The 114936-nt window shown below is 35.8% G+C and overlaps 5 protein-coding genes, 2 long non-coding RNA genes and 2 pseudogenes across 13 annotated transcripts; 4 read left to right on the top strand and 5 right to left on the bottom strand.

The window, feature by feature from the left end:
• Window positions 1–20177: 20177 nt before the first annotated feature.
• Window positions 20178–21176, bottom strand: LOC132282191 (uncharacterized). The gene has a single exon (XM_059783806.1). It carries the CDS (start codon window positions 21174–21176, stop codon window positions 20178–20180), a length of 999 nt encoding a protein of 332 aa, XP_059639789.1.
• An 892-nt stretch (window positions 21177–22068) lies between these two features.
• On the top strand, window positions 22069–22811 carry LOC132282190 (expansin-A23-like; annotated as a pseudogene).
• Window positions 22812–27684: 4873 nt separating this feature from the next.
• LOC132286910 (polyadenylate-binding protein, cytoplasmic and nuclear-like) lies at window positions 27685–46104 on the top strand. Of its 4 annotated transcripts, none has more exons than XM_059789338.1 (18): window positions 27685–27794; window positions 28439–28475; window positions 28869–28933; window positions 30180–30245; window positions 30397–30468; window positions 31981–32053; window positions 32631–32668; window positions 32753–32869; window positions 36467–36586; window positions 36683–36763; window positions 36848–36916; window positions 37049–37126; window positions 37235–37402; window positions 41285–41392; window positions 41619–41687; window positions 41844–41906; window positions 42018–42175; window positions 45610–46104. In XM_059789338.1, the coding sequence occupies exons 1-18, from the start codon at window positions 27786–27788 to the stop codon at window positions 45908–45910; spliced, it is 1692 nt and encodes a 563-aa protein (XP_059645321.1). In that variant the 5' UTR covers window positions 27685–27785; the 3' UTR covers window positions 45911–46104. The 4 variants fall into 4 exon arrangements, with proteins under 4 accessions (XP_059645321.1, XP_059645319.1, XP_059645322.1 ...); XM_059789336.1 differs by having other exon boundaries at window positions 28860–28933; XM_059789339.1 differs by lacking the exon at window positions 27685–27794 and adding an exon at window positions 27941–28032.
• Window positions 46105–54808: 8704 nt separating this feature from the next.
• On the top strand, window positions 54809–58954 carry LOC132285277 (uncharacterized). The gene is made up of 3 exons (XR_009472498.1): window positions 54809–54926; window positions 58120–58604; window positions 58725–58954. It is a non-coding gene; the product is annotated as an uncharacterized LOC132285277 (long non-coding RNA).
• Window positions 56626–58650, bottom strand: LOC132285276 (UDP-glycosyltransferase 83A1-like). Its single transcript, XM_059787444.1, has 2 exons — window positions 58152–58650; window positions 56626–57533 (listed from the first exon to the last, which is right to left on the bottom strand). Exons 1-2 carry the CDS (start codon window positions 58630–58632, stop codon window positions 56650–56652), a joined length of 1365 nt encoding a protein of 454 aa, XP_059643427.1. The 5' UTR covers window positions 58633–58650; the 3' UTR covers window positions 56626–56649.
• A 2316-nt stretch (window positions 58955–61270) lies between the features above and the next one.
• LOC132282189 (UDP-glycosyltransferase 83A1-like) lies at window positions 61271–64565 on the bottom strand (annotated as a pseudogene).
• A 1762-nt stretch (window positions 64566–66327) lies between these two features.
• Window positions 66328–75829, bottom strand: LOC132286767 (uncharacterized). 4 transcript variants are annotated; one of them, XR_009472855.1, is made up of 12 exons: window positions 75596–75821; window positions 73742–73851; window positions 71605–73335; window positions 71401–71493; window positions 71175–71311; window positions 70619–70865; window positions 68948–70440; window positions 68623–68671; window positions 68263–68510; window positions 67969–68076; window positions 66993–67352; window positions 66328–66725 (listed from the first exon to the last, which is right to left on the bottom strand). XR_009472855.1 is itself a non-coding variant. In XM_059789151.1 (11 exons), exons 3-11 carry the CDS (start codon window positions 73204–73206, stop codon window positions 67139–67141), a joined length of 4191 nt encoding a protein of 1396 aa, XP_059645134.1. In that variant the 5' UTR covers window positions 73207–73335; window positions 73742–73851; window positions 75596–75821; the 3' UTR covers window positions 66328–67138. The 4 variants fall into 4 exon arrangements, 3 of the variants coding, with proteins under 3 accessions (XP_059645134.1, XP_059645135.1, XP_059645136.1); XM_059789151.1 differs by having other exon boundaries at window positions 66328–67352; XM_059789152.1 differs by lacking the exon at window positions 75596–75821 and adding an exon at window positions 74898–75560 and having other exon boundaries at window positions 66328–67352.
• Window positions 75830–76569: 740 nt separating this feature from the next.
• LOC132285479 (alpha/beta hydrolase domain-containing protein VTE7) lies at window positions 76570–84879 on the bottom strand. The gene is made up of 10 exons (XM_059787673.1): window positions 84445–84879; window positions 83050–83144; window positions 82864–82961; window positions 82680–82729; window positions 82181–82276; window positions 80835–80924; window positions 79694–79786; window positions 79438–79533; window positions 78062–78127; window positions 76570–77325 (listed from the first exon to the last, which is right to left on the bottom strand). Exons 1-10 carry the CDS (start codon window positions 84631–84633, stop codon window positions 77197–77199), a joined length of 1002 nt encoding a protein of 333 aa, XP_059643656.1. The 5' UTR covers window positions 84634–84879; the 3' UTR covers window positions 76570–77196.
• A 5297-nt stretch (window positions 84880–90176) lies between these two features.
• Window positions 90177–91525, top strand: LOC132285684 (uncharacterized). The gene is made up of 2 exons (XR_009472589.1): window positions 90177–90370; window positions 90961–91525. It is a non-coding gene; the product is annotated as an uncharacterized LOC132285684 (long non-coding RNA).
• Window positions 91526–114936: the final 23411 nt, after the last annotated feature.

Here is a 114936-nt window from a genome sequence, read left to right as displayed (position 1 = left end):
AGGTAAATTGTATTGTTTTAATTAAATTATATATTTTGTAATTTTATTTGTTAAATTTATACGGTGTTTGATTTGTGGAATGCTAGTTAGTGAAGTGTTTATTTGATTTGCGTGATTTTATGTTGGTGTACCTTTATTGTTAATTATTGGTAGCTATTAAATTTAATTTCATTATTTTAGGTATTTAAGTTATTTGTATTGGGATTAAAGGAAGTTGGACCAACGGATGTGGTATTGGGCTTGAAGGAAGCCTTTTTGGGTTAATTGGTAAAGGCCCGTGGTTGTGAGGATATTTAATAATTATCTTTGCATAATGATACCTATATAATTACATGTGTATATTAATTCATTATTAAATCATGTGGAGGGGTATATATGTCAATATAATTATATATTGATATATATAGGTATATATAATTTATTTAACTAATGGTTATATATGGAAGGTAATATATATATGTTTATAGTAAAATATATGTATGTATATATATTATTTAAAAGATAAATATTATTTATTTTATATGATAATCCTAATGGGAAAAGGATTTAGTTTTTGTATGTATATAAATAGACACATAGGACTCTAGGGTTAGGAGTTTTTCCACGTTAGAAAAATAAGAGAATTAGAGAGAGAAGAAGAAGGGCTAACGAAGAGGAGGCCGGATCAAAGAACGTAAGAGGAGACCGGATTTGGAAAGGAAAAGGCGAGTTCTTCTCTACTTCTCCTCTTAGAACTCATAAGCTTATCACCTTAATTATCGAAATTTTAATTTTAACTTATTAAATCAAATTGTTAATCAGTGTAGATCAGCATGTTTATTCTTTACAAAATTATAAATTTAAGCATGTGAATATATGTATGAATTGTTCTGAATATTTAAATATTGTATGTGGGGTTAGGTTAATTAAATTTTATTTCTGAAATTTTTTATAGTTTGCTTTAACCTTGTGTGGTATGATGAATTAAATTAAATAGATCTTAATTTAATTATATATGTTTAATTATGCCTAAAATAATAAATAAAGCTTTTGGGATTTTTTTAGGATTTTCTGGAAATTTTCTAGAATTAATTTATATTTTGAATGTTATTTTAGAAATTGTTTTATTATATACTGTTATATATATATAAAGAGTTGTAGTATAAACAACATACTGGGGTTGGATTTGCAAATCGGTGCATCATTGAAGGCGTAAAATCCAGTGTGTCGCGGTCCATGGTAGTATGGTGAGCCGCAGATCAGCACCATGGATGCTGTTCGATCTAAGGAAGATGAATCCAGTGTGTACGGCATATTATAAGGTTGTGTGAAAACTAATCCAGTGGCTGAGAAGAGTTGATGGAAGGGCGGTTGATTCAGTGCTTCGCGGCACATGATGGGCTGGTACACGTTAGCATCTGGACCATAGATATGGTCCAGCCAACTAAAAATGATCTGGTGCGAGCAAGTGCACCAGAACGCAGAAGGGCAACCAATAGGGACAAGCCACACACGCGCTGAGAGTATAACAGGCGCGTGAGGGCGCGTGCAGGCGCGTGGACGCGCCTGCCGGTAAGGGGAAGCGCGTGGAGGCGCGTGGGAGTAGTCTAGGGCTATGTGGCGGCGCGTGAAGGCGCGTGGGGATGCGTGTGAGGTCCTGGAAAGTTGCTTGAGACTCCGGTGAAGTTCCAGTATTTATCTTAAGCTTGTTAGGGTTAAAATTAATCATTAGAGGGTGTGTTCTTGATATTTTGAGAGCCTCAGAGTGTTACTAAGATACCTAGTAGCATTTAGTGGTATAAATATAATTAATTAACTATTTTTGCAATGAAAGGAGGTGTATATATGTGTATATATATGTAGATATGATTTTAAATAGTCAACGATTGGTATGGAATGTATGATACACACATATATATATATATTACAAAATATATGTGTATATATATATTATTTAAGATTATTAAATATTATAAATCTTGTTTGATATGACTTGATTCGTGTATGGTATGGTTAATTTAAAATCGTAATAGATACACGGTTATTAAATTAAGGACATGCTTATTATATGCATGTGAAGTCTAGTATAATTATACCTAAAGTTAAGTTTAAAATTAATACATGGTTGAATTGTAGGCATGGATGAGTTGCCAAAGGCTTTGATATACTGCCTTATTGGTTATGGATAAATTTCATATATGGGAAGCATGGTTGAATTGCTAATTAATTGTAAAAGTAAATATATTGAAGGAAGCATGGTTGAATTGCTAGTATATAAATAAATATACTTATAAATGGTATGGTTGATTTGCCGGTGCATATTTAAATTGTTATATGTGTAGATGACTAAATTACTGTTTAGGATGGAGTTAAGATGAGTGGAGTTTACTTTATGAGAAAATTATAAAAGGGGGGGCTTGGTCTAGATATGACTAATAATTAATTATTGGTGAGTGGTTTTGACAATTTAATGCCCTATTAACAGATAGGATTCTTGTACTATATATATAAGTATTTATATATATTGGTAGCATCGTATATTAAAGTTAAAGCTTAATTAGGGATGGTTTTGGTAAAGATGATCTGTTTATTGGTTTTCAGAGGCTTGGTAGAGAGAACTTGCTCGTAGGGTTTAACCCGCGATTTATTTTTCAGGTTGTTAGAAGGTCAAGTCTCAAGGTTGAGGATCCGCAGCTGGAGGACTTATCCATTCCTTCTATTTGCTTAAAAGTAGGATATTAGTTTTGTTTCAGTTGATATTAGTATTTATTTGGTTGAAATTCTAAATAGTAACTTTTGGTTAAGGGGTCCTTGAGTTACGGGATTCCCGAGTTGTAACCATTTGGAAGTTATTAATGGATTTACTATTAATTGGATTTCTTCAGCATTTTATTTTATTCTTTATTTCATTTTGTAATCCGTGCTTGTTTAAATACTTTAATTGGTTTGATATCCCCTGATTTTGTGCGCGGACTTGATCAACCCGTGTTCCGAAATTAGGGGGTATTACAGTTAGTGTGGTCTAGAGGGGATTGGGGAGAGACCCTATCGTGGTTTAGTTACCTAGGCCGAATACAACGCCTTAGAGTTGTCTAGTGGTCGTGGATAGTTAGCCAATCTTCTTCTCGTGACGCCTTTGAGTCGCCTTGGGTCGAACTGCATTAACGGTTTGGAAAGGTGAAATGGTATTGTTTTGGAAATAAGAAGCGACATTTGATGGCATGGCATATATTGCGCACCTGATAGTCAGATGACTTGTGTATGTATTTGTTGATGTTATTATTGTTTTACTTGCTTCCCGAAGCATGATCCCGTTTGCTTGTATTCTATTCATTACGTGGGTTCATAGAGTCGTAAGAGATGTGTCTTAGACACTTCCTACTGAGCGGTTGACTGTCCCCATTATTTTAATATTTTTAGGACATGGAAAAGAGGCGGGGACGACGATCCACCGTGAGTTTAGACGGGATTGAAGATTTATATTTTGCTATATTTTGTAATTGAACTTTAATATTTTGTAAATATAATCTTGACTATTTTGTAAAAATTTAGTTTAATTTGTATAATGTTGTAAGTTATGAACTTTTAATTTTAGCTATATTTCATAGATTGTAACATGATGTAATTAAAGTGCATTCATTGTAAATGATTATAGGACTAGGTAGTGGACTGGTGTTTCCATGTTTAGATGAGATGGAATAATGGGACTCTTTCTATATGTATGTGTTGATTTTTGAAATGTTATATATTATTTGTATTGTGCGTTGGGACACGATAGATTAGTTTTAATGCCAAGTAAGGCCATTGCATTTTATATATATTTCAGCAAGTCGTAGTAGGACTTTTTCTGCAGATATTTTTGGGTCGTTACAAAGACTTTAATTGAAGATTGAAAAAGAAGATCCTAAAGAATTTTTGGTAGTCCATGGAGATGGTTTCTACAACAACAATGAAGACATCCTTCCTCTCTATGAGTGGCTAAATTCCATCTTAAGGAATTAATGTAACCGTAGCCAAGTAGCATGGTTTGATTGTTCTTAACTTTGGGAATTTTTCTGAATTATGTATATCGATTGTATAGTTGTAAGCAATTGACTTAGTTGTACTAAGCAATTGAGTTTTAATGATTACAATCCGTTTTAATTAAATTAATCTATTGTCTTATAATTGATTTTATTATAATTGAATTTAAATTTATTTTATTGTAAGAGATTAGAAGCTAAGGGTTTTTCTTAAAGACAAGAGTAGTGATCATGCAATGGCGCTTAATGAATGTGTGAATAAATGTTTTGATAATCCATGCTTAGGGAAGACAAGTTGTACTACACCTTAGATTAGATTAGTTAGGTAGACAATATGTGCCAACCGAACATGAGTTATGACTTAGTGTTTATTCACATATATCTTCTTAATTGAATTAAAGTGTGTTTGTAACCACTTAGTTTTCAAATATGCACGAGTATAAATTCCCCATTGTTTAAGCAATTACATGTTACGAGACTAGTGGTGAAGTCAATACCCTAAGTCCCTTAGTTTATTTTTAGTTTTTATATTGTTTGCAATTTAGAAATAAAAAAATTAAAATTATTTATTCTCTTAAATCAAATTAGCAATTAATTTTATACTTAACAATCCATCGCAGTCCTTGAGGTTCGACACCCTCAATATAGCCCTATCCAACAAGGATTCTTATATCTATTGCGAGTGGTTTATCATTGAAAACATACACCAAGTAGGACTCTCTGGGTCAAAAAATGTGTACGTGTATATCACTGGGGTAGTTTGTCATTTTAGGTAAGGATCAATATTTTATTGGAGGGCATATTAGACATTTCATGTGACTTAAGGCTGTTTTGGCTCCTTATATATAAAATGGGGTGTCGTTCAAGTTTGCAAATTTGGATGAGGTGTTGGAAGGGGAGGGGGGGAAAGTGGATCACAGTCTCCCCAAGTTGTATCTACTTATATTTTAAGCAAACCAGAAGGCTGCCATTGTAATTTACCCTTGTATATATGAGCTATGGGGCACTTTGATACATGAATTTTATTTAAGTGAGGATAAAAATGTTCGTTTACATAAGCTTAATTGGACAAAAATGTCTTTACAAACATTCCAAGGGTATAATAGACATTTTCAGGATGGGACGGCGATGATGTCAGTGTTGACTGCCTTTGATCGTGTCAGAAGTTAACCGAAGGGGTAAATTTGTTACATAGGTGTTAAATGGGGAGGTAAGTCAAATTATCCAAATTAGAGGGATGCAAGAGTAATATGCCTAGTATGCATGGAAAGTAACCGTAATTAACCCTAATAAATATTATTTTTTATCATTAAAAAGTGCCCACAATATATCATAGCACACGTTGGCTTAAATTATTGAAGAATTATTATAGTAACATATTAGAAGAAAAAATATTTACATTCTTAATATATGACCATTTGGTTGGAGGAATAAAAAAATTGATGGAAGGGAAATGGGGAGGATAGATGGGGCATCCCATAGGAAGGACGATGATTTCCCATTTTTTCTTCATTTGAATAGAAAGGATGGTAAGATGGTGTGAAACTTAAAAAAGGAAAGGAAATAGAGTATTTATATTTTTTACTAATATATCCTCAATTTAGATGTGAGAGAATTTCAATAATTTTGTAAGTAATTCAAGGTTAAAAACTTAAAATTGATAGTTTTTTTTTTTTTTTTAATTTTTTTTTTCAACTCTCTAGCCCAATAAACAAACAAAAAAAAGTATGGATTAAGGGATGCTTCATCCTCAATTCCCTTTATTCCAACCAAATAAGAGAAGATTCTTCTATCCATCTTCTCTTTCATCATTTGTTCCAACCTTGACACGTGGTATATGCAGTCGTCATCTAAGACCCAATTAATGGAAGGCACCTAAAAATTTTCAATTGTTACCCTCTTTTTTTCCCTTATATTATTATACACCAACCAATAGCATAATGCCCCCTCTTTCCCAAATTTTATTTCTTTAAATTTATATTATTATACCCCAACCAATAGCAGAAAAGCCAATATTTTTTATTTTCTTATATTATTACCTCCATAGAAAAAAATTTCGACCCCAACACAAGCTTGTATTAATTATTGAGTATATATCTATTGATCTGATTATATAATATATTGAAAAAAAAAATTATCAAGATTTTAGTACAATAGTATAATTAGTAACTTTGAATTTAAAAAAAAAAAAACAAGACTGGTGATTTTAAACAAATATAATTAATTATTATTTGATATAATATATTATACTGTTGGTGGTCAGTGATATCTGCCTTACACCTCAATGAATGGTGAGGGTTCAACTCTTCAAAGGAGTGTGTAAGTAAGTTTTTTTTGCCAATGACAAATATATATATATATATATATATATAAAATAAAAAGTCACTTTTATATTTTTTTTCCTAAGGCAACAAAGAATATTGCCAAACATTGCATTAGGTTTCTAAGAATTTAGGTAGGAAACAATAGAAAAATAAAATTTAAATCTGTACATACGTGGCTAAATAAACCCTTCAACTTTTATCTATAATCCATTCAATGTTCTGCAGTCTACTCACGTTGAATTTTAAGTTTTTAATGAGTAAATAAAGTCTCATTCCCTTAAATGTTTAAACAAATTCATTGTTATAAATGGCATAAAATAAGTACTAAATTTATTAATAATTAAATGTTGATTAAATCAGTATAATCAATCAGATTATCACGATCCAAATGCCTCCTAGTATATATAAGGATGATATATGTATGTGAAGAGTGCCATTCAAATTTATTATAGATAAAGAAAAAATAGTATGTGAGGAGTGCCATTCAAATCTATTATATATAGAAAAAATTAGAGTACTACTTTTAGACCAACCGTACGGAGCTCATCCTATGCACTGCTCCTGGTGCAAGGCGTGAAAGTTTGAATTTGTGTATACAATGCAACTGGAGATAAAAGAAATAAAATGATAGTGTTGACTTTTCGTAGAAAAAAATTTATTTTAATAAATTTAGGAAAAATTATATTTTGGTGATTAAAATTAAATATAATTGCCTTAAAGTCAAGAAAAAGGTGAGTAATGACCCATGTTAAAACTTAATTGATCTTAAGTGATCATTTGAGGACAATTTGGTCAAAAACACTTAAATGTTTGATAAACATTTTCAAAATAAATTTTAGATGACAAAATTGCCATTCAATACAAATAATAATTCATTGAATTCATCCTCCTACTCTCTCTCTCTCTCTCTAATCCAACGTTATCTTTTTTCCTTTTTAGTTTGCAATTTACCAATTTAAAAAATTAGGTTTCTTTATCAATATTATCTATTTTCAAGTTCCATCCCAAAATGCTCTTTATAGAATATTTTGGCGGGTCCCTTCCACTTTGTTGCTTTAATATATCATCTTTTCTGGATGATTATAAGCTCATGCCTACATACAGGGATGTGTTTAGAGTTATAGACAATCTCAATAACAATTTCATATTTGCAAACCATTGATATGTATACTTTTGAAACACCTATAAACAATTGGCAAAATTCTGAAATTAATCAACAATGGTCATTATTTCTTAAACTATAACTTAGTAGTGTTAAAAAATTCTTAAAAATTACAATCTTATATTTTAAGAAAGATTTCTCAAACAAATCAACTTATAAAGTATAATAACTGTTAAGGGTGAAATCCGCACGGTCCGATACGACACCATTTACCTGCAAGGGAAAGAGGAAAAAATCGATGAACCTTGACAGCACCGATGTGGTGTCTGCCAAGAGCTCTCCGACGATCAAGTTAGTCACTGGAGGTCTAAAAAGGAAGGTAGGGATTTAATAATAGTTTTTTCGTCGTACCTTATTCCCGAGTCGTCATCCTATTTATCGTCGTTTCCCTTATTCTTGATAAAGAAATTTCATCATCCTTATCACATGGAACTTATCCCATGGAGGTCTTATCCCGTGGAGATCTTATCCCATGGAGATCTTATCCCTGATAAGATTTGTCATTATTTTAATCCATGGAAATCGTTACTTCTAATAATGAAATATTATCATTGATCACCGAAGAGGTCTGATGGCTGGTCAAAGTAAGTTAGGTTTATTTTCCCCTATCAGTTGCCCCCCATTCCCAAGCTTGCTCGTTTAGCTTTGGGAATGTACTAATAATAATAATAATAATATATATATATATTTTTGCCCTGGAACAGTACCCCGCAGGTACTATTCCCGTGGGTGCTGTTCACATGAACAGTACATGAAATATTTATTTATTTTTTTTCCTTGCCCTGGAACAGTACCTCGCGGGTAAAAAACTATTCCCGCGGGTACTGTTCACATGAACAGTACATGAAACTTTTTTTTTTTCTTTCTTGCCCTGGAACAGTACCCGCGGGTACTATTCACATTAACAGTATACGAAATTTTTTTTTTTCCCCTGGCACTATTCCCGGGAACAATGCCGCGGGTACCCTTCCCTTGGGTATTCTGCCTTGGGCACTATTTTTGGTAAAATTGGGTACTCGGCCTCGGGGTACTCTTTTGAATACCTCTGGGTAATCTTCTCCTAAATTGTATGAGCTTCATTCAGGTCGTCACTCCTTTAATAAGGGAATTTAAACTTTACGAGTTTTACTCATCCTTTTAATAAGGGATTTTTATTTATTATCTCTTATAGTACGGGGATATAGATTACGGGATTCATTCATCCCGGGTCTTGGTAATACAGGACACTCATTTACTATCCCTTATAGTACGGGGATATGGATTACGGGATTTATTCAGCCCGGATCCTTTTAATACAGGACTTTATTTACTATCCCTTATAGTACGGGGATATTGATTACGGGATTCATTCGGCTTGGGTCCTAGTAATACAGGACACTCATCTACTATCCCTTATAGTACGGGGATATGGATTACGGGATTCATTCAGCCCGGATCCTTCTAATACGGGACTTTATTTACTATCCCTTATAGTACGGGAAGTAGTCGTCTCGTCCCTTTAGTAAATGAAAGAAACTTTAATTATCTCACCCTTCTGTATATAAGGAGTAATCGGTTTCTTGTCCCTTTAATAAGGGAAGAATGTGTAGTTGGCCCTTTAAAGAGATAAATAGATTATTATGGGCTTAATATTACCACATAGGTAGTAGGGAACTGAAAATATAATATTTTATTGTGTAGAAATTGAGGGTCATCCACCTCATTGGTGATGGTGACTTTATTGGAAAATAACATGTGAAATGATGAACTGAGATGCCCCCAGTCTTTATTTTGAATGACTTGATAAAGCTAATTCTAGCTGTGAGGCAATTGTTAATCGGTATACTTATCTGAGTCCTCCTCACTATATGTCCTATCGCTTTGGCTGAAGAATGATCTTTTATAACTGGTATCCTTCTCATCCTTGGTGAGAGGGGCTGACATCTTTTTGTCCTCTCCTTCCTTTCCCTTCCGTGCATTCATAGCGTCTTCAGCGTTCATGTGTTTCTACGCTCTGATCAACAACTCTGTCATGCTGGTGGGAGGTTCTTTGGATAGGGCAAACAAGAATCTGGAGGTTTGGAATCCTATTATGAAAGCGGTCAAGGCCACCTTGTCGTCCACCTCTTCTGTCTGCAACATCTCTGTGTTGAATCGGGTGATGTATTCCCTGACCGACTCGCCCTCCTACTGCTTCGCGATAAGCAGGTAGGTGGCTGGCCTCCTATGCTTCTGACCTGCAATGAAGTGGCTCACAAATTGCTTACTCAGTTCTTCGAATGTGTTGATGGTTCCTGACTTCAGCTTGTTGAACCAAACTCTTACTGATCCCTTAAGTGTAGTGGGAAAAGCTCGGCACATAATTTCGTCTGGTACGGCGTATAAATACATAAGAGCTTGAAAGATTTACAGGTGATCTAGGGGATCTTTGGTCCCATCGAAGCTTTCAAATGAGGGCATCCTGAACTTGCTAGGCAGTGGACATTTTATAACAGCAGGGCTGAACGACAAGTGGGTCATTTGTACCAGGTTATTTACGGCTGCAAGACCTTTCCCTTTCATAGCCTGCATTACACCCTCCATTTTCCCCTTGAGATCCTCGATCTGCAGGTCGAAATAGGTAACTTTCTTTGTTTTTTCATTAAGACAGAAAGCTGTGCCTTCCTGAGGTCGGGAATTCCGTGGGAGAGATGGGTGTACCACCTCTCTATGTCGGTTTCCCACCTAGCTTTGTTCCACTTCGGTCTCATTTTGGGAGGGATGAATATCCTGCTTTACAAGATTCTCATTCCCTCCATTTGGATTTGAGAGATCTTGTCGTGGCAAACTTTGTTGAACCGATGGAACAAGATGTTGCAGGAGCGTTGCATTTTGCTGGATCAATTGGTCCATTCTCTGACTCAGAGTTTGGACCTGCAGTTCCAGCACTGCAAGCCGTGTCTGGTTGTTTGGGACGTCTAGGTTTTCACCCGACTCTACCCCTTAACCAGATCCCTGCGACGGTGTTCCTTCGGTAACCATACCGGACTACAAACATATATACCCAACCGAGTAATTAATTGATTCAAGGGAATCGTCGTTCCCACAGACGGCGCCAACTGTTGAGGGTGAAATCCGCACGGTCCGATACGACACCGTTTACCTGCAAGGGAAAGAGGAGAAAATCGATGAACCCTGACAGCACCGGTGTGGTGCCTGCCAAGAGCTCTCCGACGATCAAGTTAGTCACTGGAGGTCTAAAAAGGAAGGCAGGGATTTAATAATAGTTTTTTCGTCGTACCTTATTCCCGAGTCGTCATCTTATTTATCGTCGCTTCCCTTATTCTTGATAAAGGAATTTCATCATCCTTATCACATGGAACTTATCCCATGGAGGTCTTATCCCGTGGAGATCTTATCCCATGGAGATCTTATCCTTGATAAGATTTGTCATTATTTTAATCCATGGAAATCGTTACCTCTAATAATGAAATATTATCATTGATCACTGAAGAGGTCTGACGGCTGGTCAAAGTAGTTTAGGTTTATTTTTCCCTATCAATAACTATCCCTTGAAAATAATGAATAAGAAGAAAATTTACAATTTTATCGTCTTACCTCTTAGAACCTTGAAGAAAACGATGTAGAACATTTGTGCTCAGTTCTCTCCCATGTTGGTCTTCTCTTCGGAGACTCACGCTAATAATCTATCGTCTTTTGTTAATCAATTTAATTAAGTATTTATTTAGGTTAATGTAGAGGGTAAATTTGTCCACTTACATAATAATATATTATGAGAAGGTTATTTAGATAATAAACCATCAAATGGTCACTAATATCAATTAAGTTTCAGCATTGGTCACTATTCACCTTTTATTGACTTTAAGGTCATTATAGAGCAATTATATTTAATTTTGTTCACCAAAATATAATTTTCCCATAATTTATCACTATATTTTTTCATATTTAAGAAACAAATATATAGGTGAAAAGTGATATAAGATAAATATAAAAATTAAGAAGTGAAACAAATCTCTTTCTTTTTTTTGGTAAATAATTATTACAGTGCTATTGGGGGAAATTCAAACCTTCCATTTTCATTTTGAATATAATTAACAGTTCTCTATATATTTTCGTCACGTGACATATTATTAGGAAGAATCAAGGTAACTTCTTTCTCAAGGCATGCAAGCCATTTTTAGTATGTTGGATAGGAAACACTATTTTAACTGATAAAATTTAATTAATATTATTCATATCATAATATGACATTCTCTATTTCTCTGTTTCATTTTCTTTTTTAGTTTGCTTAAAATTGATATTAGTGGTAGACTACTAATCAAAACACTTGTTAGGAAACTTTTCCCCGTTAATTCCTGAATATTATTTGGCTAATTACCAAAACCCTTTTCCCACGATTGAGGTAGATATTTTTGTTATACTTTGCATCACAAACCAAATATATATATATATATTTTTTCACTCCCTTGTTTATAAATAGGTTTTAATTCCATTTGCTTAGTCATATACCCCCTCAGTCCCTCTTCTCTATTTATTTGTAATGAATTGGTTTCAGTTATTCACCATTGGAGCCATTTCAATGGCTCTTTTTGTTGTTACTGTATCTAGTTGGTCTGATGCGCATGCAACGTTTTACGGTGATATGTCTGGAGGCAAAACCATGCGTAAGTACGTGCTCATGTGTGTGTGAGAGCCTGATACTATCAATTGTTTGCACAATTAGATCATTATTAATGCCGTGTTTATGTACTTCCTTAAGCTTGTTGCAAGTTAATTAAGCATGGTTAGTGTAAGAAGGCCTAATTTAACATGTTACTTTAGGCCTCAAGCTGCAATAAGCGAGGATAGCTGAAGATACAATATTCCGTTTCATCTCTCTCCCCCTTACTTTCTCTCTCTCTCTCTCTTTTTAGCTTCCTCTCCTTACTTTCTACCCGTCATGGTCTATTTATAGGCCATGACCCTCTTTTGCAGTTAACCAATTACATTGGGCTTATAGCCCAAAGTTCTCTTCCTTCTGGGCTGGATCTTGTAATGGGCTTGACCTTCCTCGGTGGACCCCCCACGTTCGGCCCACTCCAGGGTGCTTTGGCATGGATCCTTCTTCAATCATTCGACCCGATCTCGTTTCCGCGACCCATATCCGGCCCATGCCACTTGCCGCATCCTCAACTGCCCCCATAATTACCCCTTATTGATTAGGGGGTAATTATTAGAGGCTACTAATGATGACCTGACGGCTTGAGGAGATCGCGTGGGAGAATGGACGGTTAGATTTAGGGGTCGGCGCTTCGAGATTAAAAAAGACAACCCATCGCTTTCCTGACTCCTCGGCTCTCGGGCTCATCCCGTCTTTATAAGCTTCATCAACTCTCCATCGATCCTCTCTACCGTCTTCATCTCACCTTTTGCTGCTTGAATCCTCTCCGGCGATCTCTTACGAAAGACCTTCCTTCCAGTGGCTTTGCAATACTTCTCTGCCGTTTTCACTCTCTAAGGTTAGTTTCATTTGCATTTTTCTTTTGGAAGACTTATCTCTTCTCCTCGGAATCCTCATCCACTCACACCATGACAGTAGATCTAGACGTTATTCGCATGAAACTTCAACTTCCCGATGATGTAGAAATTAGAAACTGCCCCGGGAAGTGAATATTAGAACCGGTGCTGGCCTTCTTCCCGGCGAGGCCTTGTTTTCACTCCTCCATCTCAACCTCCTTAGATTTCCTCTACATCCTTTCTTTTATTATGTTTTTAATAAGCTAAATCTTTCCCCTTTACATGTAAACCCCAATTTCCTTAGGATTTTATCCGTTATGCTACTCCTGATTCGTGACAGAGGTCTGGATCTGGACCTCGTAGATCTCCTCCCCTGTTACAAGGTCAGCAAGATCAGAACTGACGAACCGTTTTACCACTTTTTCCCCATTGAGAAGAGGTCTATCTGCACGGATAAGATCAAATTTGAGAAGGGCTGGAGGAAAAACATCATTGGGGTTAGGGGAGCCTGGTTCTCTCCAGCTGCGGAGGGTTTCTCTATCCCGAGCGCTTTCGGAGAGTGCTCTGTCTCTTTTTACAAAAAATATAAAAACCATAAGAGTGACTATCCTTGCGAGATCTGCATTCCTTGTTTTTGTTCTTTCTTATGCCATTCCTTAGGCATTCCTTGTGATGACTTGAGCTACGGTGTGTGCAGGGATAGGGATAACTACTTGAAGCGGTACGTTCTGACCAACGTTCCCTCTTGCTCGGACCTTCTCACCTCAGATAATCTCCTTGACATCTCAGTCCTCGGCAAGATAATGAGTCAACTCCAGATCCCCTCCTTCGGCAGGAAGAAATCTGCCCCAGGCCTGCTATCACTCATGCGTCAATCTCCTCACCGGCTTCAACATCTTCCTCCGCTACTATTTCTGACACCACTCCTTCCACCGATCCATCCGCGACAGCTGCTGACTCGGTCGCTAACACGGCAACTGCCAGCCCGAACGTTGCCCCCTCTGCCAACAATCCTCCTGGCTCTACTGCTGCTTCCGCACGGGGAAAAGGCCAGAGGAAAAAGGCATCAGCCTGACAGTGCTCTGAGCATGGATGACGTTCCCTTGTTTCAGAGGGTTAGACCCTCTGGGCCGAATGTGATTTCCCTGGCGAGACCTCCTCAAGCTAGGCCCCCACCCCCTCTGGGCAAGCCTCCGCTTCAGGAACGGCGCCATGGAGCCCTCGCTTCATCCGAACAGACGGATCGTCTGTGAAGCCGACCGAGACCATGTTCAAAGATGGTCAAACCGCGATGGCCTACTACAGGAGTATGTGGACTCCCAAGGACATCGAGGTAGCCAAAGGTCTATCTCAGAGGGAGGTGTTCAACCGATTCCCCTTGTCTGCCATGGAGGTAACTTCTACCCCTTAGTCAATAAATCTTTACATACTCTTGCCACTTATTTTCTTCTAACCATCTGCTCGGCTTAACCAGTTGTCCTGTATATCTTTACAGACCTTGTACGGGATGATGGCTATGCAAAAACAAGTTGAGCAGGTGAATGCCAAGGTCCGCGCGCTTTCTGACAGCCTTAGCATAGCGAACAAGAAGAACGATAACTTAGCTGCTCAGAAGACCGGGTTGATGGTTCAACTTGGTAAAACTGAAAAAGAGAGGGATTCGCTGAGGAGGGAAACCGACTCTCTTCAGGATGAGAGGAATGCTCTCCAACTTGAAAAGAGTGTCTGGCAGACCGAACGGGAATCCCTTCGGGCCGAGAAGGAGGAACTGCTTCGCCTTCTGAATGACGAGTAGTCCACCCGGATGGCCTTTGAGAAGAGGGCCCTAGACGAGCGCAACGCTTTACTTGATACCATCAGCAGGGTAAATGGTGGTATGCTAGCTCGGCACGCTCGATTCTCTAGAGTTGGGGCCCTCAGATATACCCAGGGTTTCCGAGAGGGTTACGCCGATCGCATCCCGGAGGAAGGTCAGACTAGCTCTACCCCTGATGATGTTGATAAGGATCTGGATATTGACCCTCCTGGTGTTTATATCGATCCGGACTCAACCGCTGCCGAGGGGATATTTGATGAATGTCAGGAGATTGCGTCTTCTCGGATCACTCCTACTCCTCCTGTCGCTCTGACTTTGGACATTCTCCCTGTGTCCGCTTTGACTCCATCTGCCGTTACTGCTGAAGAAAACCCTCAGCTGAATGATTCTTCCAACGCTGCTGAGGGTAGGATTCAACAGAACGATTCTGTCATTCATCTTGACTATCCACCTAGTGAGGATGGCGACACCACCAACAATGAGGAGGTCGCCCAACATCATTAAGAGGCCGACGAGGCAAGCGCCTATTAGTTAGGACCTCTCTCATTTTCTTCTTTTTTTTTTTGTTTAAATGTATTGACTTTGGCACATGTGCCATCTTTACACCTCATTTTTTGTAACCTTCTGAAGTTTATTTAATGAGATGGCAGACTCCTGATCAAAATTTTTTGTGTCAACTTTTTTTTTTTTTTGCAAGTGTTTAGTGTTCGGCTCATTGTGCTAACTACAATTTACTTTGCTCAGGTGCCTGGCTTTTGGCTATAATGCCACTTGCCACTTAGCCCTCTAATTTTCTTTTAGCAGTGTTTGGCGTTCGGCTCATAGTGCCAGCTGCCATTTACTTTGCTTAGGTGCCTGGCGCTCGGCTGGAATGCCCCTTGCCACTTGGCCTTTTATTTTTCTTAGCAAGTGTTTGGCGTTCGGCTCATAGTGCCAGCTGCCACTTACTTTGCTTAAGTGCCTGGCGCTCGGCTGGAATGCTTCTTGCCACTTGGCCTCTTATTTTTCTTAGCAAGTGTTTGGCGTTCGGCTCATAGTGCCAACTGCCACTTACTTTGCTTAGGTGCCTGGCGCTCGGCTGGAATGCCTCTTGCCACTTGGCCTTTTATTTTTCTTAGCAAGTGTTTGGCGTTCGGCTCATAGTGCCAGCTGCCACTTACTTTGCTTAGGATTTTAAAGAGGAGTGCAATCTTTATAGATCTCAAAAACTCATACATTCAACTGTTTTCAATTTAAAATAAACAGAATTCAGTACTGAATCTCAACTTTTTATAGATAATACCTCTTTAGAGAAGTAGCATTCCAAGGCTTGTTAACCAGCCTTCCGGCCATGGTTTCTAAGGTATATGCGTCTTTTCCTATGGCCTCTGCAATTCTGTATGGGCCTTCCCATGGTGGCATCATCTTCTTGACTATCCCCACCTTCTTTTTCAGAACTAGGTCACCTGGCCTAAAGTCTCTGTGCTTTACTCTCCTGTTATGGCTGTTCGCAAGTGTCTGCTGGTAGGAGGCGAGCCTCACTGCTGCTGCGTCTCTTTTTTCTTCCAGCAAATCGAGGTTAAACCTTAGCATATTGTCATTATGCTCACGGCTCCAGGCCAAGCTTCGAACAGTCGGAACTAAGTGCTCGACCGGTAAAACTGTCTCGGTTCCATACGCCATGGTGAATGGACTTTCTCCGGTCGGTCTTCTTAGGGTCGTTCTGTAGGCCCATAGGACGTTCGGCAGTTCATCTAGCCACATTCCTTTCCTTTCTTCTAGTTTCTTTTTGATACAAGTAAAGATTGTTTGTTTGTAATTTTCGCTTGTCCATTGGCCTGTGGGTGACTTACTGCCGCCAGCTTTTGATTAATTCCATACTCCTCCAACAGCTCTCTTACCTGCTTACTGTCAAGGTTGGTACCATTATCCATGACGATTGACCTCGGAACACCAAACCGGTAAATAATATTATTCCAAATGAATCGTCTCACATGAGTTTGAGTAACGCTCGGGTACGGCTCTGCTTCCACCCACTTAGTAAAGTAGTCTGTAGCCAGCAACACATACTTGTTCTGAGCTCTGGCAGTTGGTAGAGGACCAACTACATCCATCCCCCATTGCGCGAAAGGCCATGGTGTGGCCATTACATGCAAGCCTTCAGGCGGTTGGTGAATCAGTGGTCCGAACCTTTGGCACTTATCGCACCTTCTGGACAATTCTTCCGAATCTCGCGACATGTTTGGCCAAAAGTACCCTTGAGCCATTGCTTTGTGTGCTAATGATCTCCCCCCTGAGTGGTTTCCACACACACCTTCATGAATAGCTCGTAATATTTGCCGAGCCTCTATGGGGGTAACGCACTTTAAGTACGGTCCGGAAAAGGATCTTCTGTATAACTAGTTATGCACTATGGCGTACTTTGCAGCATTCGCTTTGATTTTCCTAGCCTCATTTCTTTGTTCAGGCAGAGTACCATCTCGGATGTAAGTTATGATCGGATCAATCCAACTTGGCTCATATGGAATAACATTCACTTGCCAAGGATCTGAGCCTGAAGGCTCTTCGAAAATAGATGGCTGGTTTAATATTCCCACTAGAACCACCCTTGCCAATGTTTCTCCGGAACCCGAGGCGCTACATGCTAGCCTGTCGGCATCTCCGTTACACTCCCTCGGAATTTGAATGAATTCAATTTTTTCAAAGTTCTGCGCCTCCCGCATAACGGCAGAACGATATGCTTCTATCGTTTCGTCCTTGGTTTCATACTCACCTCTCACCTGCCGAACGACAAACTGTGAGTCACTGAAAACATTCAAATTCCTGATCTTAAGTTCTTTGGCCAGTTTTATTCCTGCCAGCAACGCTTCATATTCTGCCTCATTATTCGTGGCTGCGAATTCAAACCGGAGCGTTTGGCTTAAGGCTGTACCTTCTGGCGTCTGCAGTTTGATCCCAATGCCTGCACCCATCTGATTTGAGGATCCATCAACGAAGAGTTTCCATAAGCACTTACAAAGATCCTCCTCCACGTCTTCTGAATCACATTCCAGTAAAAAATCTGCCACCGCCTGCCCTTTGACTGCTGTTCTCGATTCGTATGTGATATTAAATGAGCTCAACTCTATGGCCCACTTCGTCATTCTTCTGGAGAGATCTGGTTTGTGCAGTATTATTCTGATAGGGAAAGTGGTTAGAACGATAATAGGATGGGATTCAAAATAATGCCTGAGCTTTCTTTTCGCATGCACTAGCGAGAGTATCACCCGCTCTGCCTTTGAATAACGTCTTTCGGCCTCAGTCATTGTTTTACTAACATAGAACACTGGATATTGCTTCCCTTCTGCGTAGTGGATCAGAACGCCGCTTGTTGCGATGCTGGATACTCCGAGATACAGAAACAGCTTCTCGCTTGACTCTGGAGTTGACAATACCGGAAGGTTCTGCATATATTTTTTCAGAGCAGTTAACACTAGGCGTTGTTCATCTCCCCAAACCTACCTGCCGTGGCTTCGGATTGTGTCAAAAAATGGCTTGCATCGATTTGACAATTTGGAAATGAAACGACTCAGTGCAGCAATCCGTCCCGTAAGTGTTTGCACCTCTTTGATTGTCGTTGGCTCGGCATTCTTAGTCAGAGCATCTGCTTGGGTAGGGCTTGCCTCGATGCCTCTGAGATTAACCACGTGCCCTAGGAATTGGCCTGAACTTACACCGAACGAGCACTTGGTTAGATTGAGCTTCATTCCATAGTGCCGCAAAACATCAAACACGCCTCGAAGATGCTGCACATGATCAGCTTTCTTCTTACTTTTGACCACCATATCATCAATGTAAGCCTTCACTGTCTTCCCTATTTGCTCCTTAAAAATCTTGCTAATAAGTCTTTGGTAAGTTGCCCCGGCGTTCTTTAGTCCGAACGGCATAACTTTGTAGCAATACGTCCTGCGTTCAGTAACGAAAGAAATTTTTTCTTCATCAGCAGGGTCCATGGGGATCTGATTATAACCCGAATAAGCATCTAGAAAGGTCAAGCGTTCATATCCAGTTGTTGCATCCACCATCTGATCAATCTTTGGCAGCGGGAAGCTATTCTTCGGACAAGCTTTGTTTAAATTGGTAAAATCAATGCATACGCGCCATTTCCCATTTTTCTTTTGTACAACGACCACATTCGATAACCAGTCGGGGTAGTGCACTTCTCTTACGAACCCCGCATCAAGCAGCCTATCAACTTCCTCAGCAATAATTCGGTTGCGCTCGGGGGCAAACCGTCGCTGCTTCTGTTTTACAGGTTTTGCATTGGGATTAACGTTCAAAGAATGACAAGATACCGAAGGATCGATCCCGGGCATGTCCAGGTGACTCCATGCGAACACATCTGCGTTTTGAGACAAAAAATCAACTAATTCCTGTTTTTCCTCCTCAATGAGTCTTTTCCCTACTCTGGTTGTCCGTTCCAGTCGGAACTGATCGATCTGCACATCAAGCAAGGGTTCTTCAGTCGAGCCCTCTGGTTCCTCCGCTCCGTTCTGCCTGGAAGGAGGCTCCTGTAATTGCTATCTCGGACTTACTAAACGAATGGGAGCTTTCCCCTTTCCGGCATGTTTCAGCGTTACAGAGTAACATTCTTTAGCTGCAACTTGGTCTCCATGAATGTCAATCACTTTGGTTCCATCTGGTGCCAGGCATCTCATTACCTGATGCAGAGTGGAAGGAACACCTCGAACCCTGTGGATCCACCCTCTGCCCATCAGAAGATTGTAATAGGGATGAATTTCAACAACTACAAAGGTTTCCATCAAAACCCTCTCGGCAGCATGTACCGCTACCTCCACTGTGCCGACGGGCTCCACTCGCTTTCCATCAAACCCTACTAGCGGATTCCCGGTGGATTTCAGCTGATCCTGTTTGATCTCGAGCCGATCGAATGTATCTCTTGGCATGATGTTCGCACTACTTCCAGGGTCAATTAGAACTCTGCGCACCAAGCATTTGGCCACTGTCAAACTTACGACCAGCGGGTCCTCATAAGGGATCTGAACACGCAACAAATCTGTCGCGTTAAACTTTATCTGCGTTGATGAGCTCTGCTGGTGCAGAGTGTTTACACTACCTATCCTTCTCTTCATCCGTGCCTGATGAAGGCGTGTTCGAAGCAATTCATCTAATTCCTCAGCAGGTTCTGGCCGACCGTGAATTGCATTAATTACTCGAACTGGTTACGTGTTGTGAGAATTCGATTTCTGATTCTTCTTTACATGCTCCATTGGCCGGTTCTGCTCCACCGCTGGTCCTTGAATATAACTTGCGAACTCTCCTCTGGCTATCAGCATCTCTACCTGTCCCCTTAGGTTCCTGTATTCGTTAGTCTGGTGGCCAAAATTAGAATGAAATGCACAGTGTTTAGACTGATCCCTCTATTCGAAAGGTTGCCTGATTGGTAAAGGAGGTCGGAACTTATCTTTATTTTCTTGATACAGTCTTGCTAGGGTAACTGTCAGTGGAGTAATCAGTTCTTCCTCTCTGGGCCTTTTCTCAGATTTCCACGAGGAGCGTTGCGGTTGGACCTGTTTTTGCTTGATCTTTGCTTTGGTCTTTTCTTCCGTGGATATAACGAACGTCTTCCGAGCTTTTGCCGCCTCTTCTTCTTCCAAGCGTACAAATCCATCAGCTCTTTCGTTGAGTTCATCCATAGTCCTCGGTGTGTTGACCACCAAACTTGTGTGGAACGGGGTGCCACGATTCATAGCCAGAATGAATGCTTGAACTGCCATTGAAGGGTGGCATTCAATAACCATGCTCTTGGTAAGGTTAAAGCTGGTTAGGAAAGCCTGGAAACGCTCTTCAGCGTGTTGCTTCATTGTGAATAAGCTCGAAATATCTTTCACTGGATGCTTGTTTCCATAGTATTGGCTTATGAACCGATCGCACAGACTTCGGAAACTATCCACCGAACCACTCGGCAGGTTCTTGAACCAATTCAGAGCTGGTCCGACTAGACTCGTAGGAAAGCACTTGCACATCAAAGAATCATTCTTAGTGTTTATAGCCATTTTCAGCTGGATGTGATACACATGATCGATCGGATCAGTCGTTCCGTCGAATAGAATGAAAACAGGCATGGAAAATTTCCTAGGACTCGGGGCATTCAGAATCTCATCGGTGAACGGTGAATCCACCGTTCGAGCTGCTGAACGGAGTGCTTCATTCTCCCTCTGGAATCCCGCGGCTGCTCTCTGGTCTACTGATTTCCTCTCTGAGCTGTGATAGTCGAACGTCGTTATGGAAGGCCGATAGGTCGGATCGAATGATCTATCTTCAACAAAGTCCTTGTGCCATGGAGGCATAGCTTTCTGACGAATCAACTCTGTTGTTTCACCTCGGCTGAGCGTTTCTTGATGTGGATCAAAAGTCATCGCTTCGTTTCGCTTGATCTGCTCACGCCGTGGATCCATGTGAATCGATCATTCACGATCATCCATACGACGAAGATTTGGCGGCAGACCGTCTCGCCGGATTTCCTCGCGGTGAGGATTAACTAGATTGTTTTCAACCTCTTCACCGTGATGTGCTGCATCGGTATGTGCACCTTCTTCGCCTACCAGAAGTGGTCGTGGAATTACTGGAGCTTCTTGACGTTGTATTTCATTCCTTAGATCTGCATTTTCTCTCCGGAGAGCTTCGATCATGTTCATCAACTCATCGAGTTTCACTTGCTGGATGTTCTCAACCGTATTAGAGTTGTTACCCCCTATCATGATTCCGGATCGAAGCAAAGGCATGAATTACGAACTTCGAAACAGATCTAAGCGTTATCGATGCAAACTCCGCTAGATCTGGGCTTAACTTTACCGAATCGTGATCGCTGTTTGCTAGATCTGATTTTCTAGCTTCAAACTCATCGGATCTGGCTGCAACTGAGTAAATCGCAATTGCGTCCTTTCAAAGCAAATGCCTCAGAATCCACAATAATCAAGAATTCTCTCGGAGCAAACTATAATCTCACCGATCTGGATTCAACTTCCAGAAGTCACACTACATATTCACAAACTCGATTGAGCTAATAAGGTACTAATCGGACTCGAATTGATCTTCGTCCTCGTTTCCCACAGACGGCGCCAATTGAAGATACAATATTCCGTTTCATCTCTCTCCCCCTTACTTTTTCTCTCTCTCTCTCTTTTTAGCTTCCTCTCCTTACTTTCTACCCGTCATGGTCTATTTATAGGCCATAACCCTCTTTTGCAGTTAACCAATTACATTGGGCTTATAGCCCAAAGTTCTCTTCCTTCTGGGCTGGATCTTGTAATGGGCTTGACCTTCCTCGGTGGACCCCCCACGTTCGGCCCACTCCAGGGTGCTTTGACATGAATCCTTCTTCAATCATTCGACTCGATCTCGTTTCCGCGACCCATATCCGGCCCATGCCACTTGCCGCATCCTCAGTAGCTTTGAAATCTTTATTTTTTATTTCTATCCCGGTACATATTTATTTATTTATGTTTCATGGTTATCAACTTATCATAATAATTAATACCTAGTAATCAATAATTTTATCTTGGTGGATGTGATTATTGACAGAGGGTGCTTGTGGGTATGGCGATCTATTCCAACAAGGATATGGACTCAAGACAACGGCCCTAAGCATGGCACTCTTAAAAAATGGGCAGAGATACGGTGCATGTTTTGAGCTCAAGTGTATGAATGATCCACAATGGTGCAAACCCGGTACTGTCAAAGTAACAGCAACCAACTTTTGTCCTCCGAATAATGCAGAGGGATGGTGCGACCCACCTCGGAAGCACTTCGATCTGTCAATGCCAATGTTCGTAAAGCTGGCGCACTACCGTGCTGGGATCATCCCGGTTCGCTATCGTCGCATCTCGTGTAGCAAGAGATGAGGGATCAGGTTCCAGGTGAAAGGAAATCCGTATTGGGCACTTGTGTTGGTGTACAACGTTGGAGGTAATGGCGATGTTGTTGATGTTAAAATTAAGGGGTCTCGCACGGGTTGAATTCAAATGGATCGCAATTGGGGCCAGAATTGGTAGACTGGGGTGCCTTTAGTAGGGCAAAGCTTGTCATTCAAAGTGACGACCAGTGATGGGAAGGTGGTGCAATCTAATGGCGTTGCACCTCCAAATTGGCAATTTGGTCAGACCTACAAGGGACAAAATTTTTAGTTTTCTTTTGTGGGTCTCCACTGTAATTCGCTTACTGGCTGGGACATAGTATTATTTATGTTCACTTATCATGCACAAAAGTTATTTCAATCAGAAGGACACCAACACTTCTATTTTTGATAAATATTATAGTTTACAATTGCATGGTTAGTAATTGCTTTGATGCCCTCGAAGGTCTTCTATACCAAAAAAATAAATTAAATTATTATTTGATTTTATGTAGAATGAATGTTTCACCTTTCTTGTGTGCCAAAAGGCCTAAAAATAATGAGCAAGGAAAATAAAAGAAATGAACTAGTAAGTACTTCAACGTCGAAAATCTCCTTATATATTTTAGACAGATTCAAATATAACAGCCGTGGACCATCATAACAGCGGCCCGTTGTGTTGGATTTAAATTAGCAAACATATTTTTTTTACTATTATTTTAAAAATAAGTTAAATATTTTTAGTCTATTAAACAATGATTATATCTATGCATACATGATAAACAATAATTCTTTTTTTTGGTTAACCTAATCCAATATTATAAATACTAGGATAAAAGATCCTTTTGAAATACATTCAACATCCATGAAGGCCACACTTGCCATGCAAATCACCTATACTTTGATGAAGAGCCCATTTACCCACCTCATGTGCTGCTCTCTTGTATAATTGTGGGCACCAAACCAACTTAAACCCCAAGCTTTGATGAATCAAACACTGGATATCTTGAATAATGACTGGGCATAAAAGGTTTTTAGGGGTAAGGTTAACCACTGATTGGCAATCACACTCAACATCCACATTTGAATACCTCCACTGACCAAGAAGTTTCAGACCATCCCTGAATACTAGAGCCTATGCAATATTTGCGCCGTCTGCATCTTGATAAAATACTGTAGCCACCTTAACAGCTTATCCACAATAATTACGGAGTACCAAACCACCCCACTATAACCAGTTAGCTATTCAATTAATATCTACCAAGAGCGTGACTAATCCAACTATTAGTATGAGGATTACCACCACCAGTGGGCGATGCATTAGCGGTTTCCTCCGACAAATTACCACTGATACATTAGCAGTTTCACAGTTTTTTCCATAATCATTACTAGATCCTATTCAGTTTTATTAAAAACCAAGTTGTTTCTTCCTTTCCAAATCTACCAGCTCAAGAAAGATGCCAAGCTCAAAAGACGATTAACCTCATGACAATCTTTCCAAAGGCTTTGCATTTCACACCATTTCATATACCATGTTTGGTACTTACCTGTGAAATGAAGCCACAAGGGACTAAGTTTCCAAACCAATTGAGCTCTACGATAATCAAAGAGCACAACATATTGTTTCTTCTTCCTCTCTACAAATTACACACGAAGCTTGATTAACCAGACCTCTCTTCTTTAGATTCGACAATACTGGAAGGCGTTCATGGTAGCACTGCCAAAGGAAGAGCTGAATTTTCCTCAAAATTGGTAGCCACCAAATTTGCTTCCAAATGGTCTCTCTACTTGGTTGGCTGCTGGAACTTGCTTGACAATGATTGATGTAAGTTGAATAGTCCTGACCCTTATTACACAATTGCAAGGCCACTTTATATGCTAATTTTACTAAAAATCGACCATCACTAGTTAAGCCCCAGATTTTATAATCATCACCTTCAGACTGTCGAAGAGGCATCTGCAAAATTCACTTACAATCTCTAGGATTGAACAATTGTCTTACCAACTTAGTTTTCCACTTCTGAGTTGAATAATTAGGCTGGTACTATTATATACGGAGTACTAATTAGGCTTTTCCTCCTTTTTAGGTACCATAACTTTTTATTTCACTGAGGGCAAGCTGACCTGGTGCAAAAAGGTCAACTGCACAATTTTATTTTATTTATTTATTACTCCGCATAATTTAGAGAGTAATTTGTCAATTATTTACAAAAACATACTGTAATAGAAAAATATTTATTTATAGGGAAGAAGTCTCTATTTAAAAGCTTACCTTTTAACAAAAAAAAAAAAAAAAAAAGTCTCTATTTAAAGTTAATTTTTCACTTTGATTGAATTGAGAAAAATAATTACAAATGCATCAAGAACTATTAAATTTAAGGTCCAAGATGCCCTCTATGCTCTTATTTCAAAATATCAAAATATTTTTTTAAAAATTATATAATTTTATAATATTAAAATAGATAATTGAAAACTAGTTTGACCTATCATTTAATTCAAATTGCTCAATAAATTCCTTAACACGCTAAGATTTTTGTTCAAAAAATAATGATAGCTCATCTTTTACTTATGTGGAGGAGATAAGATCCAATGATTTGTCCTTTAGTAGAGGACATCTATAAGGTTACTCTCCTAATCTTATTATAATCATATATATAGTTTACATCTTTTTTATTAGACAAGAACTTTTGTATTATAATATAATTTTATATATAAAAAATGAGTAATGATACTTGCACTGATTTGTTGCACCGAATGTTTTTTATTAGTTATTTATGAATAGAACATGTAACCCACTTATTTATTTATGCATAAATAATCTGATTAAAATAAATAGGTTTGACAATTCATTACAACAAATCGCATAAATAAAGAAGTAGGACCCTCCACTTATATATACTATGCATAAATAACCAATCAGAAACAAAGTGCAACAAATCGGTGCAAGTATCATTAGTCATAAAAAAAAAATATGCAAACTTTTGTAAATATATGTCATTTGTCTTAATAGATCAAAGAATTCATCCAAATTTGCTACAACTAATGCGGATGTTTTTCCTAAGCATAAATTAATTCTTGTATAATTTCCTTTTATCTTCCAAGTATTTACCATATTATGTAAATGACATTCTTGATCACCCCCTTATCTTGGACTACATCTCTTTAACTTATATTTATAGTAATTAATACCATCTATTTCAACTTTTATAATTGTCAAACTTTTGGTTGTAATTAACACCTACTAAAAATTTCAGATTTGGACATAAATTTAACTCCTTAATATCAACTTTTAATATTGAGCAAGGTTTACATAGTTTATTTATTTTTTATTTTTTGGAATTATATGATTATAAGAAGGTTATTTTAGTATTTTATAATAAGGGCTTGGAAGATATTTTGGGCTTAATACTAATTTTTGATGCATTTGCAGTTATTTTATTTGATTCAATCAAATTGAAAAATAAAAACCCCCAGGACAGAGTTTGTGAAGGGGTCTCTAAGTGTTAGACAACCAGATCTAATCACTTGGGTGTGGATTCGATTCTCCTCCATCTTGACTTAAAATGTTATTTGTACTGTGAGGTCGGGGTGAATAGGCGGGGTTTACCTGGTAGTTACAAATCTAAAGAACGAATAGTTGTGAGAGTTCTCACGTCATAAAAAAAAAAAAATAATAATAATTAAAAGAAAAAGAAAAAAAAGTTTTAAAATAGTCTAATTTGTTATTTAAGACTCCTTAACACTAATTAGGTGTATTTTTCCCTTTATTTATTTATTTAGCAATTTATCTTATAACTTATAGTGATTTATGCATTCCTAATACACAATTTTAAATATTTTAGATAACTCTTTTTTGTTAAATAATTTTGTTATTTATTTATTTTTTTTATAAAAACAATTTACTCCTTCATCTATAAAGTTATTATTGTCAAATATGTTATGATAAAATTAACAATAAAAGTGTTTTTGAAAATACTATCATCAAAAAAATAAAAAAATAATTTAATTATTAAAAATACTTATTATAGTAATGTGTCTTCAAACACCAAATATAACATGTTTTTTTATTTATTTTTATTACAAACATTAATTTGTTTGTCAACATTATGCTGAACGAGCTCTACTCCAAACACCAAATATAACATGTTTTTTTTTTTTTTTTTTAACAAACATTAATTTGTTTGTCAACGCAATGCTGAACTAGCTCTACTTTATATTTAAGAACCTTAAAAATTTATTTGCTAGACTTGAATAAATATATATATATATAAAATAACATAAATTTATTGTCACCAATGATTCTACCCGAAAACAACTTATAGGAATTATTATTATCAAATATGGTACATCTTACTGTAAAATTAACGATAAAAGTGTTTTTGAAAATATTATCATCAAATAAATTTAAAAATAATTTAATTTTGAAAAGTTCCTTATTATAATGTGTCTTCAAACACCTAATATAACATGTTTTTTTACAGCCATTAATTTGTTTATCAACACTATGCTGAATGAGCTCTACTTTATATCTAAGAACCTTAAATTTATTTGCTAGGCTCAAATAAATATTTATGAGAAAAACGACATAAATTTATGATTCTACTCAAAACAATTTATATTCCAAAATATAGTAGGTTGCTACACGATTTTACCATCATAACAGTGACTTTAATGGAATTAGAATTGAAAAAAATATTTAGTTTAATTTTTTGAATTATTATTATTTTTTAATTCTATCAATTCCAATTTCAAGACTCAAACCTTAATTTCATGGACAATTGATTATATTTTCAAACGATTTTTCATTAATCCCGATAAATCTAACTAATTGGAATTGTAAATAAATTTATATGATTTGGATCGAATAAAAATTTATGTATGTGAGTTCAAAAGACATGCTGGCTGGATTTAAATTATTATTTTTTTAATGTCATGTATCAGGGGAAAATGAAAAAGAGTGTGACAAATCACTGTTTTTACACGAGAAAGGGTATTTTAGTCAATCCACAAAACCATATAATCATGCAAAACTCCCCTGATTCCTCCACCTTGGTTTTTAGGGTTTTCGTTATTCCGGTTCTATAGAGAACATTCGTTCATACGAAGTGCCTACAATAAATTTTTTTTTTTCTCTATGGCGCAGGTAATTTCTAATTCATGCAAAACTTTACCCTAATTTGAAAGATCAAATCCAATGGTCTTTTTCTTTCAACAAAATTTTTTTTCTTCGTTATTTCTACAGAGTTCTTTTCCCTAGATAGGGGACAAAAATTGAAGTTTTATGTTGGGAAGCATCAAATGGTTTAAAGTGTTCATCTTTATACGAAAGACTTTCCAGGGAATAAATTTTCATCGAAAGAACTCAAGAATTTTCGTACAGTGTACTGTTTTTAGATTTTTCTTCGTTATTGGGTTTCAGCTGAGTAGGTTTATTGGTTCATATAAATGTTTCTTTATCACTCACTGAGTCGGAGCACTCCCTGTTTTTTGCAATGTGCTTGAAATTTGGTATAGATGTATCGATGTTTTTAGCATGTTCAAGAACCCCACAAAAGAAAATTGAAAGCAAAACCCAAAGTGGTCTCCGTTTCTAATTTTTTTTTTTTTTGAAACATATTAAATGAAACCCAACTATGTTAGCAGGTTAAGGTACAATTAGTGACTTACTGTCTCCTACTCTGAGTTGACTTCTTGTCTTTACTTTTTTGATAACATTCTCTATATTATTTTTCTTTTTTTATTTTTTCTTAATAACTTTATTGGATCAATGTTGTCATGCTTTTGCAGATGAGCCAATCACCAGATCATCATTCAACGGACCATCGTAAGTCTCTCTCTATCTCTATATATAAATACACAGGTTGTGTGTGTGTGTTTTCTAGTAACCTTCTTCCGCAAACAGATTGTTATCCAACTGAATTTTGAAGAAATATTTTTTTTTCCCATCCATGCTCTGACTCCCATGAACTATTCTAGATAAGTAGTCTTATAGCAGAAACAAGCTGACTAAAATTTTTAGTTGGCTAATTTAACATATATGTACATTCTAGTAACTATGTTCTATGCCCCCTCACACACACATACTTACATTTATATATGGACTTTTTGTTTTGCTTCTATTTTTTTTACTATGCATTATTAATGTGAATTTGTATTTATTGTCGACTCTTTTGTTTTACTAATGGTTCATGTTTTATTGGTTGAGAAGAGCATGCAGCCAAAGGTTCAGAGGTTTTCGTTGGTGGTCTGGCCCGTACAACAACTGAAAACAAGATACGCGAGGTTTGTCATCTGCTCATATATTGCTGCTTTTTGTTATTTTTTGAAATGAGTTATACTGTGATATTAAGACTTAACCAACGGCCAGTGGCCTAGCGGTATAAGGCCCTTACTTCCCAAAGGGAGGTTAGGGGTTCAAGCCTCAGGTGAGACATGTGTATGAGTACCAACTAAGAAAAAAAAATATTAGGACTTTTTCAAGATTATGCCCTTAGCACTTGCAATTATTTTAGTAATTCACCTTGTTTCATCTGTCTCTGATACTGCTTGATCATACTGGATGACTCATGAAATTTTAAGTGTGCATTTGTATGAAAGGAGTCAGAAATATAGGGAAGGATAGGAGAAGGAGGGAAGAAGGGAAGGAGGAACGGCTTATTCGTGTTTGTTTTAGAGATGAAGGGGGAAAGAAAAGAGGTTGGGTTGAGAATGAGGGTTGTTAACACCTCAAACAGTGTGTTGGCCCTTGGCTAAGCTCCCACAAGTGGGAGGAAACAGCGGGAAAGGCTAAGGAGGCACCAGTTTCCCACAAGCCATCACCACTGCTGCTTGTGTCAATGCCTCTTTGTTGGAGGAAATTGGACGGGCAATAAATTTTTTCTTAAGTTTATTGTCTTTTACTGTACATTGTCTATAATTATATTTCATTACCACAATTATGCTAAGCTTAACTCTTTATGTTGTTATAAATTTTATTTCTTAATTATTTACCCATATGGGCCATATACAAATATATAAATATATATATGAAGGTCAATAACTATACTCTGGTTTTCCTTGTAATGTTCTTGTGTGTGTGTGTGTGTGTGTGTGTCTATTTCAGCATCTCCGACTGATCCAATAAAAGTTCAAACATTAGATGATAATAGTGAGAACTACTGGAACTATGACTTTTGTTACTAGTGTTCGGTTCAACCATATTTTGGAAGTTCTCAATAGAGGGTCTTCACCGTCTCAAATATGTAATGCTTCTACGTACATATATCTAATGGTACAAATATTATTATTATTTTTAATAGTCATGACAATAGATAACAAACATTCTTCTAAATTTCCAAATGAATGTCTATGATACAATGGCCTAAGAAAAGGGTAGAAGAAGAAAATGATGAATCACTTGAAGTTTTCTTCTCTCTTTTAAAATGAGATAAGTGGGTAAAGATACTAAAATGTTGGTGTTAGTTCTAAATCAAATAACCTGCAACCTATTTACTAGGCTTTCTTTATTTTACCTTTCCTTCTGTTTCAGGTATTTTCTACTTGTGGGGAAATCACTGAAATACGCATGATGAAGGACCAGGGAGGCAACTCAAAGGTTTTAGTTTATTATAATTTTTTCCTACTTGTCCTTGCTTTGGATACTTTGATTTATGCTTCCCCATCTTTTTCATTAAATCAATTTGAGAATTTGTGTTCCTTTTCATTAAATCAATTTGAGAATTTGTGTTCCTTTTTATTTGTTACAGGGGTTTTGCTTTGTAAGGTTTTCAATGAAAGAGAGCGCTGTTAAAGCTGTGAAAGAAAAATCTGGATTTATGGTAAGGGCATATGATGACAAATTAGGCAAATGGATGGCATGTTATTTGGAAAGACCTACTTAACGTCATAAATTTTATAATAAAAATGAAATGAATATTTTTTTCGTTGAGACATAATTTCCTCTCCCGCATAAGAATGATCAAATTGCAAGGCGTGCCAAGGATTATGAACTTTGAAACATGGTGAAAATAAAGTGACAACTTTTCCAACCTGTATGAGCTAGTTGCCTAACTTCTTTGAAGTAGCCACTATCTACTGACGATAATATTTCTAACATTGTAACATAGTACATGACACACCACCCGAATCTCTTTTTCAAAATTAGTTCTTCTGGAAAGGATAAAGAAAATTATTAAGGGCAAAACTTTGCTTAACTAATTTAAAATGAAAGATATGGTGTATCATGTGTAGGATTGTTTTTTCCGTGGTCTCTCCCTTGTAGAAAATTTACCTAGTTTTCTAGCAAGGTAGAATATTCACACTCATATGCTATAGTGGCATTTTGCCACGCTGCTATAATCTAGTGTTGCTTTAGTCACTTGAGAAGAGACTTTTGGTTTGTGAGACCTTTGGTTGTGCATAATTTGTGGTTTGTAATCTTGTTTGCATTATATTTCTCTCATTTGGCAGTGCTCTGATTTTCTTTTTCTTTAATGGAGATAAAAGTAAATTGGGCTCTGCATGACATGTTATTAGATTTTTGTAGTATCGTGTTCTGCAATTTTTATTTTTATTTTCTGTGCACTTCCTTGTTGAGGTAATGAGGTATAGCTATCTTGTTGGTTTAAAATGTGATCAAGGCATGAAAAATAGTAAGTTGTAGTTGTAAAATTTCACAAGGATCTAAATGACTGCCATTTAAAGTAGAACTTTGAGGAAGATGTAGCTCAACATAGGTCTATTTGAGGACCTTTTTATTGTTTTTCCCATTTTTTTTCTCCGCAGAAGAGAAAAAGGGGAGAAGGAAGAAAGGGGGGGGGGGGGGGGGGGGTGTTTGGTGGAGGAGAAATCAAAGCTGACATGGGCTGAGAGAGATGGTAAGTAAGATATTATAGTTTAGACTGTTGCTTTAGTAAAGCAAAATGCAAAAATTGGATTCATGTAGCTGACCCCAGATAGTTGGGAAAAGGATTGGTGTGTTGAGATAATTTATGTTTTTAAGGACAAACTAAAAAGGAAGGAATAATTGAAGGTACAAGAAAAGAATATATTTGTCTTATGGATTAAATTGGATTATATAGGAAGTTAGTGAATGGTTAGGCTTTCTAAAATAGTCTGCAAATTGTTCTGGTGATCAATTAATGATTGAAATCACTTGACAAAGGTGAATTAATTCGTTAATTGTTGAAACCACACTCTGAAATTGGTTTAGATAGGTTTAATTTTTTTTTTTAAAATTGTTGAATTCTCATATGTTAATTTGATTGTATTAATCATTTTTTTTTTTCTTTCACTTTAGAAGATATGTAGAACAAATCTGTTATTAATCTTCTTGGGCTTTCGTGTCACAGCTAGAGGGAAAAAAGATCGGTGTTCTCCCATCAACAAATAAGGATTCTTTGTTTTTAGGGAACCTTCATAAAGGTTGGTTTCATTTAAATATATTGCAATTTATAGCATCCAAGGGACATTTCCAAATGCCAGGCATTGTTTGATTAGTATTTTGGAAATTCTTTGCTTGCATGTCAGAGCAATAACTAAAGTGATGGGTTACTTGTCTGCTCAGCTAAGGACTTCTCATTTGTGTGTGCAACGTTGAACCAATTCTAATTATGACCTCTAAGCCAAATGGGGTGTTACTCGAGTGGTATCTTTTAATTGTCCATCCTCTCTTTCTCCGTCCCTCTCTCTCTCTTTATTGAAACAAAAATCCGCTTCTTGTATTCATGAGGTTGTTGTTTGCTCTTCTTTGTTGATTATTTGTTTCTTATTTGTCCTGAGAAAATCTAATCTTCTTTTGTACTTCCTATTTTTGATAATGGGTTGTTCCATTCTTTCTTTTTTCCTTTTATTTTATTTTTTTATTTATAATAAAAGACATTAATTTTTTTCCTTTTTCATGTCGAGCAATGCATTCTTTCACTGTTATTTACACACTTGTGCTTCATTTCTCTTTTTCACCTCCAATACATATTTATTTGGTTCTGTTCTTGCTTGTCAGATTGGAGTGCAGATAATTTTGATAAAATAATACGCCAGGTATGCATTTTAGTTGCATATGAATTTTTACAAAATTTTACATGGGCCGTATGGGAGTAATTTTTTATTTTTTTTGCTGTATAGGTTTTTCCAGACGTTGTATCGGTTGATCTTGCAACGCCCTTGAGCAGTGGAGACACGAGTCTTGGTCAAAAGCAACAAAATAGGGGTTTCGCCATTGTGAAATTTTTGTCATATGCTGTAAGTTGCCTTCCCTTTTGTTCTTGGTGTCTTATAATTCATAAATCTATATTTGAATTCTTCCTTCGTAGCATTAATATGAATCACCTGTTGCTTCTCAAATCGTACAGGGTGAAAGCTCAGATTGATTCGTGGTTCTGATTCTTGGTTCCAGCATCGTTTTTGACTCTTCTGTAATTAAAAAGAATCCAAAATTTTCTTAAAAAGCTTTCCAAAGGGTTAATCTTGAAAAAGAAACTTAAAACTTAAAATTTAATTTAAAATATTATATTATTTTACTTTTGATAAATAAAATGTTAAAAATATCACAAATGCCTTACTGCAATAGTAACTCGCAACAATTTTTGAAATTTTTCTGAACTTTGAAACTGTCTTAGTTTGTTTCTATAGGTTTTTTTTTTTTTTTTTTTTGGCATATAATTTGGTTAATTTCTATTTCTATCTGGCTATTCCATCTAAACAATCTGTCAAATAAGCATTCTGGTGCATTAATTCAATCACTGAACATGTCCTTGTGCAATAAAACATTTGTACTAATTCCATTATTGGATCTCATGATTCACTAGCTCATGGTTGTCCATCTGAAATAGTGTTTATTCTCTTTATTTCTCATTGTCCTTGTGGCATTCAATATGTTATTTTTTCTCCAAGACAATTTGATCTTCTGCTTTGCTTGTGATGTTATATCCAAATCATGATTGGTTCAATAAGTCATTTCGTTTTATTGTACATTTGATTTTCCTCAGATATGGAAGGATTTTATTCCATCTATATGTGTTCTGTTTTTTGGTACCCTTGCGGCTTCTTCTTTTTTTTTTTTTTTTTTTCAAATTATGTTTCGGTACATCAATTTCTCTTCTGTAGTACTTATCAAAATTTTTTATTTTTTATTTTCTCTTCTGTAGCATTCTTTTGCTTTTCGTATAACCATTCTAGTAACCATTTGATTCAACTTAATCCAGAGAAACACATAGCTAACGAGGAAGTGCTTTTCACTTCAATGGGAACCAAATTAAGTTCCTTTGTTATCCCACTAGTTATTTGTTTTCAATAAGCTAATCATCGTGCTTCCATTTGATAATCAATCCCTTGGGTATCATTTTAAAAGTTCTTGGCCCTTTGGATGCTAATATTTGGTTTAATGAACTCCAAACTTCATATGATATTATAAAATCCTGTGAATCTTATAATGACAATTAATAAACAGTTTATGTGAACAATTCTGGATAATCCATTTCAAATGATCTGTTGAAATTTACATAGTTATTATTTATTAATGAAATATATGAAAGTAAAAAGTTTAAGTTATCTAATATTATCAACGGTTTCCATTTCTTCTAGTTTAGTTCTGTAATGTGGCAAATGTGTATAATGTCGATTGCTGCAACAATTTTACCAAACTTGGTGGGGGATTTAATCATTCCATACCGTTTGGGAGAAAAGTTAATCTTATTGCTATTTTCTTGTCACAGTCTTTTCTTCAATTTAAGGTGTTCTCTCTCCAAATTCATGCAATGAATTCCTTTGGAGATTTATCATTTTCTTTGTTGAGGCCACGGTTCACTTTTTTCCATATTCGCACCATTCCATGTGACCCAGTGTATGGTTTTTTTTTTTTTCCTTTCTATTAACCCTGATTTTTCTCACCGTTTTTGGAGAACTTATAATGCGCTTGCACTTGTTTGTTTAGAGGTACTAGTGCAGGGTCTCTCATGAATCACTTGCCATCTAGGGTTTCCTTACTGATCTTTTGTTTCTCTCTTTATGTCAGATGTGTTCTTAAGTTGGCTTCATCCTTGATGTTGTCATGACACTGCTGCACCTTTTGGCTCTATTGTTAACTTAATCAGTACTACTCTACCATAAGTTATTTGAAATTTTCTTCTTTTCCTATTAAGTGAACATAATAGATCCCTCAGTGCTCAATTTATCGCACTAGTACCTTAGTTTCGTACACTCTACTTTTTTTAAACTAAGATTTGTGCAATCTCAAATTAGACTATTGCTTTCAGATTAGCATCATTAAGTAGTAGAAACACTGATCATAATTCAACATTTTTTTAAGTGAAAAATATGGGAAGCGCCCTAGTAAATGGTATGAATCTTATATTATAGACTTCAAGAGGGGCGATTAGATCACCTTCTAATTGTTTCTTTTACGTTTGATAGTTACTGTCTGACCTATAGTTACAAATTTCTCCTTTAAATCAGGAGCTTTTTATTTTGCTTATTATTGATTCATCTTTGACGTACCTCCTAATTACCACCCATTGTAAGCTCAATTGTTGATCTTCACATCATCAGTTGCTTCTCACAATCCGCCTCTTCCCAAAATCCATTTTCAGCTTCTCATGGATCATTAAACACCTGCTGTTATGTGCAAAAACGCCAACGGACTAGTCTTTGAGAAGATTAAGTTGCAAGAATATAGTTTCTCTTACCCGATACATGAATTCTTTAAGAATGATCAACCAAAAAACTAACAATAAGCTCTTCTGTGTGCTAAGGTCTGTATTTTTTCTAGGTAGTTTTAGAATTAATAACTAAATACTATTTATAGAATTTCGATCAGTCCACAGATTTAGTTTAATCAATCCATAACTTCATGGTGAAAGTTTGATCAGTTGAATGTAAGCTCTCTCAATTGAGAGCTTTTGGTTTATGTTCAATCAATTTCAGTTATTTTTGTAGTTTATGTTTAATCCAAACTAGTCAAAATAACTTAAAATCATTCATTAAATGGGATCTACTAGATCTTGTGCCCGGTCCACAAAACTAAATAAGCATCGTATACCCAACTCTAATGCATTGAAGAATTACCTGATGGAACACTCCGACAGCATGTCTTTAATCTTTAATTACATCTCTTCAATCCCATGCAAACATTTCACTTACTCAATAATATGACCTAATTTTATCAATTTGATTACAGTCGTCCGTGAAATATGCCATAACTTGTTACTATGTCCTAGCAGTTTTTTAAACAATCTTTCAGTGTTTTAGTTGAGAGTTGAATAGGGATAACTAACTGATAAATCGGATATATCCAACGTCTAATTTGATTTCTTCATTAGCAGATTGGTCCTTTTTATGCATATTTCTAGTCATCATTGATAATTATTATTCCACCTTTTAGAGCTCTTGGGGCTGAATTATGTCATGTGATGTTACAATCCATTTTCCTTTGGATCAGTTCTGCCTATATCTATTTGAAATGTCGTATTTCAGATCAATGTTCTTTTTCCTATTAACAACTGTATCTTGTTCAGATCAGTTTTATAGCCCTCCACAAATGTAATATCTAATCCAACAGTGACACGATTTTGCAGAATGGTAATAATAATATTTGAACCTGAATGAATCTGTGTAACTCATAACTTTATCTTCACCACTTCTTTTCTCCAAAAATCTAGAGCATTGATGCATTAACCTTGCATCTTTGTCAACCAAACTAATTTGCCTTTAATATGTGAACTCTACATCAAGTAGTCAATCTTTACTGCTAATATAGTCATGTGGAGAATTATCAAATCAACAATCATTCCATCCTTGCTTTTAGAAATTTTGAACCCCCTCCTTGGAAACTCTCAATCACAGGCTGCAGCACGAGCATATAGGGCAGGGTCCAAACCCGAGTTTCTTCTTGCTGGAAAGTGTCATCCAGTTGTAAAGTGGGCGGAAGAGGAACCTGAAGTCGATCCAGATGAACTTGCTAAGGTGAACCATCCATATTCTTTTGAAATATAAAGCCCAGGTTCTCTCTATAGTCTGTTAGCTGTAGCTTATTTTATTGGTCATTTTTGGACTTTACAGGTAAAAATAGCATTTGTTAGAAATCTTCCGACAGATTCTGATGAAGATTACCTGAAGGAGTTATTTGAGCCTCTTGGACAGGTGTGATGGTATACAATCTTGATTTCTTTATATATAATGATGTGTTTAAGTATTAATTATTGCTTTAAATCGCCAATCTTTCAGTTGGATAGAGTGGTGCTATCCAAGAAGAGTCGCTCCCCAGTCGGGTTCATTCACTTTGCTTTACGATCAGTAAGTTGCATGTTACTTCTATTTTCACTCTTTTATCTTTTTCCTTTCAGCATCTCTTCAACTGAATTTAGTCTTAATTCTCAATTTTGGGGATGCCATTATGTTTTAACCCTCCATATTTTCTGTGCGTAGGACCTTGATATTGCAATCAAGGAAATGAATGGAAAAACAGTCCAAGGACCAAATGGGGGCCCTTCATTTAAGCTCGTGGTAATTTCAATCTAACAACTATCCTTATGTTTTAAACTCATCGATTTGCAGTGAATTAAGAATATATCTTGGAGTTTCTCTGAAGGCAGACGCGTATTATGTTAATAGGTGGAAGTTGCAAGGCCTATAGAGAAAACTCGGAAGCGACCTTATGATGATCCTCAAAGCAAACCAGCCAGTAAAATTCCAAGTTATTCCCAACAAAGGGATGATCAGATCTCTAGTCCCCCTTGTGGTTCTAAATCCAAAGCTCCAAAAGTGAATATTTCACTACAGGTTGATTTCTTGTTTTCCAAATAAATTTTCTTCTGTGTTCTGTATTACTATGCTTTTGAGAATTTAGGTTTGTTTCAACCAGACCATTATAAAACTATGTAGCATGTTGTACAAAGATGTGTTCCCAAACATTCTAGCTAATTAGTTAATACTTGGCATCACGTCTCTGTCGTATTATACTCCATTTGGCTGAGCTTTCGAACACCACAAGTGCTTTCACAAAAGGCCTTCACAGAAGTACTTCGTTCGAAGGAATTTGAAAAGACAATGTTAAAAATTAAATTTTAAAACAAAGCGTCATTCTACTTGCATAAATTACGTTTGATGATGAAGTAGAATAATTTCTACATGACAATATTATCCTTTAGTTTTAGCAATTATTCTTGTTACTAATTTTCAAATCTGTATCAAACGGATATGAAATAAGAAATATGTTTTACCAGGGAACATGTGCTTACTTGTTTTCGGAGTAAGGGCGGAGTTGGGGCGGGTTTGGCTAAATCCTACTCCGTCTCTTTAGAAAATTTGTCATATCAACTCCGCCCCTACTCCGAAACGGGTTTGTAATTGTTATACCATCCCCGCTTCTACTTTGTTAGACAAAATACCGACTCTGCCCCATGCACTTTGTTTAATTGTGGGGCGCAGTGGGGGCGGGTTGGGTTATGCCACTTTTATTATGTAGTAAAAAAAATAACTAGCCCAATGTGTTCAAATTGGACTGATAAATAAGTTGATATAACTTTTAAATTATTAAATAATAAATATTAATATATTAACGGACACTTCCAGCAAAGTAACAAGAATCTTAAAAATATTAAATATATATTTTATATATATAAAAAAATTAAAATGTACATATATAATCAGGGCGGAGTCGGGGTGGGCTCATCACTAAATCCGCCTCTGCTCCAAACCTGCTTCGGGTTTTCAATTATTTTACCATATCCATCCCAATCCCATTTAGGGGAACACCAAATCCACCCCATTAGGGGTGGGGTTGGGGCGAAAACCCGCAGGTTGGAGGAAATTGCCATCCCTAACACTAAATGACAAGAAATAAAAGAATAAAAGCACTGAAATAGCGAATATATAGATGAAAGACATAATAAACCCTAGTTCTAGGTTAAGAAAGCTTAGTAAACAAAAGTCATCCTAGTCAATACAAATCAATGAAATAATATATTGAATCAACCTTGAAAAATAGAGGTAAATTGCATGATGGCTGTCGGCAAGGAATTTCCCACAATTTATATGATTGTGATGGCTTTTTGGATATTTTGAAATAATAGGCAATCTTGTCAATGCATGAGTAGCACATGGACAAATTAGTAAAATAACAATTTTTACTTGGAAAGAAAATCTGGCTTCCTAAACGGAGGTCCTAAAACTAACATATTTTTTTTTACTTCTTTGAAATGAACTTCCTTTATCACTCCGGCTTCCGGAAAAAGTACTTTACATTTGTATAGAATTTTGAAACTTGGAAGGACTTTTGAAGGTTTTAGGAAGATCCCCTGAATGGGGCCTTTAAAAGGAATTTTGAAACCTGGAAGGACTTTTCAAGGCTTCAGGAAGCTCCCCCAAATGGGGCCTTAGTAATTGAACTGTTGGTGTGCAGAAGCTTTTTTTCATTTCAAGATTAGTTTGGCACTTGGAAATTAAGTGGAAAAGTACATAAAAATTAATGTGAAAAATCACAATGATTTACATGTTTTTTTTTTTTTTTTTTTACCCTGAATGGTGTTGGAATTTCGTAAAAGAAAACTCAATTTTATTAAACACAAGGATTTACATGGTTCACATACATTAGGACCGAAATTTTACATTTAAACACAAGGACCATTCAGTTTGAGTCCTAGGCTGGTCCTAAATGGGACCTTTTGTGATTAAGGTATGTCTTATAACCCGATTCGGAATAAATTCAACACTTATTTAATTAAATGCGCTTGATAACGCGATAAGGATACTACTTAAAAGAATAAGTGCCACTGAAAATAGGATAAAAATTGAAGAGATGGAGACTTCACTTAACACTGAACACTAAAAAGTTAAAAAAGTAGTTTCCCTGTGATTAAGGTACTGTATAACCCAATTCAGAATAGATTCAATACTTATTTAATTAAGTGCGCTTGATAACGCAATAAGGATACTACTTAAAAGAACAAGTGCCACTGAAAATAGGATAAAAATTTAAGTGACGGAGACTTCACTTAACACTCAACACTAAAATGTTAAAAAAGCACCAAAAAAGTTCTTAATTTATGTTTTAGCACTTTAAAATTTCATCAAACAACTCCTAAGTTTAGCCATTATATGTCAGATCTTACGTCCTCTCTTATCAAGAAAAAAGAAATATCTTATGTTCTCCAAGTCCATTATACTGGTTCAGTTTTTTGTGTTTTCTTATTGTATAGGATTAAGTATACTTTTGTAATCATAAAAGCTACTGGACATGGGGTGCAGTGGTGCTTAATGGGTGTTATTTTGGGTCAATTTATGTTATTGTGTCTGTATTTATGGTCTCAGTTGGTTTAGATGAGATATATGAGTATTTGCCCGAGATTCTAATTGGGTCTGTATTTATGTCCTAGTTAGAGATGGAGTGACCAACAGCCTGTGTAAACCAGTTTACTCTTTCAAGTAATTAATTATTTATTTTTTTGAACTATTTCCTTTTTGACAATTTTATGGACCTGATAGAGGTGATGTTTGAAACTCCAATCTCCTAGTAAGAACCCCAACTCAAAAGCATCTGAAACAATTTGAGATTTTGTGATGCAACCATAATTGTCGATATAAATCCTAACGGATTCTAGGACTTATTTGTGGATTCTGATTTTTCATCATCATCTTCTTTTGCTGCTCCCCCTCCTCTAGTTTTATGCACTTAATACTTATAATCAGTTTCAGCCCCCAAAACTCTACATTGATTGGTGCAATGATTTCCCCTGTTAATTAATAAAAATCCAAGCTCGGAAAAAGTTCTGTTAATTAAGGGGTTCGGCCGGATTACGAGATCCTGCCGGTCAACCAATTAACGCCTAACTTTCTTGGGAGCTGAGTATTGGCACGTTCTGAGGAATTTTGGCGATTTCAATGACATCAGATCCGATGATGAAAAGATTGGAATCTTCACCCCAAAGCTCATGACCCTAAATTGTTCTACTTAAAAAATATTGCCTTTAGTTTTTGCACTTAAATACTTACAAACGGTTTCAACTTCTGTACATTAAGCACGCCACTATTAATTCTGATAGAGTCTACCATTATGTTCTTTTTGTGGGGAATGTTGGCTAATTGAAGGATTTTAAAGATTGTCACTCGGCGTGATGAGTTGCAGGTGTGCTTGCAAGTTAAATGCTATTTCTATGTTTCCCTGATATTTTATGGTGTATTTGCCTATTTAAAGAATAACTAGATTCTTGTAACGCCATTAGTCACTTTAATTTAATAATAGTTGAATTAGTTGACACAGTAACATAATTCTGTGGTAATTTATCTTATAGTAACGTCTATTTGAACGAAATAAAAGCATTTACATATCGAATGGTTCATAATAGTGGAAGATCAAATTGATGTATTTTGGTTGGTTATTTTTTTTTTTTTTCTTTATTTTGTAGGTTTGTATTAATAATAGTTGCATCAACATTACATATCAAGGGAAAAAAAGAGAGAATAAAAGTTGCATCAAGGGACATTCATAGTCAGCAGTACTTTATTCTGTTCGAGAATTGAGTTTCTCCTCTTAATAATTTCAATGGCCCTAGGCGGTCAATGTTACTACCTATCTTCTGCTGGATGCCTTTCTGTTGCCTTTTGTTTTTGTTCTACATGCCACAGTGTTCTGCTATTAATTTTATTTATTTATTTTACTGCCAGGAGCCTGTGGTTACTGATCCATATGAAGCTGCTGTAGTCTCATTGCCTGTGGCTGTTAAAGAGCGTTTACTCCGAATCTTACGGCTTGGTATTGCTACTCGATTTGATGTAAGTCCTAAAAGAACTTGTATTTCAATTGATGGCATTCCTTTGTGCCATATCTTGCCCACACTGCCACCCCCACCCCCCTTTCCCTTTTTTTTTTTCTTCCTGGAAATTGCCATATCTACCAGGTTGTAGCCCATATGCAGTTGCATGTGATTGTGCTTACATTTATCTCCAGTTCAACAAGTTATTCTGTAGTTACTTAAATTTTGATCTTTTTTATTGGCAGATGGATATTCAATGTCTAACCAGCCTCAAGGAACTACCTGAATCTACTGCTATATCTGTCCTTGATCAGGTCTAGCATAGTTACATCTCCTTCCAAATTTTTCCTTTAAAATTCTTACTGAGGTTGCTCCTATATTTTAACGCCTTCGTTGGCAAATTGAATACCTGATGCCAATGCTCGTAATTTTTGTTTCATGATTTCTTCTTTCTTTATCTTTCTTTGTAGTTCATGTTATCAGGGGCAGATAGGCTTAATAAGGGAGCATACCTTGCTGGGTTAATTTCTAGGGTAAATCTCTTTCCTCCATGAATGTGAACATAATAATGCTTCCAACTATATTACCTGTTGTAATGATATAAGTAAAATACTTTTTGTACTAAAAATCAGTCTCGGGTACAGCACCAGGTTGATAATCTGGGACTCAATCAACAAACTTCAAATACGTCAAGAATAGGGGATATTGCCTTTATGGAATCAAAACTGTCCAGCATTTATAGTAGAGTTCCTGTGCCAGCTGCCGATCCTCTTTCCTCTCGTGTAAGCTCAACTATGAGCAGGTTAGCTTTTTATATATTCAGTCTCCTGCTCATATAGTTTATTTCACTCCCATTGGTCTCTCAGTAAAATATATTTGACAAGAAAATAAAAGAAATTTTTGTGCTGTACGAACTAGTTTAAATTGTATTATGCAGTCCGAGCTTTACCCTTGCTTGGTGCAGTCGTAAAAGCTAGTAGTAATTTCAAATGTTAGATTTATAGAGCTTCCATTCTTCCCAGCACCCTCGACCCATAAGGAGAACACTAGGTGATGGACTTTTGTTGCCTGTATTACTCTGGTTGCCATCTAATAGTATTTTCCGAGTATTTTATAAATTTGACAATATGGTAATACTTTGATCCTCAAGATATGTTTGACATTTCAGAAAAAAATCCTCCAATTTAAAGTATTCACTTTCTTGTAGATTAACATGATTTTTAATTTTAATTTTTTAAAAAAGGTCTTGAAACAATTAAAATGATGCAGGGCGAAACTTGAATCAAGTAAACAACTCTATATAGTTGGGTCAAGGCATTGTTGAATTAAGTTGAGTAAACAATTAATTTGATGTCGCAAATTTGAAGCTTCAAATGATGGTTGCTGCTTTAATATTATACAAGAGTAAAGATTATCCCTCGACTCCAATAGAAGTATAGTATAGTGGAAAAAAGGTTAATGTAGACTTGAACCTCTACTCGAAAAATAGTAAAGTTGTATCCAATAAATGTGCAAAGATGTAAACATCTGCAATCCTTGTTCATCCCTTTGCTTTCATGTATTTGAAATCATAGACTTAATATAATTAAGACAATTATGGGATGACTGTTTAGTCATAGAGTTGGAAAGTCAAGCTGCGGTCCCAAAATCCTCTTTTATACTTGGCTTGATTTACATTTTCAATAGACATTAGGCTTTGAGAAGAGGTGAATAGATCCCTTTCTAGTTTTTCTCTAATTTATGCTCCCTTTGTTTTATTGAACACAAACTCAAATCAAATAAATTTACAAGATATAAAGCAAAATAACACAATCAAGCAAACAACTATGGACACATGATCTAGTGCAGAGAGAACAATGCACTAAGGAGTCAAAATAGTACAACCTTACCTTTCTACTGCACTAACCTAGAACCACTCATTGATTGAACCAAGTCCGAACAAAATTTACCCTAGGCAATTCATCCTTGAGCTATGTTGTCTTTTAATTGAGAGAAAACTACACTTACATAGAGTTAGGAGCATTAAAAAACAAAATGGTCTATTTTAAAAGTTCATTTTTTACTTTGGTTAAATTAAGTAAAATAATTACATATGCATGAATAACTATTGTTTAAGTCCAAAATACCTCTCCAAACACTTATTCCAAAATACTAAAAATTATTCCCCTTAAATCAAGTACTTTCTTAAAATAATTTCTTTACTTGAAAAATTTAGGAAAATAAGATATTTCCTTTAACTTTGAACCATATTACTGCAACTTTCATATATACACACGAGAACTTATACATATAATAAAAAAGATTCAATATAGTAAAAAATGGGGCAATCAAAGATTAGTCCCCAAAAAGAAAAATATAATTAAACTCAAGAATATATAAATCGTCTTTGCTGCGGTGCATGCCTTGAGATGATCATCAATATTTTGGCTCAATTAATTACACTTGTTTTGTAAATAAAAAAAATGATTGCTGGTGTACCATTTGCTGAAGCAACCATTTAATTTTTTCATGATCTCCCTCTCCCTTGCGTGTGTAGTGTATGTATATATATGTATATATATTTTTTCATATGAAAGTTTTCACATTTGCAGGTTTATATTGGTATGAATTAGGAGATATGGTTAAAGTTATGTGCACATAAAATTATATATATATATATATAGGATGAATTTCCACTTACCGAAAAATAAAATTCTATATATAATGAATTTCCACTAAATTATTTGTATATTTCTAAATTGACATTTGCAGGTTTGAACCGATATAGATTAAGAGATACTGCTATAGTTTTTTGCACAAAATTTATAATATATATATATATATATGTTGTTTTTTATTTTATTTATTTTGGTTATATATATACCATATGCAAAAATGCCAAGTTGAAAGTCAATTAAAAAATCGAGTTTTTCTAAATTTCATGAATGAAAGAATTATTTGATTTAGGAAGGATATTTTGGTATTTTGAAGTAAGAGTTTGGAGGGTATTTTCGACCTAAATAATAGTTTTTAATGCAGATGTAATTATTTTTCTTAACTCGACCAAATTGAAAAATTAAGTTATTTAAGGCTCCTAACTCCTAAATCTACTTAAGTGTAGTTTTCCCTTTAATGAATCTGTTTCCACGTGATCCATCCTTGCCATTTTCAGTGATTGTTTGTCCTATTCTAATTGTCCAAGCCTTTACAATCTCGTTTATGCTGCTTGAGACTATCTTATCAATAAGCAAGGGAAGTCTCAACCCCACAAGTGTACTCATTAATTATGTATGCTTGTAATAAAAAACTTCTTGTAGAATTTTTTTAAAAAACTTTAGAAATATGGGAGATCTTTATGAAGAAAAGTCTCTCACAAGTTCTCTTATTTTCTCATGCATCACTCTCTCAAAATCATAAACAATATATCTATATGCGAACTTGTATGTGTAACCAAAACCTTACGTTTTTGAACTTGGAAACTGAATTGGAATGATTTAGGGAAGGTTGAATCAATGCAAGACATGCTTTAGAATTAGATATTTTTGGAACTGTCAATCTGAGAACTGGTGCTCAATTTGAGTAGCTAGTTTCTCACTTCTTTGTGGCGCTAAATACTTGGGCCCAGTATTTGCATGTCTAGTTACCCACCTCACTTGAGCATTGAATGCCGGTGCTATAAATCCTGACAATTGATGCTGACCGGCATAGTACAGCATAGTTTGGGTAAAAACAATTGAAAAATTCTTTGAACCATTTCAAAACAAATCTAATTTTTTTTAAAACAGTATCTTAACATTCCAAAACAAATATTGTAAGGGACTAAACATGGTAATGCAAATTTCCTGATCTAGCATGTAAGATATGAGAGGTTCTTTGGCCTTCAGAGATCTTCAGGTTAACAATGTGATTGTGGGCTATTGTCTCATGTCACTAACAATCTTCAAATGACTCGAGACTCAAAATAAATAAAAATTACAAACTCAAAACTTTCCATGCTAGATCTATCATCATACAGTGACACTAAGGCCTCACAAAGCAACGACTATATTAAACATATCTTTGTCTCTCTCTCTCTTTACCATCTTATAGCTTGAGATTTTTTCTTTTTTTTTTTTCTCTCCTTTTTAACTACTGGTTAGCCAATGAAGAAGTGTATTTAAACGTCTTGTGTGTTGTGTCCTTAGCCTAATTTTAATTTCTGTTGATAATAAGCAGCTTCTTTCCATAGTTTTGTTTATCCAAGTTGGTTCCTTGCAGGTATGACCATTACACATCTCGATATTCCTCACTGCTTTCAGATTATCCTTTATCTAGTCGGGCAGGTTATGTAAAATTGGAGGAAAGTAGTCCGTCCTTGTTGCACCGAACACCAGGGTCTTCTACACCTTATGGCACAGTTGGATTGGATTCTCAGCTTACAGGTGCTACTGATCGTCAACCCAGCCGACCCCAAGTAAGGTTTGATCCCTTTACAGGTGAACCTTACAAATTTGACCCTTTCACTGGTGAGCCAATTCGTCCGGAGAGTTTAACCAACCATTTTGGAAGTCCATACTGATTCTCAGCGCTCCTCTCTTTGATAGTTCGGTCACTGCGTGTTGGATTTGAGGTTTTAGTTGCTTTCTCATGTATGGCTTTAAACAGCTTTGTGAGGCTGGTTGCCGGGAGAGGCAAAAGTAGATGGCAGGTGCCATTTACAAGATGCTTGTGTTAATGATCAGATAATGTTATTACAATTTGGTCTGTTCCCAACACCCCAACCATAACCCTAATGAGAAGAAAAGAACTAGAAAAATGGGAAAGTGAGAATGGAGTTGAATAAGAATGAAAATACAAATATATAAAATGAAAGTTGCATTCGTAGTTATATTCCGGGAAGAAATTACTGCTTTTTTAGGGGTTCTTCTTTTCTTCCTTTATTTTGGAAAATGAAAAAATATGTATAAAAATAAAGGAAGAAACGAATGGGTTTGGGTTGAGTTCTGGTAAAAGCTAATGTTCAAAATCCATATTAAAGAAAATTGAATTGTTTTAGTTCAACATCAACAATGAATTATTCTACATCTTAACCCACCAGAAAGTGCTCTAGAGCTTTTCAAATTAATAGTTATACTCCAAAAAAAATCAGTCTATCTTTTCACGTTAACAACATATGGGAATATATATATATTTATGTAGAACAAGAATGTTAATGCGTGTACACAATTCCTTGTGCTTTCCGTCTTTTTACATCACAAAGATTGTTGTGCTGTTTTATTTTGTGGCCCTCAACTCCTCCTCATGTACTGTTCTCTCATTGACATTTACACTATATATGCCCCCTGTACATGGCTAAAATGAGTGGCTTCAATGACAAGGTTCAGGTAGGTTTTAATTCAGGCTGTCACCACCATGGATGATGTTTCCATTTTACAAGGTTCATGTGAAAGGAACAACTCAATGTAGCAGTGTGTCACGTTGTGATTTTGTATTATGCAAACAATAGACTTAGGAATCCAAGGCTGTATGAAATATCAACGAAGGGTCCAAATAACATTAAAATTGCCCGTGGTCCCAAGATCCAACTGGTTATAAAGTGACAGATTGAGTTGTAATCTATATTGGTCTATCTTCTACTTTCTAAGACGGAAAGTTTAACTACTAAGGGTGGTAATCTATTTTTCTCTCATTTAAATAATAATAAAAAAATAAAGGGTTGTGAAATTCAGTCCTCGATCATTTTTTCCTTTTCAGATCTACTAAAGAAATTCAATTTCTTCATTTTGCTACAACAGAAAATAAATGATAATAAATGAGAGAAAATTCTATTTCAAATAATAATAAAAAAACCCTCTACAGTAATGATTTCCTGATTGACTACTAATAAAGGGTTGTGAAATTCAGTCCTCGATCATTTTTTCCTTTTCAGATCTACTAAAGAAATTCAATTTCTTCATTTTGCTACAACAGAAAATTTGAAATTTGAAAGAAAATTTGTACTCATACCCTTTTCTTAATCTTTGATTATTTACATATATATGTATATAAGAAATGAAATACGTACTATTAACAAAATGAAAGTGTAAAATTTGATAATCATGGGACAATCACAGAAGACGACAAAGGGGGAAAGAACAAAAGATGGTGCCCAGTGTTTGGCCCACGCTAGCTCGACTACAGAACAAGTGGGCCCACATGGTTCGGACCAAAAGGGTAAGTAGCCCGTGTTTGATTAGGGTGGTCGCTGGGTGGTGGTGCTCTGCCAACTACAAAAGAGAAGGGAATAAAGCACATTCTTGCACATGGACTCACCCAGCATGAATTAAGGGATTGTTGATGAGCCCAAAAAAGTTGTTATATCAAATCGCTTGCCACTCTATAGCGGTGACTATGGCCCCTTCTCATCATGTCATGTCCCTCAAATCCATCCAAACTCCATTCTTCTTAATTGCCCTAGAGTGGGTGTGGGACCCGAATCATTTTCAATGGAACGTATGGCAGGTTCCGTTCAATTCGGATGCACCTTACAAAAAAATATTAAAATGTTAGATAAATTTTGCAATTATTTTATAAAGTGTATTTCAAACTAACCAAACTGTTCACACAAGGGATTTTTCTTCTTAGAATATGAGAATTATATACACACACATATATATATACACACATATATAGGATTTTACTCCTTTGACAAGTAGTCAAAGGTTAATCTTCTCTTCAAGACTTACTTGATTTAGTTTTTTGAAACATTTTTTATTTTTATTTTTGACAACTAGAAAAAAAAAATCATACTAAATTCTGTGTGGTAAACAATTTTTAAAAAACTCAATTAGAAAAATGTTATTTTTAGAAAACTGCTTTAAAAAAATTGAGTTCTTCATAAATATTTTTAGAAAATTGAATCAAGTATCCCTTAGCGTTCAAGTCTTGGTTTGAGTAATATTATAAGATGTGTGAGAAAAAACAAAATGTGTAGTCAAAGTTTGTTTTAAATTAATTTTTTACTATTCACATTCACATTCACATTCACATTCACATATGTCTAAGTCGAAAATTTTAAACGCAACTCTCTCATATTTAATATATTATTGATAAAATATTATTTATTCCTTAATTTTTTTTTTTTTGATTATAACAATTGAATTATCTTATCATTCACATTTTTTTAAATCTAAAATATTATAAACGTTAAATATAGATACATGCTATCGCATTTAAAGACCATATAACTCGACCAAATTTAGTTTTTTTATTTTTTTTAAACGATATTAGTCCAGTAAATCAATAATAGAATTATTTTTCATACAATTTTTTTCATGATGTTAAAAAAGTTTTTTAAATTATAAAACTCAATGATGATATTTTGTCTCGATGGAATGATAAGATCTTACATGTCTAGTACAATAGTTAATATTTTAATTCAAATATGTCCGCACTTTAAAATGTCCCACTTGGATAAAAGAAAAATTAAAAAAAAAAAAATTAGCGTCAAAATGGATTCTAACCTGAAGGAAAACCTAGACATCATGTTTGGATAGATTGGAAATGTTGGAAAGAGACTTTCTCGAAAAATTGGACTACGGGGATTAATCTCATGAACTTTATACTACATTTAATAATTAAAGAATAATCACGTGCATTAATCACACGTGGAAAACATGCCGGATATAGATATGAAAGGAAATCACACGCAAACATGTGTAACAAATTTAGACAATCATGAATTAAAATATGTTTAGTAAAATGTGTTTTAGAGTGAGGAAGTGTGGGTTTTAGAGAGAGAAAGTGAGGAGAGTGAGAGAGAGGTGGCACAGGATCAGTAGCATGCAGGGAATGTGCTGAACATGCTGTACATTTCATGCTGCTTCACTGTCTCACCCTTTGTCACATGCAATTCTGCTCAAAGCCTACATTTTCATCTCTTTCTTCATTCTGCATGTGCTTCCCATGTGCTTGCCCCTTTGCGCACTGCGCACCCACCCCTAGATACATACATACATACATATAAATACATATATATATATATATATATGTATGTATCTTTCTCTCTCTTCCAATGTGGTCTTTGCTGGACCATACCACATTCACATGCGTCCTTAGCCCAAACACAACTAGGTCTCCACTCCCTTTCAAGCCAATTCCCTTCATTGCCCTTCCAAATTTCCAATTATAATTAACTATATAAAATTCTAGTATTTTTTTAGTTAATGTAAGTTGTCTTACTATTTTTGTGGTTATATTAAAAAAAAAAAAAAAAAAAAAAAACTAATCTACAAATTGTTCCCCTTTTCACCTTCTTTGATTATATATTTTTACTACTATTTTTTATTTTTATTTATTTTTTTGTTTGCCTCATCTCCAGTACTGATCATTATAATTACTATTATTGTTAATTATGGAATGAGACATGCATCCACCACCATGTCTACCCATTAATTCCGATTAAACATTTATAAATAAGAATTGTCATTATTAGTTGTGAAATATGTACTGTATTATTTGTGTAACGAAACATGTATCAACCACCATGTCTCTCCTTTTATATACATTGATGGATGATTTTTTAATTTTTATTTCTATTTTTGTTGATAATATGAGGGTATTTTGGACCAAAAAGGAGAGATTTGAACGTGCCCTAGGTTTGCATGTGCCGTTGCAGATAAGCAGGCTTTCTCTGGCAAGTTTCCTCTCGAAAAATTTGGTAGTAGCTCGCAAGTTGTGCCATGTTCCCGCTATTAACTTTTCAAGTGAAATACGAAAATGCCGTCGTGTTGCACTCAAAATTACACTAGCACCCCCAACTGCATTATAAATATCTCTAAAGGTAGGGCCTATTACAACCCAAAAAAAAAAAAAAAAAAATAATAATAAATAAAAATGAAGACCCAATGTTCAATGGTGGTGACAATGTACAATAATGCTATGAATTGGAGTTTTTGAATTTAGACTTGAAAGATCGAATAGTTGGTTTCAAATATACCATTAATTTTATTTTGTCAGATATTTAATTCATATACACTTATAAATGTTGATTTCAAAAATTATGATTCAAATCATTCACCTACTTTAACAAAAGTTAGAGTACGACTTTTTGTAATGCAAGAAATACATAATAAGTAGGAAAAAGTCAAATTTTATTTTTGTAAAACAGTGTACATTCTAAACTACCCTTAATCAGCTAAAAAGTTCAAAACCTGAACTTCATATAACCATTGAAGTGAAATACTAAATTCTACTATATGCATATAGATCTGAAGATATTATTTTTTTAACATTATAAAATAGTTGTAGTAAGTCACATTTTTATTTATTTTTTCAACCAGAAAGATCTTCAACAAAAACAAAGAGAATGGCAATTTTGTAGTTTCTTAGAGAGTAAGTGGCAATTGTCCAACTCCACATTACTTAAACACCAAAACGCCCCTCCCTCCCCGTTATACCAATCAACACAACCAACGCCCCCGTCGGCCGTGTGTGTGTGTGTGTCTCTCTCTAGATATTTCTCTCTCTAGATTTCTCTTTCTCCATGGGGTCAAGACCGAAGAGAGCCGTGGACAGGTCGGTGAGGAAGACGAGAAGAAGACGATTTTGCAGAGCTGGAGAGAGCTCAAAAACAGCCGTGGATGGCGGAGGTGGTTGGATGTGTTCTTCGGTTTCAGAGAAGTTGGAGGCTCTCAAAAGCCTCATACCTGCTCAAAACGGAGAGAGAAAAGCGGACCAGTTGTTCCAAGAAACTGCGGACTACATTGTTCTTCTCAGATCACAGGTCTTGGTTTTGCAGAGATTAATTAGTTTATATGGATCTAGCGATAACCAAAATCTTAATGCTGCTGTATAGTTATGAAAATCCATCACTTTCTTCTTCTTCTTTTTTTTTTTGGTATGCATGCTTTCCGACTTCATATTATTGTACTTTTTCAGAATTTCCCACATTTTCCTGGCATCCAATCAACCATATATCCCTATTTAATTTGTCTTTGTTTCTGTTTCTAGTAATCACAGTTGGGAATAGCAAAGTATAAATTTTTGCTATTAAAGTTCAATTTATGAATATAGATATATACATATTTATGTATATATATTTTGTTGGGATTAATTCTTACATGTTTAGTATTTATTAGCAAAAATACATGTTAATGAGTAATATATCATCATATCGATCACCATGACATGAATGCACATGAGATGACAGTTTGATTCAGGAAAACCATGCGCAGAGTGTCACTTTAGTGTGAGAGCTGACACTGACAACCATGCTTTTATTTACTTACATGAAAGAAAGCGATCCAGGACATTCACATTTCTCATATATATATATATATATATATATATATATATATATATTTCTCATTATATATATATATGTATATATATTTACACACATGTATCTGAGTGCATCTCAGTGAGGTAGACAGCACCAGTCTGAGTACTTCATGTTATGGCGTGACATGCTGGCTGTGTTATGCTGGCAGTGACAAACAAATGTACGATATGATGTTTTTCTTTATTTTTTATTTTTGAAAAAGAAAAGATTTGTTCTGGTAACTAAATACACGAGTACTCCATCAAATTATCAGAAATTCGGTTCACATCTAAAATACTTATGAAATAAACCTTTTTTAAATTAATCAATTAACTTATATTCACTCGTCTAGACAATATTTTTCATTGTTCACTAATAAATTGACTGGTTAAACTCATGTTTCTGTAATCAATTCCATCCCCCAATTGGATAGGGGTAAACACCTGCGAAAAGATCTATTGAATTTAAGAAAAGTTGGCTTAGATTTATCCATAGTTTGTTTAGTTTATTTCTTATATATGCTGAGCTGAATATTCTATTTCAGTTGGATCTAAAAGTGAATTGAAATCACGAAATAGAATATATATTTTTTATATTTAAATATGTTATGTATATATAATATACTCTCTCCGTTTTAATATAATTGTCCACATCGTAAACTATGATTTACATAATTGGGACGGAAGTAGTATAATGTGTGTAGAGAATTTTTTTTTAATATCCCAAGGGTAGCAGTTATGAAAATTAACCCGATCAATAAAAATTCCTACTTTGTTTTTTTAGTTAAAGGATAAGCTTAAATTCTAACTCTGTACGTTATACATCAATTTGAGCATTTTATTATTACACCCAAGTGAATGGATTTTTAAAATTTTAATATACCGAGTTGAGATGTGGTTTTCAATTGGTTACCAAAATGAGTAGCTAGAGTAAAGTGAAAGAATTATTCTTATATGGAAAATATATATATATATATATATATATAGGCTATATTCGATTGAATGAAATTAAAATTTTAGAATTAGAATAGGTAAAATTAGAACAACAACGTAGAAAATTAAATCAAAATTATTATTATTATTTTTAATTATGTCAATTCTAATTCTAAAACTTCAATTCTATTCAACCGAACAAACCCTCAACAAACTTGGAGAAGCTATTGATGCCTTGTATCTCACCAAGATGACCCCCCTCAATTCCACTGACTCAATACACTCAAATAGTGCACAAGCAACACAATCTTTGTTTTCCTTGCAAATAACTCTACCACGATTATCATTTTTTATATAAATAAATGGGGCGGTCACATGAATATTTTTTTCCATTAATTTGTTTTTTTTTTGAAAAGTTTAATTCTTTTTATCTTATTGGCCATTGAAGGAGATGATCTCCACCATTCAAAATCCACTGATGCACAAAGCACACATAATAAGCTCCAGATTCTATATGAATTTGAAAAGACGGGTATGATTGTGGGTGATCATGATATCAAAAAAAGAGAGGTTATTTTCGGCTAAACAAAGCAGTTACCGCAGCAGGCTATTAATGTCGACATATTATGTGGAGCTGACTAGATATGAAAATAAATGATAGAAAAAGGTAATTGTAAAAGAATTAGAATTCATGCCACCAAGTCTGAGTAATTTGGATTAAGATTTTGTGATAATTGTAGTTTGATATGGTATCAGAATTTTGTGAACTTATGCTTAGGAGATAATTGTAAGATTATTTATTGATTTATTTTATGGACAATGCTTCGATCCTGCCCCCATCAAGATAGATTGTGTCATGCACACTAACGTGTGCCAATAAGAGGTTGACACCTTTTTTAAACTTGAAAAAATACAAAACATTACTCAACTTTAGATGTTATTTTTAATTTACTCATGGAAAATTGTATTTCCTTATCTTTTTCTATTATTTTTAATTTTCTTAAGATAGAAAATTATTCTTAAAAAAATTGAACTAATCATTTCTATTTCTCCATTTTTAAAATCTACCTCAACTGTTTTTTATGCATTCTATATATGAAAGTTATTCATTTTTTCACTCAATTCTACTGTTTCTATCTTATTTTTATTTTCTACATACCTTTTTTTTTTTTTTTTTTCTGTAAATAAGAATGAGAGCAGAAGGAACAAAACAGAAACCATTGTCCTTGTTTTTTAAAGCGAAAAAAACTTAAAATTTGAACAAAATATGTTACTTGATTTAAGCTATTTGAAAGAGAGAAAAATTACATGGCCGGACAAATATAATGTTTTAACATACATGTTCTAAGAAAATGAATCAATCCTTGTGAAATCGAAATCGAAATCGAAATCGAAATGAATCAATGGGAATATTAGGTTTGGAATGATTGGCGGCTAAAGAAAAAGAAAGATACAGATGAATACACAAATGGAAGCAAAGAAAGGAAAAAAATAAACCTGTCGGGTATAACCCACAAAAATGGGTATAACCTATATTTTGTATTTTTTAAAGTTTAAACGAGGTGTCAACCTCTTATTAGAACACGTTAGTATGTAGAACACAATCTGTCCTGATGGGGCAGGACAAACAACTATTTTCCTTATTTTATTATTGAAAAATTCCTTATAATTTCAATGATTATTTGAAAAATAATGCTTGGCTAATTAGTATACATTAATCTAAAAGTTAATCAACTTTTAAATTTGGTAATAGTTTATCACAAGTTTCAATTGGCACTCTAAAGGAATGTGAGATACGCCCGGCATATTTTTGATAGCAAATTATATGGGATGCTTTAAGAAATTCGATACCATTATCATCCCAAAAAATACAAGCTTGAAGTATATGTGTGAGTGGAGGACGCATGCATATCGAAAGCCTAATGAATCTAATGATTAAACTTCTAAGAAGGTTAAAAAAAAAAAAAATCACAAACCGAAATCACTTCTTAATAATCGGTCAAAATAATTCAAACAAAAAAGTCGGGCTTATTTGATTGTCTTGGGATTAGGCCCAATATTGACTTAGGTTTTGTGTGTTTGGGATTAGGCCCAATATTGGCTCTGGTATTGTTTCGTGAGTGAGCGACCGGCGGCGAGGGTACCGTTATTGATCCGACCCGAACCCATTAGGCAGGATAGGTTGTCAGGTAAATTTAATTACTTTCTAAATCCAATCAAGGACAGTCCCGCCAAGAAAATCGCCTGGAACTTTTAGAAGTCGAACCTATTAATTTAGGGCTCCGATCGACCGCTCTGCTTCCGATCTTCGTCAATATGGGTAGCAGATGACATTCGTATCCGAGAAATACCGAATACATTCGGTAAGTGCTTCTTCGATCTTTATAGTAATTTCGATTAATTGATCGATTTTTATACGTTTTAATAATATAAGAGTTTAATAATACGATCGATAAGTGATTAAGTTCCATAAACTGCTTCAAGAATTCTAAGTATATCTCTAATAAGATTGTAAATTGTGAGATTATATATTTTTATGACGGACTTCCATGTATACCTTGCTTTTCTTTCTGCCATATGAGTGATCATTATGCTGTGACATTGTAAGTATCGGTATGAGTTCTATTTTTATTGCAACAGTCTTACCTCTGGTATTGTTAACTAGTGTTGATCCTAGTATTGATGTCCTAGCCAAAAGATCATCATCATCCTCGTTTTAATCCCATATGAATGGGTCGGCTACACAAATTATCTTCCTCCATTTTTTTTTTTTCTTTCTATTACACATATTTAACTTTTTAAAATAATTTCTAATAGCTTCATATTCGTTACTGGCGCATCTGTAGGTCTTCGTTGTATGTGTCCATACAGTAAAGTTTTCCGTTATGTGCATTTGATTGCTAAAAAATATGCTAGGATGGCTTATTTCAACTTTCACCGTCTTCTAAAGCAGCTTAGTTTTCCATCACGGCTTCAATGAAGCATGTCAAATTCTTCATTGAACTCTCCCCTTTAGTATTGCTTTTTCTTTCCACTTCCTTGAGTTCTAATGGTTTCTCACAGCTTCTTATCCCTTAGTAGTTCTTTTGCCTTGTTTTTACTTTTGCCAGTTGAGATGTTCCCTTCATTCAGTTCATTGTTTAGGATTAAAGGTATCAACCTTCCAAACATCTGAATGTAACTCTAATTGAGGAAACAGATGAAGGGTACATGCCCCATTGCTTAAACCTTCCATAGTTGACTTCCAACCTCAGTGAGTTATGAAACAGGTAATAGATGGGTGGGCCAACACTTCTTATTGAGGTGCCCAACCCACCACCGCTCCCGGCCAACTAACTTAAAAACCATTTGGGTAGTTGTTTGACATCCTTAGGCCTGAGTCCCTGCTCATGAAATGGATGATGGTTGAAGATCATGAAGCCGCGCCGTGGGGAATAAAAGAGTTTAGTTTACATTGAGAGTAAAGGTAGGAGAAGGGCAATATCAAATTTTACATGGATTAATATAATAGGTAAATACATGATAGTGTGCAGTTTAACCTAAGTTATAACCCTAGATAGAGTTAAATAGCGTTAAAGGAGTCAGGTATTCCACCCCAACTAGTTAAAACAAGGTATTATTGAGTTGAGCTGAGTATGAGTGCATGATAATTTGCCATCGATATATAAGGTGAAAATGGTTTTTAGTAACGACTTATCACCATTTCATCATAGTATTTGTCAGCTCGGACTGGTAAACAACCAAGCACCATTGCACTATGAAGAAATTTGACATTAAGAAAGCAATGCTGCTGCGTGGTGCTCCTTAAAACAGCTGGAACATTTTAATCAATAACGGTCATTATAATACCTGAGGTTTCTTCTGCATCCAAAATTTAAATTGAGCCATACTTTGGATGAGATATTAGGTAATTCTAACTCTGTAAATAGTTTTATGCTTTACATTCTTTATAGCAGACAAGGTTTTCACATATATGTCCTCTTTTTGCAAATCGATCTCCTCTTCCTTTTAATTCTTTCATGCCAGAATGCAAAATGAAACAAATGAGAAATCAAATCAAGCCTGTTCACAGCATGAACAACTTGTCTATGCCTTCATCCATTCAAAGAAATTGTTTAAATTCTTGGGAGAGCAGCCACCTTCTTTGACACTATCAATAGCCTTCTCTTTAAGTTCCAAGGACCTTGTTTTGAATTTCTTGTTTCCGAGAAGTTGATCCACCTTTTCCTTAATCTCCTCTTTTGTGATGATCCCACTTTGATCTCGGTTAAAACTCAATCCAACCATCCAAACATCACAAATGTAGGTCTGGTTAAGAAACTGGTCAGCAAAGTAGGGCCAGCACAAGAAGGGAATTCCATTGCTTACACCTTCCATAGTAGAATTCCAACCACAATGGCTTAAGAAGCAAGCGATGGAAGGATGATTCAAGACCCTCTGCTGAGGTGCCCAACCGACCATTCGGCCACGAGTGGCTACTCTATCTTTAAATCCTTCTGGATAAGCATCATTTGTCTTGTCAGTTAAATCTGGCCGCACGACCCATAGAAATGGCCTATTAGTGAGTTCAAGCCCCAGAGCCAGTTCTTGGAACTGGCTCTGGTCAAAGACCGTGAAGCTCCCAAATGCAACATAGATGACCGAGTTGGCTGGCTGTTTATCAAGCCATTTCAGGCAGGTTGAGTCTTCTGGCCAAAAGTTACCTGCTGACTTTCTAAGGTTGTTGCTTGATAAAAGTGGGCCTATAGGTAAGAACTTCGGAAATAAGGTAAATGCTGCAGGCTCCAGCTCAAAAGTTGAGTTACAAATCAGCCAGTTTGCCCTCTCTGCAACTTCGATAGTTTTTTTCATAAGTTCAAAAACAATTTTCTGAGCAGTGAAGTCACCAATACAGGCCCATACGAAGTTTTCTGTGCTCATGGCTGGCATGGTTGTTGACAAGTTAATTATCTGGTTCTTTGTTGGAGTCCCTGCAATGAAAATTCCATTATAAATAAAAAAACTCTTTGGTTAGAATGTTCTTTGATACTTTTTACCTAAAGAGTGCGACAAGGAGGAATACTAGATTATTGAAAGATGCAAGGTAAGAGGTGATTCCTTCCTGTAGGTTGTTCAATAGCAATAACCAAATTGATAAACTTTAGCCATTTGGTTTGATGTTTTGTGTAAAATTTCTAATTTTTAGATTCATATTTCATACCGTGCAAGGCTGTCCAGTTTGTGTCACACCTTATTTTTACCACTATAGATGCATCGCAATCAAGCCTTCAGATTTACTGTTATTATTGTTGTTGTTTTCTATGATTATTATAATCATTATAGTTGTTGTTATTACTATTACTATTACTATTATTATTTAAATATAACAATATCTTTAAGTATTAATTCATAGTTGTTACTGAATTACTGCTGTTTTTCTCCGTTCAAATCCTTGAAATTTTCACCTTATTCATTGTATTTTTTCAACATATTTCCCTAATCCCTAAGCATATAATAATTCTTAACTTTTATCAGTTGGCAAAATTTTGTCTGTTTTATATTGTCATGCTGTAGCAGAAAATTCAGAAGTTAGTTGCACAAAGTCTCACCATCATTATCTACGATTCCGTCGTTAATCAGCTTCGGAATCCTGAATATCAAAGCCAGCAGTGCCGCTGCTGCAGGCCAGAAGACTGCTCCCTTGATTCCCATCTTCTCCGCAACTTCGAGGGCCCATCCCATACTCTCATCTGAAATAATGCAAGTGATCTTATCATTATCTGATCCATTAATATTTTCTATGAGCTCCTCCAGCTTTCCAGGCATGACCTGGAAGATTGCTTCTGATAGCTTCCCCAGGTCATTCCTATCCTCCGATAGTTCTATCCCGTCTGGGATTGAAACAAGATGTATCTGATCTCCTATGTTATTCTTCTCTGACAATGCATTCATGACCCTCTTGTGATTAAACTCAGTGTTTACAAATGTGACTCTGAAACCGTGTTTGACTAAGCACTGTGCAAGCTCCATCAGGGGAATCACATGGCCTTGTGCTGGATAAGGTATAGCTAGAACATGTGGGTTGCCCATCTTTGTTCTTTTGTGTAATCTCTGCAGATTTTGCTAGTATTGGAAGTACTTTTTGAAGTTAGAACTTAATGTACATAATATTTCTTTTATAGGTAGCCTGCAGGCGTGACGGAGGAGCCTATGTTTACAGTATTGTCCATTTGCTTTAGTGAGTTTCAGTTGGGGAATATTCTCTTCTTTGTCACATTGCCATATCTAATATCAGCTTGTCCTTCGTTGTTAGATTTGCTGTTATTATTTGGTAACTTTGGTTTATTCCCCTGTCTTTATACTGATTCCTTCGGTGGTATCTTCATTTTAGTCGACTTCTATTGTTTTGTCATGTTTTCTCTCGTCTAATTGTATGTCTATCTTGGTTTCATTTTCCCTTTGCATGTATGCTACTTTCCTTTTCCAATAAGTAGATTATTAGATGGAATCTCTCCATGGCCAGCTTCAGGAAGAATTGGATCCACTGTAATTGGATGCATACTTTTTCTCAAACATCTTCAAAAGGATTCCCACAATCGGAAGAATTTGTTTAGTTTTTAATTGGTTGGAAGTGTTCAATCATTTCTCTAAGCTAACTTCCCCTTACCCATTGTTGTCCTGCCTATGTGGGTGCTGGGAGAGGTGCACTGACACAGACCTAACCTTCTACATTAATTTTCATAAAGAGGCTGATGTTTGACTCAATTCATATTGGCAGTTCAAGGTTGCTTTTTTATTGATTTATTTTTACCCTGCAATGGCCCCTAGGATAAAATTAAAAGACGTTGTTACTTGTTCTGAATTGGTTGGAATTTACTCAAGAAGAACGAACCATATGTAAATTGGTTGATTCTCATGCCAGATCAGCTTGAATACATATGTTGCCTGATATGAGGACTTGGTACTAGTGCATGAGGCATGAAGAGCGGTATTACTTGCAAGGGAACTGAGGTTACCAGATAAGAAAAGTGCATATATGGTTGGGACAGAGTTATTATTATTATTTAAGAAATAGCTGCATTTGGACTTCCTTTATTCTCTAAGATATCTTGGTCAGGCCTTTCTAAAATTTGAACTTCACAAACCATGAAGACTAGAACCTTCACTATGGCCAGCTTTCACGCTTATATTATATGGCATTGGTATTGGCTTTGTCTCTATATATTCAGAAATTTAAGAAAGACACATCCTGAGCCCAGCCATTGAACTGTCTGCAGAATTGAATTTTGGCAATATATTGCAAAAGGGAGTTAGGCTGTTTAACAAGTATGTCTATCTTCAATATAAGGATATAGGTTGTGGAAGGAGTTGGTGCTGGTCCACATAATATTTTGAATTTCACTGGTAGAAACTCCACACATGAAATCAACCCAAAGGATGGTCCATTAAGCCAAATCCTGCTTTATATTCTGCTCAAGTGATTTTATAAACTTTAGACCTTTGGTAAGTTTGCTCAGATTAAAGCTACAACACACCCTTTGGTGCTCTTTCATTGCCTAAGCTCGTCATGGATTCAATTTATTTCATCGCTAGTCCATGGCTTCTATGCTATTGTTAGAATCCAGAGGTATATGAAAATTTTCTTGGTGATTAGTTGACATTAATTTAGGATGTCACCACATAATGGTCGATCAGGCCTCACAGTCGATTCTCTTGTCTGGGACTTGAGACGGATGATGTACTTAGAAAGAAAGGCTATTGCTAGCACTATTTGGATGTTTGCTCAGTTCTTTTAGTTCTCTCTCTTATTTTCACTGTTGAAATTTCCTTTTTTCAGGTTTAATAGGCTAATAGGGAAGGATCAGACCGTTGCCTAAAGCTCTGATAATTTACAGTACTTTATATGTTATGGCATATTGCTACTGAAGAAATCCTTTAATCCTTCATGTTGTAAAAATGAACTTTATTACCAAAGCATTGACTTGAGTGGTATACTGGTGTGTCCTCCACGGTCCACCTATCCAAACGGATGTTGAGGGTTCAAGCCCCGCTGCGCCGGGGGGGGGGTTGGGGTTGGGGTTGGGTGGGGCGGGGGTGCGCGGGAATGAGTTATTTACTTCTTCAAAGCATAAGGCATTAGAATGTTTTCAAGTTTTGTTTTCTGTGTCTTTTTTTTTTTTTTACTTCTTCAAAGCATAAGGCATTTGAAGGCTATTATGGTTCCTTCAAACCTGATTGCAGTATCCTCTTGGCATTGGAGTTTATTCTAGCTTGAATCTTAGATCCATCTATTAGGACCTCCAATGTCCAAACCTTGCTGGTATAAAGTAGGTAGCACTAACATAAATCAATCCTATATGATTGTTTAAACTCTAAAGCCTTAACATTATGAACATTAAGAGACAGACATGTCATTATGTTCACAGAGAAAAAAAAAAAAAAAAATGGCACCAATAATGTACTGTTTCCTAACCTGGACTAGCCAGATGCTTGAACCATCAAAACTTCCAACTGGTCTCGGTTGATTCTTAGGGCTCCATTGATAAGAAACCTGATAGAGTGTAATTTATTAAAAGTTGTACATGCACACCCACAAATCAGGAAGGGGAGTTTTTCAACAAGGTCCATCTGGGGGATTGGGGATTAGGAGCAGCTTTACTCAGGTTAAAATTCATTAGTTCATGTATCATCAACCAGTTTTCTTTCATGTGGCATGCTCCTTCTACAATCAGAGCTCTACTACATCAAGCTTGGCACAGCATGATGAACTTGTCTATGCCTTCATCTGTTCCATGAATTTGTTGAAATTCTTGTAAGAGCTACCTCCCTCTCTAACACTACTAATTGTCGTTTCCTTCATGTCTGAAGCTCTTGCTTTTAATATGGTGTCACCAAGCAGTTGCTCTATCTTATTCCTAATTTCTTCTTTTGTGATTATCCCCCTTTCATCCCGTTCAAACCTCAATCCGACCTTCCAAACATCACAAATGTAGCTCTGGTTAATAAACTGGTCAGCAAAGTAAGGCCAGCACAAGAAAGGGACTCCATTACTTACACCTTCCATTGTGGAGTTCCAACCACAATGACTTAGAAAGCAAGCAATAGAAGGATGATTCAGAACCTTCTGTTGAGGTGCCCAACCCACCATCAGTCCACGAGTGGCTACCCTGTCTAAAAAACCTTCTGGGTAAGCATCATTTGTTCCATCTGTAATATCTGGCCTTACAACCCACAGGAATGGTCTGTTACTGAGTTCAAGACCCAGTGCTAGTTCTTGAAACTGGGTTTGGTTTAAAACTGTGAAGCTGCCAAACGCAACATATATTACTGAGCAGGCTGGCTGTTGATCAAGCCATTTCAGGCATGTTGTGTCTTCTGACCAGAAGAATCCTGCTGAGCTTCCAAGCCGATTGCTTGCCAGAAGTGCAAATCAGCCAGTCTGCTAGTTTCACAGCTTCGTTGTTTCTTACTATTACTTGAAAAATTATTTTCTGCATTGCCAAATTGCCAACACGAGTCCACACAAAGTTCACCGTATTCATTGCTGGCATAATTGGCGACACTGAATAATCTGGTTCTTTATTGGTGTTCCTGCAATGAATATACAAATGGAAAACATGAACTATGGGGCTTTAAATTTACATTTGGTTTTATTCTTTTCACTTAATAGTCTGGTAGTCTGAGGCAAGAAAATTACTAAATGTGCTAAAAAAGTAATCCCTGAGGCAAGAACATTAACGAATATGTTAACTTTTAGCATGAGGTTCTGTATGCTGGATTATGTTAATATTTTGAGAAAACTGGATCCTGATTAGTGCCACCATCAGATTATTCTGACATTTATAGTACGACTGGTTTCACTAGCTGTAAGGCTATGCTATTTCTGTTCCTTCCATGATTATCTTGACAGAAGCATTATACCGAACTTTGAATTTGTTATTTACTTCGTGCATGTAGTGGAGTTTGTCCTTTGATCGTTTAATTGATTTACAACAATTGTAACGATTCACTCCACCACATGGTATGATATTGTCTGTGCACCCGTAACTCGCCAGTGTGGTAGCCTGACAGTGTCTCGCACCCGCCCACAAGGTCATCATAACCCACCCCCCTTGAAGACCCGACGTCCCGGTAGGCACACTTCCGGCTGGGTCAGGCTCTGATACTATTTGTAATGGCCTACTCCCGGTAGGCACACTTCCGGCTGGGTCAGGCTCTGATACTATTTGTAATGGCCTACTCCAACACATGGTATGATATTGTCCGCTTTGGGCCTGAGCCGGCACGGTTTTGCTCTTGAGCTTTACCTCAAAAAGCCTCGTACCAATTGGAGTGACACACCTACATATAAGCACTTCACCTTTCCTTTACCTAGGCGATGTGGGACTGTGCACCCGTAGCTCGCCAGTGTGGTACCCTGACAGTGTCTCGCACCCACCCACGGTACACCCGCCCACAAGATCATCACAATAATTTACTAAATAAATATGCTTTTCCAACTTATTCCTAGAAAAAATTAATTTCTGGACCCTGAATTATAAAATTGTCACTCAGTATAAATATGCTTTGCATAAGAGTCAGTAGTTACTCTCACCATCGTTACTAATAATTCCATTCTCGATCAGCTTTGGGATGCTGATTCCCAAGGCCAAAAGTGCAGCTGCTGCAGGCAAGAAGGCTGCCCGCTTAATTCCCATTTTCGTAGCAACTTCCATGGCCCACCCCAGACTCTGATCAGCAATAATGCAAGTGATTTTGCAGCAGCCCTCTGATTCACTGAGTTCCTGTATTAGCTCCTTGAGTTTCCCTGGCATGATCCGGGAGATTGCTTAAGTTTAATTTGATTCTAAAAAGTATTGGATCAATTATTCGCAATATTTTATTGTCAATTATTAGCATTGTTTTTTTGTTGCTTGATTATTAGTGCTCGGCTGAGAAGGGTGATCCAATTAATTTTTTTGAAAATAAGATACAAAATTGTGCACATCTGGTAGGTTGACGCTGACATAATAAATAAAATTTGAAACAGAAATCAACTAGTTGAGATTGGAGCAACTTGGAGGCCCTCTTCAAACCTAAACTAATTAAGTTTGAGAAAAAGGGATTAGAACCAACCTCTGAGAAGAAAGTGAAACTGGATATCAATTCCCAAACAAAGTCAAAAATCAACTATTAGCAGCTTAAATTTTGTCTTGCTTCTTATTCTTCATATTGTGTCATCCTAGTTGAAGAATGGTTTTTCTTTCCTTCTGTTGGGCATAGATAATTTTGGAAGAAAAACTTGAGCCAACTGCAATTTTTTCTGTCTAATGTGATATCACGAATGATTTTGTTATATATATATAAATAAATTAGATGGTAAGCTTGGTCTGATAGCATATCTCCTTGTCTGGAAAATTTTGATGTTGTTAGTGTTTAAATTATTAGGTTGGCCAGCTTGCTTGTATTCTTCTGTGGTACACAGCAGTAATGGTCAAACTCTTTGGATGATGGTGGCACCAAGAAAGAATTGGAGCACATAGCATGAAAGCTAAAACTTAATTGGAGACAATTATTTTTATTTGGTTCAATTTTTAATGTTTGTCTTCTATGAAACAATATGATAGAAAAAAAAATGGCAGACAGCATTAGATGAAGCAGATTTCACATTGATTAACCAATTGCAACTCATCATCCACTGCTATTGTTTTTGGACAGACATTCACCGGAAAAGAAGAGCCAACCCTGTGCTGGTGGCTGATGCTGGTCACTGAAGGGCTGGTCCGCAGCTGTTGCCTGATATCGAGGCTGCCTAGTGTGAGGTAAGGAGCGTGGCATTTTGTTTTTAGGAAGCACACCAGACTGTAAAATGCAAAGCTTATGTGCCATTCTAGCGACAATGACATTTTAAGAATCTTCCCTTGACTGATGCAAGCAAGGACACTCAATTTAATAATACGGCTGAGCAAAGTGTGATCCACATCTGATTCCGACAAGGGCGGCGTGTTTGTCTGTATGCTCTTGGACTTGTGGGAGAGTGGCATTTTAAAAATTTTGTTTCTCAACTTTGTGGTGAAGGTTAGATTGTTACCTCCTAGTTAGGTTTGCATTTGTAGTTTACTTGGAATCCAACAGGTTCATGATAATGCCTTCTTTTATAGCTCCTCTGTATCCTGTTGTTTTTTGCATTAGGAATGTTTTTGCAACTAGTGTAGTTGTACTTGTATCTGTTAAAAACCAAGTCACATTTGAGCATGACATAATACCAAATCCACCTCCACCATTTGGCCACCAATCGCCCAGTCATACGGCTGAAGCCCAATACCTAGTTACTTGAACGGGGTTTGGTTCATAATTGTTGGGCTATGATATGTGGGCTGTGTTCACTGTAGCCATTTAAAGCCAATATTATAGTCCTCTGCCCATATTCTTTAACCTTTATTCCATCTAATTACTATTATGTATCGTGGATCTATTGTTTGGTAAATTATTTTCGATTGAGACCGAATTCCATAACCTATATTGGTTAGGACTAAGAGTTTTTAACTTTTTATGTATTTGATGTTGTAAATGGATCCCTTCGAATTTATCCATTATATCAAATGGATAGGAATTCCTTAAGTTCATTATGCAATTTTTATTTTATTATTATTATTATTTTTTTCTCAAGAGGTTGCCAAAACCACCCAGACAAAGGTAGACCTATAACTAAACAATTCTTTTTTTTCTTTTTTCTTTTTTTAAAAAAGCTCGCGATTCACCTCTTTTTCAAGAATCAATAAGCAGGCAAGATCCTGATTTTCTTGCCTATTTCAGAAAGGAGAAACAGTGATTGGGAATTTGAAGAATGTGTCCTTCCCAAAGCACACCTAGCCCAGCATCAACGACAAGTTTGGTGCTTTAGTTGCCATCAAATCTTCCGAAGAGAGTGCATCCACCATCTTTTTTTTTTTCAAACGGTGATGCATCCACCACTTATAAGAAGCAGGAGCTTGAGCTTAAACTGCCAGGTGAGTTCTTCTATCTTTAATTGATTTTAATTTGTTCCTCGTCAAAAGACCAAAGGGTGTCTTTCTTTCTTGTTCATTCTTCTCTCTTCCCTAGACACCAAATTTTTTATGAAGAATTGCATTCCTAGGCTTTTGTTACATAAAGTTTTTCAGTATGTTAAGGATACATATGTATCCGCGACGCGATTGAAAATTTGTTGATGTTATATGTTTCCTCTATATCCTGTATCATATCTGGTATCTAAAAGCAAACGCAGAGTCAAAAATAAAGATTCTGACCCAACACTATGTATGCCCCAACCAAGCAATTTGTTAGGACCACTCATCAGTCACCACACACACAGTGATTATGGTGACGACACAACCCCCACCAAAAACCCAAAATATTCAAGAGCCACCACCAAAGCATGCCGATTCTCTAGTGACCTAGACAATTTTTGGGCCCACGAAGCAAAAAGCACCTGCGATTGAGTATTTTCTGGATAATTGAAAACAGAAAAACACAGCCACCCGTGATTCAAAAACTTTCTATGTCATGAATGGATTAGAAACCGATACAGATGACACTGACATGTTGGACATCTCTGTCTCAAAATACTGTCGTGTAGTGGCCACTTCAGTCAATTTTGAATATATATATATATATAGAGAGAGAGAGAGAGAGAGAGAGAGTATATATCAGTGAAAGACAACTACAGTGCAAAGAGAATCCTTCCATTCAAGTAAACATGCTTTTTGTGTCCCTCTGGAATAAAGACTCACCTTGTCTTTTATAAGATGAAGGCCACAGAATCAATGTCCCAAACCTTGTACTTTTTCTCAATAAACAAGACACTCGAAGAAGTGTCAAAAGCGTCTATAGTACTATTAGACATTTTTCAGTGATCTCTTGTTCCCAATAAAATGCTTGCCTAAAAGAGCATATACACAGTAACCAGGGGAACAAAATACATTCAAAGTGTAAAGTCACATAAAAGTTTTACTAAACAAAATTACAAATCCTCATAAAATGTGTATATATATATACTAGTAAATTCATGAAAAGCTTCTATCAAGTTTCTACATGGTCCTTCAGAAGCATGTTAGGAGGCAAAGCCCATATTTATGAAATATACAACAAAACGTACCTCTAAAATCTTCTTTGTTTATCCACCTAATTCCATAATCTTTAAGATGCCAAATCTGCCACTAACCCTAAAAGGCAAAAAGAAGAGAACCTAAGAACCCATAGCAACGACAACTATGTTCAGATTCTTGTTGATTAACATGGCATTCCAGAATATAGAGGTCATTAGTACTTGCTACTCACTTACTCTTTAGCCTTTATACCTAGATCTCTTTAATTCGGATGAAAATACACGAGGACAGTATATACTTCACCAAAAATGACATCTGGCCTTGATCCCAACCCAAAAAAAAATAAAAATAAAAACTGAACGGCCAAAATCAGTTAAATTTAACCTGTTCTGTATTCCCTCTTTTGCCCCCCTTTTGTTGGCTTTCTTCTGCATATACGTAGAAGTTATGGATAGACATGGATGAGAATATGGAATGCAGAGTAGAGTGAAGAGGATGCAGAAGGGGAGGGGGGATCAGTCAATCATTGATCAAAGTGAAAGACATTGTACTCCCTCCGGTACTGTGCTAGGCATTGGAAGTGCAGTAACATATCTTTGGGGGAATGTTCTCTGGACAGTTGGAGTAGCGCCTGAGTTTCCTTGATCTCGAGTGTGGAACTTCGCAAGACGGTTGAAGAAAGAAAACTTCTCCAGCTCCTGATTTTCCATTCTTAAGTCTAAAATTGACGCTCTCTTGTCCAATCTGCAGTGTTAAAATTGACATGTATGAAAAGAAATTGAATTGTACAAGGAGCATGGTAATTATGCCGCAGAAGGTACAAATATAGGTTTTGCATTTTGCTAATCTCCCAATTTAATCTTGTTTTAATGTACTAATGTCATGTTATCAATTTTTTTTTTTTTGGGTAGGTAATTCACATACACACCTATATATATATATATATTTGATAAGTACATACGTGCACCTATTTGTCCCAGTGGGACTTGAACCCTCAACCATCTATTTGGAAGAAGGTGATACCACTTGGGTTAAGCCCTCGTGGTAATGTCATGTTATCTATGTCTAATGCCATTATTCACAGTGCATAAAAAGAAAAATAAAACATAAAATCATACTAACAAGGAAAAATAATTATATATGACAAGCATTCAGAGAGTATTTCTTTCAGATAAACTGTAAACAGCCAACTATGAGCATGTTTTTATGTGTTTTGCGCTTCGAATTCTAAGCAACATGTATGACATACAAATTCAGCACAGGTTTGTGTCCATGTTAAGGACGAACATTTTTGCCTGCTACAAGACACAATAGCTTCTGAAAATACCAAAATTTCATGAATGGCAAGCTTAACTCATACCTCAATAATACGGCTTCCAACTTCTTTGCTCGGTCAGTATAGTCTCCCACAGTTTTTGAGAAATTCTGCTCATAATTATTATCAGGAACTTTGGGGTTTTCATAAATCCTAAACAAAATTTAAGAAGTCATTCAGAGGGTCAAAATTCTGGTAGTTTTAATACAGAAACATCTATGTTATGGATTTGTGTAAGAGATGGTGGGTGTTTTCATTTTTGATGAGGTTCCAATCTATTAAATTTAGTTTCTTAATATGAAAAGAAAAAACAATGTAGCAAGTTGAGGTGCAACTTACATGACAGTGTGGTTAGAAGATAGGTGGGAATCACTTCTTGAGCAAGAGACCAGGCAGCACGCATCCCCTAATGCCAGTCTAGCAGTAAAGTATGCCACAGTATCATAGTTCAAAGCTGCCTCTGCTGAGAGAATGGTTGCTGGAATAGGCCGAAACATTTGCTGCATAAGCTGTGTTGTCAAGATGAGCCTTTTCTTTGATCGGAGCATTGGTTGCACAGCTTCAGTCATTTTAGCCTCATCTTCCACCTGCCAACAGAAGTAGAATAAATGCAAGTGTCCTAGGGAAGACTAAATTTCAACGCAAGTGTCCTAGAGAAGATCAAGAATCATTGCTTCACTTGTCCAACCAAGAACACACCTTCTCAGTCAGTTGGTTAGCAGCTTGCGCCCATTCTAATTCTGCCTTGCTGCAAAAGTAAACTACATTAAATATCACAAATAAGCAAATCACATAAAAATAAATAAAAAATGAAGACAACTAATGCAAGGGAAAGCACATTGGAATAGAAGAAATTCTATTCTATTCAAAGCTGCTGGAAAATTGAAAATGCAAACTCAAGCATCCTAGTTCTTGCTCTTGTCTTTTCTGCCACCAAACTGATCATTGCAAGAAGCAGAATGGTGATATTGTTTCCATAGTGTGTAACAAGGATACAAAGTAATGTGCTGATTAAAGCAAGCACCTGATATTTTCAAGCCTTTGAGGACCTTGAGTCACTTCCTTGTGCCATGGTAAAAGCTCAGATGTTGCAATTTTACGCTTCTTTGGTCTCACAATAGTCAAATTTTGATCAGGGACTCCCAGAGGTAACACATAAGGGGAAGCTCGTTTATCCGTAGTTGGCCAAACAGTGCCAATCTGACTGCCATCAGCAGCATTTACACTAACCACGGAAGTATTCATGTGCAAATTCCCAAAAGGCTTCCCAAGAGGGAACTGCTGTGCAGCATTTTTTGCAGCCCTTGCATCATACATTGGCAAAATCTGCCTGCTTTCCAAAGTTCCATAATGCTGAAACCAAGATGGTGCCATTTGCAAAGTAATCTGAGGAAATTCTGTTCTGTTAGATACAACATTACTACTACTAGAATGACTCTCTGGATAACTTTGAACAAGTGTGACCATCTCCTGAGGTGTATCTTGAAGATGATGGGATGAATCTTTGACAGACTGATGTTTTTTCACCTCTGATGAGAAGTTCATATCCCTCGTTGGATACAAATTGAGCTGTAATGCCGCATTCGGAACATCATTCAACGGATTGTTGATGCCCAAATTATGTCCATACATCAATTGATTTTCTGCAACAGCAGTTACATCCTGGAGATTCATATCAGGACTAGCTTCATTAAATTTCAGAGAAACCCTGTTACTATTATCAGTCTCCACATTCTTCACAGATTGCACTTGGTGCAGCAGGGAGTAATTTTTATGGAGAAAATGTGATGGCTTGAGAGAACGACCAAAGGCTTCAAGATCTCTAGCAGAAAAAGCTGGGGATTGGCCGTCACCAGCAGCCCTATCAATGTGCTGCTGGTTTGAATGATCCATGAATGAGAAAGAGGCCATAGAATTTGCTTCTGAGGCATGCTTTACCATGGATTCTTGCCCTTGAGATAATCCCCCCATCCTTGAAGATAGGTCAAACCTCTCTGATGAAATTTGCTGGTGGGACCTTTCTTTCCTATGCTGCTCTTCCCCACATTCAGTGCCTTGTGAATTCATACAACATGCATCAAATTCCACAGATGCAGTTCTGACTCTACTGAAATTCTGATCATGGAGCTCGTTTGGAGCCCACGTAGTAGTTTCAAGACTGTTATTTGTTGAACCTGTGGACAAAAACAAACTGGAGGATACCCTGCCAGGTTCTGGGCCGGCTAGATGCTGTTGAGTTGATGCATTTGTCCATTTACTGGGTGGCCTTGACGAAAATCCAACCTGTTGAGACGCGACTGACATAACAAAAGGCTGAGTGATTGACTCAGCCTCTGGAATTGTGAATTGTTGACCAAAAGGGTTGGTGCAAATTGGGTGGGAAGTATCTTGAGAGGTGGTAAAGTTATAATGTGGAAGTTTGCTTGCCATAGTAGGCAATGTTGGTTGTGCAGCTGACAGGTTTTGTCTTTGAAGTTGATTTCCTAAATAAGGACCTGATGGAGATGTAGCAGTGACCTGCATATTTAAATGTGATGTGTCAATCCTGTGTGTCCTGCAATACTTGATTTATCACCGCATTTTCAATACTATTTATATTGAAGACATTGAGGACCACACAGAAAGAGGACTCTGATATTAAGGTCTGCTCCTTTCCTGAGCCAAGATGGACATTCAAAATACTTGTACTACTCACCAGACGTGTAGAGGTCTGAGATGAGAAGCAAATGTTGGAATTTGGCAGCTGTTGAGATGGATGGGCCAACCTTAAGCCAAAGCGCTGTGAAGCAGAATGATGACTATACTGTTGAGCAACAGAAGTGTCTGGAGTTTCTTCTTTTGGCAACTCAGATAATGGATTAGAATCAGTGGAACCAAAGTGTGTTACAGTACTATGTTCCCTTTCATGGTCATCCTTGTGAAGAAGCTTGAGCTTATTTTGACTGCCAATCAGTAAATGTTTCCATAAGCTACGGAAACAGAAGTTGGGGGCAAAGTATCTAAACATAACAAACTTACTAATAAGCTGTGTAAATCAATAAGAAAATAAGAAAGCAGCGCAAATAGACAATACAGAAGGCTCATTCACTAGCCAAAAAGGAACAAATATCATAGAATTATATGTCATACAAGTATGCATATAGAATAAATTAGAGTCCAAGATTTCAGCTTTGCATATCGCATTTACTTACCCCCCACCCCAAAAACAAAAGTAATAATAATAAAAATAACATATCATATATAATAATTACCTTGTCTGAACAGTTGTATTTGAGCCATAAAAGCCAACTGATCTGTGAAAGGGAGCAGATAAATTAGCTCTAGCGTTGCCTATAGGAGGAACCTCGTCTGATGCTTTTGAATTTCTTTGAACATCAGGTGGGTGGCCCTGTAACAGAAGACCAATAGCATTACTGATTATGAAAATTCAATTCAATCATCAGAAGTCATGCCATAAAATATAAGATCCGTTATTACCTTTTCCAAGTCCATGATACCATTAGAAACATTACCAGCAGACTTGAACTGTCCAAAATATCCTTGCTTGTGACCGCTTGATGCTAGAGAAACCTGTTGGCACCAGACACATGAATCCATAACATGTTCTACAGTGTTAGGATGTTCCATATTCACCCATAAATTTGCCATTGGTATGTGAGAAGTAGAAGCCTTTTGACAAACCTGACCAGATAACGTTTGGTTACCCCCTGCCACAGGTCTTGAATCACCTCTATATTGCCACGCATTTTCCGTCAATTCATGCCCTGTGATGATATGCCGGGATGCATTATCTTTATTACAAATATTCAGCATACCGTTTCCATAGGGTGACGAAGACGCTACATTTTCGCCTATCAGTTTATTGCAGGATAGGTTACTACTGGTATATGAAGATATACTACGTTGATGTGTATCATTTTTTGAATGCTTATTCTGACCAGGCCACGCATTTTCCAAAGGCTGAAGTATTTGATCCGGTTGACCTCCCTCAATGGGTTGCGCTTGTTGATAGTTGCAATCGCTAGCATCATTGACAGACTGCTCAAAAGATTCATGAGGGGAATGGGAACACATTACCTCTCTCTGTTTGATTGGAAAATGAATAGTTGATTGCTGAAAACCAGGTAAGATAGAGCTCATATTAGAATCATTGAACAGACTTTCTGAACTTAGAGAGGAGACACTCTGTGCATTGTTATCAACCCAACCAGTTTGTTGTACTCCACTGTCCATAAAGCTTGAAGGCTGATTATCAGTTGACATTTCTGTGTTCTGGAAACTCAAGCCACTCCACTCTTCTTGTAACCCAGTATCGCTACTAGAAACTTCTGCAACAGCAGATTGCATAAGAGCGCTCCAACTCCCACTTTGAATAGACGGAAGTGACCCCAGATAATCTGTACATTCTGATGTATTCTCAAAGTTCCCCGTGTTCATGCCAGTGCATCTGCCAAAAGAATTGTCCCAACTGGTGTCATCCATATTGAACAAAATCTTCTCTTCCAATGGATCTAAGGTAGCCAAATGCTGAGAAGGGGCATTTTGTGTTGTTTTTACCGGAAAGAGTCCAGGCCAACCAGCATGTTCTTGCCTCCCACTGAATTCCTGCTGTGATGCATTCCTTTGCAGGGAGTTCACCTGCGGAAAGTTTTCTGGTAGCCCCAACAAGTTTTTCTGCTGACAGACCTGTTCAGATATGAAAGCTCCATCTGGCATGCAAAGCTGGTCTGAGGGAACATTGTGGTGATCACCCGCAAAAGGGTTACTGAAGGCTGATGACCGTACTGCTGGTTTTGCCAGGTTGTCACTATACTTGGTCAAGACATCGGCAGAATCATTAGATATCCCTTGAAGATGAGAGTATTGACTCAAATTATATCTTGCACTTGGAATTGGAGACCCATACAGTGACACATCAAGCTGCTGGGGTAACAGACCCATGGAACCCAGAGGCTGGCTTCGAGCTTGCGAACCTACCAATCCATTTGGAAATTCTGGGACAGATGGTGGCACGTCATGCAGCACCGAGTTTACATTACCAACCATAAACATCTGTGACGCATCATGAACAGGTGTTCCATTAATCAGTGGTTGAAATTGACCCCCACTATTCTGTTTATTTATTGCAGACAGCTGGTTTATATAATTCTGCAGTCTTGCATCACCCAACTCCTGAAGTTGCGGCTGCCTTTGAAGCTCTTGCAGCTTCTTGAAGATAATGTGCTGCTGTAACATCTGCATGTCATTGAACCCAGTCTGCTGCCTTGGCTGATGTTGCTGCATCCCAGGTTGCTGGCTCCAGACAATTAGTGTTGCCTTTCAAGAATTTTAAAAATCATTTGGGGATTCGGTTGTCCTGAAAATTGCTGTTGGCCCAAATAATCTCTGCTTTAATGCTTCATGAATTGTTGGCTGCAGGAAAATTTTCTCAGAAGGAAGAAAAAGGTGTTTAAAAAGCTATGAACAAATTGTGCAAAGACAAAAGATCCCTGTTCTGTGGCTTTAAACGATGGCAAATAACAATACTCAGTGGGGTGACTCATTCAAAAGTCATGAATGGAGGGCCGGCCTTAGGGAGCATACGCCTCCTCATCCTATGCAAAAATAAATAGTGAAATGCTACTGGTTCTTTCCCCTCCCAATCCTATTGAGAATTTCATAAAGCATGAAAGAGAATCCCAAGTGGTTGGGATTACTGCAACCTAATTGCTATACGTATTAAATTCTTTAGATTGAAGCTCGGAGGTGCTCCAATCTGAATTGGTTTCCGGACATCTGATTATTATAAAGATTTGACGAGCTTGAGATTCAAACTCACCTTGGAAAGAGTTGTCTTGCTCAGAACAACAGTGGACACTGCACGGAGTTTCATTCCCATACAGTTCTGAAAGAATTGGGAAGTCACTCAACAAGGAAATGTATAAAACCCTGTCCAATACATAAACACCAAGGAAACATAAAATTAAATCCTTTCAGGGCCTATTTAAGTTTAAAAGATGAAACACACTCGAATAATGGGGTTATATTTTTAAAAAATCTTTGCCAGGCAATAAAATGTAATTTGATGACAAATAAGTGACAGTGAAAATATATAATTAATAAAAGGAAACAAAAAGCTCCAGAAAGGAAAAGCAGATGTTTGAGTAAAGCTATTACTCAACAAGATATATTTTTTGTTATGATAAAGAATACTGCATCTGGTAGAATAAGAATTCAAGCTCTAGTGGTTTTATTCCTCCCGTTATACAGACTACTTCACATAGAACTTAGACAAAAGTATGGTGAAGGTTAGCCAACCACACAGTCCACACAGACTACTTCACATAGAACTTAGACAAAAGTATGGTGAAGGTTAGCCAACCACACAGTCCACATTGCCAAAGTTATAAAGTCAATTCGACCTTTTAATTCAACAAAGCCTCAAGTTCATGTGGTGTGATGAAGCCAGCCGTCTACCCACTGTAACCATCAACTTTGCTCTTTCAAAATTGGCTTTGTGGAAGACAATACAATTAAACAGTACCATTAACAGGTAAAAGCTATTACTCAACAAGATATATTTTTTGTTATGATAAAGAATACTGCATCTGGTAGAATAAGAATTCAAGCTCTAGTGGTTTTATTCCTCCCGTTATACAGACTACTTCACACAGAACTTAGACAAAAGTATGGTGAACGTTAGCCAACCACACAGTCCACATTGCCAAAGTTATAAAGTCAATTCGACCTTTAAATTCAACAAAGCCTCAAGTTCATGTGGTGTGATGAAGCCAGCCGTCTACCCACTGTAACCCTCAACTTTGCTCTTTCAAAATTGGCTTTGTGGAAGACAATACAATTAAACACAACCATTAACAGGTAAAAGTAAAATATCACATGTCTAGGTTATATCGTAAGCATATACTTCTTTTGAATTTTGAAAATTCTAAGATGATATGATCATATGAAACAAAACTCTAAAACTTGGAACTCACTAGGATCAGAGGACACCACAAATTCCGGATTTCAAATCTGGCCATAAAAACTTCTCAGCAACCTAACCGAACACTGCAAAACTGTTCTGTTTTTTGTTTTGTAATTTATTATAGGGGAAAATGTTGAATTCTTCAATAGCAATTTTACCCAGAGAATACTGAAATTTGGTAACAATTTTTTGAATTTAAGTTATTTGGACGGGAAACAAAAAATGAAAGCGCAGAAACTTTCTAAAAACAGAGCAAACCCAAGTAAAAAATTAAATAAATACCAAGTTTATCAAATATCAACACTGACACTGAAAATTCCCAAGTAATATGAGCTCCAAAGATTCAACAACGCAAAAACAGCTATAAATTATACATGCATATATACATACATACAATCCAAAACCCTTTAACCCAAAAAAACCCTAGATGAACAGCAGAACACCAATAACCAAACTGTAACTGTATAAGGAAATCAATTAACAGTGAGAAAATAGCAATTAAAGACGAAATTAAAAATCAGTGCACACACAAATACAAGTCATAATTAGTCATCTCATAACCACAATCAAACAAAAGCAAGTGAAAAGAGCTGAAACTTGATACGGTGTACAGAGAAAAGGAGGAGAGAAAGAAGCAACTGTAGGAGTGGTCAGTGTTAGTGTGATCTGAATGAGAGAATTAGGGCTGTGAAAAGAGTGCGAACTTACTTTAAGAGGTCCTTTTAATGGCGACCAGAATGTAATTGTCTCAGGTGATAAGTCACTCTACCAAATGGCTCTGTAAATTAAACTCACTTTCTCTCTCTGTAAATTAAACTCACTTTCTCTCTCTAAAACGACGAGCGAGAAAAGCTGGTGTTCAGACAAAGGCCGTAGATAAAGCAAAGCAATCAAACACTGAAAAACATTTTCAACGAACTAGAAGCAACAGTCAAGGTTCGGACCGAGCCTGAGGCCCCAATTGAGGCTCGGAATTTCAGAGCCGAAAGAAGTAAAGAGTAATGTCGGCGTGTATTTAAAGTGTACGTGATTGTGTATATGTTTTCACCGTTCAACTAGATATTTGGGATAGTGAACGGTTGAGATTTGATGTGGATGTACTCTTTGACGCGCGTGTCACATCTTGACACTGAAAGCGGAAAAGTAGATTGGGATAGCCTGATATCCACTCTCTCTTTTGAGTTCAACTTTTGTGTAATTTTCAACATTCTGGCGGATGGAATTTTAATTTTTTCACTTTTTGGGGGCTTTAGTGTATTTTTCTCCCGCCGCCTTCAAGTTGGGATAATTGAGAGTGGCTAACGGCAGTCTAATGTCATAATTGCCATGGATTTTTGTTCTTTTTTTATACGGAGTATATATAATGTGGTTACAAAATATATATAAATATATATTTTTGTCTCGTAACATTTTATCTAGTCTCACGCACTGAATAGTTATAAAAAAAAAAATTCAAAACAATTTCAAGGTGATTTTTTTTTTTTTTTTTCCCGGCTGTACTGTCGAAAAACCCAAAACTACTCTTGATCTTCTCTCTGTAGTTTTATGAGTTAATTAAGACTAACCCTAGATTACACGTGCATGTCTCAAACATGTGCTTTGGGTTAATCTAATTTCATACTGCTCAGAAGTTGAAGGCAAAGTACAAATAAAGGAGGAAAAGTTTAATTTCTTTGTAATGATTTCATTAAATTTAAAAAAAAAAAAAAAAAAAAAAAATACTCCAATGAATGAGATTTAATTGTTCAATGGTTAGAATTTAATACAACTACAGTAGGGTTTAAAGCTCCAATTGAATTGAAAGATTTGAAATATAACGGTTTTGGCAGCATGATTGGGGAATATGTGAATATGAATATTGCAAATATTTTAGCATTATCAAGATGGGCTGTTATAGTCCAAACTAATCAGTACAACCCAAAATCTAGGCAGCCCAAAACTTCACTAGGTCTCTCTATTCTTTTCTGTCCAGCATCTAGCACAAGAAGTACTAGTTTGTGGTAGAAAATACTTGAGAAACACAACAGAGCAGAGCAGTAGAGGTCAAAATTTACCTATAAGTAAATTAATCCAACCATGCTATAAGTTATTGCGTACAATTTATCTACATATTAACCTGGCCATGCTACTTTTCATATGCTTAATCTAAATCATACCCACAATTGTTTATTTTTCTTTTTTCCTTTCTGCTGCTAGATCAATTGCAAGAAGTGAATGACCCAACCGCACTCTTGATGCCTCTACCACCATGCTAGATGAGGCAGCAATATGTAGGACCATGAACTCAGCATCGGAAAAGTAGCATCTTATTAGAATCTATCACCCAGAGCAAACTTGGCAATCAACTCTGCAACAGAGTGGGGCTTTTCAACATGAGGGATATGACCAGAGTCTGGTATTTGACGCATATGCGCATTTGGCAGTTCACAGTACAGTCTCTGCATTATGTTCAGCAAAATACATTAGAAAATTAACGGAAGGAACCATGAAATATTCTACCTATACTAAAGAAAGGACGAGCATGCTCTACTTGTGCCTAGAGTAATCAACTTCATATTGGTTTTCGCTTGTGTTCTTGTCTAGTAACGCTAAACAACTCCAGTGTTGAAGTAATTTTTCAATGAAGAGGATGTCACATTTGAAGGCTGAGTTTCCCTTTTAATCAATACAACTAACCAATAGAAATTATTCTAGCAGCTAGTGGAGATATTTTTCTGCATGCCACATTGATACAATCATCAAAGGCGACATCAATCATGCCCGACTTCAAGTCAGACATTTGATTTTCTTATCCTGAATGTTCTTAACTATTGGGTCCATCATTAGTGAATGGAGGTTCCCAATGAAGATGCTTCAAACATATTGCTATGATCAGACAAAGCATAGAACTATGGGAATACATGCCAGCTCCAACCATAATTTTGACAATTTGTAAACATGATAAGAGGTTCTAACCACCAAAACAGAAGTCAGAACATTATTCTGACTGAAATGGTGCCTTGGCATTCTTTGATTTTGCAGAAGATACATTGGTAGAAATAAGTTTTAATCTAGGAATAGGATCTAGATTCCCAAGTATATTTTATTTGCAGACAACCCTAAGCGCAGGTGCTTTTTTATTGTATTTTCTAAATTGCATACTCATATGTAGAAGGCTAGAAGTTCAAAGCTTACCAATGCATTCTTATTGCTGACGATACGGTCGTTCTCCCCCCATATGATAAGTGCTTTTTGCTTCACCTGAAGAACGAAAAATCATTAGCAACAGTAATAAAATATTCCATACACTGGATTAACTGGGACCGCATTGGATACTTACCTTGTTTTATGAAAACAGTGGTCAATTTTCTAGAATATCTATCACTTCTCTAGTTGTTTCTTAGGTAGAAGAGAGATAAAAACAAAAAAAAAAAAAAAAAAACCTGCTTATCAAAATAATAATAGTAATAATAAAAAACTTGGAATCTAGAGATTTATATAATGCACTCAAAGGAAATCAATGGAGGTAAAATCCTGGTAATCTAATTAATCAATGCAACATTATGTAGGTCAGAGTAGAGTCCACGTTATCACAATGAAGAAGAAAACCCATTTGAACCATTGCCCAATTTCTGTCCCACATTATGACAAACACAATGAAGAAGAAAAGCCAGTTGATCCGTTGCCCAATTTTCATCCCACATAATCACAATGAAGAAAAACCCAGTTGATCCAATGCCCAATTTCCATCGGACGATAATCTAATTTAAGATTTGGCTTTTGCTTCACTCCTACTGCTGCTTATGAAATACTAAGAATATCAAATTCTATAAGCAATTATCTACACGACTCATTTCCTTTCTTTACAAAGGTGAAAGTTTTCTTAACAAAGGCCTTGGATGTATAAGCAATTAACTGGGCTTACTTGGCAAGCTAATATCATCTACTATTATTTTTTTGATAAGTTCATCTACTATTATTTTTTTGATAAGTTCATCTACTATTATTATCCAATACTTCATTCTAAAACATTATTGTGCAATGTTCTTTAAGATTTCTAACAGCTGCTTAGATGAACTCAGCGACATTGCAACTATTGTTGTTTGTTACATATTCTCCTCTCGCATAATGCCAAAGGTTAGGTAAAAAATTAGGTGTGTCTCAAATCCTCTCCTCCAAGTACCCTGCATAGGCAAGCCCTGGGGCAATAGCCTCTATTCACCTCATATAAGTAAATCTATTTCCCAGAAGCTAGACAAAGATTATGAGAAATTAAATATCAGATGCAAAAGAATGATTGGAGGGAGTTCTATTTTTGATACTCTGTAAAAACCTCAATTTCCAATTGAAGAAGTTTATGAGACAAAGACGGGTTGAGACTCCTGCTACGTAATTTCCACATGCAAGTTAATCACAAATTTAACGTTTTGTGCATAAAATTCAATACCAGTTGAATAAGGTTATAACAAAAGAAATAAGTACAAGCACAGACAGTTGAGATAGGAATGGACCATGGTTTAGTAGTTATGTATGTAGCACATTAACGGAAAGCAAAGAAATTTCTACAATACCTGTTTTATTTGAGCTATAACGTTATATCCCCCACTAAGCATATAATTAACTGTAGCATCTTCCCACCAGGGTAACAGACAGTGTAAGCGGCCCACCTAATTGGCAATATGAGAACAAGAACAGCATTAGAGATCCACCTAATACCTATAACTTGTAGCCAAACTTCCAAATTAGCCACATTAAAATTCACTAATAAATTAAATGGCACTTCTCACGAGTTTTAATTATTAATAGATAAATAAACAATTTGCTCACATTAGTCCAATCTAAGGTCAAATTTAGTGGGATACTCTGTAAGAGCAATAGCTTTGCACATAGCCGTAGTGGGATGCTCTTCAACAAGGAGACCTGGTACAAGAAAATGATTAAATGATTAGGTAGGAGTGAGCTCAAGAAAACAAGAGTTATATTTGATGAATGACATGAAGGAATTGCAGGAAGGTGCCATAAATTCTTCTGATTTGTTTGATAAACACCCTATCTTGCCAATTAATCAATACCTCATTGGAGCAAGAAGCATATGAACACATCAACTCTCAAATTTAACTTTGTCATTTGATGATTAGGAGCCTTTTTTATGGACTATAAACAATAACAATATAACCTGACCAAACTGATCTCATTCAGTAATTAAAACCTAAGGCCCTAAACAAAAGAAACCAAAAGATGCAAGTAGTGCTACAGTAAAGTGAATAAAAAACACTAAGTGGTGTAAACATTTCCTGCTTCGGTAACTCCAAAAGTTCTCCTGCTTTGTATGCAAAAATTGAGAATTACTAAGATTTAACAAATATTTAAATTAATAAAAGTATCTAGTGCCAAAATTTAACAAATAAAAAACTTAGTAAATGGCACCTAATGACCAAACAAATACCATGGGCACTTGCTTTGATACAAAAACAGAATCTTGACTGGATTAAAGACACAAATCCTGCATAACATCAATGCTCAGCTAGTCAAGATATGACATCACAATGTCTTCTACAATCTCCCCTTTCCCATGTGGATAACTGATCCTAGATAATGATAATGATCAGTTTCGAATACTGCCTGGCTACCATTACCTCTATTTCATCAACTTTATTCCCAATTTTACTAAAGTTACATTCTGTTTCTTCCATTTCAGTCTTGCTAATCCTCAAATCTTTGGATTCCAAATTATTACTTTATATTCTAACTTGTAAATGAAGGATCAACTCAACTCCAATTTTGTCAACTAAAGCTAAGAATCAGTACATATGCTGATGTGTGTGTACACATGTTGATGTGTGTGTGCACATGGACGCAATAACAACAAACATACATTTATGGGCATCAGTACAATATTTGATTGTCAGTAAAATACTTATCATGGGCTAAACACCAAAGTCCCAGATTGCCAAATAAATAAACTTACCATTGCATAGACCGCAATTCTAGGTAACTTTGTGAAGATTCCTGTGCCTTCAGCATACACATTTGCATCAATCAAAACCAGCTTTTCTACCTGCAAATCTAGAAAACTTACACCATGAGCATTAACGTCAATGACAAATAAATAAGATAGTAAACTGAGAGCAGAAGCAAGATTGCTAGAACAGCTATTAGCAAATAGCCACTTGGTAAAGACTGCCTCCATGGAGCCTGTAATTGTGCATGAGTTATGATCTTCTATGTGTATGTATATCTTCTCATTTCATATATGTCATACATAAGTGGCACGTGGGTATTCAACTTAAAAGCCAGTCACCACAAAGTTTTTGAAGTTAACAGGATATAATGTCATGCACTTAGTCACTTGTGTGGTTGGGTTCCACTCATCACTTTTTATGATGATTTTTAAACTAAAATTAGTTTAATAACCGCAGAAGCTCTCAATTCCCCAGCCCCATATAGCAGAGGCTGGCAGCCCTCAATCTGATCAAAATCTCCAATTAGCCAATCGACAAATATAAGAGGGGGGTCTCACCCTATATCCAACAAACTAAATAACTACTGATTATAGCATTTTATAAGCGGAAACACGTTATCTTTGGAATTTGGATAGCAACTTCAAAGTCCCTATATGAAGTCAACTCAATCAGGTCAAAAATAAGATAAGATCTTAGAACTTCTTTAGATCAAATAATCCTAGAGATGCCAATAAGTTAGCATGCAGCATTTATTAGATTATTATTTGCCCACATAACTTGGATTTTGCATCAAGTCAGTAGAATTTTTTTTTTTTTGGATAGTCTACAACAGCTGGTAGAACCAAAAAAACTTGATTTGGCCATGAAGCTGAGATCCCTACTCCTTTGGATGATTTGAGAGGAACAATTGAGATGGTTGCCTAAGACCCCAATTGAGGGGGATGCTTCTATGGCCAATGGCTGGACTAATTTCGGAGCAAAGATGCTTCTAAGGTCACCTCATGCTTGAAATTGAAGATGTGCATCAATCATCAGGCGGAAGCAGGGGTTCAGATGGCCTTTGAGATCTGATCTGTGAAGAGGTAGATGATATAGCCAGGTTCCTGGGCAGCCATTTAGAGGGCTCTTTTTCTCTGTGATCATTGAGAGGGATCTCATAGTATTTCTTTACCAGATGAATTGATAGTTCTTGTGTAAAAAAACATAAAAACCCAGAAGCACAACTTGTGACATGCAATGTTGTTTCAGATACTTCAACTTGAAAGGACTGACCATAACTAATAAAAGAAATGCATTCAATGAGCATGCAATATGATTATGAGCTCAACTGAAGGAAAAAAAAAAAACTTACAGCTTCAGGATAATTGACTACAAAATCAATTGCAACAGCAGCACCAAGGCTTGGTCCAACTAATACCATTGGCCTTTTAATGTGGGATTTCCAAAGCTGTGGTTAAACAAGAGAGAACCAAATTAGAAGCTGAGAACAAAATTTAAATAGGAAAATGCTAGTTGAGCCGATTTGCCCTACACCGACCAAGAGACAAAGGTCTGTGGGCCCCACCACATGTTAGTGGGTCCCAGAAGACTATTGTAAGTTGGTTGGCCTGGCTAGCATAACTCATTTAAATATCACCATGGAAGGTCAACCATAACTAGTTGACACAATGTTCCAAATTATCTATATACCATGAAACTCTTTCAGGCCAAAATGCCAAAATTACCTCGAGTATGCAAGGGTGTGCTAAACAAAAACACAAAATTAAGTCTGCCAGTAACAGAGCTAAGTGGTCAGAACAACATTTCCAACATCCGACGACAACAGAAATTAGAAGTTAAAAAAAACATACCTGATAGAGATGATGACGTTTTGATGCCACATTACATGGTGGAAGTTTTTCTGGTACATATGAGAATGTTAAAAATATGTAGTAACAAACAAAACAAGTATAGAAAGAAAGCACAGTCTGGGAATAAAGATGGTATGCATATAACTATATCAGCTAACAGCAGAGTTAAGACTAGGGAATGAACCTAAATCGGAGAAGCCCCACCCAAGGACATCGACAGCCCAAACCTCCAAATCAGCCTCCTCAAGCAAGGGGTATACACATCTCCATTCTAAGCAAGAACTATGAATACAAAAGAATGAACCAGACTTAGCAGGGTATCATATTTTTAAATTTCCAGCATAATTTGCATATAATATAAATCTAATACCTGTCAAAACAATGGAGAAGAACCACTGGATTGGTCTCCCTTTTTATTAGTGGCTTCACACAACTACTCATGATACAACTTTCAGAAAATCCAACCTGCAATGTTACAAGCACTCACATTAGCACCCCAGTGTAAGAATTGCCTATATTGTGTTAACGGTATGAAACTCGACACTATTCTTTTCCATTTGGTGCTTTGGAATTGGAATTGGAATTGGAGGAAATTTAATTGAAACACAGCGATAATTCAATTGAGAATATTATGAAAAAAATATTGAGCATTTTTCCAAATGTGCGCCGAACATTTGGAAAATGCATTTGTAAAACTGGATTGGTAAATTGAAAATTCAAGACCAATGGCGTTGTAACCTAATGGTATCTCCTCTACCTTCCAACGCGGATGGTGAGGGTTCAAGTCCCCATACGGGCGAATGGGTGTATGAGTTTCTTGCCAAGAAAAAAAAATTAAATAAATAAAAAATAATAATCGCTGAAAGATTTGCCACAAAACAGTAATTTGTGAATTCAATAAATGAAGTGTTTTAGGTTTTTCTTGAGTCTCAATATCATCACCAAATTGTTCAAATGTATGGCACTACCTCAGTGAAATTGAACAAATGAAGTGTTTCAGGCTTTTCTTGGAGTCTCAATATCATAACCAAATTGTACAAAATGTATGGTTCTACCTCAGTGAAATTGAACAATCAATTCAGAGGTCGGACTTAGTTAATAGCATGTGCCAAAATTATATTGAACTGTTAACTTCAACCACTTGATTTTATGAAAATGTAAAACCCTTAATAAATGAAACAATGACAAAGATATATCCAACTCTTTGTGAAGTTGTGGCCCGAATCTTGTTTTGGCGTTGCGATCTGATCTCGTGTATCATGGATCCGGTTCTAGAACACTCTTGTAGCTCTGTATATAAGGCGTCTAGGGTTTGGGAGTGTGTTAAGAGAGAACAATGATAGCCGCATATTAGAGTGTTAGAAAGAGATTGGGAAATTGGGGGTGAAGAAATTATTCGCAGGAGAGTGTTTACTTTTCTGTCGATTTCTTGTTCTTGGTTCAGGGTATTTGTCACAACAATCCAACCTGATCAAACTACTTTTCAGCAATGTTACTAATATGAGATAAATTGATAACCAAGCAGCTTAAATATAAGTAAGAAGAACTAGTTTAGGCTAGAAATCCAGATACTGATTATTTTAACTTTAATTTTTCTCGATTAGAAACAAAAATTCTTATTCAACAACCTTGAGAAAAGAAAAGAAAAAAAAAAAACAAAGGTGTATTTGAATCATAACCCATTATATGTTATTAAACACTAAACCTATCAGTAAAACCTTGATTCTATGACAATGTGAAGGTAGAGAGAGAAAGGTAGATAGACCTGTACAGGGAGCCTCTGAATCCTCTGAGCCAAGTTTCGAGCAAATGGGTCTTTGATTTTGTGTACTTCTTGGGGGAGAAACGAGGGAAACTCATCGTCACCGCCATCTGCGAAAACCCTTAAATCTCTTGTAAAGCATTTCATTCTCTTTCCTCCGATTAGAGGACAAACTAATGAAAAAGCCACCATGTTTCAAATATGTAGCAGTAAATACACATGTACTGACAATATCAAAATTCAAAGCTCAAAACCAGAAAGAGACTGCATTTGTGCAACTACATGCATAGCAATTAGGCATATAGACTATATAATCTGAAATGAGCACTCATAAAACAGAAAGCAATTTGATATTTAGCATAGAATGAAATTATTTTTCCCCAACTGCATTTATTATTGTCCATGTACTACTACGTTCTAGATACGACAAAAGTCGCTCTTTGTTGCAGCACTCTCTGCATACCTGATGCAAGCACAGGTAGGAAACTATTTTCGCTTCTGTTTTTTCTTTTTTTGTTTTTTTTTGTTTGTTACAAAGTTCAAACCATGTTTGGGACGTAGTATAACAGTAGGAAAAATAAAAATAATAAAATGAAAATAATACTAAGTAGTTAAAGAAGAATAAAATTTTAAAATAGGCCACTTTATAATTTAAGGGGTCTAATTGTAATTTTTTCATAAAAAAAAAAAATTCAGTGACGGCGGATATATATAAGTATAATAAGGTAATATTCCTTCCGTTTCATATTAGTAATTCATTATTCTCTTTTTACATGTCACAAATTAATTATCTTCTTTACTCTTTTTACATGTCACAAATTAATTGTCCTCTTTAAAAAGTCAAAGTATATAAGTTTTATATTTTTATTAATGTCTTTTATTCTTTTTTTAAAAAATTAAATTTTATAGTTATATATATTTAAATTAGAAGGGATAAATTAATAATTTTAAAAACAAATAATGTATTAAATGTATGTCTTATTAAAAACTTTACTTTTTAAATATTTTAAAAACCTTTAATGTGTGACAGAGGTTGTATATATAATCAAGGGCGCAGTGCGGAGTGCCGGGACGCATTCCGACCCAGATTGGGAGCTAGCGGCAGTAGTGCCTTTCTTTTGTACGTACATACCATGCCAGTTAGCTCTTGTGTCACTTGACAAACCTGACGAAGACGTGATAGGGATTGTCAATTCATAGTACTTTGTTTATTTTTTTTTCTTCTTTATTCATACTTCCTTTTGAGACATGTGCATGTCTATTTCGAGCATTGTCAATATTGGTGATGATGACATATTACTTTTTCTCATTAAAAATTCACTTCGAGATTTGTAATTCACAATAATTGTATGAAGTCACAAGATATAACCTCATTCTCAATATTATTATCCACCTCATAAATTGTGATTCACGTCATCCAGATGGATAAATATAATAGAGCAGAAGAAGTAATTAATAGGATAAATTATATTGACCTCACTTTAGCTAATCCCATTTGTATAATTAACGTAGCCAACATTTGCAATTGATGATGGAAGCAACTTGTATCCTTTAATTTTCCTAAATTACCCCTATAGTTGTTGTAAAAACAAACCAGACTTTTTCTTACTCAACCAAAATTCCCAAACACTAGCCCTCTTCTTTTAAGTTCCTTTGAGAGACTCAGCCATGGATTTTTTTAAATATATTTTTTAATATATATATATTTGCAGTAAGTTCAGCCACGGTTTTTTTGTTTGTGGTAAATAAGTTCAGCCATGATTTCTCTCTAATTCAATTATTTTTTTTGCATTTGGCAATGGTATATGTGTATATAATAATACAAGTAGTATTGTATTGAACGCGATGCGGTATTATATCTTGTGTATGTTAAGTTTGTAAAACGATACAATAGGCTTAGCACATATATTATTTATATCTATACTATTATTAAATGAGCAAAGTATTTCAGTGTTTCAATATTTATTTATTTATATAAAAAAATATTTATTAATTGATATAAAAATAGTTTTTGTAAAAATAGTTTCTATAAAATTCTAAAAATTACCTAATAAAATCAATCACATTTTATATAAAACTCTTATTTTTAATTCAATATAAAAAGAATAGTTATTTTTTATGAATAATTATCACCATATAACCGGTCCGGTCCAGTTATGATTATGTCATTATCAGAAAATGACACATGTCATCATCTTATTCATCCAAGAAGCTAATAAATAAAGGCATGGAGAAAGAAGGAAGGAGTACAGAAATTGAGAATTCTAGAAATCCAGAATTTCTGAGTAAAATATATAAACTCTGCCAAAGAGTTTCAATAATTATTTATTTATATATATAAATATTTATTTATTGATATAAAAAGAGTTTTTATCTATACTATTATTAGATGTATAAAGAGTTTCAGCATTTATTTATTTATATAAAAAAAATATTTATTAATTGATATGAAAAGAGTTTGTACAAAAAAAAAAAAAAAAAAAAAAAAAAAAAAAAAAAAAAAAAACCCACTAAAATCTACATAATAAAATTTAAATTAACCTATTTATCAATTTATTATTATGAATTTTTTAATAAAAGAAAATTTAATTAGACAAGAATTATTAATATTTATCTATTTATTATGAGCTTTTGAATAAAAGGAAATCTAATTAAACAAGGATATATTTAAAGAAAATAAAACAATTTCTATAATTCTATCACATTAGACAATAATATATTTAAAGAAAACATATAATAATTTAATAATACATATAAATAAAACATAAATGTTAAAGAATTTGAACATTTTAGTATTTATTTTTTAATATAAAAAATATTTATTAATTAATATAAAAAGAGAATTCTATCACATATAAGTATATAACACTTGTATTTTATCTATTTATTATGATTTTTTTAATAAAAGAAAATCTAATTTTACAACTATATATTTAAATAAAATAAAATAATTTATATAAAACTCTACCACAAATCACCTATTTTATTTTCTATAAAACTCTAAAACATTAAAATAAGAATATATTTAAAGAAAATAAAATATAACATAGGGTCTTCCAAAAACCACAAACTTCATATAATAAATTTCTATATCAATTTCAATCTAATGTATGATTAGTATAATTGAATTTCTATTTTAAAATTTAATTAAAAATTAATATAATTGAATTTCTATTGTAAATTAAAAATTATACTAAAATTCAAATTACCTAATAAAATTCAAATTACCTAAAAGAATTTGTTACTTTGCGAAACTCAAATAAAAATATATATTGATTAATAGAATATAAATATAAATATTTCAGTATTAATAGAAAAACCTAAAAGAATTTATTAATTTATGAAACTTAAACTCTACCACCAATTTCAAAATATTTCAATATTTATTTATTAATATAAAATAAATATTTATTAATTAATATAAAAAGAGTTACAAAAAATTGCAATTTGTTTTTAACGTTTATTGTTACAAGTTTCAAATCAACAATTAGAATATATATATATATATATATTATTGTGTATAGTATTAATTGTTAAAAGGATGCAACAAGACGTGGGTGATTTACCTCCAAAAAAAAAAAAATTGATTAATAAAAAAAATGAGAGAAAGAAAAAAAAAAAAAAAAAAAAAACGTGTGTATATATATTTATATGAACATATTCAATATGGAGTATTATATATTGGGTATGTAAGAATAAGGAATATTATATATTGGGCTTGTTAACTTGTAATAGGATTAACAAAGCGCACACATATATAATTTGGGTTAAGTGTAAAAAACACCCTGTTTATAATACATATCACACCCTTTCGTGCAAAAAATACAACTTAAATTTTAATTTAATGCAATCAAGTTCCTCTAGCACATTTAAAACCAAAAAATAGTACTTTATCGTTTTGCACACCCATTATGCAATTCGGTCTGGGTTTCGATGGTATGCTCTTCTTCTATACAAAAATCCAATTTGGATTAATTTATCTCTTCACTATATTCCTGACCATCCAATTCAATTTCCTTAAATAGTTTTTGGATTGTTTTTTCGTCATATTCCTCATCACCTTTAATTTTTTCACCTTCATAGTATAGATCTGCATAATAAACCCAAAAATCCAGCGAAGAAAAAAAAAAACGAAAGCTTGAAATTTTATTACAAGCAACCTTGAAGGCTGTGGCGTTGATGGGGGAGACAGTGGCGGAGACGACTGTGGACTTTCAAACCCGCCGTTTCCACCTCCGTGACTGTCCCGATCGCCGGCTTCGGCGAGAGCCAGAAACCCCATTATCGGAAACACCGGTGAACAAAGATAGTGCAGGGAACTTGGAACGGTGGTGCAGCGGCGGTGACGGAATGGACCGGCGGTGACTTTGTGTCGCGGCACCGGCGGTTAAGGAGAAGCTCAGCTGTGAGCTTCTTGACGATGACTCAGCCATGGATGACGCGGCTGTGATGAAGAACTGCAGCAGTGACTCGCTCAGAGGACTGACAGTAGCTCAGAGGGCTCGACTTTGGATGATGTCGACCGTGATAGAGCGACAACGAGCTCGGCTTTGATGATGGAGGCGACGGCAAGCTCGGCCGGTGGAATCGGCTACAGCAAGCAAGAGAGGACTTAAAATTTTAGAGTCCAGTCCAGTTAAAATTTTAGGGCTTAAAACTTCAATCTAAAAACAATCCAATTCAACTTCCTCAATTTGGATCTAACTGGACTCAAAATTTTAGTTGGTTTAGAGTTCATGCCATTGACTAAAAATAAAATTTGATCTTCTCTTTTTGTTTCTTACACATTGCCTCCTGTTGAAGGTTCGAAAGTGATAGCAAACAGGAAAAGTGAAGTTTCCCAAACACTTAGATCTCATGCTCTTATACAGCCTTAGCTGTGGGAAGGAGCTGAAGAACAGTCAAGAGGGGGAAGAACACTTTAGTTCCAGTTTAGGAGAAAATTTTAGTTCCGCTTCTTGGACCGTGCAACTGACACATTTGATTATTGGACCGTGCAACTGACACATTTGACTATTTAGTATTGCGTGTATTACATAAATGGTCCAGATATGTCCCGTGCAACGGGCGCAACTAAAATTTTCTCCCAATTTAATTGCTTTGAAACCCTAAATCGACCCTATAACTAATAGGATAAATGAAAAGAAGAGAACTGAGAATAAATTATAATAAATATAATGAGATCATTTATGTAATTTCACTCAAACACACATCCACCCAATAGCTCTGACAAGGGAGGTTAGGGTAATTTGTCAAACAAAAAGGGATGTTAATATTATTTAAATAAACTTTATAGGATATCGATATAATTTACTCTAATTAATAAACCAATTTATAGCATGAGAAATGTTTATTTAATCAAATATATATAATTATTTGATTCCGTCTATATTAATTGTTTATATTTGATTTCATAACTTTTTAAGGGAACATAACTTTTTAATTTTAATTATATATAATGTAAATTAAAAAGTAATTATGAAATGACAATATTTATGAATAATTAATTTAGGCCATCATTAAAATGGGGAAGAGTAGTACAAATGAAACATTTGCCTCCTAGATGATGTGTAAATGAAATGGAGATGTAAATTGTACGGAGTAATGTACTGTAATACTCTTTAGGACAACGCTTACATCCTGCGGGCGGAGGATGAGGTTCATCCTCCGCGCTGACGTGGCCCAATGAGATTATGACAGGTGTCCAATATTAAAAATAATAATAAAGCCCAGGCAATGCCCATTTTGTCCGGTTCAACCCATTTCTCTTTTCTCTCTCATCACTCTTAATACCTAATATCTTCTTTCTCAGACCACCTCAAACCCATTTTCACTTTCCTCTCCATCGCAACTCTCTTTTCTGTCTTTCTCTCTCTCCTTCTATGGCCTCCCATCTGTCTCTGCAACTCTCCCAATTTTTTTACCACGCGTAAGCTCTCTTTCTCCCTTTATATATATATATATGTATATATATAAACACACGTAGATGCACGTAATGATTCAGTGAAGTATATGTGATGTTATACTGTTTGTATATTTGTATATGTTTGTACTAAATTTGGACCTGCAACGCTAAAAATTTGAATCTACTGATATCTGATGAATGATCTGCAATTAGAATGATTTTTGAAAAAATTCTGGTTTGAATTTTGATTTCTCATTAAGTGATACTGGTTTGAATTTTGATTTCCCATGAAAAATCCGTATGGTTTGAATTTTGATTGCATCATAGGAATTCCAAAAATCCGTATGGGGGTATTTTGGATATTGGACAATTCAAAACTGCTAGATGCTAAGTGGCTAGCTAATAACTATTACTCCTCATCCCTAGTCCACTTTTCATTTTAAGGTGCTATAATTACTTGCCCTATGATCTATAGATATGACCACAAATGGTAAAAAATAATTGATACTCTTATTCAAAAATTATGGTTAAAATCTGTGTTTTTGTTTTATTTTTCTTGTAGCCCTGAATAGTCCTTTTGATTCTTATATTTTACTGCTGTTTCCCATTTTCAGGTTACAATGATTTTTAACTTGCTCTTAAATGGTTGATATAAAAGTTATATGGTCAATAATTGGTATAATGGAGGTTGAGGATTGGACCAGTTCTTCAGGAGAAACAAGTGATTTAAAGTGATTTGAGGTCTGTAAACAGAGTGATTCAAATACAGAGCTCGAAAGAACAAATTTAGCACTATTGGTCTAATCCTGAGTTTCGTCAGGTGTCGCCATTATCAAAGTTTTCAATAATAAATGTAGAGAGAGAAAGAGTGGAGTAATTTGTAGAGTGAAGCTGAATTGTTCCGAAATGTAGTGAGAGAAAACAGATGAAGAAATCTAGAGATAGAGTTTGAAATTGGAGAGGTGATATTGAAAACGACCTCACGATTGAATTGAAAACTTTTTTATAATGAAAGAGAACTCTTTTACAATGAAAGAGAATTATGTGTTTTGAATTGCTGTAATTGTGATTCTGTCATGGGATTGTAAGTATCTGGTTTTCAATGTAATTGCCATGTTTTTACCTCAAATTGTGGTTTCAGTTTAATTTTTATTAAAATCCCAATCTCCGTTGATTTGATTTTGAGTTAAGCTTGCTTCATTTTATTAAAAGTTATCTAAACTGTTGGACTTGTAGTTTTGAATTGAGTGAACCTGTGAGTACATGTGAAGGTCTTATGTGAAAACTAAAATGAATCAATTTTGTGGAAGTATTTGCAATGAAGCTAAGAGTCACTGGAACACAAAGAGAATGAGCTCAGTTCAAAGACATTCTTTGTACTTCATTTGATCTTTTGAACTTCTCTTGTGGCACAAAATGAAAACTTAAAGAACATAGGTGAACAGAGCAGTTCGTTCCTGCATTTCTGTCATTGATTCAGAATTCCTATCTATAGAATGACCTACGGAAGTAGCTAGCTTTCAACCCCTTGATCTGCCTGAGATCTCTCAAAGCAGCATCAGTAGGAATTTGACAAACAATATAAACAATTGTAATTTAGTGAAAGCTCTGAGTGATTAAAAACATACAATCCGAAACAGGATACAAAATATTCAATCTATAACATCCCAAAAATAGGATTAATCAGACAGTGAAAGCTCCGAGTGATTAATCAAAATAGAATACAAAATATTCAATCCATAGTATCCCAAAAACTCCACCAAACAAGCCTCGGATTGACTAACAAGTTTTTTTTAGTTATAAAAACAAAAAGTAACACAATCCCCTTGCATTCCCCAAAAGCTTCACCAAACAGGCCTCAAATTGGAGGAAAATTATCAAATGGGTTGCCTTCTTGTGCAGTTTGTGAGAGGTTGCCATAATGCGACTCCTACAAGATTGAAACACTAAAATTATAAGAAAGTTAAATAAATAAATCTACATGATTAATTTGTAACATTATCAATTATTTTGTTAGGATAATATAATTACCTGAAGTAATCGTGTGTAAAACATATTAGGTTGCTGATTTGTGATTGCCTCAAAATTTTCATGATCATAGTTCATCATTGAATGGGATGTGGAAGACGTCTCTACTCTAAGGCCAATTTGAGATTCCTATCAAATATAAATTAAGTAATAATTACAAAATCGTAAAATAAAACATAAACTATTGTAAAGAAATATAATGCAAAAAAGAAATAAATTGGGTAAAAATATTATGTCTAGATTGTTGCTCTTGTAAGTTCCAACTACTAAATATAGGCTCCTATAATATCAAAAACAATAAAAAGTTAAGTACAACACTGATCACACTTTAATTTATTTTTAAATTTTAAATTATTTATAAAGTTTTATATAATACCTCAGGGGTTTTTTTGTTGTCTTGTTGAATCTTTGGTATGTGAGTTTTTTCTTCGCTTTTCAAGTGTACCTTTTAATCGATTACATGGACGCCTGATTGTGGCTTTTCTTTTAACCCCTATTGGCACTTAATTCTTTGGTGGAGCTATCGTATCAACTTCCTCATTTCGACTAACTGAACTTTCGCCACCATTAACATTATTTAAGTAAAGTTCTTTCTTCAATTCCTCTAAGTCATTAAACAACACAAGAGCACGATCATTCGCGTATACATATAATTTCTCATGTTCCGATGCTAAAGATGAAATCTCACGAAAATTTTGACACAAATGACTATAACGCTTTCCCATAGACACTTAAGGATTGTTATTGACTTCAATTCCATGATAATTGGTGAAAGTCCTTACCTTCGTATCTCTTGTCCATCTTTCATGATATATTAGGGCAAAATCCTTTTTATATTCTTCTTATGTAACACTTTCAAAGCATGAACACATAAAATCCCAATAAAAGTGAACTTCATACAACTACACATGACTGTTTCTGTTGAAGCTTCAAAATTAACCACAAGCCCTTGAGATTTTCCAACACAAGATACTATGTATTCAACTTTTGTCCCATCCTTTGCCACTTTATACACATTGTAATCACCCAACCTCATGTACTCTTTCTGAAATAATTTAAACACTTCCGGGGTACAGATTTCTACACCATGACGTAACATCTCCACATTAGTTAATAACACGGGCTTACTTCGCATCATGTTAAAATCTGCACGTAGTTCTTCATACCGTCGATCATTCAAAACCCTCCTATAATGCTCAAAGAAACGCAAAAGATCATGACTCGGCTTTAAGTAATTCTTTAACACATTGTTCATACTTTCACTACGATGGGTAGTTTTCATGTTCGCGGTGAAGGTGTGTCGTCCATAAATCATTGCCCATTTTTTTCTTATTTCAAATAACTCTTTCAACCATTTATTTTCTTCGAGACTGTATTTTTCAACATCCTATTCCATGCCAATAGCCACTCATTTCATCTTCATAATCGTATACACAATTACTAAGGTCATAAGCAAAGTGGTTTGATTTATTAAACACATGACTCAAATTCTTGGCTGTATTTTGATAAATATGCCAAACACATAATCGATGTTAAGATTAAGAAAAGACAAGCGATATTGCTTTTGCCATTGCAGCAGATTAATCTGTCAGAATTGCCTTAGGTTGCTTTTCACCAAGGAAAGTTTGAAACAACCACTTAAATGATTCAATGGTTTCATCGGAAAGTAAGGCTATACCAAAGACGATTGTTTGTTTATGATGATTCACCCCAATAAATGGTGCAAAAGATCGACCATATTCATTTGTTCGATAAGTACTATCGAAGCACACAATATCTCCGAATAGGCTATAATCATTAATTGAGCGTGCATCAACCCAAAAAATATAAATGATCATATCATCCTCATCCACTTGCATTGAACAAAAATATGATGAATCAGCTGCATTTTTTCAAAATATTCTAAAATTGCACCTGCATCTCCTCTTACCATTGTCATCTTTTGCTTTCTATGTATGTAATTTCGGTAATCCTTATCTAGAAAACCAATATGTTCCCTGCCGCCAACTTCTCTACTCATCAACTCCATTGTTCCTTTTAGTGGCAATTCCGACTTCTCTGCATCTTCAGCATGTTCTTTTTGAGCCTTTGAAATATTTTGATTAATTCTCATCATATGTTTCATTGGAGTTCTAATTAAGTCATGATTATGGATTTTGTTCAACGATACAACTTTAAATTTGCCATTGTTTTGAAGTTTACATTTAATATGAGCCAAACAGCCAACTCTTGTAAGAGGTTGATGGTACAAAGGAGTTTTAGTCTCTTTCCTTTTACCTTATTCTGAATAACAAAAGGTAACCCCCGTGATGAGCCCCGTTATATTTTTTCTCTGACGATTTCTCCTTACATCGAAACCAAGTTTCCGACCATAGTTAAGGTACAACTTATATGCTTAATCACATGAACTAAACTCCATTCCAAGGTCTGGTTCATCTCCTTCTTCTTGATTTTCTTTTTTTGAGGAAAATTCATTAGTACGAGAAGAATAATCATCATCAATTTCACAACTATTTGATGGTTCACTACTTAAGCTTACATAATCTATCTCCTCCATAATTCTGCATATAAAAATGATTGTGACTATTAAAAGCTGCCAATTAAATGTAAGGAAATCTTTTAATTTGAGATGGAACATTCGATATACAATAAGAAACCAAAATTAAATTATGTGTCTCCTTAGGATCTCTCATTTTTGAAGAACCTTAATCATTTCTCATACACTTTTGTTGTGGTATCATGCAGTGCAACATCACCATATTTATTTTGAGATTTCACAACTTTAAATACTGAATTTTATCACTATAATGATGAAATTTTGCCAATTTTAATCACCAATAAAACTGGTAAAATTCACCATTTTAAGTGGTAAAGTTCTATGAATTTTGATTAATGTTAATGACAAATGTACACAAACATGAATAAAAAATAAACAAAAAATCGAAGAAAATTGGTGTTGATTATCTTATATCTCAAGTAAATAATACCCCCTTATCATTGTTTTCATGCGAATCATAGAAAGAGTAACAACATGACGAGTTTAACCAGAAATTTCAATTTCGAGAAATAAGCTACTAAATTTATCTACGAAATTCAAAGATGTGAATGTAGGTGCAGTAAGTGAAAGAACAAAAAGTATGTTCACTCATACACAATCTACTCATACAAAAAGTATGTTCACTATATACAATAGTATTGATCGATCTTGACATTTTTTTTTTTTTGGCCTTTAATGATGTTTATAAATTATGTGTTTCCTTAGGATGGAGTATGGTGCCTGGTCGTAGCGCCTATGTATATTAGAGTTGAAACTTGAGAAGTCATGGCGTAAATTATTCCAAACCAACCCGTTAAATTCATAATTCATCCACAAATTCATACAACTCAACAAAGGAAAGAAATAATATTATCAGGTAAAGAATGCACCATAATGGGCTATAATAATGAAAAATTATTATATAACCCCGTCAATTGCTAAGCTGATACGCAACAAATGTGTTAGTTTCTAACAAAAAAATTTAGAATATCATAGAGGTACCCTAAAACTTTTCGTTTGTAACAATTAATTTTATTTAGCTTCTTGCTTTCATATCAGTTAGCTACATTGTCCAGGCCACCATGTAATAATTTCTCCTTATTTGACAAGTACACAATCGACACCCTAAGGAAAAAGATGAAGTGGTTCTGTGACAATTTAAGAGCAGTCATGAAGTGTACTACTAAAGGAAAATGTATATATATATATATATATACACACACAACATAATAATAGATCATTCAAAGATATCGAAAAAAGAAGATTAACAGGTAGGTTTCACTAATGATCAGATTTAATTAACGAAGAAAAAAAGAATTACCCAGTCAGGGGCTCTAAGTATGCCGAGTCCACCAGCATTAGCAACAACAGCTACAAGCTCTGGACCTGAAATATCACATATACTTCACTGAATCATTATGTGTATCTGTGTGTGTTTATACACACACACACACACACACACACACACACACACACACACATATATATATATATATATATATCAAGAGAAAGAGAGAGAGCTTACGCGTAGTAGAAAAATTGGGAGAGTTGCAGAGACAGATGTGCGATACCCCTAGGATCCAAGACACGGGTTGATTAGGCCCAGGCTCAAACCCGAGGGAAATATCAAATAATTAATATGTAAAACGAACACGGAATACAAGGTGATAAAATATATATATATATATATATATAATGAGCTGCAAGATATCTAAAATATAAAATCCTTTAAAATTAAATACTTAAAATCCCAGATAATAATAATCCAACTCCAAAACCTCCAAGGGTACAACTCGGGAATCCATCATGTGGACCCCGAATAAGAAAACCAAACTGAACTGAAAACTAAAAAAAAACCATATAAATGGAGCTCTTATGTTGTCAGAAGAATGAGTGGTCGCCTCTGCTCAGCACAAACAAGCTCAAGCCTGGAACTGACGTATACCTAAAAAAAAGGAGTGGGTCAGGCCCACGAACAAGTTCTATCCTATTACAATTCAAGTAGAGACTCGATACGCATATAGACTCTAACCAACTCAACAATAACTATATGATCCGTGTGTGTGTATATATATATATCCACACTATGGACTCTCACTGGACTATGATACGGGTCTCAACCTGAGTAGAAGGTAACATGCAAAATGCACCTGAGTGGGCATGACTACCTATGCCTAACAGGGCACACCTCAACCAGCATAGCCAGTTACGTGTCCTATTACATATACGCTCCCTAACCGTTGACTCTGAGACTCAAGCTCAAGTCACGGTACCATAATAATATATTTAAAATCCGTTCACATTCATCCATAAGAAATCCAGTAAGTCGTTCAGTTTATTCAACCGCACAGACTTTTACATAAGGAGGATTCTATTTTTGTGATCCATACCCTTATTCCAAAGTAGGTAGGACTTAACAATTTGAGCTAATCCAAACCTAGTATGTCACCGTTCCATACCGGTACATACAATCCAATCCATCCAATAGTTGATAGAATACATAATCAATGTACATAGCAACTGAACCATAATAAGCATAAATAGAGATATAGACTAACATGCTTACTCCAGTAACTGATAGATCAAAATAATAAGACATATCAATTAATTTCTTGATGAACACAAATTAAATAGATAAGCATCATGTTCATCCCATAACTCCGTTACAAATTATCTTACTTGAGCATGCAGATAATTTATTCCTCTCGCCCATAAAACCATGACTAGTCTAATAAAAAAAATCATATTTATTATCATGCTTGTCCATTATTAATAATATCATATTAATAAAATTTCCACTCACAGAGAATAAATAAATTAAGGTTCAGTAATTTAAAATTCCTCTGTACTGAAATAAAACAACCTCCGCCGAGACTTACCAATGTTCAAGCTATAAACACCTACTGGTTTATTAAGCATTAATCCACTCTCACAAGTGTTAATTAGACTTAGAACATCTCAAAACACCCAAGTATAACTTCCTACAGAATCTAAAAATCCCAAAATCCGAGTTCCGTAGCCAAACAGGTCGCAGAAAACATAAAATTGGAAGCCAGAAAGAACAGGCTCTTTTAAAAGAAAGAGCCGGATCTCCTAGACCTGGAGCCGGCTCCAAGTCCCCTAGAGCCTGCTCTTTGTTTCCAAAGAGCCTGCTCTTTCAAACTTTGAGCCGTCTCTTCTCTGTTCCTCATCCCTTTTGCGTCCAGCGATTTTCCGACGAACTGTTCTTCATCCCTAGGGTTCCTAAGTGTTTTAATTAGATTCCAGTGTGCTCAAGAAATAACAAAAATTCCTTACTCACTCAACGACATTAATTATACATCAATTACGCCACAAGGAATTTAAATCGGGATAATTTCCATTCATGAACACCAACTGTTTTAGCAAATCAACCTTGCAACTAAATTACTTCCGGTGTTTCTCCAACATGTTACAGGTCTACTAAAATTCATTATTCATCAATTTACATAAATTAAAACATAATCTACACCAGAAAGAATTTAATACAAAACAATATAAGTATATAAACACATCCAGTTTGTAAGCATCTAACCATGGAACCCAATTTAATTTTAATCCTTATTAAATCCTGGAGTTGTATTAAACATGCAAAAAACACGAGCCTATGGGAGAGAGTTAAGATAGAACTTGCCTTTGAGACTTTTGTTCAAAATCTCTACGTCGTCTTCTAAGGTTCCGGCGATTCCGACTACAAAATTCCTTCTCTGTTCCCTCTTTCTACTCTGCCTCCACAGACGTGAATATGTTTTATTTATTTATTTATTTTTAAACCCTAAACAGACGTATCCTACATATTTATAGATTTATACTAAACCCTAAATTAATTCAAGCCCCAACTAAATCCTAATCGGCCCATAACAACTTAATCAAAACCTACGTCGGCTACAACCGTGATTTCTAAAAACAAAAACCCTAATTATAATTTCATAACGAATAATTAATTAAAATACTTCTTAAATTCAAACATTTAATAATCAATTCAATTAAAGGAAACCAATAAATTCTAATTTAATGTAATACAGAAAATAAAAACAAGTGTATAATTAATAGAGAAAATAAAATACAATTTAATAATTAATTAAGTCACAAAATCACCATTAAATAACAAGCCATCAACTATTGCAAATAAACACGCAATCAACAATTTAAACAAATTTAAAATTCAATTAAAACAATAAAATGAAATACCAGGACTATCCTTTTGAAATTAGGGATATTACATTCTTCCCCCCTAACAAAAAGAATTCCGTCCTTGGAATTCGCTCTTACCTTCTTCCCATAATTCAGGAAACTGCGAACGAATGACATCCTCCCGTTCCTGTAATACCCCTAATGTTAAAAAGACAGTCCTGAAATTTATTTTAATTATTTATGTGCATTTTTTTTAATTAAATTGTTTAATTGCTTGTATTCTTGGATTTAATTGTTTAAATTACATTTTTATTTAGTTGATTGATTATATTGTTTTATTTTATTGTAAATTGTTTTAAATTAAATAGGCTTATTTGTTTTTAATTGATAACTGGTTTTATTTAATTATTTTTCTTTGAAGTATTGTAAGTGTTAATTAATTAAATAAGCTAATTGGTTTAAATTAGGATTAAATTAGGATTGTTTTCTTTTTTGTACGTCCACGTTGTAGCCGTTTTAGGATTGGTATAGAATTAGACGTAGGGTTTTACATGGCGCCTATATATATTGCATTATACGTATGTTTAGGGTTACAACCAAAACCCTATTCACGTATACAGTGAGACAGAGGGAAACAGAGAAATAGAGAGGAAAACTTGAGAGGTTTATAGAGAGGTTCAAGGAGAAAGGAGTGGAGTGCTTCTGGGAAGAACCAAGAGCACCGGAGGTGTGGAACAGGAGTCTTGGTCGTGGATAGAAGAATCGGAGACAGTGGGTTAGAGTTTCAAATCTGAAACTCAAAGGCAAGTTTTGTTATTCTCTTTCCCTTTAATTCGTGATCTGTGCATGTTCAGGATGACTCCAGGGATTAAACCAACGTTAAAATGGATTAAATAAATATCATAATTCATCTTGTAAATATGTTTGTATCAATTTTTAAATCGTTGCATAAATCTGTCATTGGTTGGAAGTAGTTCTCACTTGAAAGTCTGTTTGCATTAATGTTTAAACCTGCAAATCTTTCATGTATATGGGATGTGACCATGCTTATAATTAATTCTGGAACATCAATTGAATTTTAGAATAAGTTATAAAAATTGTACAGAGCCTCTGAACTTCACCGGAGGCGAAGAAAATGATCAGATTACGCGCAACGGCTCACAGAAGAGTAGAGCCTGCTCACTACAAGGGTGGAGCCGCCTCTACAAGAGGTAGAGTAGGCTCCACTAAGGGAGGAGCTGGCTCCAATGTGGAGGGAGGCGGCTCCAACCTCTGTTCTTGGTTTTCTACGTGGTTTTGGGTCCAGTTTGGCCTGTAGGAAGGGTTCTAAGTTGTTTCCATGGGTGTGGATGGTTTATTCAACAATTACAGACTTGTAAAAACCCTTGGGAAGCATGTTAAATTTATTATGTTGAAGCATGCACAAAGATAAGGTTCAACATTAACCTAGTTGGGGAACAGTGGATGAAAAAATTGAAACTAGTATACTGTTCTTACTATTTTCTGAAACAGTTGGGGTTCTTTGCCTAAATTAAAGTCATTAAACATGTCTTAACTGTGTTACAAGTATATAGTTATTTATCTGGAAACATAAACCTATTTAGTGGAATTAATTGATGATTACCTCTTCTATTTGTTACATCAATTATGGTTCTGTTTGGAGGAATTCAATGTGCAGTTTTATTTCATGTATTTAAAGAACTGTAATGTGGTTTCTAAATCTTAAATTGGATGTAGTAATTGGCCATATACATGTTGGACTATATTTATGCTAACTCTGGAGTATGGTTAATAAGTATCTATTATTGTTTTTGTCAATTTAATTAACTGGAGGATTGTATGTAACAGTCTGGGACGGTAACATACTAGGTACGGACTAGTCCAAACACTACATCCTATCTACTTTAGATTAAGGTACGGATTAACAATATAGGTCAAGTCCATCACCTACTCATGTCATGTCAACAAAATAGTTTGATGACTTAATATGGTTTTAGGACGGATGATTATACAGATACCAGACCACGACACAGATGGATGGTATTTTGTAATAGGAGGAGTACGGAATTTATATATTTATTATATGGTGCTATGGTATGAGCTTGAGCCTCAGGACCATGGTTTGGGCGCGTATATCGCCTAGGATGGATAACTGGACATAGTTGTTATTCCCTGGTAGGTCTAGGTACACATGACCACATTATTGTGCGATTTGCATGGTATCTCTACTCAGACTGAGACAGACCTACTGGACTAGTGAGCGTCCTATAGTGTGTACTATATATATACATATGAACTACTCTAGATATTGTTGAGTCTTCCTAAGATGTATCTGCGTATCGGATTACTGTTTGGATCGTAGTAGAATAGGACTTGCATGTGGGCCTGACCCACTCTTTTATTTTTCAGGTGTTCGTCGGTTCTAGGGTTAGAGCTTGGACTTACAGAGCAGATACATGCATTCATTCCTCCGACTACGTAGGAATCTTTTCTATGTTTACCTTTAGTTTCTATTTCAGATGTTTAGTTTCTTTTGGGATTTTTAATAAGGGGTCCACTGGATGGATTCCCGAGTTGTAACTTATGGAGTTTTGGAGTTTGGATTTAACAGATTTCAGTAATTATATTTTGAGGATTTTAATTTAGCAATCCTTCAGTTATTAGTTTATTTCTTATTTCGTTTTGTATTCTGTGTTCGGTTACATATTAATTGTTTGATATCCCTCGGGTTTAGGCCTGGGTCTGATCAACCCGTGTCTCGGATCCGAGGGGTATCACAGTTCCCAAGTAGACTCAGCCTCATTGTGATGACTCTACTGAACACGAACCAAAGGGATAACCTTATTACGAAAGATTTGATCCCGCCGGTCGACAATACGACACGGTGGCTCCAAATAAGAAGCATCCGGCTGCAACTCTATCTCCCCAACATCGATATGCTGATACCGATCCTCATCCTGTAGAAACTTCCGCAACATGGAAACATGGAACACATTGTGAACGCGATCCAAAGTATCCGGAAGTGCTAATCTATAAGCAACAGCTCCAACGCGATCCGTGATCATGAATAAATCGACAAACCGCAGTGACAACTTCCCTTTCTTCCCAAAGCGCATAACACCTTTCATAGGCGACACTTTGAGTAAAACTTGATCTCCAACCCTAAACTCCAAAGCACGAGTACGCCGATCAGCATAACTCTTTTACCCACTCTGAGCAGTACGCATGCGATCCTAAATAAGAGCAATCTTCTCAGAAGTATCCTTAATAAACTCAGGACCTAAGAATCTGCTCTCTCCAACCTCCATCCAATAAACAGGCGATCAACACGGTCGATCATATAAGGCCTCAAATGATGCCATACCAATAGTCTTCTGGAAACTATTGTTGTACGCAAACTCCACAAGTGGCAAATAATCCTCCTAGTGGCTCATGAAATCAAGAACACACGACCGAAGCATATCTTCCATAATTTGATTTACCCTCTCAGTCTGTCCATCAGTCTGAGGATGATAAGCAGTGCTAAGATGCAATTCTGTACCCAAAGCCTGCTGAAAGCTCTTCCAAAATCCAGACACAAAGTTCGAATCCCTGTCCGATATAATAGACAACGAAATACCATGTAGCATTACAATCTTTGAAATGTAAAGCCTCGTCAACTTCTTTGAAGTGAAGTCAGTGCAAATAGGTAGGAAATGAGCTGATTTGGTCAACCTATCCATGATGACCCAAATGGAATTGTGACTCTTGAAAGAAGTGGGCAAAGGTGTAACCACCATGCAAGCCATAAAAGCGTCCAACAACTCATCTACATTCTTCAAAGCATTCCACTCAGTGGTGAATAAAGCAAAAAGACTACCAACAGGTCGGCGACTGAGTGCATCTGTCACCACATTCACTTTCCCTGGATGATACTGTATAGAAAAGTGATAATCCTTTACAAACTCCTACCATCTGTGCTGTCTCATATTCAACTCCCGCTGAGTGAATAAATACTGCAGACTCTTGTGATCACTGAATAATCTGAAGGACTCACCCAACAGATAATGCCTCCATATGCACAAGGTAAATACCACAGCTGCCAATTCCAAATCATGGGTTGGATAATTAAGATCGTGAGGCTTAAGCTTCTGAGATCCATACGAAATCGGTTGCTCCTCCTATATCAAAACACATCCAAGACCTTGTAAAGAAGCATCTGTGTAGACAAGATACTCGATCCCGCTCTGTGGAGTAGCTAGAACCGGTGCAGAAGTCAATTTCCTTTTGAGCTCCTTAAAAGCTAGCTGACAGTGTTCATCCCACACGAACTGTACACCCTTTTTAGTTAGGTGTGTGAGTGGTTCAGCTATCTTAGAGAACCCCTGGATGAATCTCCGATAATATCCCGCCAAACCGAGGAAACTCCGAATCTCGGTAGGTGAAGTTGGCTGTCCCCACTCAACCACGGCTGAAACCTTGGCTGGATCTACTACTATCCCCCTTTTGGACACCACGTGACCCAGAAACTTCACTTCCCGCTGCCAAAATTTACACTTCTCGAACTTGGCATACAACTGGTGTTCACGAAGCGTCTGCAACACTATCCGAAGATGTCTCGCGTGCTCGTCCTCAGACCTAGAATAGATCAAGATATCATCAATGAAAATAATGACAAACTGATCCAAATAAGCCCTGAAGACTCTGTTCATTAAGTCCATGAACACTGCTGGTGCGTTAGTTGTCCTAAACGGCATGACACAAAACTCATAAGAACCATATCTTGTGAGAAACGCTGTCTTAGGAATATCCTGCTCCCTAACCCTCAGTTGATGATACCCAGAACGCAGATCAATCTTGGAGAAATATGTGGCTCCCCTTAACTGATCAAACAAATCATCGATCCTGGGTAGCGGATAATTGTTACGAATAGTAACCTTGTTCAATTCCCTGTAATCAATACACAGGCGAAGCGAACCATCCTTCTTTTTCACAAACAAAATTGGTGCTCTCTAGGGTGAAGTACTTCTACGAATGAAACTCTAGCTGAGTAATTGCTGAATCTGATCCCTCAGCTCTCTCATCTTTACTGGTGCCATCCTATACGGTCAGGCACGGACCTGCCTGTAGTCCAGGGGGGCGAATGCCCCCTCTGAAATTTTTTTTTTTTTCCTATTATATATTACACTTTTTTTTTTATAGAATATACATCATGGCCCCCCTGAAATTTCACAAATACCCCCCATTATTAAGTTCCCAAAATATATACTGGCCCATCGACCTTTTCTCCACCGACCATTTCTTCTCGTTGTCAGAGCTTCTCTTTCATCTTCGTCTAGCCCTTATCCGGTCGCTTCTCTCTTCAGTTTTCACTGCTATTATTCCACAACTTTGGTCTCTGATATCTCAACTTTCACACTGCAAATCGAAGGTAGGTCAACTGATCTTCTTCTTTTTTTTATTGGTTCTCAAATCTCAAGAACTGATTATTTGCTTGATTTTGGTTGATTTATCATTTATGTGTTAGATTTCTGTTTGAAATGAGAATTGATGATTCGTTTTCAGCCTGTAATCTAAATTCGTATGTTGTTTACTGCTTAATCGTTCTTGATTTTGTCAGTGTGATTTAGGTTATGTAACTTATGTGCCTTTTTATGCTCTTTCTCGTCTTGAAACAATTAATTGACTAATTAATGTGTTAATTGCTAATACAACAACAAAGAAATATATATGATGAAGAATCGAAGATCTGTTGTGTTCACTTAAATTTTTTTATAAATTACTTTTATGTACTTTTATATAATAAATCAAAATAATACATTATGAGCACCCACTGTCTCAAGAAGCCACAATGAAATTAGTGGTTATATACTTTTTACTTGAATAATAATAATAATATATAGAGAGACTGGGAGAGAGTACATGATTTTATTACCTTACAATTATATATCAGTCTTTATAAATTTTTTTTTTCCTGGGAAATATCAGTTTTTATACGCTATTACCTAATAATGGGCTTTCTCTCTCTCTGGACGACACATACATTTACATTTCAGTCTGTCTAGTTTTATGCTTTATTTACATTTTTTCATGCCTTGCTTTTTTCTATCTAGCTTTCTTTTATTTTATTTGTACCTTAACTTTAGTCCATTAATTGCACCTTTAATTAATTTCATTTACTTTCATTTAATGTAATTTATTTTATTAGCTCCCTACCTCTTGCAATTCTATCTTATAAGAAATTAATAAAATTTATATTTCATTAATTTTTCTACTCCATTTGAATATATACACACATACATGTATACAAAACTTAGTTGCTTTGTTTTTTCAATTGAGGAGGCATTAAATGATACTGGGAGTCTGGGAGTGTTCAGTGTTGTAACTTGCAAGATTAAGTTCTTTTGTACAGGTACTCCCTTTGGTTTATTTTTTCTAATAACAATGCATATGCAATTTCTGAATATTTAATTTCTTTTTTTTATTTTTATTTTATTACAATGCACAACAACACAGGCGCACAATCTATTATAATATGCAATTTTTGAATGTGTTTATTTTGTTGGTGGGAAATTGATCACTAAGAAACCAAACTAAAATGTCATCACTCTCTATAGGAAATTGATCAGTAATAGACAAATTTGTGACAAGTGGGTTGCCACCATCTCTAAGAAAAGATGATGGCTCTTCAAAGATAAGTGATGTAAAGATCAACCTTAAGGATCTAGCTGTAGATTGTAATACCCCTAATTCTCAAAAGGATATAACTGGAATTTATTTATTTATTTTATATGCATTTTAATTGATTAATTGATTATTTGATTTGTGTGCATTTGAAATTGTTATTTATTTTATTATTTGCGTAATTGATTAATTGTGAATTATTTATTTGTTTTACTTTAATTATTTAATTGTAATGTGTTATGTGTTTTAATTTAAATTGGTGTATTTGTGATTTAATTATTTGATTATTAGTGACTTAATTGACATGTATTTTTGGTAGCTTAGAGTATTTACGTGTGTTGTATTTATAATTATGTTTAGGCTTTAATTTATGTATAATGGGGTAGCCGACGTATCAATGGACTGGGATTAGGATTAGGGTTTAGAAGGAACCTATATATATATAAGACAGTAGGGTCTGCTAGGTTACAAACCCTATTCACGACATAGTATCTTGAGAGGAAAAACAGAGGAAAACTAGAGAAGAGAGAAATAGAGAGGTTTGAGGGGAAAATACAGAGAGCTTTTAGCTATAGACTGAAGGTGTGCCACAGAGAAAGGAAGAGGTTGATGGTGGAATAGAACTGGAGTAGTAGGAAGGTTGCCGGTAGTCGTCCGTTCGTCGGAAACTCCATAGACGGCGGTGAAGATTTCAAACCGGAATCTAAAAGCAAGTTTCATTCTATCTCCTTCCTGTAAACTTGTGTTCTGTGCATTCTCTATAGTCTCCAAGAATCTAATTTAATTATTAAAATGGATGTTTATGCGTGATAGAGTCTCTGTACAATTTTAAACCGCTGTTCGCTTTTGAAACTATGAACTGTTGTGTTTTTGTTTTAAATTTTTTTGTCATTAATTTCACAAGAGAATTTGAGGAGTTTCTAGGATTTAATGAACTTGAATTGAACCCTAGGAATGTAAGAAAAATTCTAGAACGGAGGGTTGAACTCCGCCGGACGCGAAGAAGATAAACGGAGAAAACATAAACTGTTGCGTTCATGGTTTAAGCTTTTGCTAGGTAATTCATGCTGGAATTAAAGAAGTTTCTAGGCTTGTTAGGACTTAATTTGAACCTTAAAAATCTTTAACAAAAGGTGGGACAGAGGGCGGAGGCTTGCCGGACACGAAGAAGGCAACACAGAGGAAGCAAAGAAGGAAAAACGGAGGTTGGGGAAGTGGAGCCGGCTCCACAAAGAGTTGAGGTGGCTCAACTTAAAATTAGAGGCGGCTCCAATTTTATAAAGTGCCCAGTACATGAATTTTGTGATTTCAGGGGTCCAGTGTGTGTTTAAACTTGGTTGGATGGATTTGAATGATATAATTAAATAGGATTATACCCAAGAATGATTAATTATACCCATGAATGATTAATTCATGTTAGGAACTTGATCAACTTGGGATTTAAAATTAAATTCACATGCGGTTTACGGCTTGGAAGAAATTAAATTTCTTGTCGTGATGTTTAAGCAAATTTAATGGAGAGGTTTTAAAATGATGTATTTAATCTATTAAAAGACCTAATTATTGGTTGAGGCTATGGGAGTGGATGTCATGACTTTTAATTATTAATTAAGCATGCAGTCAAGGAGGGTGGAAGGGTTAATTTCTAGCGTGGTACTAGTAAATTAAATGGACTAAAATAAAAGTTATTTTTGTGAGGTTATATAAATGAAATATATAATGTATGGGTCCCAGGAATGTTGGTTTCTACTATAGCTATTGATATCATGAAATTTAGATACTAAATTATATACTGTCAGGAGTAGTGGAAGTTGTAATTGCTAGTCTCGCTTTAGAAAACTAAATGGACTAGCATGGAGGTGGTTTTGGTATTCAAATAAAATGTGTTCAGTTTTTATATCTGAGTATCATTAGATCATGCTTCGGACTTATAGTTGGGGATTAAATAGTCGACATGAGAATTAAATATTAATTTACATGCCGACAAGAATTGAGGAGGATTTATATGCTAGTCTTCGTTTTAATAATGTAAATGAACTAGTATGGATGTATTGGTTGGGAATTCTAGTATAATGTGCAGTTATAATTCTGTTATTCATTATATTATGTTATGGATGATAATTGCTGAATTGTCATAATTTCTGTTCCGTCAATTATATGGAAATGGATGGCTTAAATTGTTTATCAGTACTTTAACAATTTAAAAGGAGGATCTATGATTATAATCATATACTGGATGCATAATAGGATCTTAATAATACATGTTTTCTATTATGCTGGTTCATGGATATTCTTGATGTTCTAATGAATGTGCATCACTGGTGGATCATTTGCATTATATGTACCGGTATGGGACGGTGACATATCAGGGATGGATTAGATCAAAAAGCTAAGTCCTACCCCTTCATGCATACGGAATGGATTAACTAAAACAGTTAAATCCTACATGGATGCATGTCCTGTCAACTAAAACAGTTGAACGACATAACAGATATTTGTTTTATCTTTCTACGTTAGGAATGAATTTATATATATATTTATGGTACCGTGATACGAGCTTGAGTCTCCTGATCACGGTTAGGGTGCGTATATTACAAAGGTTGAGTAGTTAGATATAGCTAATGTTCCCTGGTAGGTCTAGGTACTTGGCCGCTGAAAAGCGTGTTTTATATGTCACCTTCTACCCAGGTTGAACTATGTTATAGTCTAGTGAGCGTCCTATAGTGTGTATATATATATATGGACTATTGTAGATATTGCCGAGCTATCAAGGATGTATCTGCGTATCGGGTTTATGTACGGATTGTAGTAGATTGGAACTTGCATGTGGGCCTGACCCACTTCTATTTTTCAGGTATTCGCCAGTACCAGGCTTAGAGTTGGATCGTGTTGATGCAGTTACAGACACTCACTCTTCCGGTTATATAGGATTTCTTTTCTATTTTGGTTTTGGATTTTAATTCTGTAAATTTATTTAAAGTTTTGGAATTAGGGGTTCACTAGATGGATTCCCGAGTTGTACGGATTTAAATTATATTAATTTATTATTTAAGTTTTGAGGATTTTCATTTTAGTTTTCTTTCAGTGCATTATTATCTTATTCTTAATTCAGTTTTATTCTTACTTGTTTACATATTAACAGTTGGTATCCCTCGGATCTGTGCTCGGACTTGATCACCCGTAACTCTAGAATCGAGGGGTATCACATAGATCCTGGACTATGAACTCCGATATTGAATTACCATCCCGATGTCTGAGATCAAATTCGGAGAGCATATATACTAAAGGGTCCTTGCCAACCTAAAAAATATCATTTTCCTTATAAGAGTTATGGGCAATGCTTACGACGATTCAACCCGGCATGGTTTGATGCCTTTTCTATTTGGTTAGAATATAGCAAAGATAAAGATGAAGCATATTGTCTATGTTGCTATCTTTTTAAACCAAAAATCGGAGAACAATTGGGTGGTGATACCTTTGTGAGTGAAGGATTTTCTAATTGGAAGAAGGGTTTGGAAAAACTACAAAGCCACGTTGGAGGTCCAAAAAGTGCCCACAACCAATGTTCGAGTATGTGCCAAGCATCAATGAAACAAAAACAACACATTCAGTCAATTTTCTTCAAGCAATCGGAGAAGATACGAATTGCATGTCGAACACGATTGATTGCATCAATTGATTGTGTTCGACATCTTTTGCGACAAGGTCTTGCATTTGGTGGTGATGATGAAACTGAGGATGCAAGCAACCAAGGGAATTTTCTCGAGACATTGCGATTTCTTGCGAATCATAATGAAGACATTAATGCGGTTACATTGTAAAATGCTCCTGAAAATCACAAATTAACGGCACCTAAGATCCAAAAGGACATTGTTAATGCCATTGCATTGGAGACTCTCAATGTTATTATCGGAGATATTGGTGATGCTTTTTTTTCTATTCTAATTGATGAATCTCGGGACATATCAACAAAGGAGCAAATGGCTTGTGTTTTACGGTATGTGGACAAGAATGGGCATGCAGTTGAACGTTTTGTGGGTCTAGTGCATGTTTCTGATACCACTTCCATCTCACTCAAGAAGGCGATTGATGCTTTATTTTCTAGACATGGGTTGAGCATTTCTAGATTACGAGGGCAAAGTTATGATGGGGCTAGTAATATGCAAGGTCAGTTCAATGGTCTCAAAACTCTCATCTTGAAGGAGAATGAATGTGCTTTTTACATTCATTGTTTTGCCCATCAACTCCAATTGGCTCTCGTGGGTATGGTAAAAAAAATGAGGATATTGTTTCTCTCTTCACCTTTGTTGCTAATCTTATAAATATAGTTGGTGGTTCATGTAAACGTTGTGATATTCTTCGAGGGAAGCAAGCTTCTATAGTTACCGAGGCACTTAACAATGGTGAGCTTTCAAGTGGGCAAGGCCTAAATCAAAACACTTCTCTTAAATAAGCTAGTGATACACGTTGGGGTTCACATTATGACACTTTAATTAGCGTGATTATTATGTTTTCAGCTATTGTTACTGTACTTGAGACACTTGCAGAGGATGGGTCATCAGAAAAAAAGTTTGAAGTAAATCTTTTATTGGAATTTATACAATCCTTTAACTTCATATTTTGTTTGCATTTGATGAGAGCTGTTTTAGGAATTACAAATGATTTGTCAAAGGTACTTCAAAGGAAAGATCAAGATATTGTGGTTGCTATGTCCTTGGTCAAATTAAATAAGGTCCAATTACAAAGGATGAGGGAAAGTGGATGGGATTCTTTACTCAATGAAGTTTCTTCTTTTTGTGTGAAACATGACATTCCTATTCTTAATATGGATGATACATTTCTACCTTTAGGAAGACTACGACGTAAAGCTCACAAGTCAAACTTGCATCATTATCGTGTTGATTTGTTTTATTCCATCATAGATATGTAACTTCAAGAGTTAACTAGTTATTTTTCTGAAATGAGTTCCGAGTTATTGCTTTGTGTGGCCTACTTGTGTCCGGATGATTCATTTTGTGCTTTTGAAAAGCAAAAACTAAACCGCCTTGCTCAATTTTATCCAAAAGAATTTTCTCCACATGTTCTCATGAGACTTGGTGATCAAGTTGAGAATTATATTGCGGATATGCATTCTAATTGCGAGTTTGAAGGATTAAAAGGGATTGGTGACCTTGCGAAAAAAATGGTGGAAACCAAAAGAGACAAGGTACATTCACTAGTTTATTTGCTTGTGACATTAGCATTGATCCTACCAGTTGCAACTGCTAGTGTAGAGAGGACATTTTCTGCTATGAATATCGTGAAGAACCGATTGCGCAACAAAATGGGAGATGAATGGATGAGTGATAGCTTGATAGTATATATTGAAAATGAGATATCTAGTGGCATAGATAATGAAGTTATCATACGACGTTTTCAAAATATGAAAAGTCGTCGGGGACAATTGTGAATGTGCTCAATGATTCAATGAACAAAAAAAATATTTTTGCTTATTATGATGATCTGGATTGTAAATGTGTTCAATGTGATCCTTTTGTTGTTTTTGGGACGCGTTCCCTTTTTGAAAGCCTTTAATGAATTTGCTTAATTATAAAAAAAAAAAAAAAATTGTTATTAAAAGACGCCCCCCTGACATAATTTCCTGGGTCCGTCACTGTATACGGTGCCCTAGCAATAGGCGTAGTGCCTGGAGCTAAGTCAATCACAAAGTCGATCTCGCAACTAGGTGGCAACCCTGGAATCTCCTGAAATATATCCGGAAAGTCCTGTACAATTGGTATATACTCCAACGATACAGTAACCTCCTCATCTGTTTCCTCCTCCACATGGAACAAATACGTGCTATTGCCCCCATTAGAACGTGACATAGTTACAACATACATATCCTGACCAGGTATGGTGAACACAATAGATCTATCAAAACAATTAATTTGGGCATAGTAGTGAGATAACCAATCCATCCCAAGTATCATGTCATAAGTGTGCATGTCCAGGGCTAGTAGATTGGCTAAAAATCTGAGTCTGCCAACATCTAGTGTCACAGGTCCATCACTCTAATGTAAAATGGCTGTATCGCCCAACTGTGTAGAAATACCCTGAGGTCTAGTGTATACCCTAGTCCTCGTCCCAAATAAAACAACAAAAGTCCTAACTACAAATGAGTGTGTAGCACCCGTATCAAATAAAACACGTCTATGCAAACCATGAATAGGAAACTTATCCTCAACAGCCTGAGGTGCCTGAACATCCTGTGGCACGGGGTTGTACACCCTGCCATAGTGCAACTGCTGTTGTACCTGTCCTTGAATCTGCGGCAGTGCCGGTAAAGCCAGATGTGTCTGTCCCTGAATTCGTGGAACCTGTGGAGCTGGTAGAGGCACTAGCACCCTCTGTCCCGACTGCACATATTGTCCCTGTCCCTGTTCCTGTCCTGTTTTAGGACACTGCTTGGTAGTATGACCATACTCTCCATAAGTGTAACAACTACCCTGGAAAGTACCAAATGGCCTCCTCTGTCGGTTAGCCGGTGGCTGACCCTGTCCTGCCTGTGGTCCCCCATTCAGCTGCCTCTGAATAAGTACCCCATTCCTGTGAGCATCTGAACCACCCTTGTGCTTCTTCCAAGGCTGTTGTCCCTGGAACTTGCCCCTGTCATTCTGTCGGTGACCATTGCCGTTCCTCTTCTCAGCTGACTGATTAGCAGAGTCTCTGTCACCCCGCTTCTCACCCTTGGCCTGTCTGATATCCACGGTCAACTGATACTGCTGTAGCGCGACGTCTACCACCTGAGCAAATGTAGTATAAGCTGGACTACCTGTAATAGCTCTCTTGATAGACCACATCAGTCCCTTAACGAAACTGTTGCGCTTCTTCTCCTCTGTATCCACCTCCTCCGGTGCAAAAAGAGACAAGCGCGTGAACTGTTGCTCATACTCCGCCACTGTCATGTTCCCTTGCTGCAGATTAAGAAACTCAGTCTTCATAGCTGCCCTGACTGCATAAGGGAAGTACTTCTCATCAAAGCGTGCACTGAACTGATCATAGGTCAATGGCATCCTCTCCTCTGTGGTGGTAACTGACTCCCACCACTGTAGTGTATCTCCAACTAGCTTGAAGGTAGCAAGCATCTGCTTCTGAACCTCCGTACACTGAACCAAACGAAGATGTCGCTCAATATCCTGTTTCCACTGGTGAGCTGCTCTCGCATCGGTGGAGCCTGAGAACATAGGTGGACTCCCTTTTGTGAAAGAACTCCTAGCCTTTTCCCATAAGTCAGTCTGAACAACCGGTGCTGGTACAGGTACCTGCTGAACCGGTGGTTGATTCCGAAGTGCAGCTGTTACCCCAACTTCAATAGCCCGAGCAACAAAGTCATTGAGGTGTAGAGGAAACTCTAGATCTCTAACCTGACCCGGAGTCTGCTGAACTTCCTCCTGCTTATTACGAAACTGACCATTGTCACCCTCAAATCCAGGCAATTGCTGCTCCTCTTCCATTAGCTGACGTTGTAGGCGTTCTTGCTGCCTACGTGCCACTCTCCTCTGCCTCTTATTTCCTTGCATGTTCTGTCCTCTTCTCCTACCATTAACCATCTGTTAACACGGAAAGACAGACATCAGTATATTCTAAGCGAACCGTAAAAGAATTCAACGAATCCTACACTTAAGCTCTAATCAAGAGAAAACGCTACGCGGAAGACTTAATACGAAACATCCTAGAGACACTTGAACCTGGAGTGCTCTGATACCAACAGTGATACCCCTCAGATCCGAGACACGGGTTGATTAGGCCCAGGCCCAAACCCGAGGGAAATATTAAACAATTAATATGTAAAACAAACACGGAATACAAGGTGATAAAAAATATATATATATAATGAGCTGCAAAATATCTAAAATATAAAATCCTTTAAAATTAAATACTTAAAATCCTAGATAATAATAATCCAACTCCAAAACCTCCAATGGTACAACTCGGGAATCCATCCTGTGGACCCTTAATAAGAAAACCAAACTGAACTGAAAACTAAAAGAAAACCATATAAATGGAGCTCCTACGTTGTCGGAAGAATGAGTGGTCGCCTCTGCTCAGCACGAACAAGCTCAAGTCTGGAATTGACGTACACCTGAAAAAAAGGAGTGGGTCAGGCCCACGAACAAGTTCTATCATACTACAATCCAAGTAGAGACTCGATACGCATATACACTCTAACCAACTCAACAATAACTATATAATCCGTATATATATATATATATATATATATATATATATCCACACTATGGACTCTCACTGGACTATGATACGGGTCTCAACTTGAGTAGAAGGTAACATGTAAAACGCACCTGAGTGGGCATGACTACCTAAACCTAACAGGGTACACCTCAACCAGCATAGCCAGTTACGTGTCCTATTGCATATACGCTCCCTAACCGTTGACTCTGAGACTCAAGCTCAAGTCATGGTACCATAATAATATATTTAAAATCTATTCACATTCATCCATAAGAAATCTAGTAAGTCGTTCAGCTTATTCAACCGCACAGACTTTTACATAAGGAAGATTCTATTTTTGTGATCCATACCCTTATTCCAAAGTAGGTAGGACTTAGCAATTTGAGCTAATCCAAACCTAATATGTCATCGACCCATACCTGTACATACAATTCAATCCATCCAACAGTTGATAGAATATATAATCAATGTACGTAGCAACTGAACCATAATAAGCACAAATAGAGATAGAAACTAACATGCTTACTCCAGTAACTGATAGATCAAAATAATAAGACACATCAATTAATTTCATGATGAACACAAATTAATAGATAAGCATCATGTTCATCCCATAACTCCGTTACAAATTATCTTACTAGAGCATGTAGATAATTTATTCCTCTCATCCATAAAACCATGATAAGTCTAATAAAAAAAATCATATTTATTATCATGCTTGTCCATTATTAATAATATCATATTAATAAAATTTCCACTCACAGAGAATAAATAAATTAAGGTTCAGTAATTTAAAATTCCTCTGTACTGAAATAAAACAACCTCCGCTGAAACTTACCAATGTTCAAGCTATAAACACCTACTGGTTTATTAAGCATTAATCCACTCTCACAAGTGTTAATTAGACTTAGAACATCTCAAAACACCCAAGTATAGCTTCTTACAGAATCTGAAAATCCCAAAATCCGAGTTCCGTAAC

The sequence above is a fragment of the Cornus florida genome, unplaced genomic scaffold, assembly GCF_030987335.1.
Source record: "Cornus florida cultivar Cherokee Brave unplaced genomic scaffold, ASM3098733v1 CherokeeBrave_3.0.0_Hap2_Chr11, whole genome shotgun sequence".
Lineage (NCBI taxonomy): Eukaryota > Viridiplantae > Streptophyta > Magnoliopsida > Cornales > Cornaceae > Cornus > Cornus florida.
The sequence above is the reverse complement of the archived record's forward strand: the minus strand, read 5'-3'. Positions and strand labels throughout refer to the sequence as shown.

Coding starts and splice junctions, on each gene's coding strand:
- LOC132286767 (XM_059789151.1), bottom strand. CDS start 73,206: ATGCAGCAACATCAGCCAAGGCAGCAGACTGGGTTCAATGACATGCAG. Junction 71,494..71,604: donor ACCAAACGTTATCTGGTCAG/GTTTGTCAAAAG, acceptor TGGTGCCAACAG/GTTTCTCTAGCATCAAGCGG. Junction 68,511..68,622: donor CTAACCAACTGACTGAGAAG/GTGTGTTCTTGG, acceptor TTCTGTTGGCAG/GTGGAAGATGAGGCTAAAAT.
- LOC132286910 (XM_059789336.1), top strand. Junction 36,587..36,682: donor ATCCAGATGAACTTGCTAAG/GTGAACCATCCA, acceptor TGGACTTTACAG/GTAAAAATAGCATTTGTTAG. Junction 37,403..41,284: donor AAGTGAATATTTCACTACAG/GTTGATTTCTTG, acceptor TTTTACTGCCAG/GAGCCTGTGGTTACTGATCC.
- LOC132285479 (XM_059787673.1), bottom strand. CDS start 84,633: ATGGTGGCTTTTTCATTAGTTTGTCCTCTAATCGGAGGAAAGAGAATG. Junction 82,962..83,049: donor CTTCTCCATTGTTTTGACAG/GTATTAGATTTA, acceptor TTGTATTCATAG/TTCTTGCTTAGAATGGAGAT. Junction 80,925..82,180: donor TAGTCAATTATCCTGAAGCT/GTAAGTTTTTTT, acceptor CTAGATTTGCAG/GTAGAAAAGCTGGTTTTGAT.
- LOC132282191 (XM_059783806.1), bottom strand. CDS start 21,176: ATGACTTTTGATCCACATCAAGAAACGCTCAGCCGAGGTGAAACAACA.
- LOC132285276 (XM_059787444.1), bottom strand. CDS start 58,632: ATGGGCAACCCACATGTTCTAGCTATACCTTATCCAGCACAAGGCCAT. Junction 57,534..58,151: donor CGGAATCGTAGATAATGATG/GTGAGACTTTGT, acceptor TTTTCATTGCAG/GGACTCCAACAAAGAACCAG.